General features: G+C 41.9%; 2 protein-coding genes and 1 non-coding gene across 9 annotated transcripts; 2 read left to right on the top strand and 1 right to left on the bottom strand.

Annotated features, from left to right (window-relative positions):
* Positions 1-59304: 59304 nt before the first annotated feature.
* Positions 59305-100768, bottom strand: ITIH6 (inter-alpha-trypsin inhibitor heavy chain family member 6). Its single transcript, XM_081564080.1, is given in 27 exon segments — positions 59305-59516; positions 60630-60795; positions 60797-60924; positions 60963-61043; positions 62483-62597; positions 65014-65162; positions 67699-67950; positions 67953-68069; positions 68072-68311; positions 68314-68628; positions 68631-68663; positions 68666-68748; positions 68750-68993; positions 68996-69206; positions 69208-69426; positions 69428-69508; positions 70232-70362; positions 70365-70404; positions 74577-74697; positions 89611-89801; positions 91928-92068; positions 92762-92783; positions 92885-92995; positions 98174-98257; positions 98259-98313; positions 98990-98999; positions 100667-100768. Coding segments are annotated over 27 exon segments (3654 nt in total).
* Positions 100769-110219: 9451 nt separating this feature from the next.
* On the top strand, positions 110220-118417 carry MAGED2 (MAGE family member D2). 7 transcript variants are annotated; one of them, XM_081565502.1, is made up of 13 exons: positions 110220-110350; positions 111774-111847; positions 112211-112684; positions 113340-113648; positions 113764-113827; positions 114088-114167; positions 114700-114794; positions 115494-115573; positions 115667-115709; positions 116045-116107; positions 117209-117323; positions 117691-118097; positions 118283-118417. In XM_081565502.1, the coding sequence occupies exons 2-12, from the start codon at positions 111803-111805 to the stop codon at positions 118087-118089; spliced, it is 1767 nt and encodes a 588-aa protein (XP_081421628.1). In that variant the 5' UTR covers positions 110220-110350; positions 111774-111802; the 3' UTR covers positions 118090-118097; positions 118283-118417. The 7 variants fall into 7 exon arrangements, with proteins under 7 accessions (XP_081421628.1, XP_081421623.1, XP_081421622.1 ...); XM_081565497.1 differs by having other exon boundaries at positions 110220-110283; XM_081565496.1 differs by lacking the exon at positions 110220-110350 and adding an exon at positions 110857-110907.
* On the top strand, positions 116920-117047 carry LOC145537308 (small nucleolar RNA SNORA11). Its single transcript, XR_014076331.1, has one exon. It is a non-coding gene; the product is annotated as a small nucleolar RNA SNORA11 (small nucleolar RNA).
* Positions 118418-121896: the final 3479 nt, after the last annotated feature.

Consider the following 121896-nt stretch of genomic DNA (forward strand, 5'->3'; position numbering starts at 1 on the left):
CATCAGGGTCTTTTCCAGTGAGTCAGTTCTTCGCATCAGGTGGCCAAAGTATTTGAGCTTCAGCTTTAGAATCAGGCCTTCCAATGAGTATTCAGGACCTGTTCCTTTAGGATTGACTGGTTTGATCTCCTTGCTGTCTGAGGGATTCTCAAGAGTCTTCTCCAACACCACAGTTCAAAAGCATCAGTTCTTCAGTGAGCAGCTTTCTTTATGGTCCAACTCTCACATCCATACATGACCACTGGAAAAACAATAGCTTTGACTATATGAACCTGTGTTGGAAACGTAATGTCTCTGCGTTTTAATATGCTGTCTAGGTTGGTCATAGCTTTTCTTCTAAAGAGCAAGCATCTTGTAATTTCCTGACTGCCATCACCATCTGCAGTGATTTTGGAGGCCAAGAAAATAAAGTCTGTCACTGTTTCTATTGCTTCCCCATCTATTTGCCATGAAGTTCTGGGACCAGATGCCATGATCTTTGTTTTTTGAGTGTTGAGTTTTAAGCCAGCTTTTTCTCTCTCTTCTTTCACATTCATCAAGGGACTCTTTAGTTCCTCTTCGCTTTCTGCCATAAGGGTTGTGTCATCTGCATATCTGAGGTTATTGATATTTCTCCTGACACTTGCTAACAAATGACAGTTTTATTTCTTCCTTTCCAATTTAGATGCTTTCTTTTTATTTATTTATTTTTGTCTGATTCTGGACTATCTTGGGGGAGTTGTTTTATTACTGATTCAATTCTATTACTAGTAATTGATCTGTTCATAGTTTTCATTTCTTCCTAGTTGAGTCTTGGGAGATTGTACATTTCTAGGAATTTGTTAATTTATTCTAGGTTGTCCATTTTATTGGTGTGTGATTTTTCATAGTGATCTCTTATGATTCTTTGTATTTATGTGAGATCCGTTTTACCTTGTCCTTTTTTACTTCCGATTTTATTAATTTTGTCTCTTTCTCTTTTTTTTTGAGTCCTTGTAAAGGTTTATTAATTTTGTTTATAAGTTCAAAGCATCAGCTCTTAGTTTCATTGATCTTTTCTATTTTTATTCTCTCTGTCAATTGTTTCTGCTCTAATCTTTGTGATTTCTTTCCTTATACTAATTTGAGTTTTGTTTTTCTTTTTCCTGGTTACTTTAGATTTAATATTAGGTGGTTTATTTGAGATTTTTTTTTGCTTCTTGAAGGTAAGACTGTATCTCTGTAAACTTCTCTTTTAGAATTGGTTGTTCTGCATCCCATAGATTTTGGATCATTGTATTTTCATTTTCTCTTGTCTCCAGATTTTTTTTTTCTATTTCAGTAAGTGTCTTTCTTTTTGGTTGGAGATATTCAATAAAGTATAAATTAGAAAGGCAAACACTTAAAATTTGGACTACTTACTTGAACAATTAAGGAAGACAGCGATGGCTCTGGATTTCTATCTTTTTTCTTTCTTTCTTTTGTTTTCAAGGCCCCTAATTCCATAAAGTGTCTTTTCAAGTAAACATGCTGCAATCTTTCACAGACAATCTAGAATGATAAGATGTTTGAAGCAGACCTGATATTATGGGTCATGAAATAAATCCCCTCCTCACCCCTTTCACATCCCAAGTAAAACAGAAACTCAATCTCATTACTCAAATTTAAACAGCTGAGTGGTTAAAAGCCAAATATTTTGACTGAGTACCTTTTGAGTTTTATTTTTGGTCTTTGTTTTGCCTTGTATTTATGATTTATAGCTCAATTTTAAATGATCTTTACAAAGGGCACCTATGGGGTGGCTGAGAAGGAATAAATCTTGGGATTGGTGCATTTTTAAAAATCATGGAAATGTTTCCTGAGCCCCCTATTTTTTTTTTTTTTTGCCATCTAGACAAGCCTATACCATTTGCTTTTAATTGTCCTTGATTATATGTTTCTCCTTCCAACTTTTACACATTATTTTAGAAGCTGAACTTATTGAAGCTACCCTAGGACAAAAAAAGTAGAGCCCCCTATTTTTAAAAACTACTTTATATTGAAGTATATCCAATTAACAATGTTGTGATAGTTTCAGAAGGACAGCAAAGGGACTCAGCCATACATATATACGTCTCCATTCTCCCCTAAACTCCTCTCCCAACCAGGTTGCCACGTTGCTTTGAGCAGAGTTCCCTGTGTTATAAAGTAGGCCCTTGTTGGTTATCCACTTTAAATATAGCAGAGTGTACATGTAAGATGGTAACGATGACCCTATATGCAAGACAGAAAGAGAGACACAGAAGTATGGAACAGTCTTTTGGACTCTGTGGGAGAAGGCAAGGGTGGGATGATTTGAGAGAATAGCATTGAAACATGTATATTATCATATGTGAAACAGATCACCAGTCCATGTTCGATGCATGAGACAGGGTGGTCAGGGCTGGTGCACTGGGATGACCCTGAGGGATGGTATGGGATGGGAAGTGGGAGGGGGGTTCAGGATGGGGAACACATGTACACCCATGGCTGATTCATGTGAATGTATGGCAAAAACCACCACAATATTGTAAAGTAATTAGCCTCCAATTAAAATTAATTAATTAATTAAAACCCCCCCCCCCAATTCCTAACTACCTCTTCCCCCCATTCTCCTCCCTGGCAAACGTAAGTAAACATAAGTTCATCCTCTAAGTCTGTGAGTCTGTTTCATAAATCAGTTAATTTGTATATTTTCTTTTTAGATTCTGCATATAAATGATATCATACTGTATTTCTCCTTATCTGTCTGACTTACTTCACTCAGCATGTCAATTTCCTAGGTCCATCCATGTTGCTGCAAATGGCATTAATTCATTCTTTTACTCTCTAAGTAATATTCCTCTCTAGATATGTACCACATGTTATTTATTCATTCCTCTGTAGATGGAAATTTAGGCTGCTTCCATGTCTTGGGTATTGTTGTCTTTAGATATTTTTAAAATTCGTCTTTAATTTTTCAGTGATCTATTGGTTGCTTAGTAGCATATTGATTTGCTTCCAAAAGTCTCTGTTTTTCATATTTTTTACTTGTAACTGATTGCTGGTCTCATACCAGAATAGTTGAAAAAGATGCTTGATATGATATAAATTTTCTTTAATTTACCAAGACTTATTTTGTGACCCAGCATGTGATCTATCCTGGAGAATGTCCTGTGAACACTTGAAAAGAATGTATATTCTTCTTTTGGATACAATGTCCTATATATGCCTATTAAATTCATTTGGTCTAATGTGTTTTTTAAGGCCAGTGTGTTTTTATTGATCTTCTGTCTGGTTGATCTGTCCATTGAAGTAATTGGGGAGTTAAGTTATCCTACTATTATTGTGTTAATGTAAATTTCTCCCCTTTATATCTTTTATTTTTTTAATTAATTAATTTATGTTAATTGGAGGCTAATTACTCTGCAATATTGTGGTTTTTGCCGTACATTGACATGAATCAGCCATGGGTGTACATGTATCCCACCATCCTGAAACCCCTCCCACCTCCCTCCCCACCCCATACCTCTGGGTTGTCCCAGAGCACCAGCTTTGAGTGCCCTGCTTCATGTATCGAATTTGCACTGGTCATCTATTTTACATATGGTAATATACATGTTTCAATGCTATTCTCTCATATCACCCCACTCTTGCCTTACCCCATGTAGTCCAAAAGTCTGTTCTTTACATCTGTGTCTCTTTTTCTGTCTTGCATATAGGGTCGTCGTTTCTGTCTTTCTAAATCCCATATATATTGGTGTTTCTCTTTCTGAGTTACTTCACTCTGTGTAATAGGCTCCAGTTTCATCCACCTCATTAGAACTGACTCAAATGTGTTTTTTTTTAATAGCTGAGTAATATTCCATTGTGTATATGTACCACAACTTCCTTTCCATTCATCTGCCAATGGACATCTAGGTTGCTTCCATGTCCTAGCTATTGTAAACAGTGCTGCAATGAACATTGGAGTGCATGTATCTCTTTCAATTCTGGTTTCCTCAGTGTGTATGCCCAGCAGTGGGATTGCTGGGTCATATGGCAGTTCTATTTCCAGTTTTTTTACCCTTTATATCTCTTAATATATGCTTTTTGTGTTCAGGTGCACATATGTTGGGTGCACTATATTCATAATTGTTATATCTTCTTGGATTGATACTTTGATTATTATATAATATTCTTCTCTGTCTCTTGTTAAAGTCTTTGTTTTAAAGTTTATTTTGTCTGAAATAAGTATTGCTACCTCTGCTTTCTTTTCATGTCTTTTTGCAATGGAATATCTTTTTCCATTTACATTTAAAGTAATTTTTTCTCAGTATGTAATTATTGCAATTTTATTAGCTGAAGATATCAATTATGTCCATCTGGTCTAATTTGTCATTTAAGGCTTGTGTTTCCTTACTAATTTTCTGTTTTGATAATCTGTCCATTCGTGTGAATGGGGTGTTAAAGTTCCCTACTATTATTTTGTTACTGTCAATTTGTTGTGAAGCTGGTTTGGTGGTGCAAAATTCTCTTAACTTTTGCTTGTCTATAAGGTTTTTGATTTGTCCGTCAATTTTGAATGAGATCCTTGCCAGGTAGAGTGATCTTGGTTGTAGATTCTTCCCTTTCAGTGCTTTAAATATATCCTACCGTTCCCTTCTGGTCTGCAGAGTTTATGCTGAAAAGTCAACTGTTAAGCTTATGGGGATTCCCTTGTATGTTATTTATTTCTTTTCTCTTGCTGCTTTTAATATTCTTTCATTGTGTTTGATCTTGGCTTGTTTGATTAGTATGTGTCTCAGCATGTTTCTCCTTGGGTTCATCCTGTATGGGACTCTCTGTGCTTCTTGGACTTGACTGACTATTTTCTTTACAGTGTTAGGGAAGTTTTAAACTAGAGTCTCTTTAAAAATTTTCTCAGATCTTTTCTTTTTCTCTTCTTCTTCTGTGACCTCTATAGTTTGAATGTTGGTTCATTTAATATTGTCCCAGTGGTCTCTGAGACTATCATCAATTCTTTTTTCCTTTATTGTGCTCTTCATCAGTTATTTCCACCATTGTTTCTTCCAGTTCACTTAAAAGGTTTTGGATCATCTTTACTATCAGATTACTCTGAATTCTTTTTCAGGTAGTTTGCCTGTTTCCTCTTCATTTATTTGGTCTTATGTGTTTCTACTTTATTCCTTCATTTACACAATATTTCTGTCTTTCCATTTTTTTCTGACTTATTGTGTTTGAAATCTCCTTTACCTAGTCTTTATGGTAGTATTCCTTCTTCCTTTTGGTTTCTGTTCTCAGTGGGTAAGGTTGGTCCAGTGGTTTGTGTAGGCTTCATGTTGGGAAGAACTTGTATCTGTGTTCTGATGGGAGGAGTTGAATTTTTTCCCCCTTTGATGTGTAGGTCTGTGTGAGTTGGTATGTTTTTTGGTATCTGTGGAAAGCCTGTCTGCTGATGATTATGTTTGTGTTTTTGTCTTACTTGTCGTTTGGGTGATCCATCTTACACTGGGTGCTGCCAGCATTTTGGTGATGCCAGGTCTTGTATGCAGTTGGAGGCCTTCCTGGAAGTTCTCGCTAACTAACACTCCCTGGGCTTAGGGATTCTCTGGCAGTCTAGGGTCCTGGATTCAGCTCCCATTCCTAAGGCTCAGGCCCAATCTCTGGCTGAGGAACTGAGATTTTACAATCTGTTTGTTATGGCATTACAGGGGATTAAAACAAACACTCATAAACAAAGAAGAAAAAGAAACAAAAGACCATCCCCGACAAATGGTAAATACAAAATCAGACAAATAATAAGAAAAACAAAGGAACACACACACACACACTTTCACACACTCAAACAAAACCAAAACAGTCCAAAGGAAAGAAAGTACAAGACAATTACCTGGTGAGCAAGGAAACCACAAATGATATCAATCAGTTAAAAAAAAAAACTAACTAAAACACAAATTGGAAAACAAAACCAAAGTAGAATGCTGACTGAGGAATACAGCAAAGAAAACAAAACAAAGTAACAAATATCATTAAATAAAGAAAGAAAAGGAAGAAAAGAAAAAATGGAAAAGCAAAGTTAAATAGAAGTATATAAAAGAGATTGATATTTATTAATGAATAACTTAAAGCAGGAAAAGAATAAGAAATATAAACAAAAAAACAAAAACTAAACAAAATTTTAGAAAAAGAAAAAAACCCCCACAGAACCACAAAAAGCCAACAGAGAGGTAGAGTGTATAAAGGAAATAGTGTGATTTAAAAAAGTTCTCAAAAGCTTAGAGTTAACAGTAATAATAAAATCAACAACCATAGCAAGAGAGAAAAAAGAAGACAAAAATATCCAGAACCAACTACAGAACAAATCAAAATATAGTAATAATGATAAATATTTTTCTTAGATCTAAACTGTCAGCATCCTTTCCTTTGCTGTGAGTCACAGTCCACTTCCACCTCCCTAGGATGCCCTCCAACACTGGACTTGTCTTTGGACGTGTTGTGGGGGTAGGTGTGGAGGTGGCGCAGCTGCTTGGATCACAGGGACCCTGGCAGAGCCAGATATGCAGGGGAGTTGACAGCCATTGGCACAGGACATATGGTGCTATTACGGTTTTTTCTAGCCTCTGGCAATTCTGTCCCAGTGAGGATTGAGTGTGGAGGTGGCACAGCTGCTTAGATATTGGGGACCCTGGTGGCACCAAGTATGTAGGGACGCAGATGGCCGTATTAAAACTATGGCTCTATTAGAGTCTTTTTCTAGCTTCTAGCATCTGGCATTCAAAGGGCCTTCCTAACTGGTCCTTCTCTGTTACTTGGCACAGCAGGTGCTCAAAGGCCTCCTGGCTGGGGTCCTTCTCTATTCCTCAGTGCATCGGGCACTTAAAGGACCCCCTGGCTGAGGTCCTTCTCTATTGGTCAGCTTCTTGTCCTGGAGTATGGGGAGAGAGAGGGTACAGTGATGGCTCCACCCCTTTGCACGTGACTCAGCAGCATTACCTTGCCTCCATGGCTTCCTAGTTTTCCTCCATAGGCATTTTCTACCATGCTCTCTCCTCCCTCACATCTCCTTAGGCTGTTTCCTTGCAGTCAACAACAGACCTCACCCTGGGATTGCTCTCCAGTCCCTATACTCCAGCTCCTAGCCGCCGTGCATTCCGGGGGACATGCATCTCTGTCCAGGGTACAGTAGGGATGTGGCAAGGATTGTCTGTGTGGTTCTCACTCCATTCAGGCTGTCACAGGTCAGCTGCTGCACTTTCCAACAGCATCAAATGCTTCTCCTCTGTCCCAAACAATTGTCCCTAGTGGGGAATCTGACCCCAGCTTTAGTTCCCCCACCCCTGGGTGCAAGTCCAGTCTTGGGCACTCTCCTCTTTTTCCCTTCCTTCGCCCTACTGAGTTTTGTGTGGATCTATATATTCCTTTCTGTTGGTCAGGAACTCCTGCCCGCCCTCAGCTGGTGTCCTATGAGATCTTCTGCATCTGAAGGTGTATTTCTGATGCATTCATGGAAAGAGATATACTCCACATCCACCTACTCCTTTGCCATTTTGTCTCTTCCTAATGTTTAGTTTTAAGCCAGCCTTTTCACTCTCCTCTTTCACCCTCATCAAGAGGTTCTTTAGTTTCTTTTCACTTTCTGCCATTGAAGTGGCATCATCTGCACATCTAAGTTTGTTGATATTTCTCCTGGCAATCTTGATTCCAACTTGTGGTTCATCCAGCCCAGCATTTCTCATGATATATATAACTTAAATAAGCTTTTGTGCTGTGCTTAGTCGCTCAGTAATGTCTGATTCTTTGCAACACTATGGACTGTAGCCCTCCAGGCTCCTCTGTCCATGGGGATTCTCCAGTCAAGAATACTGTAGTGGGTTGCCATGCCCTCCTCCAGGGGATCTTCCCAACCCAAGGATCAAACCCAGGTCTCTCATATTGCATGGCGGGTCTTTGCCATCTGAGCCACCAGGGAAGCCCAAGAATACTGGAGTGGGTAGCTTATCCCTTCTCCAGGGGATATTCCCAACCCAGGAATTGAACCAGGATCTCCTGCATTGCAGGTGGATTCTTTACCAGCTGAGCTACCAGGGAAGCCAAAATAAGCCTTTACTAATTTTTTTTTTTCAAATTTTAATTTTACCAAAATAAACCTTTTCCATTTTTTTTTTTTTTACCATATTTGCCTTTACCAATGAGCTTTATCCTCTCACATTTCTAATTGTGGACTTTTCTTTTACACTTTAAAGAAGTCTATCATTTCTTGTAAGGTTGGCTTAGTGGTGCTAAACTCTCTTAACTTTTCTTGTCTGTAAAACTTTTGATCTATGAAATTTGAATGAAAGTCTTGCTGGGCAGATAATTTTTGTTTGTAGATCCCCTCCCCCCATATTGTGCCACTCCCTTGTGATCTGCTAAAAAATCAGCTGATAGCCTCATGGGAGTGTCTTTTGTATATAACTTGTTGCTTTTCCCTTGCTCCTTTTATTTTTTAAAAATTAATTTATTTTCCCCTGCTCCTTTTAGTGTCCTCTTTTTTTTTTTTAATTTTATAAATTTATTTATTTTAGTTGGGGGCTAATTACTTTACAATATTGTAATAGTTTTTGCCATACATTGACACGAGTCAGCCATGGGTTTACATGTGTTCCCCTTCCTGGACCCCCCACCCACCTCCCTCCCCATCCCATCCCTCTGGGTCATCCCATTGCCCCGGCCCTGAGCCCTTGTCTCATGCATCGAACATGGAATGGTGTTCTGTTTCACATATGATAATATACATGTTTCAATGCTATTCTCCCAGAACGTCCCACCCTCACCTTCTCCCTCAGAGTCCATAAAATTGTTCCATGCATCTGTGTCTCTTATTCTGACTCGCATATAGGGTTATCGTTACCATCTTTCAAATTCCATATATATGCATTAGTATACTGTATTGTTGTTTTTCTTTCTGGCTTACTTCACTCTGTATAATGGGCTCCAGTTTCATCCATCTCAGTAGAACCGATTCAAATGTATTTTTTTAATGGCTGAGTAATATTCCATTGTGTATATGTACCACAGCTTCCTTATCCATTCGTCTGCTGATGGACATCTAGGTTGCTTCCATGTCCTGGCTATTGTAAACAGTGCTGCGATGAACATTGGGGTACACGCGTCTCTTTCAATTCTGGTTTCCTCGGTGTATATGCCCAGCAGTGGGATTGCTGGGTCATATGGCAGTTCTATTCCCAGTTTTTTAATTTATTTTCCCCTGCTCCTTTTAGTGTCCTCTTTTTATCTTTATTTTTTTTTGTCATTTTAATTACACGGTGTCTTGATATGATCCTCTTAGGGTTGATCCCGTTTGGAATTCTCTATGCTTCCTTGTGCTGGATATCTGTTTCCTTTCCCAGGTTTAGAGAAATTTTCAGCTATTATGTCTTCAAATATGTCCTCTGAGAATTTATCTTTTCTTTCTCCTTCTGGGATCCCCATAATTTGAATGTTCATATGCTTGACATAGTTCCAGAGGTCTCTTAAACTGTCTTAATTTCTTTTTATTCTTTTTTCTATTCAGCATCAGTGGTTTCCACCACTTTGCTTTTCAGCTTGCTGATTTGTTCATCTCTACCACTTAATCTATTGGATGACTCCTGCTAGTGTGTTTTTTTTTTTTTATTTCTGTTACTATATTCTTCATTACAGTTTGGCTCTTCTTTATGTTTTCTCTTTGTTAAAAGCTTCTTACTCTGTTCATCTAATCTTCTCCCTAATTGTTTGAACTCCTTGAGCTTTTTATTGAGTAAATTGTTGATCTCCATTTCACTTAGGTCTTTTTCTGGGATTTTATCTTATTTTATCAGTTGGAACATATTCCTCTGTTGCCTAATTTTGCCAAATTTATTCTTTTTATTTTTTATCTATTGGTTTATAATTTCTGATCTTGGAGAAGTGGCATTTTGTAGGTGACATCCTATGCATTCCAGCAGTGCATTCTCCTCTGGTCACCAGAGCTGTATGCTTTAGGGGTGCCCTCTATGTGAGCTGCATGCTTCCCTGATGGCTCAGACAGTAAAGAATCTGCCTCAATGCAGGGTAGAGAATTTTTTGCTGTAGATTTTGCAGGGGACCTGGGTTTGATCCCTGGGTTGGGAAGATCCCCTGGAAAAGGGAATGACTACCCACTCTAGTGTTCTTGCCTGGGAAATCCCATGGGAAGAAGAGCCTGGTGGGCTACAAAAGAGTGAGACATGACTTAGCAATTTAACAACAACAAGTCTACCCACTCCAGTATTCTTTCCTGGGAAATCCCATGGACAGAGGAGCCTAGCGGGTTACAGACCATGGGATTGCAAAGAGTCAGACATGACTGAGTGACTAACACTTTCACATTTTTCTATGTGGGTTGCATGGGTCCTTCTGTTGTGGCCAGCTGACTAGTGTCAGTAGTCTGGTATGAGTGGATGATCCCCAGTCTGGCTGGTTGCCTGGGCCTGTCTTGTGTGGAGGCTGCCAGACCCTGGTGAGTGGGGTCAGATTGCAAGTTGACTGTTTGTGGGGCCCCAGGGTATCCCAGTGCTATGGTTGACCTGCTAGTGGGTGGAGTCATGTCTAAGGATTTCTGGCTGCAGGCCCCTGGTGTTCCTAGAGCTACTGTTGGCCAACTGGTGGGTGTGGCTCATTCCTGACACAACAGTCTGCAGTGTCAAGAGTGTCCCAAAGCTGGTGTTGTTCTGCTGGTGGGTGGAGCCAGTTCCTGGGGTGGCTTGTTGAAGGACGATGGTGTCCTGGATCTGGCCTTGGCTTGCTGGCAGGTGGGCTGGGTCATGACAAAATAAGTGGTGGGATTTGGTGGTTCTGGGGCTGGTGTCTGTCTACTGGTGGATGCAGCCAGGTCTTGGCATACCTGGCTGCAGGACCTGGGGATCCCAGAGCTGGTGTCAGCCTGTTGATAGATGAGTCTGAGGCCTAGGGGGGTCTCAGGGCTAGTTCTAGCTCACTGGTGGGAACAGCCAGGGACTGGCATTTCTACTTACAATGCCCTTGGAGTCTCAGAAGTGGTGTGCCAGCCCACTGATAGGTGGGGCTGGAGCCCAGCCAGTCCTGGAACTGGTGCCTGCTCACTGGTGGGATGAAGCTTGTCCTGGAGCTTGTACTGTCCTGTTGGTGGGTAGAACTGGGTGGTAAGGTCTCTGGATACAGAGTCCTTGGGGTCCCATTGCTAGTGCCAGCACTCTAGTTTGTGAGGTTGGATCCTGGTCCCTCTAGTGGACAGGGACATGTTTCAGGGTACCTGTGAGTTCACGAGGTCTTAAGGCAGCTGAACTGATGGTGGGTAGAGCTGTGTCTCTGCTTGGCTAGTTGGTTGACGCAAGGCATCCCAGTTCTGGTGATAACAGGCTGGTGGGCAGGGCCAAATCCCTTCTTGACTAAGCAACAAAGAGGGTTCCAAAATGGCAATTGCCCATGCCTGTGTTCTTATAGTAGTATGAGCTCCCCAAAATGGCTGTTGCCAATGTCTATGTACCCAGGATGGAAGTCCACATGTCAACTGCTTCTTTGAGAGATTCTCCAAGATCAACAAGTGGGTCTGATACAGGTTCCCTTCAAATTATCGTGTCTACCTTTGGTCCTGGAGCATGTGAGACTTTGTGTGTGCCCTTTAATAGTTGAGTATATTTCCCACAGCTCTCTGACTCTCCTGAAAGTAAGCCCCACTGGCCTTCAAAGCCAAACATTCTGGGGGTTTGTCTTCCTGGTGCAAGACTTTCAGACTGGGGATCCCGCTGGGCTCTGCAATTGTAATTATCTTACCACTTGTGAGTCACCCATACCAAGGTATGGGTTTTGATAGTACCACATTTCCTCCCCTCCTACTGTCTTATCATGGTTCCTTCTTTATACCTTTAGTTGTCAGTCAGTTCAGCTCAGGAGAAGGCAATGGCACCCCACTCCAGTACTCTTGCCTGGAAAATCCCATGGACAGAGGAGCCTGGAAGGCTGCCGTCCATGGGGTCGCTAAGAGTCGGACACGACTGAGCGACTTCACTTTCACTTTTCACTTTCATGCATTGGAGAAGGAAACGGCAACCCACTCCAGTGTTGTTGCCTGGAGAATCCCAGGGATGGCGGAACCTTGTGGGCTGCCATCTCTGGGGTCGCACAGAGTCTGACACGACTGAAGGGACTTAGCAGCAGCAGCAGCAGCAGTTCAGCCCAGTTGCTCAGTTGTGTCCAACTCTTTGCTACCCCATGGACTGCAGCACACCAGGCTTCCCTGTCCATCACCAACTCCCGGAGCTTGCTCAAACTCATGTCTATTGAGTCGATGATGCCATCCAATCATCTCATTCTCTGTCATCCCCTTCTCCTCCTGCCTTCAATCTTTCCCAGCATCAGGGTGTTTTCCAATAAGTCAAATTATTTGCATCAGTTGGCCAAAGTATTGGAGCTTCAGCTTCAGCATCAGTCCTTCCAATGAATATTCAGGACTGATTTCCCTTTGGATTGGCTGGTTTGATCTCCTTGCAGCCCAAGGGACTTTCAAGAGTCTTCTCCAACACCACAGTTCAAAAGCATCCATTCTTTGGTTTCTTTATTGTCAAACTATAGCTTTATTTATAGTCCAACTCTCACATCCATACATGACTACTGGAAAAACCATAGCTTTGGCTAGATGGACCTTTGTTGGCAAAACAATGTTGGCTTTTTAATATGCTGTCTAGGTTGGTCATAGCTTTTCTTCCAAGGAGCAAGTGTCTTTTAATTTCATGGGTTCAGTTACCATCTGCAGTGATTTTGAAGCCCAGGAAAAGAGTCTGTCACTGTTTCCATTGTTTCTCCATCTATTTGCCATGAAGTGATGGACCAGATGCCATGATCTTAGTTTTTTGAATGTTGAGTTTTAAGCCAGCTTTTTCACTCTCCTCTTTCACTTTCATCAAAAGGCTCTTTAGTTCCTCTTCACTTTCTGCCATAATGGTGGTGTCATCTGCATATCTGGGGTTATTGATATTTCTCCTGGCAATCCTGATTCCAGCTTGTGCTTCATTCAGCCCGGAATTTTGCATGATGTACTCCACATATAAGTTATATAACAGGGTGACAATGTACAGCCTTGACATACTCCTTTCCCAATTTGGAATCAGTCAGTTGTTCCGTGTCCAGTTCTAACTGTTGCTTCTTGACCTGAATACAGATTTCTCAAGAGGCAGGTCAGGTGGTCTGGTATTCCCATCTCTTGAAGAATTTTCCACAGTTTGTTGTGCTCTACACAGTCAAAGGCTTTGGCGTAATCAATAAAGCAGAATTAGATGTTTTTCTGGAAGTCTCTTGCTTTTCTGGTGATCCAGCAGATGTTGGCAATTTGATCTCTGTTTCCTCTGCCTTTTCTAAAACCAGCTTGAACATCTGCAAGTTCATGGTTCATGTACTGTTGAAACCTGGCTTGGAGAATTTTGACCATTACTTTGCTAGCATGTGAGATGAGTACAATTGTGCAGTAGTTTGAACATTCTTTGGCATTGCCTTCTTTGGGATTGGAATGAAAACTGACCTTTTCCAGTCCTGTGGCCATGGCTGAGTTTTCCAAATTTGCTGGCATATTGAGTGCAACACTTTAATAGCATCATCTTTTAGGATTTGACCTTTTCTGCTACTGTTCCAGTTTTCTCATCAATAGTTGCTCTGTAAATTTTTGTCATTTTATTGTGACTGTAGGAGGAGGTTAGCTCAGGGTCTTCCTACTCTTCCGTCTTAACCACACCTCTCCAGATAATCTTTGGAGTTAATCTGTCAACATCCACAAAATATGTTGCTGAGATTTTGATTGAGACTGTATTAACTTTATAATTACATTTGGAAAAACAATATTGAGGTTTTCCTATCCATAATGATAATTTCACAATTATTTAGTTCTTCTTTGTTTTCTTTCATCAGCATTTTATAGTTTTCCTTGTATAGATCTTGTATATATTTTGCTAGATTGTTGTGTCCGATTATTTCATTCTTCTGGGTGTTAATATTAATGCTATTGTGTTTTTAATTTAAACTTTCACTTGATCATTGCTGATATATAGGAAAGCTATTGACTTTAATGTATTATTCTTGTTCTATGGATGGAATTGTGTCCCCTATCCCAAATTCATGTTGAGGCCCTAAACCCCCATGTGACTACATTGGAGGAGCCTTTAAAAAAGTGATTAAGGTTAAATGAGATCCTGAGAGTACAACCCTAACCTGATAAAACTGATGCCCATATACAGAGAGAACTCTAGTTCTCTCTCTACCATATGAGCAAACAGCCAGGAAAAAAGACTTATGTCAAAGAGTGTTCCGTATATGTTTTCCCCTAAGAGTTTTATAGTATTTGACCTTACATTTAAGTGTTTAATCCATTTCAACTTTATTTATTTATTTTTAATAAATTTATTTATTTTAGTTGAGGGCTAATTACTTTACAATATTATAGTGGTTTTTGCCATACATCGACATGAATCAGCCATGGGTTTACACGTGTTCCCCATCCTGAACCCCCCTCCCACCTCCCTCCCCATCCCATCCCTCTGGGTCATCCCATTGCCCCAGCCCTGAGCATTTGTCTCATGCATCGAACCTGGAATGGTGTTCTGTTTCACATATGATAATATACATGTTTCAATGCTATTTTCTCAGAACGTCCCACCCTCACCTTCTCCCTCAGAGTCCATAAGACTGTTCTATGCATCTGTGTCTCTTATTCTGTCTCGCATATAGGGTTTCAACTTTATTTTTATGTATGGACTTTAAATGAGTGTTCTTATTTCATTCTTTTACAAGTAGCTGTCCCAGCACCACTTATTGAAGAGGCTCTCTTTTCTCTATTTGTCATAGATTAGGTGACCATAGGTCTATATTTCTGTTTTTGTGCCAGTATCATGCTGCCTTAATTACTGTAGCTCTGTAGTATAGTCCAAATTCAGGGAGCCTGATTACTCCAGCTCCATTTTTCTTTCTCAAGATTGCTTTAGCTATTTGTGCCCTTGTATTCTTACAATTTGTGAAATACAGACTGTAAAATGGACCAGGAGGCAACTTCTAAGGAAAGATTATGAGAAGTCTTTTAGCATTTTCCTCCTCACAGGGAAATGCTATGGCGAAACTGCCCAGCTGAGAGAGGTATAATGCCCTGAGTCAGGCCTTTCACTTCCTCTTTACCAGGTAATAGCAGTTTCTGGGGAGCTTAACTCTTTCAGGAAGTGATACAATTTAAAGGGCACGGATGGTAAGGTTAACCTTGCATGCTTTAAAAGATACCACCTTCCCTGAATCTATAACTTTTCAAACTGTCTATCCATACAGATTCATAAACAGTCAGAAAGCAGGACCCCAGTCACATTGATTGTAGCACAGATTTTATGAAATTTGACCCAGAGCTCTGACCTAGCTCTTCACAGGAACACTCTGCCATGCTGGGTGCATGAATTGCCTTGCCATTAACCATGTTGGGAGAGGGTGGCTGTATCATCAGGAATGACATCTACAGCTCAGCATCTATAAAGCAAGTAAAGTGTTGCCATGATTAGTGGGAGGAGGACTGCTTTGGAGTGAGACAGACCTGTGTATGTATTCCAAGGTCTACCACTTACAAGGTACCAAACTACCATCAGCTGTGTCTGTTCTGTACATGTATAAAGAAGTTTAACCTACCTCTTGGAGGTCTTTGTAGAGTGACAAATATAAAGGGTCCAGCACCAATTTCAGATTTGATCAGACTATGATTAAAATTGTCTGTCCATGTGTCTTCCCCTCAACACTGTGAACTTCTCAAGGGCAGGGACTCTGTTTGTATCATCTCTGTCCCTCATACATCCTAAACATCATCTAGAATACAGTGTCAGTAAATGCTTGCAAAGTAAATCTGAACCAGGTGTGCCACTTCATCTAAAAACTGAGGGCATTCAGTTGAATTGCAAAGAATGGTGATTCTTTGCAACTGTGACTTCTTGTGTTTGTATGGAAACTGATCATGTGTATTGTGATCATTGTCATGATGTTTTAAATATGTGTCTTTGAGAAGCATGTGACTAGAGATATGACAGATATGGTTCTTCACTCTCCACCAGATTGGATGAGGCAGACACCGAATTGTTTTACACACAAGAAATTTAGTACCATAGTAATATGATTGCTCATAATAAAGAGGATTCAATCATTTATAGAAACATACCTTGCATTAAAAATGCCTATATTCCTGCAAAATATTATGTAATGTTTGCTAAATCCTATCACAAAGAGTGAATTACCAAGAAGAGTTTGAGAAGTGTTGGCTAACAAGGGTTCAGCCCTACAGATAGTAAGAAAAGTCTCTATCAGGCCTGGAATTTAGTAGAGTAGGGGACTCTGTGGAGAGAGAAATTCACATGTTTATAGGTAGTGCAGATGAAATCTGATAGGGATGAATTTCTTGGCTTTACTGCTGGGGTTCACATCATATTATTAGTCCATAGAGATTTAAAAAAAAAATTTCCACTCCAGAGAGGATAAGTTGTAATAGCACCCAGCCCAAGAAAGGACCCTCCTCCATACCCCTCAAATCCCTGAAATTTCTCACCAATACAAACCTGGCCCTATAGTGCTCTCCACATTCAGGCTTCAGGACAACTTTTTCTCATTATCAAGAGCCCCTTGCTTTTGCCCTGCTCATTTCTATGCCTATCCTAGTTACACCCAGAGACACTCACTCCTTGTTCAGACCTATCACACACCAAGATCCTTACTCTACCTGGGGTATGTGAATAGAACCCACAGCCTGACCCTGCTTGGTACACCCACCCCAGGCCACACCAGGCACACCTGTCACTCTCAACTTATTTAAACCAGAAACTCCTACCATGCACCCAAGTCTTTCTCATTACTTTCAAGATTCTGTTCAGGTATGCTCTGACCAAGATCCTTTTCTCCCCCATAGGTAGAATAGACACAAATCTAGTTACCTTGACCCACACCAGAATTTTTTCCATTTTTAGAAGCCAGACCAGAATCCACTGTGTCCAGGTCGTGGTCCTTCCCAACATATAGGCAGTTATGTAGTAAGACTTGGAACACAATATATGGGAGTCCTTTTGATCTATACAGATAGTTTTATTTTTAGCATTAACTTTACCAGTGATCTCCTCTATGATAACTTCTCTCACTAGTTCTTCTTAATACAAGGTCCTTCTTTTCTCTGAAAGTAAGCCTCAAATCAGACAGAGAGATCCCTCACTTTGATGTCCTCGGGCCTATAATCAGTTCCATCTTTGTTAGACACTTTCTGTTCTGTAGGCCTGTACCCCACTGAGTCCCACCCACATCAGGGACCTTCTCCCAGAAGGCCGATATAAGAGGTCCTACCTACACCTGAGCCTCTCTATCTCACTTACTCTGTTAGTATTCTCTGTAGGTTGCCCTCTTTTCAGTCCCTTCCTCAACTGTAATCTTCCCTTTTCTATATGTTCCACCCTGTTCAGTTCCTTCTCATTACTGAAATCCCACTTTACATATCTGTCATCAGCTTCATTCAGTAATAGACTTGAGTTTTAACCTTGTCAGTATGTGCAGATCTATCTATCTCATTCTGTTTGACTCTTCATAGTACAGGAGCCCGGGTAGGGAAACTTTTCCCCATTCTTGGTATCCATTCTTGGGCTCAACAAATAAATACTGAGTACTCAGTATGTGTCATGCACTCTTCTGGGTGTTAGGGAATTAGCAATAAAAAAAAATCCCTGCTTTTGAAGTCTATCCATGTTGAAAATGGAAAGTTTTCATTCTTTTTTATGAATGAATAATAGCGCTTATATTTCAGTGCAATTATCTCCTCTTGCATTCCTCCTGCCAGGTAGCTGCTATTTTGTTCTCTTCATCATAGCGGACCTTGAGAGAACAGATTTGCTTCCATGTGGGCTTTCTACCAATCATTCCTAATCCCACTCAAGGTTCTGATCAAACTGTCTCACTAAAACAACTCTGGGCACCATCAGTGAATGATCTACTTCATGTAAATCCCTAAGGATATTTGTCATTTCTCATTTTACTTAAACTTTCTGCAGTCTCTTGCACTTTATTAAATTATCTGCACTCTGACTTTTTTTTTTTTTATAAATTTATTTATTTTAGTTGGGGGCTAATTACTTTACAATATTGTAATAGTTTTTGCCATACATTGACATGAATCAGCCATGGGTTTACATGTGCACTCTGACTTTTCTATTCCTCCTCTGTATTTCGATTCCTACTGCTCTTCAATTCCCCCAAATTATCATATATAAACTAAGAATGATACTATGTATACTCAGGCCAAACCTTTTTTTCCCCAGCTCTAAATGCGGTGGCAGAGAGGAGCTACCCCACTCCCGAGGTCGGGGGGGCAGCGGCTGAGAGGAGCTACCCCACGTCCAAGGAGCGGTGGCTGCTCGGGGGGTGGGGGGGAGAGGAGTTACTCCACGTTCAAGGTCAGGAGGGGCGCCTGTGAGGAGATACCCCTTGTCCAAGGTAAGGAGCAGTGGCTGCGCTTTGCTGGAGCAGCCGTGAAGAGATACCCCACATCCAAGGTAAGAGAAACCCAAGTAAGACGGTAGGTGTTGCGAGAGGGCAGACACACTGAAACCATAATCACAGAAAACTAGCCAATCTGATCACACGGACCACAGCCTTGTCTAACTCAATGAGGCTAAGCCATGCCATGTGGGGCCACCCAAGACGGATGGGTCATGGTGGAGAGGTCTGACAGAATTTGGTCCACTGGAGAAGGGAATGGCAAACCACTTCAGTATTATTGCCTTGAGAACCCCATGAACAGTATGAAAAGGCAAAAGGATAGGACACTGAAAGATGAACTCCCCCGGTCAGTAGGTGCCCAATATGCTACTGGAGATCAGTGGAGAAATAACTCCAGAAAGAATGATGGGATGGAGCCAAAGCAAAAACAATACCCAGCTGTGGATGTGACTGGTGATAAAAGCAAGGTTCGATGCTGTAAAAAGCAATACTGCATAGGAACCTGGAATGTTAGGTCCATGAATCAAGGCAAATTGGAAGTGGTCAAACAGAAGATGGCAAGAGTGAACATCGACATTCTAGGAATCAGCGAACTAAGATGGACTGGAATGGGTGAATTTAACTCAGATGACCATTATATCTACTTCTGTGGGCAGGAATACCTTAGAAGAAATGGAGTAGTCATCATGGTCAACAAGAGTCCAAAATGCAGTACTTGGATACAATCTCAAAAATGACAGAATGATCTCTGTTAGTTTCCAAGGCAAACCATTCAGTATCATGGTAATCCAAGTCTATGCCCCCACCAGTAACGCTGAACAAGCTGAAGTTGAATGGTTCTTTGAAGACCTACAAGACCTTTTAGAACTAACACCCAAAAAGATGTCCTTTTCATTATAGGGGACTGGAATGCAAAAGTAGGAAGTCAGGAAACACCTGGAGTAACAGGCAAATTTGGCCCTGGAGTACAGAATGAAGCAGGGCAAAGGCTAATAGAGTTTTGCCAAGAGAACACACTAGTCATAGCAAACAACCTCTTCCAACAACACAAGAGAAGACTCTACACATGGACATCACCAGATGATCAACACTGAAATCAGATTGATTATATTCTTTGCGGCCAAAGATGGAGAAGCTCTATACCGTCAACAAAAACAAGACCAGAAGCAGACTGTGGCTCAGATCATGAACTCCTTATAGCCAAATTCAGACTTAAATTGAAGAAAGTGGGGAAAACCACTAGACCATTCAGGTATGACCTAAATCAAATCCCTTATGATTATACAGTGGAAGTGAGAAATAGATTTAAGGGACTAGATCTGACAGACAGAGTGCCTGATGAACTATGGACAGAGTTTCGTGACATTGTACAGGAGACAGGGATTAAGACCATCCCCATGGGAAAGAAATGCAAAAAAGCAAAATGGCTGTCTGAGGAGACCTTACAAATAACTGTGAAAAGAAGAGAAGGGAAAACCAAAGGAGAAAAGGAGAGATATTTCCATCTGAATGCAGAGTTCCAAAGAATAGCAAGGAGAGATAAGAAAGCCTTCCTCAGTGACCAATGCGAAGAAATAGAGGAAAACAACAGAATGGGAAAGACTAGAGATCTCTTCAAGAAAATTAGTGATACCAAGGGAACACTTCATTCAAAGATGGGCTCGATAAAGGACAGAAATGGTATGGACCTAACAGAAGCAGAAGATATTAAGAAGAGGTGGCAAGAATACACAAAACTTATATATAGAAAACTATAAAACACTGATGAAAGAAATCAAAGAGGACACAAACAGATGGAGAAATATACTGTGTTCATGGATTGGAAGAATTAATATAGTGAAAATGAGTATACTACCCAAAGCAATCTATAGATTCAATGCAATCCCTATCAAGCTACCAATGGTATTTTTCACAGAACTAGAACAAATCATCTCACAATTTGTATGGAAATATAAGAAACCTCGAATAGCCAAAGCAATCTTGAGGAAGAAGAATGGAACTGGAGGAATCAACCTGCCTGACTTCAGGCTCTACTACAAAGCCACAGTCATCAAGACAGTATGGTACTGGCACAAAGATAGAAATATAGATCAATGGAACAAAATAGAAAGCCCAGAGATAAACCCACGCACATATGGACACCTTATCTTAGACAAAGGAGGCAAGAATATACAATGGAGAAAAGACAATCTCTTTAACAAGTGGTGCTGGGAAAACTGGTCAACCACTTGTAAAAGAATGAAACTAGAACACTTCCTAACACCATACACAAAAATAAACTCAAAATGGATTAAAGATCTAAATGTAAGACCAGAAACTATAAAACTCCTAGAGGAAAACATAGGCAAAACACTCTCCGACATAAATCACAGCAGGATCATCCATGACCCACCTCCCAGAATATTGGAAATAAAAGCAAAAATAAACAAATGGGACCTAATTAAAATTAAAAGCTTTTGCACAACAAAGGAAACTATAAGCAAGGTGAAAAGACAGCCTTCAGAATGGGAGAAAATAATAGCAAATGAAGCAACAGACAAACAATTAATCTCAAAAATATACAAGCAACTTCTGCAGCTGAATTCCAGAAAAATAAACGACCCAATCAAAAAATGGGCCAAAGAACTAAACAGACATTTCTCCAAAGAAGACATACAGATGGCTAACAAACCCATGAAAAGATGCTCAACATCACTCATTATTAGAGAAATGCAAATCAAAACCACAATGAGGTATCATTTCACACTAGTCAGAATGGCTGCTATCCAAAAGTCTACAAGCAATAAATGCTGGAGAGGGTGTGGAGAAAAGGGAACCCTCTTACACTGTTGGTGGGAATGCAAACTAGTACAGCCACTATGGAGAACAGTGTGGAGATTCCTTAAAAAACTGGGAATAGAACTGCCATATGACCCAGCAATCCCACTGCTGGGCATATACACCGAGGAAACCAGAATTGAAAGAGACGCATGTACCCCAATGTTCATCACAGCACTGTTTACAATAGCCAGGACATGGAAGCAACCTAGATGTCCATCAGCAGACGAATGGATAAGGAAGCTGTGGTACATATACACAATGGAATATTACTCAGCCATTAAAAAAAATACATTTGAATCGGTTCTACTGAGATGGATGAAACTGGAGCCCATTATACAGAGTGAAGTAAGCCAGAAAGAAAAACAACAATACAGTATACTAATGCATGTATATGGAATTTGAAAGATGGTAACGATAACCCTATATGCGAGACAGAATAAGAGACACAGATGCATAGAACAATTTTATGGACTCTGAGGGAGAAGGTGAGGGTGGGACGTTCTTGGAGAATAGCTTTGAAACATGTATATTATCATATGTGAAAGAGAACACCATTCCATGTTCGATGCATGAGACAAGGGCTCAGGGCTGGGGCAATGGTATGACCCAGAGGGATGGGATGGGGAGGGAGGTGGGTGGGGGGTCCAGGAAGGGGAACACATGTAAACCCATGGCTGATTCATGTCAATGTATGGCAAAAACTATTACAATATTGTAAAGTAATTAGCCCCCAACTAAAATAAATACATTTATAAAAAAAATAAAAAATAAAAAAAAAAAAGAATACACAGAAGAACTGTACAAAAGATCTTCATGACCCAGATAATCATGATGATGTGATCACTCACCTAGAGCCAGACATCCTGGAATGTGAAGTCAAGTGGGCCTTAGACAGCATCACTGTGAACAAAGCTAGTGGAGGTGATGGAATTCCAATTAAGCTATTTCAAATCCTGAAAGATGATGCTGTGAAAGTGCGGCACTCAATATGCCAACAAATTTGGAAAACTCAGCAGTGGCCATAAGACTGGAAAAGGTCAGTTTTCATTCCAGTCCCAAAGAAAGGCAATGCCAAAGAATCCTCGAACTTCTGAACAATTGCACTCATCTCACACACTAGTAAAGTAATGTTTAAAATTCTCCCAGCCAGGCTTCAGCAATACGTGAACCATGAACTTCCAGAGGTTCAATCTGGTTTTAGAAAAGGCAGAGGGACCAGAGATCAAATTGCCAACATCTGCTGGATCATTGAAAAAGCAAGAGAGTTCCAGAAAAACATCTATTTCTGCTTTATTGCCTATGCCAAAGCCTTTGACTGTGTGGATCACAATAAACTTTGGAAAATTCTGAAAGAGATGGGAATCCCAGACCACCTGTCCTGTCTCTTGAGAAACCTGTATGCAGGTCAGGAAGCAACAGTTAGAACTGGACATGGATCAACAGATTGGTTCCAAATAGGAAAAGGAGTACGCCAAGGCTGTATATTGTCACCCTGCTATTTAACTTATATGCAGAGAACATCATGAGAAACACTGGGCTGGAGGAAACACAAGCTGGAATCAAAATTGCCAGGAGGAATATTAATAACCTCAGATATGCACATGATACCACCCTTATGGCAGAAAGCAAAGAACTAAAAAGCCTCTTGATGAAAGTGAAAAAGGCAGTGAAAAAATTGGTTTAAAGCTCAACATTCAGAAAACTAAGATCATGGCATCTGGTCCCATCACTTCATGGGAAATAGATGGGGAAACATTGGAAACAGTGTCAGACATAATTTTTCTGGGCTCCAAAATCACTGCAGATGATGACTGCAGCCATGAAATTAAAAGACACTCCTTGGAAGGAAAGTTATGACCAACCTAGATAGCATATTTGAAAGCAGAGACATTAGTTTGCCAACAAAAGTCCGTCTAGTCAAGGCTATGGTTTTTCCAGTGGTCATGTATGGATGTTAGAGTTGGATGGTGAAGAAAGCTGAGCGCCGAAGAATTGATGATTTTGAACTGTGGTGTTGGAGAAGATTCTTGAGAGTCCCTTGGACTGCAAGGAGATCCAACCAGTCCATCCTAAAAGAAATCAGTCCTAGGTGTTCATTGGAAGGCCTGATGTTGAAGCTGAAACTCCAATACTTTGGCCACCTGATGCGAAGAGCTGACTCATTGGAAAAGACCCTGATGCTGGGAAGGATTGGGGGCAGGAGGAGAAGGGGACGACAGAGGATGAGATGGCTGGATGGCATCACCGACTCAATAGACATGGGTTTGGGTGGACTCCGGGAGTTAGTGATGAACAAGGAGGCCTGGCGTGCTGCAATTCATGGGGTCGCAAAGAGTCGGTCACGACTGAGCGACTGAACTGAACTGAACTGAAATGAAATGAATATATTTGACTGCCTGCTACATATCTCTTCCTGAATGTCCCCCAGATATCTTTAATTCAGTAGCAGTAAAACAACTTGTCATTCAGACCCTCCCTTCTCTTCACCTCTGTTCCTCATACCCCCTTGGCCAACCCCAAAGCCAAAGTCCTCAGCCAACCCCACATTAGGGTTTCTCCTTAGTCTTGGCCACACGAGAGTTTTCTCATCACTTAATTCAGGCTACTCTGCATGTCTTTGCTTCAACCATGATGATTCTTTCTGATTCAAGTAGGCTCCTCACTGCCTTAAAGTTAAGACTTCTGCATTAGTACAGTGTGCCCATTTTGACCCTAATCCACTTTCATAATTCTAAGATAGTCATAGAAAGGTGTTCTTAGAGATAAATTTATACCAAAATTTTCCAAATATGTGTGTGTTCTAGAGTTTCAGTTGCTGTATCTAGGACACATTTTCCTTATGACTAGGGTTTCCATATTAAATTCATGTTGAGGTTTGACAGAAAACAGCAAAATTCTGTAAAGCAATTATCCTTCAATGAAAAAAAATTAAAAAAAAACAAAATCAATAAAAAACAGAGGACAATGCATTAAATTTGATTTCTAATCGCCTATGAATAACTACACGAAAAAAAGAAATATATTGCATGGGACATATTATACTAAAATTATTTGTTGCTTACCTGAAATAAATGATGTGTTTAAATTACTTGCCCTTTCATTTCTATGATGATTTGGCTCTTTTAACATTTCCTAGTTTTGAAGAATTTGCTTATAAAATTCCTTGCAGTTATAGTCTATGTTCTATTTACATAGTAACATAGTTTCCACACTGATCATGTCTAATTTATTTTTTTTTTGTTCACTGAACATTGTTTAATGGGAAAACAGGTTAAACATTAACATTAAGAGCTAGTATAATTGAACATGTACTGATATAACAACTTGGAGAATTGCTCTTCAGTTTCATTCGTCAAAGCACATGTCTTCTTGAGTTAAAAGCCTAGTTCAATCATGTTTGTTTCATCACCTGTTATCAGTATCTCAACTCCATCTACATAGGATGAAGATATTCATTTTTTTCTTCTACCTCCTACCTTCTGACAGTCATTCTTTTACTATTACATTTTCAAAATCGATAACATTTCTATTCTGTTCCATAAGCATAACTAAGTCTACCAGACTTTGTAGATATAGGTTGTTTCTAAAACTTAAGATCAGTATTCATTATTTACATTACTCTGAACAAGTGAATCAACAGAGAACATTCCCAAGACATCTGCAGCCTATAGGATGCCCTTATACAAGGGCATGTATACACATGAGAGAAAGGTGATCCATTCAGGCAGATGAATAAGGAAAGAACTTCCTTTCTGGTGGCTGCAGCCCTGAATGGATGGGACTTGACAAGTGGAGTATGTCCTAGATTTCAGCTCCCATTTGCCCTCTTACTTGACAACTTTGTGCTGCGTAAAAAATTCACAACCTTATGTGAATGTGATCCTCTTGGGTTAGCTGGGGCCCAGACACACGTTGAATATGAAACTGCTCTTTGTCCCCAGGACAGAATGATCTATATAACCAGATCTGGAGCCTGACTGAGTATCTCAAGGCAAAGGGCTTGAATATGGGTAATACCTGGAATTGCCAAAATTAAAGAACAAAGATGGAATGAAATCCAGTATTCCAACTTAGTCTCTCTGTATCTTGTAATTTCTATTTCGCTGTGGTGAAAAAAGGAAAATATTATCTTACCTAGGTTGGATGGGCAGACAGAGGTAACACTATTCAAACTTGTCCTTGATAGGATACACTTTGCTCTGCAAAGAACACAACTAATCTACGACAGTCATTCCTAAAAACATAGAACTTATGAGGCAATCTAAAATTTGCCTTCTGTGATTATGTTGATGTGCTTTATATAGAAAATGATACTTAATCTAATCTAAATGTTTCTGTTATCAAATCAGTGGAGTGCTGCTTTATGAGATATTGGGTCAAAGTCTAATCCTATCAGATGAAGAGAAAGACACTGGGTGGAAATTGCACTGGTTCTATTACTCTAAATATATGTGATACCAAAAAGTTGAGTAAAATAGAGAAGTTAAATTTGAGAGCTATGAAAATGTATAGCACTAGCTCAAAGATATATTGACAACCAGGAGAATTTGCTACTAGGAGATTTGGTATGCATTAATTAGAATTTCTGGAAACCAACAACCATAAATTAGCATTTAAATGCACATGTTTCTCAAGCTTTATGTTGTGCTACATTTCACCATGGGCCTGTATTGATAACATAAGCTGATAATGAGCATTGTAGCTAAGATTTTCAGGACTCAGGTGAATAGAATCAGAAAAGTCTGATGAAACCCCTGTAGCACACCAGTCTTTCTTAGCTTTGCATTGAGGTCTTTTCCACTTCTCTCCTGAGTTATGTATTAGGGAACATTTTAAGACCATTGTGATACAGGTCCATTTGAGTGATGGTATCATGTGATATAAGTCTGACCTCATTAGAGGACTTATGTTGGAAAGGCACAGGAATACCAGAGAATGGCATCAAAGGAAACGATCCATAGACTGACCCTTTACCTCTGAGGAATATTTTGAGATTTGTCACTGTGAAAAGAAAAATGTATTCCTCTCCAATGTGAGTCTGTTTGTATTGACAATTTTGAAAGACAAATGTGAGGTACCTGTTCACTGAAAGGTAAGTGGATGTAATGCTATTGGACATGTGAGATACCACAAATGAAGGAACACAACATTTCCAATATTCAGCTTTGTGATAGTGGAAAGGCAGGAAGCAGGGTTAAATAGACTTCTGAGTTAGACAAATGTAAGATAGACAAGAAATCAATCTAAAGTTTTGTGCATAACCATCTGTGTGAGTATGTGAAAGCAGTGCGAATATAAATTATTAGTGATGAAACAGTGACCTGGAAAGCAGCATCTTCTGGGACCTGTTTTTCTTTGGCCATCACCCGACAGTGTCTGACAATGAGGGCTGTAAGAAACAACGGGCTCACTTCTGCCCTCACTAGGGGTTAAGCTCAAAGCCAGATGGGTCAGGTAATTGTGGGAGCCTGTGCTGACTTGTGAATAAAGAAAAACCAACCAACTTGAGAAGATGAAATTTTCCTGGGAAAGAGAGAGAAAGAAATGCTGACTCTTTGAGAAAATGAAGCTTCTAAAAATAGTGGAATCTCTTCTTTTTATCTTTTTGTTTGTATTTATGTTGTTTTCAAGGAAATATTTCAAACATACAAAATAAGTATAGAGAATAATACTGCATTCCCACTCAGATTTGGCAAATCTTAACATTTGCCTAATTTGTTTCTGATTTTTTTCTTTATAAGAAATAAAATATTACATAGTTAAAACCCCTGTGTACCTCTCCCAATCTGTTTACTCTTTGCCATTCCTGTCTCTCTAGTGGTCACTATTCTAAGCTTGACGTTTATTATTTTCTTGTAAGATTTTATGCTTTTGCTACACATTAGTTCAGTTCAGTCGCTCAGTCATGTCTGACTCTTAGCAACCCCATCGACTGCAGCACACCAGGCTTCCCTGTCCATCACCAACTCCCGGAGCTTACTCAAACTCACGTCTATTGAGTTAGTGATGTCATCCAACAATCTCATCCTCTGTCGTCCCCTTCTCCTCCTGCCTTCAATCATTCCCAGCATCAGGGTCTTTTCAAATGAGTCAGTTCTTCACATCAGGTGGCCAAAGTATTGGAGTTTCAGCTTTAACATCAGTCCTTCCAATGAATATTCAGGACTGATTTCCTTTAGGATTGACTAGTTGGATCTCCTTGCAGTCCAAGGGACTCTCGAGAGTCTTCTCCAACACCACAGTTCAAAAACGTCAATTCTTTGGCACTCAGCGTTCTTTATGGTCCAACTCTCACATCCATACATGACTACTGGAAAAACCATAGCTTTGACTAGATGGACCTTTGTTGGCAAAGTAATGTCTCTGCTCTTTAATATGCTGTCTAGGTTGGTCAAAGCTTTTCTTCCAAGGAACAAGCGTCTTTTGATTTCATGGCTGCAATCACCATCTGCAGTGATATTGGATCCCCCCAAAATAAAGTCTCTCACTGTTTCCATTGTTTCCCCACCTAATTACCATGAAGTGATGGAACCAGATGCCATGGTCTTGGTTTTCTGAATCTTAGTTTCTGATCTTAGTTTTAAGCCAATTTTTTCACTCTCTTCTTTCACTTTCATCAAGAGGCTCTTTAGTTCTTCTTCGCTTTCTGCCATAAAGGTGGTGTCATCTGCATATCTGAGGTTATTGATATTTCTCTCAGCAATCTTGATTCCAGCTTGTGCTTCATCCAGTCCAGAATTTCTCATGATGTACTCTGCATATAAGTTAAATAAGCAGGGTGACAATATACAGCCTTGACGTACTCCTTTCCCTATTTGGAACCAGTCTGTTGTTCCATGTCCATTTCTAACTGTTGCTTCTTGACCTGCATACACAATAATCTACCCATAAACAACATATATTATTATTTTACAAGTTTTGTAATTATGTACAAATAGTATCATGGTAAACCTACCATTCTGTAACTTGCTTTTTCAGTCAAAGTTATATAGTTTAAGGTTTTCTTTATAATTCCTGTAGCTTTCATTCATTACTTTTCACTGCTGTTTAGTATCCCACTGAATGAGTAGATTACATACTCAGATGTATTTGGGTTATTTAAAAATTTCCCCATATCAACTGTTGTTGCAAGGAGCATTTGTTTAGTTTTCTCTTTGTGCATATGAGCAGGACATTCTTTAGGAAATTATTTGAGAGTGTAATTGTGTGCAGGAACATTCTGATAAGCACAGGTGATGTCAGAATGTGATAATAATGTATTTAAAAACCACTTTGAACATTGACATGCCTAACTGCGGGCGAGGCACCGGGAATATGATGGTGAATGAGATTCAGTACTGGTGTCAGTGCTTTTCAATGCTAATGTTCATAAGAAACAACTTGAAATCCTGTTAAAACGTAGATTTAAATAATCAGATCTGGGTAGGACCTGAGATTCTGCATTTCTTACAAACTTCCAAGAAATGAGGATGCTTCTGGGATTCCCTGGTGGCTCAGATGGTAAAGAATCCACCTGCAGTGTGGGAGACCTGGGTTCGATCCCTGGGTTGGGAAGATCCCCCGGAGAAGGGAACAGCTACCCACTCCAGTATTCTGACCTGGAGAATTCCATGGACTGTGTAGTCCATGGGGTTGCAAAGAGTTGGATACAACTGAGCAACTTTCACTTCTGGTCTAGTGGCCACACTTTGAATAGTAAGGAATTTCATGCATGAGTGTGTATGATATGTGAGCAAACATGTGTTACATTTGCATTGGCATTATCTGAGTATTGTGTAGTATTTGAATACAAGTGTATGTGAGACATTTAAGTAGTCATGGGTGACAACTGGATTGAGGGAGATAATATTTGATTAAGCATGACTATATCTGAATGAATGTGTATGACATCTGAGTAACTGTGGATAACATCTAAGGAAGTGTGTGTGTGTGTCTGTGTGTGTAACATCAGAAGGAGTGTGAACATATAAAATATGTGTGCATGACACTCGAGTAACTGTAGCTCTTGTGAATAAATGTATGTAGTTTATTGGAGTCAATAACATTTTCCGTTGGTCCAGGAAATTATTTTTTAAGGTATATTAACCCTCCTTTTTATAGCTAAGAATAATTTTCAAAGTTTTAGCATCCACAGTCATCATCCACAACTTTCTCTCCTTTCCTTTACTTGGCCTTGGGTATATCCTATCATTTCTTTGGGCCTCAAATACCTGAGGGAGGGTCATAAGACTACTCAGTTTCCTTTTGGGGTCCCTTCCATCCAATCGCCCAAGAAGACAAACTCCATTAAGACATGATAGCTTCCTCTTAAATGCATTTCCTAAATCTATTTCCATGATGGAACTTGTTTTACAGGAGGAGAGGATAGGAGGGCACTAGGTCAGGCTGGGGACTGGATGTACCTATTCAACTTAATGTTGAGTAGGTTTTTTCTGTCTGTGGAGCCTCTGCTCCAACACCCATCATTCCAGGGGCCAAGACTCCAGGATGACATGGAACTGGCTTCCATATTTGCCATTATTTAGTTCTAGTAAGGCAGGCTGCCAGCTGAGAGCTCCTTCCTCAAGGGTCTTCCTGGTTGATCTGTCTTCTTTGAGTCTTAACCTCCTCCTTTGTATCATCCTCAATACTACTGAGTTCCCTTGAAAACCCCTCTATGACATCATAATCTGCCCCTGTTCAGAGCCATTCAGTGGTGACTCATTGCCAACAGAGTAAGATCCACATTTCTGAGCCTGACATTCATGTAAGGCATAGCAAAGGGAGGACATATGTCCCTGGATGCAGGTTTATGACCCAAAGATGCCAGTCAAGAATTTATTTCAACATTGTACTGAGAAACTATCTTTAGATTTGTTGAACTTCAAATGTGTGAATACACCTTGAGTTTGCTATGTACTATTCAGTTCTGAGCTATTTCAGCACTGGTGTAAGGAGAGAGGGCACAAACACATTGAGCTCAGGCAGCATTTTCGCTTCTAAATGTTTCCTGATCCATCATCTGCTCCTTCCAGTTTCCTTCCCTTCTGGCTGAGCTGTGTGTAGGTGGAAATTGTTGTTGTGTGTAGGTTGGAAATTGTTGTTGTTTAGTCTGATTCCTTTGTGACTCCATGGACTGTAGCCCACCAGGCTCCCCTGTCCATGGGATTTCCCAGGCAAGAATACTGGAGTGGGTTGCCATTTCCTTCTCTAGGGGACCTTCTTGACTCAAGGAGTCTCCTGCATTGGCAGGTGGACTATGAGATAAACGACACTTTCCTATCCTGCTGCAGTGAAAGAGGGAAAATGTCAGGTGGGGTGAAGCTGTTCCTTTTATCTGAACCACTTTTCTCCCAGATAATTGCATGGATCCTCCCTTCCTTCCATTCTTAGGGTGACTAATTGCCTTGGTTTGCCTAGAACTGAAGGGTTTCCCAGGATGTGAGGTTTTCAGTGTTAAAACTGAGACAGTGCTGAGAAAACAAGATAGTTGATCACTCTAGTTATGCAATTGTCACCTCAATGAGACTGTCCCTGACAAACAATCCTGTCTGTAATAGTGCATAGTCCCTTCCTCCCATCTCCATTGCCTTACTTTGCTTTGTTTTTCATTTCAGCTCTATTTGTCTATTTTCAGTCTTTTTTCACTACACATAAGCTCCATGAAGGCAGAGGCTTTTGTTTTGTCACTGCTGTTTCCTTGATACATAGAACAATACCTGACTCATAGCAAGTAATCAGTACTCACTGTTGCATGAGATTCATCTGATTTGCCTCTAGAAAGCTTGAGATGTTTTCATTAAAAAAAAAATCACTGAACTCCAAGGCTAGGAAGACTTACTGTCATGGCCACAGGCAGTCATTCACTCTGCCAGTATCCTACCAATAGGCTTAGATCTGCTCATGGTTTAATTACATTTGGCTTAAATTCCATTCTATCATTTTGTGCTGCTTCTCCTGGCAATGCTGCCTCTTTAATATCTCTTGTATTCATCTCCTCCTTTAAACCCCATTGTCCTAGATCAGACCTTATCACCACTAGAGCACTGACTCAGACCAAACTCATCACACTCCAATTTGAGGTCAGCTTCAGAGCTCTTTCTTTGGTTGTTCCTTCTCGCCTGGAACATTTTGTCCCTAGATCTTCCTATGATTAAACCCATCATTTCATTCAGGTCTCAACTAAAATGTCATTTCCTCATGAAGGCTTTTCCTGATATACCTATCGAAAGAAGCCCCACTAACTTCTTTATCCTATATTATTTTCTCCATAATGTCTGGTGTGTGTGTGTGTGTGTTTGTGTGTGTTTGTGTGTGTTTGTGTGTATGTGTGTGTGTGAGTCACTCAGTTGTGTCCAACTCTTTGTGATCCCATGGACTGTAGCTCGCCAGGCTTCTCTGTCCATGGAATTCTCTAGGCAGGAATACTGGAGTGGGTTGCCATTCCCTTCTCCAAGGGATCTTCCCAACCCAGGAACTGAACCTTGATCTCCTGCATTGCAGGCAGATTCTCTACAGTCTGAGCCACCAGGGAAGCCCATAATGTCTATTACTCTCTGAAATTAATTATTTTTATTTTCCTTACATGTTTATTGTCTGTTCTCCTCCCTCACTAGCTCCATGAGAGCAAGAAATTCTGTCTGCCTAGTTCACTGTTCTATCTCCAGAGGCTAACACAGTGTCCAGAACATATAGGAGCTTCTAGTCTAGTCTCCTTCAATCTATCTTCTACAGCAGCCCTCCAGAGAGTATTTCCTCATGTGCAAATTGTGAACATATCCATCTTTTTCCTGTTTTTTTTTTTTTACTTGAAATACAGTCGATTTACAATGTCGTGCCATTCTCTGCTGTACAGCAAAGTGATTCAGCTATACACACACACACACACACACACACACACACACACACACATATATATATTCTTTTTAAAGTATTCTTTTTCATTATGGTTTATCCAAAGAGATTGGATATAATTTCATGTGCTATACAGTAGCACCTTATTGTTTATCCATTCTAAATGTAATAGTTTTCATCTACCAACCCCAAATTCCTAGTCTTACCCTCTCCCTCAAAGAATCCTTCTTGGCAACCACAAGTCTGTTCTCTATGCCTGTGAGTGTTTCTGTTTCATAGATAAGTTCATTTGTGTCATATTTTAGGTTCCACATATAAGTTATATGATATGTTATTTGTCTTTCTCTTTCTGACTCACTTCACTTAATGTGATAATCTCCAGTTGCACCCATGTTGCTGCAAATGGTATTATTTTGTTCTTGTGTACAGCTGAGTTGTATTATATTGTGTATATTTACCACATCTTCTTTATTCATTCATCTTTCAATAGACATTTAGGTTGTTTCCATGTTTTGGCTACTGTGAATAGTGCAGCTATGAACATAGGGGTGCATATATCTTTTAAAATTATACTTTTGTCTGGTTTTATACCCAGGAGAGGGGTTGCTGGATCATATGGTAGTTCTATTTTTAGTTTTCTGAGAAACTTCGTACTGTTTTCCATAATGGCTGCACCAATTACATTCCCACTAATAGCATATGACTTTTCTCCACATCGCCCCCAGCATTTGCTATTTGTAAAATTTTAAGTAAGTGACGGCCATTTTGACAAGTGTGAGGTGGTACCTCATTGTAGTTTTGATTTGCATTTCTGCAAGTCTAATAATAATCTTTTCATGTGCATATTGGCCATCTGTATGTCTTCTTTGGAGAAATGTCAATTAAAGTCTTCTGCCCATTTTTTCATTGGGCTGTTTGGTTTTTTGTTGCTGTTGTTGTTGCTTAGTTGTATGAGCTGTTTGTATGTTTTGTAGATTAAGTCCTTGTTGGTTGGATCATTTCCAAATATTTTCTCCCATTTTGTAGGTTTTTAAAAATGGTTTCCTTTGCTGTGCAAAAGCTTGTAAGTTTGATTAAGTTCCATTTGTTTACTTTTGTTTTTATTTCTATCACCTTGGGAGACTGACCTAAGAAAATATGGGTGCAATTTATGTCACAGAATATTTTGCCTATGCTGTCTTCTGAGAGTTTTATGGTGTCATGTTTTATGTTTAAGTCTTTAAGCCATTTTGAGTTTATTTTTGTGCTTGGTGTGAAAGTGTGTTCTAACTCCATTGATTTACATCCAGCTGTCCAACTTTCCCAGAAACACTTGCTGAAGAGAGTGTCTTTTCCTCATTTTATTTTTATATTTTTTGTTCATACATGCATTTATTGGGTATACACCTAGGAGTATGGGATCTTCTGTCTCTGGGAATGTGTAATAGATAGAGCTAGCCCTGCCCATACCTTCATTTTAGCCCAGTGAGACCAGTGTGACTTGACCTACAGAACTGTGATTAATAAAATGAATTTGTGTGATTGGATAAGGGTTAGGATTTCACCCTGCTTTAATCTATCTTTCAATCTAAAGTGAGTCTCTTACAGATAGCAAATTGTTGGATTATTTTTCCCTCTCTCTTTAATCCCATTCTGTCAATATCTGCCCTCTAATTGGAATCTTAATTGATTTTACATTTGATGCAATCCCAATGAAGAGCAATGCCAAAGAATGTTCAAACTACTGCACAACTGCACTCATTTCACATGATAACAAGGTAATACTCAAAATCCTTCAAGCTAGGCTCCAACAGTATGTGAACCAAGTACTTCCAGATGTACAAGCTGGATTTAGAAGAGACAGAGGAACCAGAGATCAAATTGCCAACATCCATTGGATCATAGAAAAAGCAAGGGAATTCCAGAAAAACATCTACTTCTGGTTCTTTGACTATGCCAAAACCTTTGACTGTGTGGATCACAACAAACTGTGGAAAATTCTTCAAGAGATGGGAATACCAAGCAACCTTACTTGCCTCCTGAGAAATCTGCATGCAGGTCAAGAAGCAACAGTTAGAACCAGACATGGAACAATGAGCTGGTTCACAATTGGGAAAGGAGTACGTCAAGGCTGTATATTGTCACCCTGCTTATTTAACTTATATGCAAAGTACCTCATGTGCAATGCCAGGCTGGATGAAGCACAAGCTGGAATCAAGATGGCTGGGAGAAATATCAGTAACCTCAGATATGCATATGACACCACCCTAATGGCAGAAAGTGAAGAGGACTAAAGAACCGCTTGATGAAGGTGAAAGAGGAGAGTGAAAAAGCTGGCTTAGAACTCAAAGTTAAAAAATGAAGATCTTGGCATCCAGTCCCATTACTTCACGGCAAATAGATGGGGAAAAACTGGAAACAGTGACAGACTTTATTTTCTTGGGCTCCAAAATCACTGCAGATGGTGACTGCAGCCATGAAATTCAAAGATGCTTGCTCCGTGGAAGAAAAGGTATTATAAACCTAGTGAAAGTGAACGTTGCTCAGTCGTGTCCAACTCTTTGTGACCCCATGGACTAAACACTCCATGGAATTCTCCAGGTCAGAATACTGGAGTGGGTAGCCTTTCCCTTCTCCAGTGGATCTTCCCAGGCCAGGAATTGAACCAGTGTCTCCTGCATTGCAGGCGGATTCTTTACCAACTGAACTATGAGGGAAGCCCTGACAAACCTAGACAGCGTATTAAAAAGCAGAGATGTTACTTTGCCCACAAAGGTCTGTATAATAAAAGCTACGGTTTTTCCAGTAATCATGTATGGATGTGAGATTTGGATGATAAAGAAGACTGAGCATCAAAGAATTGATGTCTTCGAACTGTGGTACTGGAGAAGACTCTTGACAGTCCCTTGATCAGCAAGCAGATCAAACCAGTCAGTCCTAAAGGAAATCAACCCTGAATATTCATTGGAATGACTGATGCTGAAGTTAAAGCTCCAATACTTTGGCCACCTGATGTGAAGAGTTGACTCATTGGAAAAGACCCTGATGCTGGGAAAGATTGAAGGCAGGAGAAGAAGGGGGGACAGAGGATGAGATGGTTGGATGGCATCATTGACACAGTGGACATGAGGTTGAGGAAACTCCAGGACATAGTGAAGGACAGGGAAGCCTGGTGTGCTGCAGTTCATGGGGTCGCAAAGAGTCGGACATGACTGAGTGACTGAACAACAGTAACAACAATAATTGATGTAATTAAATCAGGTAGGGTTTAAATAATGCAATTATATAAGGTAAACTAGGTAGGACTGACAACTGGCATTGTGGTTTGGATTTGTATTTCCCTAATAATTAGTTGTGTTAAGCATCTTGTCATATGATTATTGTTTATTTGTATAGCTAACCAAGTCTTTGCCCATTTTAAAATTAAGCTGTTTGTTTTGAAATGTGTTTTTTATAAACTTTCCAAATACTTTGGCAATTTCTCGTATTTCTTGCTATTATTTGTTTCTAAGTAAATTTAGTTGTGGTCAGAATGCATATCCTTTTAAATTTACCAAGACTTGTTTTATGACCTAGAACATGTTCTGTCTTGAAGAATATTCACATATACTTGAAAAGAATGTGCATTTTTAAATGTTTTGTATAGATGGGTATCTAGATGTCAATAGATAGAAATAAGTAGATATATATCTAGACATCTGTTTACACCAAACACATGTACGTATATACCTTCTCCTTTTTGCTATTTTTCCATGTCTACCACATTTACACAAGTTATAAACCCAATAATACAGTGTCACAGTTATTACTTCAGTCCATCTTAAACTTTTTAAAGGAAGTTAACAGAAGAAATGAGCAAAAACAGTATTATAGAGTTTTATGTTTTTACCTATGTGTTCATGCATTCTTACAGATTTATCACGTGGTATCATTCCTTTCAGCTTGAAGTACTTCCTTTAATATTTCTGGCAAAGCTCACTAGATATTTACAAATTTTCTCAGTCTTTATCTGGGAATGTTTTTATCTTGCATTCACTTTTTAAAGTTGAAAGTGAATACCTCTGTACCTTTCAATCTAGACTTATCAACTGTAAGCATTTTGTTTTTAATATTTATTTTATTTGACTGAGTCAGGTCTTAGTTGCGGAACACATGATTGTTGTGTCATGCAGGATCTTTCATTGAGGCACACCGACTATCTAGTTGGGGCACGTGGGTTCTGGAACATGTGGGCTCAGTAGTTGTGGCCTGTAGGCTTAGTTGCTCTGCAGCATGTAGCATCTTAATTCCCTGACCAGGGATCAAACCTGTGTCCCCTACATTGCAAGGAGGATTATTAACCACTGGACCACCAGGGAAGTTCCTTTGCCATCATTTTTAATAATTCTAGTTTTTATTCCAGCACTTTGAGTTGTGTCATTCTACTACATTCTGGCCTCCATTCTTTCTGATGAGAAGTCAGTCATTAATATTGAGTCATTCCTGTACATAAGGTTTTTTTTTTTTTTTGGTGTTGTTGTTGTTGTTGTTGACAGCACCATGTGGCTTGCAGGATCTCAGTTCCCTGACCAGGTATTGAACCCAGGTCACGGCAGTGAAAGCCTGGAATCCTAACCACTAGGCCACCAGGGAACTCCCTACATGATGTTTCTTTCTTTTTTAATTGCTGCTTTCTTGATTTTCTCTCTTTTAGCCTTCAAAAATTTGACCAAGATCTCTTTGCTTTTATCCTACTTAGAGTTTTTTGTGCTTCTTAGATCTATAGATTGATGACGTTCATTGAATTTGGGAAATTTTGATTATATCTTCAAGTATTTTTTTCTACCACTGTCTTTTCTCTCCTCTTCTTCTGGGGCTCCTATTATATATGTCTTAGAATGCTTGATGTTGGCCCATGGGTTTCTGAGAATATATTCGTTTTTCTTCAATATATTTTTCTCTCTATTCTTCAAATTGTGTATCTATTGGTCTATCTTTAGGTTCACAGATTATTTCTTCCAGTTTGAACTTACTTTTAAATTTCTCTATTGAATTATTCATAATTATTATTATGCTCTTTAATGATAGTTTCCATATGATTCTTTAAAAAAATTTGCTAGCAGTTCTAGTTTATGATGTTTTCTTCCTGAGGATTATTTATTGTTGCAGTTTTTTTTTAAAATGTTTCTTTTTTTAGAAATTTTTCTATCCTGTGGTATGTAGCCAGTGATGTATCTTTATTTTTAAAATGTATGTGTAAGTCTGTCTTGCTAGTGGTTTCTTCTGTTTCTGCATAGTTTATTGGCCAGTCAGTAATTGCACCAAGGTTGTGCTCAATTACTTTGAGCCGGTAAGGCTTCCATTCTTTGCCAATGTATCTGTATGTGGGTAAGGGTGTGAATTCAAAATTCAGGCTGTTTCCTAATCTGCTCTAGATTTTACTTTCTCTTTTGAGTCACCTATGTGTATGTGCATACTTTAGAGTTGGGCAGGAAATTTGTGGCCAGTATAGCTTTGCCCAGGAATATACTTGTCCCAACCATGACTACAACCTCAAGATCAAGCCTGAGCTGGGAGGTTCTCACCCACTTTCTCACTGTCAAGCAGTGACTTCCACTGACAGTGCTCCTGGCCATCTGCATTAATCACTGCTCCAAACTGAATGAGTTCTCTTTACAGTGGTAGAGAAAGTTCTGGTTCTCGTGGCCTGTACCACCCTGGCACAGCTTCCTCACTCCTCTAGCTGAGAGACGAGGATGGGAGCAGTCCCAGGCAAGAATGCCATAGATTCCCCCTGTTGTTATTCCAAGTTCAGCAGTTCTAAATTATAAGCCCTTCTGAGATTGTTGTATGCCTTTAGGCTCTAACTGTTTTTTTCATTAAATTTGTCTGCTTTATGGTTACTTTTTGAAGGGATGATTTGCTGATCTCCTCTCTCGGCCATACCTGGAAATCTCTCAAGATTATTTTCATCACACTTTACATAAGTTTGAGAAACTGCAGTTATCCATATCAAAGAACATTATTTTCATTCAATTGATGAAGGGTTAATGTAGTTGATAGGAGGAAAGGCTAATATCCACCAAAGCCACCTATTACTCCCTTGACTACCTGGCACAAACACACATCTTTATTTTCTGTTTGCTTGCAATTGTTTGTGTTTATAACCACTTCTTTTTAGATCCTGGAATATCTCAAGAGTAGGGACCAGATCTGAGTGCTCTCTAGTCCTTAAGCTTGTCCAGCAATAACCTGGCATAGATAAGTTTTGTGTAAATCTTAGGTAAATGAATCCTCCAACTGGGGAAGAAAGGCCAACATCCATTGGAGCAGTAACTTTACCCCCACAGTGGATTGTTACCAACATGACTCAGCTAGACAAGGTGAAGAACAGCCTTAGAAGAGTTGGGAAGAACAGATTCTGACAGTAACTTTCTGTGTGATCTCAAACAAAATTGTTTCCTTTTCTGGGAAACTACTCCAACTGAGAAATGAGTGCTGGAGTGGATAATTTTAAAAATTCCTTCTACCTTTGACTTTCTGTGAGGAAAAATTATATCAAATACCATTTATGTCAGGCCTTGTGTATAGGTGGATGTTAATACATACACACATATCCTTTTATTTTAAGCTCATAGCCCTGGAAAACAGGATTGATTCTCTTCATTTTACAGAACAGAGACTGAAACTTAGGGGGAAGAACCAACCAACTTAATGTCACATAGCAGGAGATAAGGAAACGGTGTATGTGATTACCTATCTGAGTAGGTGACAGCGGAGGAGACCATTGCTGGATCTCATTTGGTCTGCACCATTTAACTGTTGGTAACATGCATCTTTGCTACTGGACTCAGAGCAGTCCTTCAGCTCCAGTCCTGGACTTGAGAGACACTAATAATAGTCAACCATCCTCTAGGCATTCTAAAGGTTTTCTGGTTCCAACGTGAACAGGTATTCAGATAGCCAGTGACCACATGGGGACCAGAAAAGGGGATTAAGGAAGGAGACTTGATACAGTGCTCTTTTCCTCTTCTTGTCCTCTCTGAAGTCCACCCATCTTTGAAGGTCCAGGTCAAGTCTCCCCTCCTCTGAAAACCCTCCCAGTCTTAAATATTGTTTCAAAGTATTGCCAAAGGGCTCCTGTATGGATGAAGCACTCCAATAAGCCTGGGAGAACAGACAGGCTATCTCTCTCCACACCCCTATATTTTCCTCTTAGTGTTGCTAGCTTGTGTGTGAGTGTGTGTTAGTTGCTCAGTCATGTCTGACTCTTTGCAACCCCGTGGCCTGCAACCCACAGACTTCTCTGTTCATGGAAACACTTATTGAGTAACTGGCCACAGAATGAGTGGCTACATTGTAGAAGCCCTGGTAAAGGTGCAAGTAAGACTGGTATAGTGGCTATTTACCGCTATTTTCAGTTACCAATTCTTTCCTGTGCTTGGTAATCCTCTACCTATGATCCCACCTGCCATCACAGAAGCAGAAAAGGCCACCTATTCACTTGATCAGCCTCTTGCAACTAGGGCTTGGGCACATCACTAGACTCCACCAATAAGATTAACTTGTCCTAGACTTGTAATCAGAGGTTAAGGTATCAGGGACTGCATGGAATCCAATCTGATGACTGGTGAATGCAGCAGCAGCAGCTACATCTTACTTCCAGAGGCAGTGGAAGGGTTTGTAGGGTAGGAACGGCAAATGGTGGCATCTAGTTTCCAGTGGTGTCATGAGCAGTGTCTCCTGTGAAAAAATTCTGAGATGGTGGGATTCTGGGCATCATTCCTGGCTATATTATCTGTCTCTGGTTTTCCAGCTCTTCCCAGACTCTGTGAGCTACTGTTGCTGTTCAGTCAATCAGTCGTGTCTGACTCTTTGCGACCCCATAGACTGCAGCATGCCAGCCTTCCCTGTCCTTCACTATGTCCCGAAGCTTGCTCAAATTCATGTCCATTGAATCTGTGATGCCACCCAACCATCTCATCCTGTGTCATCCCCTTCTCCTCCTGCCTTCAATCTTTCCTAGTATCAGGGTCTTATCCAATGAGTTGGCTCTTTTTATCACATGGCCAAAGTATCAGAGCCTCAGCTTCAATGTCAGTTCTTCCAATGAATATTCAGGGTTAATTTCCTTTAGGATTGACTGGTTTGATCTCCTTGCTGTCCAAGGGACTGTCAAGATTCTTCTCCAGCACCACAGTTTGAAAGCATCAATTCTTTGGCTCTCAGTAGCTTTTCCTCCAAGGGAAAAGCATCTTTTAATTTCATGGCTGCAGTCAACATCCACAGTGATTTTGGAGCCTAAGAAAATAAAGTCTGTCACTGCTTCCATTTTTTTCCCTCATCTATTTGCCATGAAGTTGAGGGGACCAGATGACATGATCTTTGTTTCTTAATGTTGAGTTCAAAGCCAGCTTTTTCACTCTCCTTTTTCATCTTCATCAAGAGTCTCTTTTGAGAAAGAAGAATGGAACTGGCGGAATCAACCTGCCTGACTTCAGGCTCTACTACAAAGCCACAGTCATCAAGACAGTATGGTACTGGCACAAGGACAGAAATATAGATCAATGGAACAAAATAGAAAGCCCAGAGATAAATCCACGTGCCTATGGACACCTTATCTTTGACAAAGGAGGCAAGAATATACAATGGAGAAAAGACGATCTCTTTAACAAGTGGTGCTGGGAAAACTGGTCAACCACTTGTAAAAGAATGAAACTAGAACACTTTCTAACACCATACACAAAAATAAACTCAAAATGGATTAAAGATCTAAATGTAAGACCAGAAAGTATAAAACTCCTAGAGGAAAACATAAGCAAAACACTCTCCAACATAAACCACAGCAGGATCCTCTATGACCCACCTCCAAGAATATTGGAAATAAAAGCAAAAATAAACAAATGGGACCTAATTAAAATTAAAAGCTTTTGCACAACAAAGGAAACTATCAGCAAGGTGAAAAGACAGCCTTCGGAATGGGAGAAAATAATAGCAAACGAAGCAACGGACAAACAATTAATCTCAAAAATATACAAGCAACTCCTGCAGCTGAATTCCAGAAAAATAAATGACCCAATCAAAAAGTGGGCCAAAGAACTAAACAGACATTTCTCTAAAGAAGACATACAGATGGCTAACAAACACATGAAAAGATGCTCAATATCACTCATTATCAGAGAAATGCAAATCAAAACCACAATGAGGTACCATTTCACGCCTGTCAGAATGGCTGCTATCCAAGAGACTACAAGCAACATATGCTGGAGAGGGTGTGGAGAAAAGGGAACCCTCTTACACTGTCGGTGGGAATGCAAACTAGTACAGCCACTATGGAGAACAGTGTGGAGATTCCTCAAGAAACTGCAAATAGAACTGCCATATGACCCAGCAATCCCACTGCTGGGCATACACTCTGAGGAAACCAGACTTGAAAGAGACACATGTACCCCAATGTTCGTCACAGCACTGTTTATAACATCCAGGACATGGAAGCAGCCTAGATGCCCATCAGCAGGCGAATGGATAAGGAAGCAGTGGTACATATACACAATGGAATATTACTCAGCCATTAAAAAGAATACATTCGAATCAGTTCTAATGAGGTGGACCAAACTGGAGCCTATTATACAGAGTGAAGTAAGCCTGAAAGAAAAATACCAATACAGTATACTAACACATATATATGGTATTTAGTCAATCAGTAAAGATAACCCTGTATGTGAGACATCAAAAGAGACACAGATAAATAGAACAGTATTATGGACTCTATGGGAGAGGGCAAGGGTGGGATGATATGGGAGAATGGCATGGATGCATGTAAATTATCATATGTGAAATGAATCGCCAGTCCAGGTTCAATACATGATGCAGGGTGCTTGGGGCTGGTGCACCAGGATGACCCAGAAGGATGGGATGGGGAGGGAGGTGGAAGGGGGGTTCTGGAAGGGGAAAACATGTACACCCATGGTGGATTCATGTCAATGTATGGCAAAACAAATACAATATTGTAAAATTAAAAAAATAGAAAATAAACTAACTTGATTAAAAAAAAAGAGTCTCTTTAGTCCTCTTTGCTTTCTGCCATTAGGGTGGTGTTACCTGCATATCTGAGGTTATTGATATTCTTCCAGAAGTCTTGATTCTAGGTTGAGCTTCTTCCAGCCTGGCATTTCTCATGATGTACTCTGCATATAAGTTAAATAAGCAGGATGACAATATACAACCCTGACATACTCCTTTCCCAATTGTGAACCAGTCCATTGTTCCATCTCTGGTTCTAACTGTTGCTTCTTGACCTGCATACAGGTTTCTCAGGAGGCAGGTAAGGTGGTCTGATATTCCCATCTCTTGAAGAATTTTCCAGTTTGTTGTGATCCATACAGTCAAAGGCTTTAGCATAGTCAATGAAGCAGAAGTAGATGTTTTGAAATTTGCTTGCTTTATCAATGATCCATTAGATGTTGGCAATTTGATTTCTGGTTCCTCTGCCTTTTCTAAATCCAGCTGGTAAGTCTGGAAGTTCTTGGTTCATGTACTGTTGGAGCCTAGCTTGAAGGATTTTGAACTTTACCTTCCCAGAATGTGAAATGAGGGCAACTGTGCTGTAGTTTGAACATTCTTTCACATTGCCCTTCTTTAGGATTGGAACGAAAACTGACCTTTTCCAGTCCCATGACCACTGCTGAGTTTTCCAAATTTGCTGTCATACTGAGTGCCGCACTTTAATATCATCATCTTTTAGGATTTGACATAGCTCAGCTGGAATTCCATCACCTCTACTAGCTTTGTTCATAGAAATGCTTCCTAAGGCCCACTTCACTTCACACTCCAGGATGTCTGGCTCTAGGTGAGTGATCACACCATCATGGTTATCCAGGTCATTATGACCTTTGTTGTATAGTTCTTCTATGTATTCTTGCCACCTCTTCTTAGTATCTTCTGCTTCTGTTAGGTCCATAGCATTTCTGTCCTTTATTGTGCCCATCTTTGTATGAAATGTTCCCTTGGTATCTTTAATTTTCTTGAAAAGATCTCTAGTCTCTCCCATTCTATTGTTTTCCTCTATCTCTGCATTGTTCACTTAACTAGTATCTGTTTAACAAAATTCTTTCTTCTTAAATCAGCCTGAATTTATCTCTATTGCTTACAGCTAAGACAAACTGAGAACTCTAGTCCTGGATCTACCATCGGCTTGATTTGTCCCCCAAAGTAAATCATGCACACTCTCTTGGCCTCACTTTTATTTTCTCTTAATAGTGTCATTGTCAAATTGTAGATTTTGCCCAACTTGTATAAAAGATAGTAGGGGATTATGACTGTTATGACAGCTGTCATTTGCTACTATGAAGAAACAGCTACATGAAGATCAGAAGTCATTACTGTGTTGTTATTTTGTGCCAGTTAGCACAGCATTATATCCCAGGACATAATGATTGGTTTTAAAGTAGACACGTACCCAAATTAGAGTGAAGCCTGGTACTTTTGTTCAGTGGTTGTTGCTACTGGCAATCACCGGGTGATTATGTGAGTCAAGTTTAGAACAGATTCACTCTGCCGAAGGCAAAGTGGAGAGATAGAAAGAAGCTGTACACCTTGGTGACATCACTGAGCAGCTACACTGGTTCAGCATTCATCTGAAACCCATCTTATTTCTGATTTTTTTTTCAGTTACTTGAGATAATAAATTCCCTTTATTAAAGCAATTTGAGTTGTATTTTCTCTTTCAACCAAAATCATCCTAACAAAAAGGTTTATTAAAACTCAGGATGGAGTTTTAATGGAGACAGAGGTAAGATTGTAGACAGAGGTAAAATTGGAGACAGAGGTAAGATTAATTAATGAATAAATATTTTGGGAGGCCCACAGACACCTTAAGCTAATATGGCCCTCTACCTAGTGTACCTCTTCTCCCATGTTCCTCCATCTTAGGAAGTGTCTCCATCATTTACCTAATTGCTCAAGCTAGAAATATACATGAAAATCATGCTAGGCTCCTTTCTCTTTGTCACCTTCAATCAGCTCAGTCATCATAAAATTTCCCTTCAATATCTTTATTATCTCTGCAATATACACTCATTTCTTCAACCCATTGGTATTGCCCTAACAAGTGTGATATCCTCTTCTTGTACTGATCTTTTTATCACCATATAATGTCTTCTTTTGTCTTTTGTTATAGCCTTTGTTTTAAATTCTATTTTGTCTGATATGAGCATTGCTACCTCTCTTCTTGTCATTTCTGCTTGCATAAAATATCTTTTTCTATTTTCTAATTTTCAGTCTCTGTGTGCTTCTAGCTCTAAAGTGAGTCTCTTGTAGGCAGCATACAGAAAGGTCTTGTTTTCTTATTCAAGTAGCCACCCTAGGTCTTTTGATTGGATCATTTATTCCATTGATGTTTAAAGTGATTATTGATAGATACATAATTAATGTAATTTTATTACTTGTTTTTCAGTTGTTTTGTGGTTATTCTCTATGCAATTCTTCTTTTGTGGTTTGATGATTTTCTTTAGTAGTATGCTTGTGTTTCTTTCTTTTTAGTTTTTGTGTATCTACTGTAGGTTTTTGATTTCTGGTTACCATGGGGTTCATTCATGTTGACCTATAACTATCTCTGTGTGTGTACTTAGTCTCTCATTCGTGTCTTGACTCTTTGCAACCCCATGGACTGCAGCCCACCAGACTCCTCTGTCCATGGAATTTCCCAGGTAAGAATACTGGAGAGGGGAGCCATTCTCTTCTCCACGGGAATCTTCCAGACCCAGGGATTGAAGCCATATTTCCTACATTGCATGAGCCACCAGGGAAGCCCATAACTATATCTACTTGTTTTAAACTGGTAGTCATTTAAATTCAAACACTTTCCAAAACACATTTACTCCCCACCCCTACATTTTGCTTTTTTTATGTCATATTTTATATCTTCATGTTTATCTCTTAAATGTTTATTGTAGTTGTAGTTGGTTTTACAATTTTTATCCTTTTATTTTCATGCTAGCTTATTTAATTGGTTGAACATCAGTCCTTTGCCTTTACTGTTCTGACTTTTTCTTTCCTATAAATTCTTACTTCTTGTTACAGTCTTTTCTTTTCTACTTAGTGAAGACCCTTTAACATTTCTTCAGGATGGGTTTAATATTGATGAACTCTTTTAGGTTTTGCTTGTTTGAGAACTTCTTTATCCGTTGTTCAATTCTAAATGATAATATTGCCGGGTAGAGTATTTTAGTGTTGATCACTCAGTTGTGTCTGACTCTTTGCGACCCCGTGGACTGTAGCCTGCCAGGCTCCTCTGTAGGTGGAATTGTCTAGGTAAGAATACTGGAGTGGGTAGCCATTCCCTTCTCCAGGGGATTTTCCTGACCCAGGGATCGAACCAGGGTCTCCTGCATTGCAGGCAGATTCTTTATCGCCTGAGCCACCAGGATATCCTAAGTTGCAGGTTTTTCCATTTCACACTTTGATTATGCCACTTCCTTCTGACCTTCAAAGTATCTACTGAAAAATCAACTGACAGCCTTGTGGGGTTCCCTTGTATATAACTCTTTGCTTTTCTCTTGCTGCCTTTGTAATTCTCTCATTATATTTATATTTTTCCATTTTAATTATGCCATGTCTTGGTGTGTGTGTCTTTGAGTTCCTCTTGATTGAGACCCTCTGTGCTTTCTGTACTTATATAACTGTTTCTTTCTTCAGGTTAGAAAGCTTTCACCCATTGTTTCATTAAATACATTTTCAACTATCTTCTCTCTCACTTCTCCTTCTGGAACCCCTATAAGGCAAGTGTTGGTATGCTTGATATTATCCCAAATATCCCTTAAATTGTTCTCATTAAAACAATTTTTTATTTTATTTATTTATTTTAATTGGAGGCTAATTACTTTACAATATTGTGGTGGTTTTTGCCATACATTCACATGAATCAGCCATGGGTGTACATGTGTTCCCCATCCAGGCCCCCCCTCCCACCTCCCTCCCCATCCCATCTCTCAGCGTCATCCCAGTGCACCAGCCCTGAGCACCCTGCCTCATGCACCGAACCTGGACTGGCTATCTATTTCACATATGATAATATACATGTTTCAATGCTATTCTCTCAAATCATTCCACCCTCCTCGCCTTCTCCCACGGAGTCCAAAAGACTGTTTTTTACATCTGTGTCTCTTTTTCTGTCTCGCATATAGGGTTATTGTTACCATCTTTCTAAATTCCATATATATGGTTAGTATACTGTATTGGTGGAGAAGGCAATGGCACCCCACTCCAGTACTCTTGCCTGGAGAATCCCATGGACGGAGGAGCCTGGTAGGCTGCAGTCCATGGGGTCGCTAAGAGTTGGATACGACTGAGCGGCTTCATTTCACTTTTCCCTTTCATGCACTGGAGAAGGAAATGGCAACCCACTCCAGTTTTCTTGCCTGGAGAATCCCAGGGACGGCGGAGCCTGGTGGGCTGCCGTCTATGGGGTCGCACAGAGTCGGACACGACTGAAGCGACTTAGCAGCAGCATGCTGTATTGGTGTTTTTCTTTCTGGCTTATTTCACTCTGTATAATGGGCTCCAGTTTCATCCACCTCACTAGAACTGATTCAAATGCATTCTTTTTAATGGCTGAGTAATATTCCATTGTGTATATGTACCACAGCTTTCTTATCCATTCTTCTGTTGATGGACATCTAGGTTGCTTCCATGCTGCTGCATTGCTTCAGTCGTGTCCGACTCTGTGCGACCCCATAGACGGCAGCCCACCAGGCTCCACCGTCCCTGGGATTCTCCAGGCAAGAATACTGGAGTGGGCTGCCATTTCCTTCTCCAGTGCATGAAAGGGAAAAGTGAAAGTGAAGTCGCTCAGTCGTGTCCGACTCTTAGCGACCCCATGGACTGAAGCCTGCCAGGCTCCTCCGTCCATGGGATTATCCAGGCAAAAGAGTACTGGAGTGGGGTGCCATTGCCTTCTCTGTGCTTCCATGCCCTGGCTATTAAAACAGTGCTGCGATGAACACTGGGGTGCATGTGTCTCTTTCAGTTCTGTTTACCTCAGTGTGTATGCCCAGTAGTGGAATTGCTGGGTCATATGGCAGTTCTATTTCCAGTTTTTTAAGGAATCTCCACACTGTTCTCCACAGTGGCTGTACTAGTTTGCATTCCCACCAACAGTGTAAGAGGGTTCCCTTTTCTCTGCACCCTCTCCAGCATTTATTGCTTGTAGACTTTTGGATAGCAGCCACTCTGACCAGCATGAGATGGTACCTCATTGTGGTTTTGATTTGCATTTTTCTGATAATGAGTGATGTTGTTTTCATGTGTTTGTTAGCCATCTGTATGTCTTCTTTAGAGAAATGTCTGTTTAGTTCTTTGGCCCATTTTTGATTGGGTCGTTTATTTTTCTGGAATTGAGCCGCATAAGCTGCTGTTATATTTTTGAGATTAATTCTTTGTCAGTTGCTTCTTTTGCTATTATTTTCTCCCATTTCGAAGGCTGTCTTTTCACCTTGCTGATAGTTTCCTTTGTTGTGCAAAAGCTTTTAATTTTAATTAGGTCCCATTTGTTTATTTTTGCTTTTATTTCCAATATTCTTGGAGGTGGGTCATAGAGGATCCTGCTGTGGTTTATGTCAGAGAGTGTTTTGCCTATGTTTTCCTCTAGGAGTTTTATACTTTCTGGTCTTACATTTAGATCTTTAATCCATTTTGAGTTTATTTTTGTGTATGGTGTTAGAAAGTGTTCTAGTTTGATTCTTTTACAAGTGGTTTTCCAGTTTTCCCAGCACCACTTGTTAAAGAGATTTCTTTTCTCCATTGTATATTCTTGCCTCCTTTGTCAAAGATAAGGTGTCCATAGGCACATGGATTTATCTCTGGGCTTTCTATTTTGTTCCATTGATCTATATTTCTGTCTTTGTGCCAGTACCATACTGTCTTGATGACTGTGGCTTTGTAGTAGAGCCTGAAGTCAGGCAGGTTGATTCCTCCAGTTCCATTCTTCTTTCTCAAGATAGCTTTTGCTATTTGAGGTTTTTTGTATTTCCATACAAATTGTGAAATTATTTCTTCTAGTTCTGTGAAAAATACCATTCGTAGTTTGATAGGGATTGCATTGAATCTATAGATTGCTTTGTGTAATATACTCATTTTCACTATATTGATTCTTCCAATCCATGAACATGGAATATTTCTCCATCTATTTGTGTCCTCTTTGATTTCTTTCATCAGTGTTTTATAGTTTCTATATGTAGGTCTTTTGTTTCTTTATGTAGAAATATTCCTAAGTATTGTATTTGTTTCGTTGCAGTGGTGAATGGTATTGTTTCCTTAATTTCTCTTTCTGTTTTCTCATTGTTAGTGTATAGGAATGCAAGGGATTTCTGTGTGTTAATTTTATATCCTGCCACTTTACTATATTCATTGATTAACTCTAGTAATTTTCTTGTGGAGTCTTTAGGGTTTTCTACGTAGAGGATCATGTCATCTGCAAACAGTGAGAGTTTTACTTCTTCTTTTCCAGTCTGGATTCCTTTTATTTCTTTTTCTGCTCTGATTGCTGTGGCCAAAACTTCCAAAACTATGTTGAATAGTAGTGGTGAGAGTGGGCATCCTTGTCTTGTTTCTGACTTTAAGGGAAATCATTTCAATTTTTCACCATTGAGGATAATGTTTGCTATGGGTTTATCATATATGGCTTTTATTATGTGAGATATGTTCTTTCTATTCCTGCTTTCTGGAGGTTTTTTTTTTTTTTTGATCATGAATGGATGTTGCATTTTGGCAAAGTCTTTCTCTGCATCTATTGAGGTAATCATATGGTTCTTATCTTGTAATTTGTTAATGTGGTGTAACACATTGATTGATTCATGAATACTGAAGAATCCTTGCAACCCTGGGATAAAGCCCACTTGGTCATGATGTATGATCTTTTTAATATATTGTTGGATTCTGTTTGCTAGAGTTTTGTTAAGGATTTTTGCATCTATGTCCATCAGTGATATTGGCCTGTAGTTTTCTTTTTTGGTGGCATCTTTGTTTGGTTTTGGTGTTAGGGTGATGATGGCCTCATAGAATGGGTTTGGAAGTTTACCTTCCTCTGCAATTTTCTGGAAGAGTTTGAGTAGGATAGGTGTTAGCTCTTCTCTAAATTTTTGGTAGAATTCAGCTGTGAAGCCATCTGACCCTGGGCTTTTGTTTGTTGGAAGATTTCTGATTACAGTTTCGATTTCTGTGCTTGTGATGGGTCTGTTAAGATTTCCTTTTTCTTCCTGGTTGAGTTTTGGAAAGTCATACTTTTCTAAGAATTTGTCCATTTCTTCCATGTTGTCCATTTTATTAGCATATAGTTGTTGAACAATTTTTTTCTTTTTGCTGTACTGTCTGGTTGATTTCCATTATTTTTTCAGATCACTTATACATTTTGCTATATCACCTAGTCTGCTGCTATTTCTTATAGTGTGTTTTTCATTTTGGTTATTGTATTCTTCATTTCTGACTGGTTCTTTTCTATATTTTTGCGTTCCTTGTTAAAATTCTCACTGATTTCATCTATTCTTTCCCCTAATTCAGTTAGCATTCTTTTTATCTGGTAGGTTAACCAAGGCGGTAAAAAACCTTTACTCTGAAAAATAAAAGATGGTAATGAAAGAAATAAAAAATAACAGAAATAGATGGAGAGATATATCATTTCTTGGATTGGAAGAATTAATATTGTTAAAATGGCCATATACCCAGAGCAATCTACAAGTTTGATGTGATCCCTATCAAATTACTCAGAGAAAATTACTAGAGCAATAAATCCCAAAGTTTATATGGAACCATTAAAGACCAAGACTTGCCAAAGCAATACTGAAGAACAAGAACAAAGCTAGAAGTATTTACACTCCTTGATGGCAAATTATACTACAAAGCTACAGTAATCAAAACAACATGGTATTGGCACAAAAACAGGCACATATGTCAGTGGAACAGAATAGAAAGCCCAGGAATAAACTCACACACTTATGGTCTAATTTACAACAAAGGAGGAGAAAAGATATTTAATGGAGAAAAGAGAGTCTCTTCAATAAGTAGTGCTGGGGAAACTGGATAGCTATATGTAGAAGAATGAAATTAGAACATTCTCTCACACCATACACAAAAAATAAACTCAACATGGATTAAATACCCAAACATAAGATGTGAAACCAAAAAACTCTTAGAAGAAAACACAGGCAGAACACTCTTTGACATAAGTTGTAGCAACATTTTTTTGGATCTTTCTACAGAAAAGGAAATAAAAGCAAAAATAAAGTAATGAGACCTAATTAAACTAAAAAATTTTTGCACAAGAAAGGAAACCATTGACAAAATGAAAATACAATCTACTGAATAAGAGTGAATATTTGCAAATGATATGACTGATAAGCAGTTAATATCCAAAACATATAAACAGCTCATACAGGTCAACACCAAAAAAAAAAAAAAAAAATTAAAAAACAAGCCAGAAGACCTGAATAGACATTTCTTCCAAAGAAGACATATAAAAAGATGCTCAACATCACTAAGTATTAGAGAAATGCAAATCAAAACAGCAGCAAGATACCACACCACATCTGTCAGAATGACTATTTTCAAAAAGTCAAATAATAAATGCTAGAGAGGAGGTAGGGAAAAGAGAACTGTTGCACACTGTTGGTGGGAATATAACTTGGTGCAGCCACTATAGAAGACAGTATGGAGGTTCCTAAAAAAACTAAAAATAGAACTACCATATGATCCATCAATTCCATTTCTGGGTATATATCTGGAAAAACCAAAAATACTGATTCAAAAGATACACGCACCTCATGTTCATAGCAGCACTATTTACAATAGTCAAAATATGGAAGCAATCTGTGTCCATCAACAGATGAATGGATAAAGAAGTTATAATTTATATATGTTTAAGTATATACACGCATATATATTTATATACATAACTCAACCATAAAAAAGAATGTAATTCTGTCGTTTGCAATATTGTGGATGAATGAGCCTACAGAATACTAAGCCAAGTGAAATAACTGAGAAAGATAAATAGTTTATAATGTCACTCATATGTGGAATCTAAAACAATAATACAAATGAATGTATACAGTGAAATAGAAACAGACTCATAGATATAGAAAATAAACTAGTGGTTACCAGCAGGGGGAGGGAAGAGGGAAAGGGCAAGTTATGGGTATAGGATTAAGAGATACTAATTACTATGTAAAAATAGATAAGCAACAAGGTATAATGTACAGAACAGGGAATTATAGCCATTTTTATAATAACTGTTAATAGAGTATAATCTATAAAAATATTGAATCACTATGTTGTACATCTGAAACTAATATAATATTGTAAATGAACTATACATCAGCTTTAAAAAAAGGAGTGCAGCACCGTTTACAATAGCCAGGACATGGAAGCAACCTAGATGTCCATCAGCAGACGAATGGATAAAGAAGCTGTGGTACATATACACAATGGAAAATTACTCAGCCATTAAAAAGAATACATTTGAATCAGTTCTATTGAGATGGAGGAAACTGGAGCCCATTATACAGAGTGAAGTAAGCCAGAAAGAAAAACACTAATACAGTATACTAATGCATATATGTGGAATTTCAAAGATGATAACGATAACCCTATATGCGAGACAGAATAAGAGACACAGATGCATAGAACAGTCTTATGGACTCTGAAGGAGAAGGTGAGGGTGGGACATTCTGAGAGAATAGCATTGAAACATGTATATTATCATATGTGAAACAGAACACCATTCCAGGTTCGATGCATGAGACAAACGCTCAGGGCTGGGGCAATGGGATGACCCAGAGGGATGGGATGGGGAGGGAGGTAGGGGGGGGTTCAGGATGGGAAACACATGTGGACCGGTGGCTGATTCATGTCAGTGTGTGGCAAGAGCCACTGCAATGTTTTGAAGTGATTGGCCCCCAACTAAAATAAATAAATTTATTTTTAAAAAAAGGAGTGTATATATGTGCCAAGGATAGAAACTTAGTGTTTGTTCATTCTCATCCACTAACACTCAGAAAGGCATTCTTCTCCCCATTCCTCTCCTCCCATCCTATCAGACAAAGCTCCTTAGTGTGGCTTCAAACACCTCATCCCTTGCCCCAAGCTGCACTGGTTCCACTGGCCTGGAAGAAAACTTACACTTCTCATCCACACTCTCTCTTTCCACTTCTCTTGTTCTACCCTTCCATCCACCTTCCTCTCCAGTCATCACCCTCTTCACAAGAGCACTCTCATGCTTAGCACTGTCCCAAGACTCAGGTTGAGACCACTCCCTCTCCTAGTCTTTCCTTTCCTCCTCTTTTGTCAATGGTAAAGCAATGGTAAAATTCCTACAAGGCCTGGCATCAAAAACACCTCAGAATCTTTGTGTTTCTCAGGTCCTTTGTGTCCCATTTCTGTCTATGCCTCCCATTGTTTGTATATCCCAGTGTCTTTGTGTCTTAGTGTTTGAGCATCAGAGTGTTTGTGTATATCCCAGTGACAACGTGCCCAAGTGTCAATGTTTTAGCTTCTGTGTGTCCTAATGTCTTTATGCCTTAGTGTCTTTCTCTTTCAGTGTCAGTATATCCTAGTGTTTGTATGTCCTAGCTTTTCTCTATGCTCAAGTATCTATGTGTCTTGGAGTTAGTATTTGGATATCTCAGCATCTGTGTTTCCTGTTGTTGGTATTTACCCTTATGTGTAAATGCCAGTGTCTCTGTGCCCCAGTGTTGTACATGTCACAATGACTATATCGAACAGTGTTTTTGTCTTAGCATCTGTGTATATCGCAGAATCTTCGCTTTTACAGTTTCAGTATTTCCTAGTGGCTGTATACCTCAATGTCTGTGTTTCCTAGAGTCTGTGAATTGCAAAGTCTGGGTATGTTCCAATGACTGTTTGTCCTGCTCTATGTGTCCCAGTGTGTGTGTCCCAGGGTCTCTCTGTGTCCCATGGGCCAAGTGTGCCTGTGTTTGTGCCCCAGTCAATTGTTCTTATCGTCCCTCTTATTGTCAGTTCAGTTCAGTTCAGTTGCTCAATTGTGTCTGACTCTTTGCAACCCCATGGACTGCAGCATGCCAGGCCTCCCTGTCCATCACCAACTCCCGGAATTTACTCAAACTCATGTCCATTGAGCCGGTGATGCCATCCAACCATCTCATCCTCTGTCATCCCCTTCTCCAACCATCTCATCCTCTGTCATCCCCTTCTCCTTCCTCCTTCAATCTTTCCCAGCATCAGGGTCTTTTCAAATGAGTCAGCTCTTCACATCAGGTGGCCAAAGTATTGGAGTTTCAGCTTCAACATCAGTCCTTCCAATGAATATTCAGGACTGATCTCCTTTAGGATGGACTGGTTGGATCTCCTTGCAATCCAAGGGACTCTCAAGAGTCTTCATCAACACCACAGTTCAAAAGCATCAATTCCTCGGCGCTCAGCTTTCTTCACTGTTCAACTCTCACATCCATACATGACCACTGGAAAAACCATAGCCTTGACTAGACGGACCTTTGTTGGCAAAGTAATGTCTCTGCTTTTTAATATGCTCTCTTATTGTCAGTATATACTAATTCCTGTTTCCTGGTGTCTATGCATCCTATTTACTGTATGTTCCAATGTTGTATATTTTCTAGTGACAGTATATTCCAGTGTTTAAGAGCATTACTTTCTGTGGTTCTTATATCTATAGGCCCCAGTGTTTGTATGTCCCAATGCTTGTGATTTCTGGTGTCTGTGTGTTGTAGAATCTGTGAATGTCCTTGTGTTAGTGTGTCCCAATGTCTGTGTACCTCGTGTGTATGCACTGATATCCATGTATTCCAGTGCCTGTATATCCCAGTGTCTGTGTCTCTTAGTGACTATGCACCAGTATCTATGTTCCCAGTGTCTGTCTCAATGACTATATACCCCCAAGTCACTATATATCAAGGTTTCTATGTGTCTTAACTTCTGTCTGTATCTGTGTACCACGATGTCTATGTATACCAGTTTCTCTTTATCTCTGTAAATTAGTGCATTAGTTTCCATGTGCCCCCATTGTCTGTGTGCCAGCATGTTGGTTGTATAGCTCAGTTTCAGTGTTTCTGTGTGCCTCAGTCTCAGTATCTATCCCACTCTATGTGCCCTAGTGTTTTTGTACTAGTGTCTGTGTGTCTCAATATCTGTGAAGCGTGTCTGTTTGTCCCAGTGTCAGTATATCCCCACGTCTGTAAGTTCCAGTGTCTATGTATCCTAGTGTCTGTGCAAGTCTCAGTGTACTGTATGTTCTATTATCTGTCAGTGTTTGTTTGTCCCAGTGTTTGTATGTTCCAAAGTGATTGTGTGTTCCAGAGCAAGCATGTTGCAGTGTGTCTATGTATTTCAGTGTTTTGTGTGTTTAGTGGCTGTATCCCAGTTTCTGTGTGTTTGAGTCTGTGTATCCCAGTGTCTACATGTTGCAGTGACTGTGTCCCTATGTTAGCATGTTGTAGTCTGTCTGAGTCTCAGTGTTTGTGTGCCTCATGACTATATCACACTGTATGTCCTAGTGTTTGTGTGTTCCAGAATCTGTAGGCTTAAGTGTTTGCTACTGTGTATGTCAGTGTCTGTATGTTTTCTGCTGTCTGTGTGTCCTAGTTTGGGAGGACCCTGATGTTTATGTATTCTGTTGTGTACCACACATCTCTATGTATCAGTGTTTGTGTGTCTCAGTGTCTGTATGTCCCAGTAATTTTTTTCTCAGTGTTTATGTATCTTGTTTCCCAGTGTCTAGGTCCTTCGCGTTTCACTAGTGTCCCTAGTGACTGTATCTCCCAGTGTTTCTGTATATCCAAGTATCTATGTGTGTCAGGGGCTGTGTCCCATTGTCTATACATCCAAGTAGCTGTGTCTAAATGTTTACGTATCCCAGTGTCTATGTACTTTAATGTCTATAAGTCCCTGTTTCTGTCTACTTCTGACTGTGCAACAGTCTGTGTGTCAAAATGACTGTGTGTCACAGTGTATATATAATTCCCAGTACCTATAGATCACAGCCTCTCTGTACTCTAATGGCTGGGTGTCCCAATATTTGTTTATGTCCTAATGACTGTGTGTTCTAGTATCTGTGTGTCTTTATGTCTGTGTATGTTCCAATATCTGTGTGCAAAGATAGGAAAACACAGATATTGGAATACACAGAGGCTCACAAATGCCTTGACACAGAGATACACAGAATTTTTATATGTCCCATGGTTTGTGAACCCCAGTGACTGTTTGCATGTTGCATATGTCTCTTAATTTCAGTGTTTGTATACTTCAGTACCTGTAGCCCAGTGTCTGTGTGTCACAACATCTGTTTGATCCAGTTTTGCGGTGGTTCTATGGGGGTTCCATGTCTGTATGTGCCTCAATAACTGTATGTCCCAGGATGTGTCCCAATTTCTGTGTGTTCTGATGTCAGTGTACCTCAGTGTATGTATATTCCAGTGTTTGCTTGTTCCACTCTTTGTGAGGCAAAGTGTCTGTATGTCTTAGTGTTTTTATATGTCCTTATGTTTCTGTGCTTCAATATCTATATTCTATTTTTGTGTATTCTAGTCTCAGTATGATCCTGAGTTTCAGTTTTTTCATATTTCAGTCTCTATGCCTCAGTTTCCTTGTGTCCCAGTGGTGCTGTGACCCACTGTGTGTGTGTGTGTGTCCCAGGTTCTATGTATCCTTCTGTTTGTATATCCCAGTGTCTGTATGTACCAGTACCTGTGTGGCAGTGTCTGGTCCCATTGTTTCTGTATGCCAGCATCCCAGTGTGTTCTGATGACTGTTCTACTATCGTTGTGTGTTGTGTTTGTATATTCCAGTGTCTCTCTGCATTTTAGTGGTTGGCTATATTCCCCAATGGCTATGTGCCTCTTAATATCTGTATGAGCAAGTGTTTGGCTGTGTTTCAGTGTCTACATATTTTAGTTTCTCTAGGTTTTTGTGTCTCAATGTCTCTGTGTTCTGGTGTCTGTGGTTTCCTCTGCATATTGTAGTTCACTATCTGCATATCCTTGGTTATCCATAATTCTGTGAGTTTCTGTTTCCCATTCTTTATGCACCTGTCTTATACACTCTATTGGTCTTTTTATTTCAGTGTCTGTATGTTCACGTCTCTGGGTTTCCCGGAGTCTCTGACTGTATTTTCCTGCTTCTATCTGTTGTCTCTGTGTGTCCCTGATCTCTGTATGTTAGTATCTGTGTACCCTTATCCTTCAATGTACTTGAGTCTTTGCATATCTTGAACCTCTGTGCTCTAGTGGTCTGTATCTCCCTGTCTTTGTGTGCCCATGGATCTCTACATGTTAGTGTCTGAGCATCCAATGAGCCTTCTGTTTGAGTGTTGGTGCATCCCTTTTTCTGTTCATCATTGAATTTTTGTGTTTCTGAATCTTTACATGTTCCTGGATCTTTGCACTTTCTAAAGTCTTTATTGTGTCCTTGTGTCCTTACTCCTCCTTGAATCTGCATGTCCCTGAATCTTTGCATGTGATCTAAGATCTAGTGTTTGTGCATCACTGTGTCAGGGCATTCATGAGCCTCTGTGTGTTCCAGTATCTGTGTGTTCCTATCTTTATGCATCCCCAAGTTTTGCATATCCCTGAACTTTCATGATCCACTGTAAGTGTGTCCTGGAATCTCTGTATTCCTGTTCTGGGTGTCTCTCTCTGAGCCTCTGTGTTCTAGTGTCTGTACTCATGAATCTGCATATGCCTCCTTCCATGTGCCCTTTGTTGGTGAATCCCGGAGTCTGTGCATCTCTGGGGCTTGGCTCTCCATGTCTGTGGTTTAGCATTTACCCTACTTCTCCATTTATTTTCTCCAACTTTTGACAATGTTTCTGTTATTAGTTTCTTGATGTTGCTATGGCTGTGTCTTAAGTTGTTCTGTGCCTCAATATCATTTTTCTTAGCCCATGGATCTTTTTATCTAGGTTCTCGTGACTGTGTTATTGTTTCTGTGGGTCTGTTTGTCAGGGTATTTCTTTGTATTGGTTCCTCTTTTTGTCTTGCTCTGTCCCTGTTTTTGTTTTGATCTGACTCACCATGTCTGTGTCACTGTCTCTCTATTTGTGTCTTATGTCTGAATCCATGTCTTTTTATTTTTTACTCACTATCTCTGTGTTCCTGGGTCTGAGTCACTGTCCCTATCCTTTCATTTGTGGCCTTGGTTCCTTTTTTGTGTGTCTCTATTTCTGGGCATCCTCAGGTGTATCTTGATTCAGTGTCTTTGCCCATTTGCTTATGTTCTGTGGGTTTGTTTCTCTACGTCTAGGTTTCTTTATTCCTATCTTGATCCTTCCAGAAATGTGTCTATGTTTCTGTCCCTATGTCTATCCTATATCCATATGACTGTGTTGGTGGGTTCACATCCCCATGTCTACTTGTTCTAAGATTTCTCATTCTGAATTCCTATATCCCTGTCACTGTGTCACAATATCCCCATTATTCCTGGGCTTATCTTGCCTATCCTTATGTCTGTTACTTGATCTGAAACTTATCTCTTCAATGGTGTTTGTCATGGTTTAGGTGTCTGCATTCCCATGTCTTTCCGACAAAGATCTCTAACTATATAAATCTATGCTCCTGTCTCATTCTTAGTGTGTTCCTCTGCATGTGTGTGTGTCCCTGGGTCTTTATCACCAAGTCTGTATCTGTGTAACATTGAATCTGTTTCTGTGTCCTTATAGGTTTCTGGTCCTGTGTCTCTGTGTTCTCTTCTCGTCCCACATCCCATGTCTGCATGCCATCATGTCTATGTGTTTCTACCTCTCTGTCCTTGGTGTGATCTTGGCCAAAGACAAACCAAGACTGTGGTCTTGGTCAATGTCAGGACCAAGACTAGGGTCTTGACCAACGTCTCCCTGGTTACCTCTGTGTCCCTGTGTCTGAATCTCTATCTTTTCATTTTGTATGTTGTTATGTCTCAGTGTCTTCATATTAGTCACTGTGTGCCTGTTCCTGGGTGACCTCATTTTTGTCTCTCTGCCTCTATCTTTGTGACAGAGATAGCATCTCAAAACGAGGATACAGAAGCTCAGCCAGAGAGCATCTGTTTCTCTGGGTTTATGTCCCTGAGGCTGTCACTCTGGCTTCCTGCCCCCATCTCTGTATGTCTACATGCCCCTATGTCTATTCTCTTTATTTTGAAATCCTTGTATTTCCATATGTCTCTATCTCTACCCATTCATGTCTGTGTCCTTATTGCTGTTTCTGTGTGTGATCTTGTGACTTTGGTTGTGAGTAGTATATGTGTGTGTGTTTACTGCTGTGTCATGGGATCCTTTTTTGTGCATTCATTTCTTCATTCAGCAAATATTTACTAAGCACCTACTATGTGCTAAGAACTGGGGAATACATCGATGATTTAGAAAAGTTCTTGCTCTCAAGTAGCTCACAGTCTAAGTAAGGGATCCAGACAAGTAAATAGTATTCACATAGTACGTACAAGTAAGTACATAGTATGAAAGGTGAATTTGAATGGAATGGGAGTGGGCTGTGGGAATACAGGGGACCAAACTCAATCTATGGGTGGGGTCAGGGAAGACTTCCTAGAGGAAGTGACAACTAAGACTTGAAGAATGTGTAACATTTACCTGAATGAAGCCAAAGAAGGGAATCCCACATAGAAGGAAAAGCACATGCAAGGGCTGATTGGTGGGTTTGTTAGAGGAACTGTGTTTGTGTGCATGCTCAGTCATGTCTGAGTCTTTGTGACCCTACGGACTGTAGCCCACCAGACTCCTCTGCCCATGGGATTCTCCCAGCAAGAATACTGAAGTGGGCTGCCATTTCCTCTTCTAGGGGATCTTCCTGACCCATGGACTGAACCCACATCTTCTGCATCTTCTGCCTTGGCAGGCAGATTCTTTACCACTGAGTCACTTGGGAAACCCTAGGGGAACTGTAAGAGCTTTAAATAAGCCATGGAAGCCAGAGAAGGTTGTGAGGAGTACTGGTGCTTCAGATTTTTGTTTTAAGGAAGTCAATTCTAAGGTTGCTCTGGAGTATGAATTAAAAAGGATAGACTGGAGATAGTAAGGACCGTGAGAAGGCAGGAGTCTCGAAGCCTCTAGGTCCATAGATCTGCACATCTTTGTGTACGTGTTCTGGTGAATGTATCACTTAATGCCTGTGTTAGTGTGTGTGTCCCTGTGTGTTTTCATGTCCTCAGGGCTTTGTTCCTGGTCAACCCTGTACCCTGGCCTCTGAGTCACTTAAACTCAGGTCTCCTGGCTCTGGGGTTCAGGGACCATCACAGAACACAGGCAATGTAAGGTTGGCCCAGAAACCACTGTACATGAGAGCATTTCACCAGCCAGCAGGAAGCTCAGTGGGGCAACAGTCTTGGTGAGTCCTTAAGCAGCTTCTTGCCTAGGACCACAGACACATCTGGGCCCTGGTGCCTCCTCAGATTTGGCCCCATAGGCCCTGCCACCAGCTTGATGTCTGCATTCTGGAACTGTCCTGAGGAAGAGAGATGGATTACCAGTCAGGTCAGTGTCCGAGTACCACTGATAGCTCTGAGAGGATCCTAAAGCAGGGAACCTAGAAAGAAAAGAAGGAGGGAGGAGAGGCAGCAAAGGCCTGGAGGAGGGAAGAGACTGAGCATTGTGTGATTTGTGGAGGAGTCAGATGGGACAGGAGTGTAGTATGAAAGTAGAGAGCCAAAGTGGATGAGATGGCAGCAGACGGGGTACAGTCTGGCTTGAAGGAGATGACAAGTTAGATTAGCGAAGTGAGGAGGTTCAAAGGAAGTAAAAATATCTGTCTAATCCACCATCGCTGCCCAAATTCTTTGGTGGGGGTCTCGGCCTCAGGTTCTGCTAGTGTCTCTTGACCTACTGTCTGGCTTCCTGCAATCCCCCTTTATAGCAACATCCAGAGGAATCTTTGTAATACTCAGATCTGACTGTATCTTTCTCCTGCTTCCCTGATGGCTCAGATGGTAAATAATCGGTGTGCAATGCAGAGATGTGGGCTCAATTCCTGGGTCAGGAAGATTACCTGGAGAAGAGAATGGGTACCCACTCCAGTATTCTTGCCTGGAGAATTCCATGGACAGAGGAACAACAGATGGGCAACAGTCCATGGGGTCTCAGAGTCCAACACAACTGAGCAACTTTCACTTTCACTTTCTCCTGCCTATGCCTTTTCATAACTCCCGTTGTCTTCAGGAAAAGTCAAATTTTTCATGCGGGCACTCTGGTCTGACTACTCCAGCTCCATCTCCTCCAATCTCCATTCTTTTCCTGTACACATTTACTCAGTTTTCCATACTCAGTGCAGGTCTCTCTCCTACAGCAGATCTTTCTTGAGCTCCAAGGCTGCGCAAGGTGCTTCACCCTGGATTCCTCCAGCTCCCTGGACTGCTTTCTGTCTAGCACTGATAACTCACTGGGATCACTATCCATGTCTGGGTCTGTCTTCTTCCTAGACCAGGAGCTCTCCAATGGCAGAGCTTGGTTCTGATTCTTCTTTGAGGTTTGAGGGTCAAGGTGCTGGGAGCTAACTGACCTTTCATTGTGGCAGAGTTTCTCTTGGGACTGGTGCTGCCTGGCCACTATCAGCCTCAGTAACACTTATCCAGTAGGCCATGGGCCAAGGGGCTGAGACTTGAGCCACTGACCATATAGAACCCCAGGTGTGGTAGTTGCAGGATGCTGGGGTTCTGGTAGTGGTGCTGGAGACCTAGGAACTCAAGGTAAGGCCCAAAGTGGAGGGTTTCACATGCTGCAGCAGTTACACTGGAGCTCCAGCTAGGGCCTTTTCAGTAGTGCAGGCTGGTCCCAGGACAGAAGCAAGGTACCCTTACCTTGCACTGATATGGAACTGTGGGTAATGGAAACAGTGTAGGCCCAGGGTTTACAGGGGCCTACAAGGCCAACACAGGGTTGGTATAGGCCTATAGGCCTACCTGGAAGTAGGTACAGATCTGGTCCTTGTGCCCTGGCCTTGATGGTGTCCCAAGCAGCTGTCTACTCCCATGCAGCCCTGAGGGGAGAAGAATGCTTACCGGGAGCACAGGGTTTCACATGGTCATTCACATGGTCACCCATAGCACAGGAGAGGTGAAGTCTCAGTGCCTGAAATTCAGATGAAGTGGTGCAGATTTGTGGTTAGAGTGCTAGCTCCTGAGGATAGTGCTTCTACCATAGCCCATCCAGCTGCTCCTTCCTGTGCAGTGTGTGAGCATGTATGTATATGTGTGCATGCTTACCCCAATGGGGCTGTTTGCATGTGTGTGCTTGCCTCTGAATGTGTAAATGTGTGTGTTTAGTTCCATTCATCTGAATATCTCTGGGCATATCTGTGCATCTGTATATTTGGGGAAAATGTTATGGTAGAGTGTGTATTTTTTTGGTTGTATGTTTATATATGTCTCTGGATATGTGTCTCTAGGCTTCCTAGGTGGCGCTAGTGGTAAAGAACTTACCTGCCAATGCAGGAGACATAATAGACTGGGATTCTATTCCTGGGAAGATTCCTTGGAGGAGGAAATGACAACTCACTCCAGCATTCTTGCTTTGAGAATCCCATGGACAGAGGAGCCTGGTGGGCTATAGTTCATAGGGTCGCAAAGAGTTGGACATGACTGAATAGACTTAGGACTCATGCTGGATATCTTAGTGTTATAAATCTTGGTGAATAGTTTATGTCGTGTGTGTCTGGTTGTGTGTTGGTGCATATTATGTATCTGGGGGTGTCAGCGAGTATGCATCTGTCTGTGTATCATAGAATATGTGTGCATTGGTGTGTTTTATGTATCTAGAGTGGCAGAGTGTGTGTGCCTGTGTGTGTTGAATTCTTGTGAATTGCAATGAATCTGGGGTTATCAGTGTATGTATGTTGATATATGTGTCATTGTGTATATCTGGGCATGTATTATGCATCAATATGTGTCTGGATGCATATTTGTATGTTACTATGTGTAGGGAGAAGGCAATGGCACCCCACTCCAGTACTCTTGCCTGGAAAATCCCATGGAGAGAGGAGACTGGTAGGCTACAGTCCATGGGGTCGCTAAGAGTCGGACGCGACTGAGCGACTTCACTTTCACTTTTTCCTTTCATGCACTGGAGAAGGAAATGGCAACTCACTCCAGTATTCCTGCCTGGAGAATCTCAGGGACGGGGGAGCCTGGTGGGCTGCCGTCTATGGGGTCGCACAGAGTCGGACACGACTGAAGTGACTTAGCAGCATGTGTAGGTGTGGAAAGTGTGAGTTTTTGTGAGTTTACTGTATGCTCTGGTATGTATATGTGTATCTATGAGTGTCTTGGTGTTAGAGTGTATTTGTGTTTTCATGTGTCTGAGTATGCACTTGTGTGTTAGTGAAGTGCACTGCTATGTGTTTGTGTTAGTCCACAAATGTCTGGGGGTGTTGATGTGTATATTTGGCTGTGGAGTTATATGAGCTAGAGTCTTTGGTGCTCTCCCCTGCCTTTGGGTCATTTATGAGTTGTAGCAGGTCCCCTGGATGCTCATCCAGTGTGAAGAAGATCCTCTCTTCTGAGTGTGGGATGTGGATCACAAAGTGGGGTCTCATCTACTGCAAGGCAGGAGGCACAACTCTGTAGTTATAGCCTTAGAAGATATGGGAGATGAGGAGAGGGAAAGAGAGAGGAAGGGAAGATAGGAGGCCATGTTTATTTCCCCAGAGAGACAGTCCAGCCCCAGTCCCAGTGCACAAGCTATCCTATACTCAAACAAGTCAGCAAGGGTGGCTGGCTTATCCAAGGATGAGAAAATGAAGATGCTTGGCAACATGCCTGCAAAAGATAGGAGGACTGTGTTGATAGGAGACTGATTATTACATTCCTAGTAACTCTGGGGCCCCCTGGTCTCTGAGTCACCCCAAATTCCTGAGCTCAGTATTTAAGTCTTTTTGATATCTAGTCCCTGCCTAGCTCTCCACTCTTCTCTGTATGCTCCAGCCCAACTGAACTGAATATTCTTATGGGTGCCTTGCCTTATCTTGCTAGTGACCACATTGTTTCTGTTTTTCCTGCTACTTGGAATATTCTCCTTCTTTTAACTAGTAATAATCAATTTCTAGTTATTCTTCTAGGTCAGCTCAAATGCTATTTTAAAATTTTATTGACTTATTTTATTTTTGGCTGCACTGGGACTTTGTTGAAGCACCTGGGGCTATTCCTTGCTGTGTGTAGGCTTTCTCTAGTTGCTGCATGTGGGGGCTACTCTTCCTTGTGCTCCACGGGCTTCTCATTGTGATGGCTTCTCTTGTTGCAGAGCATGAGCTCTAGGGTGAGTGAGCTTTAGTAATTGCAGCATGTGGGCTCTAGAGTGTGGGCTCAGTAGTTGTGATGCACGGGCTTAGTTGCCCCACAGCATGTGGGATCAGCAGTGGCCACAGGACTGGAAAAGGTCAGTTTTCGTTCCAATCCCAAAGAAAGCCAATGCCAAAGAATGCTCAAACTACCGCACAATTGCACTCATCTCACACGCTAGTAAAGTAATGCTCAAAATTCTCCAAGCCAGGCTTCAGCAATACGTGAACCATGAACTTCCAGATGTTCAAGCTGGTTTTAGAAAAGGCAGAGGAACCAGAGATCAAATTGCCAATATCCACTGGATCATCAAAAAAGCAAGAGAGTTCCAGAAAAACATCTATTTCTGCTTTATTGACTATGCCAAAGCCTTTGACTGTGTGGATCACAATAAACTGTGGAAAATTCTGAAAGAGATGGGAATACCAGACCATCTGACCTGTCTCTTGAGAAACCTGTATGCAGGACAGGAAGCAACAGTTAGAACTGGACATGGAACAACAGACTGGTTCCAAATAGGAAAAGGAGTACGTCAAGGCTGTATATTGTCACCCTGCTTATTTAACTTCTATGCAGAGTACTTCATGAGAAATGCTGGGCTGGAAGAAACACAAGCTGGAATCAAGATTGCCGGGAGAAATATCAATAACCTCAGATATGCGGATGACACCACCCTTATGGCAGAAAGTGAAGAAGAACTAAAGAGCCTCTTGATGAAGGTGAAGGAGGAGAGTGAAAAAGTTGGCTTAAAGCTCAATGTTCAGAAAACTAAGATCATGGCATCTGGTCCCATCACTCCATGGGAAATAGATGGGGAAACAGTGGAAACAGTGTCAGACTTTACTTTTTTGGGCTCCAGAATCACTGCTGATGGTGAATGCAGCCATGAAATTAAAAGACGCTTACTCCTTGGAAGGAAGGTTATGGCCAACCTAGATAGCATGTTTAAAAGCAGAGACATTACTTTGCCAACAAAAGTCCATCTAGTCAAGGCTATGGTTTTTCCAGTGGTCATGTATGGATGTGAGAGTTGGACGGTGAAGAAAGCTGAGCTCCGCAGAATTGATGCTTTTGAACTGTGGTGTTGGAGAAGACTCTTGAGAGTCCCTTGGACTGCAAGGAGATCCAATCAATCCATCCTAAAAGAGATCAATCCTGGGTGTTCATTGGAAGGTCTGATGTTGAAGCTGAAGCTCCAATACTTTGGCCACCTCATGCGAAGGGTTGACTCATTGGAAAAGACCCTAATGCTGGGTAGGACTGGGGGCGGGAGGAGAAAGGGACGACAGAGCATGAGATGGTTGGATGGCATCACCGACTCGATGAACATGGGCTTGGGTAGACTCTGGGAGCTGGTGATGGACAGAGAGGCCTGGCGTGCTGCAATTCATGGGGTCGCAGAGAGTCGGACACGACTGAGCGACTGAACTGAACTGAACTGATGTGGGATCTTCGCAAACTGGGGATCGAACCAGTGTCTCCTGCACTTTCAGGCAAATTCCTATCCACTGTGCCACCAGGGAAGTCCCATGTTAATATTTTAATTTGCATTTTCATTATGACTTAAGAAGTTGAGCATTTGTTCTTTTTTGAAGTGCTGGTTTTAAGTCAATTTTCAATTGGATTGTCCTCATTTTTCTTACTGTAGATTTCTAGAGCTTTGTTATATATTACTAACATAAGTGGAAATGAAAGCTTGGGGGTCTTTGTCAGGGGAGTTCTTGGTCCACCTTTTGCTAGTACTGCAGAACTTTCCTGAGATTTCATGCTGCTTCCATCTCCTCCAAAGATCTCTTCAGAACTGCTGTCCCAATGTGGATTCCCTGCCAAGCGTAAAAGAAATAGGAGAAATCCTTCACACTCTGAAGGCAAAGATGTCTCCAGCCCACCAAAAGGCATACCTTCCTTCTGATTAGGAGAGTCTTCATTGGCTTCCCAATCTGACCTTGCACATTGCCAAGACTGAGACCTTATGCTCCCCATGGCATCTTAGTCTTTCAAGCTCAGTTATGTTCAAAATTCTTCCTTATAGCATTTATGTATGCATTCACTTGATCATTTATTTATTCATTCAGGTGCTGTTTAAGCATCAGGAACATGGTGGTGAAAAAGTCAGTCATGATTTCTGATGTGGTGAAGCTCATATTTTAGTTGGGAAGGCAGGCATGAATGAAATTATAATTATCAATTGTGACAAATGCTATAAGAAAAAAAGAATAGATTGACTGAGGGAGTTGCAGGTACTCAACATAGTGTGGAGCAGTAGTAAGGGGTAAGAAGGACATCTGAGTTGAGATTTAAGGCATGATCTGGAGCCTGAGTGACAATGGAAGAAATGAGGGTGGTAGGTAGGGACAGGGCAAAGCAGGTCAGAGCAATTTTCAAGCAGGGGGAACAGCTTGGAAGAGGTCCCTGAGTGGAGGCAGGGGAGAGGGTAGGGCCTATTGGAGGAACGGGAGACCAGTGTGGCCTGAGTTCAGAGGGTGAGTGGGAGAAGGTGAGGTCAGAGAGGTATGGGATAGAGGCCAGGTCATGCAGGGACCTGTAGCTCATAAAAAGGACTTTGAACTTTATTCTAAAAAGTATGATAAGAAATGATAAGTACGATAGGAAACCCTTGAGAGGAGTTAAGTAGGGAAGAGACATGAAGTGATATATGTTTTTAAATGATCCCTTTGCTGGGGAAGAATGTCCAAGAGAATATCTCAAAAAAGGAAGCAAGAAAACCAGTGATGAGTCTGGAACAGTTTTCTAGGTGAGGCACAATTGTAGTCTGCCCTAGGATAGAGACAGTTAGGGTAGTGAGAAGTGGGTACATTTGACAAACAGAGATAACTGTGTCAGGAATTCAAGATGGATGGGATATTGGGAGGGAGGATGGTGAAGGAGGTATGTCAAGGATGTCATGCCCAAATTTCTATCCCTGTGAATTATTGTCACCACCAACTGGTTATAGTCCTGCCCTATAAGGTCACCCAGGAAATGTCACTCCTCTCAGGAAGGTGAATAGTGAAGTAGTGAATCACATTCATCATGGGACCAAAGTGTGTAGGTTCAAATCTCTTACTAGCAGTGTGATGTGGAACAAGTTAGGTCACTTCTCTGTGCTTCAGTTTCCCCATGAGTAAAATCCAGATAATAAGAGTTTTTTGGTGAGGATTAAATGAAGACTACAAGTACAATGTATAGATCAGTACCTGTACATAGGAAGAGCTAACAAAATGTAAAAAACTAGAAATAAAACCACCATATGATCCAGAAATCTCACTCTTAGGCATATACCCTGAAGAAACCAAAATTGAAAAAGACACCTGTACCCTAATGTTCATTGCAGCACTATTTACAATAGCTAGAACATGGAAGCAACCTAGATGTCCGTTGACAGATGAATGAATAAAGAATTTGTGGTACACATACACAATGGAATATTACTTAGACATAAAAAGGAATTCATTTGAGTCAGTTCTAATGAGGTGGATGAACCTAGAGCCTATTATACAGAGTGAAGTAAGTCAGAAAGAGAAAGATAAATATCATACACTAATGCATATATATGCAATCTAGAAAGATGGTACCGAAGAATTTATCTGCAGGGCAACAATGGAGAAACAGACATAGAGAACAGACTTATGGACATGGGGAGAGGGGAGGAGAGGGTGAGATGTATGGAGAGAGTAACATGGAAACTTACATTATCATATGCAAAATAGATAGCCAACAGGAATTTGCTGTATGTCTCAGGGAACCCAAACAGGGGCTCTGTATCAACCTAGAGGGGTGGGATGGGGAGGGAGATGGGAGGGAGGTTCAAGAGTGAGGGGACATATGTATACCTATGGCTGATTCATGTTGAGATTTGACAGAAAACAACAAAATTCTGTAAAGCAATCATCCTTCAATTAAAAATAAAAAATGTAAACATTATTTCACAGCCTTTGGAAAATTTAAAGACAATGTCATCATCTTCCTCATTTTTTATATTCCTCTCATTAAGCAGGGTTGTTTATAGAGCACAAAACAACCAATTAGATCTACCTTGCCCAGGGATGCTCCCATTTATAACCCCACATCACTTCTTTGCTTGTGAAGCATAAGCAATTCTCTTGTCCAACAAAGCAAATGTCAAAGCCCCAGCTTGGCCAGTTTGTTTCTGTGCATTCCCCAGTCTTAACATGCCTTCTCTCCCAGGGCCTCTAATTCTGTGCCTATGTGCTGAAGCCCAGAGAAGTTAAGTATCTCATTTAAAGTCTCAAAGCAAGCAAGCAAGTGGCTTAAATCATAAAAATCTGCACAGGCTTCTGGTTCTTAGTGCTCTCTATTCTCTATTCCCTTGTGGCTTGACCTCTTGTTGATAGACACAGGTGGTGTTTTGGGGCTCTGGCAACAGGTCATGCTGATGCTAGAGCCTTCCAGGGGTCAACAGAGAGGGCAGGGCGGGATGAAAGGGAATAGTGAGGGATTCTCCAAGGGCAGAAATGGTCATGGTACTACTGGGACTTGTGGGACATGAGACTGTACTTGGGAGTAGCAAAGCCTCTGGAGGTGGGGGCCTGAGCTTGGCAGGCCTGGAAGGTAATGGGATTTTGGGTTTATTAGGGGTTGGTGTCCTAGATTGGAAAGTTATAAACCTAGGGAAGGTTGGTGAGGTGGGGCACTGGGTTTAAGAGGTGGTGGAGTTTTAGGGGTCTTAGGTAAGAGGATCCCAGGTCTAGGATATGGCATGTTGTTTCAAGAACCTTTGCTGTGGTGTGTGGTGGGTATTTGAGGATCTGATGTGTGAAGAATTCAGGCTTGGGCTGTGACAGGCTTTTAGTTGATTGTGGCATAAGTACCCCAGGTTGTGGGAGTGATGAGGCACCTCGTTTCGGTTGTAATGGAGCACCAGGTTTGGAATGCAGCAGAATAGCATGTTTCATAGGGCCAGATTGGGGATGGGCTAGAATGCTAGAATTCAGAGGTGGGACTTGTGTCTTGAATTCATCGCTAATACAGTACCAAGTTTCTGAAGTAACGGTGTGCTGGACTTCAGAAGCAATAGGGCACCAAAATTTGAGAGCACAAGGACAGCAGGTTTTGTCCTGAATTTTGGCTGAGCCAAGGTTCCAGAATCCTCTTATGCTGGAATTTGGGGCTTTGGGTATGCAAGGGTGTATGGGGTACTAGGGCTCTGACCCAGTAGCCTTAATTCCTTGGAACTGGGCATCTTCTTTGTAGAAACAAGAGTAGTTGAGGATAAGTAGAACTTTGGTTTCACAAGCCTTTATTTGGGAGAAACCAAGGGCACTAGGTTGGCTGGGTTGTGCCTGCCCCTAGGGCATGACTAAGGGCATGATGGCGCCTGGTCCATCTGTGGTAGAATTCTGTTTCCTGGCTTTCTCACTGGCTTCTTTGGGCTGTGCCACGACCAGTAGTCAGAGGTGTGACAAAATTTTGTTAAAGGGACAGATTGAGGACTTTGGCAGCCAGCATGTGGTGAGTGCTGGCATCACAAACGTGGAAGCATGCTTCCAGTAGCTCTCTAATGGTGATGTAGGCACAAAGGCAGCGTATGAAGTGGGCTACATTGGGGGCTGGCTCCTCTGGGCAACCAAAGACCTTCTGGCTGCTGTTGGTGGTCACTTCGCTGTTGGCAGCCACTTCACTGTGGTGGGCCATAGAAGCTGACCCCTGGGGCCATGGGCTTCCAGGTGGATGTCTAGTTCCTTCTTGTCTAGCTGCACTTGGCCTGCCACTACAGGCCCTGGACCACCAAAGTAGTTGGGGAAAAGGGCCCAAGGAGAGGCCCCAGTCAAGCCACCCAGGTAGTCCAGATGCACATCTGCCAGCAGAGACATGGAGATCTCTTCATAGAGGCCTTCTGGCTGTAGGGGCTGCACTGGTGTCTTCATATATGTGCCAGGCTGCTCCTCAGTTCTCTAGAGACAAACAACACAGCAGTGGGAAGTCAGCATCATTCCCAAAGGCCAAGCTGAAAAGGGCCACTTTGTTGCCCAGTGCCTGACGGATGTTAGAGAGGATAACACTGGAAGTTGTCACTCCAGCTGTGGGCTCCCCTTCTGTCAGGAAGATGATGAGAGGGATCCTCCCCCACACTGGGGCTCCTCCCAAGCTCCTGGTTGCTACGCTTCAGCCCTGAAGCAGCTGCCAGCAGAGCTGTGTTGATGTCAGTCTCTAATTGGAGAGCAGACTGTGAGATCATCTTTTCTAGTAATTTCTACCCCCATTCCAGACACACTGAGCACCTCGTCAACCTCCCAGACTCAGTCACATCTCCTTATCTTTGCTCAGACTGTTTCCGCTGCTTATCCTTCCCAACTCCCCACTCCCACACAAACTCCCTGAGATCTGACAGTGGGTCCCACACGTCCTTGGCTTTTATCACTCCCTGTCTCAGATTGCTTTGCCTGTTTCCTGGGGGGATGTCTCATTCTCTAGTCAGATTGGCAGCTCCTCAAGGATAGCATCCCCACCTCTATGCTACAGTGGAAGAAGGGGCTTCGTGGTCAGGAGGTGGTGGGAGGGGGATACTTCCGTAACTGTCTGAAAGAGGATTGATCAAAAGCCAAAATCAGGGCAGAAGCTTGCTCAAAATACTTAGAAATAAGTATCTAGATTATTGATAAAATATAAAACGAAAGTTTTAGCAAATTATTTTGAGTATATGCTTTAAGGAGGAGGAAACTCAGCCCCAAAGAGGAATGTGCCGTAAAATACATGGAGAATTAGCTGTGCTCTTTCTGCTAGGCAAAGAAGCACAGAAGGATGAAGGAAGATATTTGTGTAAAATGTAAAAGTGATGTTTCAGACATTATGAGAGGTAAAGTGGATGGGTGAATGATGGGAGAATTTCCCATGTCACCATAGTCTGCCAGTTTGGGTAGGTAGGTCTAACACAACCAGCATCTTCCATATGGCCCAGGTAGTCCTTAGCACTGTGGACATTCTGGACGGTGGCCTGGATGGAGCCTCCAGCTTTCCAGACACTAACTGTGTAAGAAAAGGAGATGATGTTGAAGTAGTCACTGCCCACAGTTTACCAAGGATAACATTCATTGCCTTTTTAGTCTGTAGGATATAGATGAAGTAAAGGAGATGGACCAAGACTTGAGGTCTTGCTCAAGACCGAAAGGCACTTTCTATACAAAGTACTGAGGTCTAAGTGTTGTATGGTTTTAACATTTTCTGACTCTAGCACTCTGTAAATCTAGAAGTCCTAAGACCTAAGTCAAAATGCTCTATAGGCTCTAATGGCTCAAAGCCTAGAACTGTACTGTCCAATGGTAACTGCTAGCCACATGTAGTTATTTAAATGTAAACGTACGTTGTTGTTGTTCACTCAGTAGTGTCCGACTCTTTGAGACCCCATGGACTGCAGCATGCCAGGCTTCCCTGTCCATGACCATCTCCCTGAGATTGCTCAAACTCATGTCCATTGAGTCAGTGATGCCATCCAACCATCTCGTCCTCTGTCATCCTCTTCTTCTCCTGCTCTCAATCTCTCCCAGCATCAGGGTCTTTTCTAATGAGTTGGCTCTTCGCATCAGGTGGCCAAAGTATTGGAGCTTCAGCACCAGTCTTCAGTGAATATTCAGGGTTAATTTCCTTTAGGATTAACTGGTTTGATCTCTTTGCAGTCCAAGGGACTCTCAAGAGTCTTCTCCAGCACCACAGTTCAAAAATATCAATTCTTCTGTGCTCAGCCTTCTTTATGGTCCAACTCCCACATCCACACATGACTACTGGAAAAACCATAGCTTTGACTAGACTGATATTCGTCAGCATTTAACTAATGTTTACCTTTGCAGTACATTTAACTAATGAAATGTACGTTAGTTAAAATTGAAGAAAAAGTCAAAATTCTGTTTTTTCACTTGCAGTAGCCACATTTCAAGGGTTCAATAACCACATGTGGACAGCAGCTACTGTATTGGACAGTAGATTAATACATCTAAAAGTACATACTTTTAGAACATTTCCATCATCAAAAAAGTTCTACTGGACTGCAGTGGTCTAGAAGGTTCAAGCTCTGTGCTTTCAGAGCACTAGGATTCATGTGTTCCTATGGTTTCTGAACTCCATGACCCAGAATTCAGTGATTCCAGGGCTGCCCTAAAGTTTAAGAGTGTTGGATCCCCTGAAGAAGGGAATGACTACCCACTCCATTATTCTTGCCTGGAGAATTCCATGGATAGAGGGGCTTGATGGGCTACAGTGGTTACAAAAAGTAAGACACGACTGACGACTAACACGTCAATGATTTTGCATGCTTTGGTTGCTGTTCTCTCTAATCTGTTCTTCTACTTTACCATCTGTTTTTTCCAGGCTGGTATTCTCATCAGCCCCCAGATAACCTAGATTCCATTTCATCTCCACAACTTTGCTCTTTATTTATTTATATCTTCACAGTTACTTCAGTTGCTCTTTGTCTGGGCAGCCCTTCCTTGATTGCCTACTCTGATCCATGCCTTTCACACGCAGACATGCTCTTTCCCAGACTATTTGCTGATTATCTTAAGTGGAATATTTTCATCCTCCACACAGATATTGTGTCCTCTGAGAACAGGGTTTAGAATGCTACTTCCCCTTGGCTCCCTTCTCCATGACATATTTAGTATAGGGCTAGACTCAGGGAATATAGTATGTAGGTTCTAGTATTAGGTACCATTTATAGGATACTTGCTATGTTCCTGGCACTGTAGTTTAGATGCATAAGCTCATTTTATCTTCACAGCAACGCAACGAACAAGGTGCTAATAATATCCTCATTTTACAAGTGATGACATTGAGGCTCAGAGAGTGGAGTGGCTAGTCATTGATGGACCAGGGACTCAAATCTGTATTTTGGAGGTGTTAAATCCAGTGATTTAAGGCATAATCTTTTATATAGGTGTGGATTCTAGAAACCACATGAAGAACATTTGTGGCTTGCCTTTCTCTCTACATCTTAAACTGATAGAAGATGCCTTGAATGTTCCTAAGTAGGTCACAAGTTTTCCTGCCATAAAATGGGATAGGTCACACATTCTAGGATCAGAAGTTGAGCACCATATTCTTATTTCCATTGAGAGGACTGACACATAAGGATGACTTTTCCTAAGAATCTCCTGTTATCCAGGGACAGATTATATTTTTAGAAGCATGTTGCTTAATCTCTTACTATTTGGAGATTTTCCAGCTGTCTTTCTGTTGCTGATTTCCAGTTTTATTCCATTTAGTCTGAGAGAATACTTTGTATGATTTATATTATTTTAAATCTGTTAAGGTGTGTTTTATGACCCACAATATAGACTATTTTGGCAAATGTTCCATGGGAGCTTGGGGCAAATGTGTATTGTTGGATGAAGCATTGTATAGATGTCAGTTAGATCCAATTAATTGATGGTGCTATTCAGTTCAACTGTGTCCTTATGGATTTTCTGTCTGCTGGATGTGTCCATTTCTAATATAAGGATATTTAAGTCTCCAACTATATTAATGATTTTTCTATTTCTTCTCGCAGTTCTATTAATTTTTGCCACATATATTGTGACACTGTAATTTCAAGTGGATACACAGTAAGGATTATTATGTCTTCTTGGAGACTCGACCTTTTTCCATAATATAATGCACTTCTTAATCTTGACAATTGTCTTGTTTTGAAGTGTACTTGGTCTGAAATTAATATAGTTGTTCAGCTTTCTTTGGGTTAGTGTTAGCATAACATATGATTCCATCTCGTTACTTTTAATCTATCTGTGTCTTTATATTTAAAATGGGTTTCTAGTGGAAAACATATAGTTGGTTCTTTTGTTTTGTTTTCTTTTAATTGACACTGACAGCTTCTATCTTTTATCTAGTATCTTTAGACAAGTCATCATTAAAATGATTACTGATATAGCTAGATTAATATTTGCTATATTTTAAAACTGCTTTCTCTTCATTTCCCTTTTTTTCTTTGTCTCCTACTCTTTTTTCTGACTTCTTTGATTTTAATTGAGTGTTTTATATGGTCCTGTTTTCTCTTGTCTCTTAGCATATCCATTATGTTAAGAAAATTTCTTAGTGGTTGCCCTAGAGTTTACAATATGCCTTTACACTTAATCCAAGTTCACATTCAAATAACACTTTACAACTTCATGCATAGTTTAAGTACCTTGTGACAGAGTAGTCCAATTCTGAGTAAATTGTTATCTATTAGATCAATTAGTTAAAAAATAAAATATATTATTTTACCTTTATTTACTATTTCTCTAACAATCTTCCTTTCTTTATGTAGATTCAAGTATCTGAGCTATCTCATTTTCCTTCTCTCTGAAGAACTTCTTTTAACTTTTAACTGTGCAAGGCAGGTCTACTGGTGCCAATTCTCTCAATATTGGTTTGGCTGATAAAGTCTTTATTTTTCATTTTGGAAGGACAATTTAGTCATCAAATTGGGTGGTTTTCTCCTACAACACTTTAAATATTTCACTAAACTCTCTTTTTCCTTGCATGGTTTCTCAAGAGAAATTCAATGTAATTCTTATCCTTGTTCCTCTGTAAGAAAGATATTATTTTCTGTGGGCTTTTTCAGGATTTTCTCTTTGTCTTTGATTTTCTGCATATGCCTCCATGCACATCTTTTAGTATTTATCCTGCTTACTGTGCTCTGAGCTTCTTGGACCTCTGATTTGATGGATGTCATTTGTTATTTGGAAAATCTGTGCCTGTTATTCCTTCAAATATTTCTTCTGCAACTTTCTTTCTTCTCCTTATGGTATTCCCATTAAACATGTTACACTTTTGTACAAGTACATAGTTCTTGGATATTCTGTTGGTTTTCTATTTTTTTTTTTTCATTCTCTTTTCTCTTTGCTTTTCAGTTTAGGAAGTTTCTATTCTCATATCTTCAAGTTCACTGATTCTTTCTTTGGCCATGTTCAGTTCCCTGATGAGACATAAAAAGCACTTTTCACTACTGTTACAGTGCTTTATATTTCTAGCATTCTTATAAATTTTCTTAGAGTATACTGCTCTGGTTAAATTTCCCATCTGTTCTTGCATGTTGTCCACTTTTCCCATCAGAATCCTTAGCATATTAGGCATACTTGGCTCCACGTCTATGGGGGTCTTAATTGATAAGGAACCAAGACACTAAGGTAGGCCTAGGCCTCTAAGGTCGAAGGGTGATGGGATGGCAGGGAGTCCATTGTTCCAGCACTCTGCTTTCTGAGCTTTCTAAATCAAAAGCTATGAAAGACGCCCAGGGTCCCTGATACCTGCTTCATCTTGGTACCACACATGGAGCCACTCACGTGGAAAACAAACTCCTCATTTTTACCAACAGGTGGAAGGCCTCTGGGTGCAAAGTCATGAATAAAATAGCTGTTGTAAATCTGAGGAAAACAGAAGTGAAATCAACAAAAACTGTGAAAGCGTCTAAATCAAGTCCTCTGTTATTTTGCTACCTAAAACTCTACTCTTTTCCTTCCTAGGCCTTATCACTGTTGCCATCAAATAGGCATTTGTGGGATTGCTTGCTCAATGTCTGTCTCCTCCACCAGGACTATATATCTCTGCTGGTCAGACTGCCAGCCCAGGGCCTGCCCCTGAGTGTGGAGAGAAGGAGACTGGCTTGAGGCCGAAGGCTCCAAGGATCAGATCTCTAGAATATGTGAGTTCCTGTCTGTGAGAGCTGGGCTTGCACAGTCTTGAGGGCCCCTAGGGACGATTTGCCTGGGCTCCGGGAACTGTAAGTACTGGTTCAACCTCTCTCTATAGAGTGAGTCTGAGGCCCAGCTCCATTGCTGCCAGGGGCTGGGAGTTTGCAGGGCCTCCCTCTCCCCCTTCAGCCTCTTTTCTGCTGTTGCTGGGCAGAGCAGGGAGGGGAGGGGAGAGCAGAGGCTGAGTGAGCAGTTTTTTCAGAAGGGATTGGTTAGACCAGGTGCAGATGCCTTGGGCTATCAGGTATGTGATTGGCTGCTGACCCCCTTTCCCCACTCCATCTCTCTTTCTGCAGAGCCTGGGGCCTGGGACACTTGAGGGAAAGGGAGAGGGAAGTTGGGAGGGCCCCCAGGACCAGTGGCAGCTCAGCCTAAAAAAGTATAGGCTTGCAGAGGATCTGTGCTGTCCAGAAGCCTGAAGCAGGCTCTGCCCCAGGATAACCAGCTTATTCTCCTCTCAGACATTCAGGAATTCTCTGATCACAAAGCTGGACACACTATCTCCTCCCCTCTTGGAGGGCGGGAGCTGGGAGTGGAGAGAAGGAAGGAAGGTGGGAGGACATCTTGCTCTTCCCCTCCATGCCAGCCTTTTAATTAATTCACAAGCACAAGTTTAGGCTCTGTCTGCACTTTTCCCTTGCACACTACAGCAGTCCCCCAAGGCCTGAGTCAAACATCCTGCAACTGCCCAACCAACAGGCAGAGTCCAGCTGTCTTTCCATGTTCTTCCCATACCCGTGTAGGTGAGAGCTTCTGGGAAAATCACATCCCTACCTCTCCATGCACCCAGGTTCACTGGTGGTGCCACACCTCACATCTTACAAACCAGCGGCATTACCTCTCATGCTCCCTTCAGCTATCACGCCACACTGTTCTCAGGAACCGTCTCCCTTCTCTCCACAGGAGAACATTAAGGGCACCAGGCCATGTCCCTTGGACTGCCCACTCCACTCTTGCACAAGGTCCACACGCCTATATGCCTCATCCCTCTACTGAAAGACAAAACAATCCTTCCCTGACCCCCTGCATGCCCAGCCTCCAGGACCTCTTCCACCAGCCGGACTCCTACTCTCCAACCCCATCCGTGCACCCGACTGGGTCTTCTTTAGAATTTAAAAATGTTGCTGCCTTTTCCATCCACTAAGACAACTTCCATTCATCCCGAACCCACCCAAACTTCAAAGCAGCTCCTTTCTTCCCGGGAGCATGCCGAGGTAATGAACTCACAGCTGTAACAGTCTTCTCACCTCCAGTTTACTCCGCTGCCTACTGGAGCCTAGCTCCCACCCTCACCACTGATCCTCCTCTCACCAAAGGCAGCAATGACTAGTTGGTTTGAAAACTCACTGGATGTACTTCAGTTCTCCTCAGACTGCACCTCCCTGATGTAGTTCACAACTGAAAATCACTTCTGGTCCTTAGAAGGATCTTGTCCCCTGGGATTCAGAGATGACGAGAGCTCCTTTTTCCCCTACAGGCTCTCGGGCCCATAGGATTCATTCTCTTTCTTCAGCTCCATGTTCTCCCCGTGTTCCATAAGCAGCGTTGCCTAATATTTGTCAGTCGTGGCATGCAAAGAAAATGATTACATTTGTGTAGCACAATGGGGGAAGTGGTGGGCATTTAGAACCCTGAACAGCCCGATGTCAGTCGGTGGGGCTGGATATCCCAAGGGTTGCGGAGGTCAATAGCTGCTAGACTGGGAAGCTCTGCTTTAGCAACTGCCATCCTAGATCTGCTCTTCTGGCTCTAGACATTCTGCTTGGGTCACCTCCATAGCTCTCTTGGATTCAACCCATGAATCTCCATTGCTGACCCCACAAGTCCTTCTCCAGTCCAATGCTCTCCACTCGTCCCCCTCCACAAATTCATACCTACTCACCACTGGACCCATTTCCTTGGATGGCTGAAGCCTCCAGTGTGTGCTGCCCAAACAAATTCATTACCTTCCTCCCATCCTGTCCTTGGGTGCATTTGTCATTTAGAGGCACCATCATGCACATGTTCAATCCACATACAAACCTGAGTGTCACCCTGAATCCTCCTGTGTTCCCCATTCTTCACATCTATTCAGCCACAAGTTCATGCTGGTTTGATCTGCTGGATACGTCTCAGGTCCACCCTTCCCCACTGTCCCAAACTAATAAAGCCCCAATTTAGGGCTTCTTTCCCTGTGGTTTCTCTGCTTCTATTGAGGTCCCTTCCCTCCACACATCTTTGCAGCAGCTGCATGGTCTGGTGTTTCTAAACACAAACCTCATAGCACCACTCCCTCCCATGGTTCGCTCCCTGGGCATGTTCAACATAAATTTTATATTCCTTATCAAGCCCCTGCAGCACTCATGGCCTTCAGGCTCACCTCTGAACATACCATGAGCCTCAAATCAACGCTTCAGGAGCTCCAATACTCTTCTAGTCCCCTTCACACCCCTGGATTTTTCCAACCTCCATTCTTTGTATCATACAACACTCAGTTTACTAGACTGCCTTTGCCTCTGAGAGCATCCTTCCCAACCTGGCACATGTCTTTGAATTCTTTAAGGCCACAGTATGTCTTTACTTCCTCCAGGGAGCTCTCTCTGACCGCCTCACCCCTCACAATGGCTTCCCTCATACTTGAGCTGTCATTGACAAAGCACTTCTCATCTTGTGTCATTCTTGCCTGTCTCTGTTTCACCTGGAGACAGTAAATGAGATCAGTGTGTGATTCACTTCAGGGTTCCCAACCCAGGCAGTAGTGGGCATAATGGATTAGGTGTTCATGGAGTGAGGGTGCTGGGCTTTGAAAGGCAGGCATACTCAAATTAAAATGGTAGGTAGGTGGATTGAAGGGTTCTTGTTTTGGGGATGCAGGAATCAGAGCACACACTGGATCGGAGTATCAGTTCAATTCATTCGCTCAGGCGTGTCCGACTCTTTACGACCCCTTGGACTGCAATATGCCAGGCTTACCTCTCCAACACCAACTCCTAGAGCTTGCTCAAACTCATGTCCGTCAAGTCAGTGATGCCATCCAACCATCTCATCCTCTGTCGTCCCCTTCTCCTCCTTCCTTCAATCTTTCCCAGCATCGGGGTATTTTTCCAATGAGTCAGTTCTTCACATCAGGTGGCCAAAGTATTGGAACTTCAGCTTCAGCACCAATATTATTCAGGACTGATTTCCTTTATGATTGACTGATTTGATGTCCTTGCAGTCGAAGGGACTCTAAAGAGTCTTCTCCAACACCACAGTTCAAAAGCATCAATTATTCGGCGCTCAGCTTTCTTTATGGTCCAACTCTCACATCCATACATGACCACTGGAAAAACCATAGCTTTGACTAGACAGACCTTGGTTGGCAAAGTAATGTCTCTGCTTTTTAATGTGCCATTTAGGTTGGTGATAGCTTTTCTTCCAAGCAGCAAGCATCTTTTAATTTCATGGCTGCAGTCACCATCTGCAGTGATTTTGGAGCCCAAGAAAATAAAGTCTGACAGGGTTTCCATTGTTTCCCCATCTACTTGCCATGAAATGATGGGACTGGATTCCATGATCTTAGTTCTTTGAATGTTGAGTTTTAAGCCAGCTTTTTCACTCTCCTCCTTCACTTTCATCAAGAGGCTCTTTAGTTCCTCTTCCCTTTCTGCCATAAGGGTGGTGTCATCTGCATATCTGAGGTTATCGATATTCCTCTCGGCAAACTTGATTCCAGCTTGTGCTTCATCCAGCCTGGCATTTCACATGATGTACTCTGTATATAAGTTAAATAAGCAGGGTGACAATATACAGCCTTGGCATACTCCTTTCCCCACTTGGAACCCGTCTTTTGTTCCATGTCTAGTTCTAACTGTTGCTTCTTGACCTGCATGCAGATTTCTTAGGAGGCAGCTAAGGCGCTCTGGTATTCCCATCTGTTTAAGGATTTTCCACAGTTTGTTGTGATTCACACAGTCAAAGTTTAGCAGGAGTCAATAAAGAAAAGTAGATGTTTTTCTGGAGGTCTCTTGCTTTTTCCATGATCCAGGGGATGTTGGCAATTTGATCTCTGGTTCCTCTGCCTTTTCTTTTTTTTTTTTTATAAATTTATTTATTTTAGTTGGGGGCTAATTACTTTACAATATTGTAATAGTTTTTGCCATACATTGACATGAATCAGCCATGGGTTTACATGTGTTCCCCTTCCTGGACCCCCCACCCACCTCCCTCCCCATCCCATCCCTCTGGGTCATCCCATTGCCCCGGCCCTGAGCCCTTGTCTCATGCATCGAACATGGAATGGTGTTCTGTTTCACATATGATAATATACATGTTTCAATGCTATTCTCCCAGAACGTCCCACCCTCACCTTCTCCCTCAGAGTCCATAAAATTGTTCTATGCATCTGTGTCTCTTATTCTGTCTCGCATATACGGTTATCATTACCATCTTTCAAATTCCATATATATGCATTAGTATACTGTATTGTTGTTTTTCTTTCTGGCTTACTTCACTCTGTATAATGGGCTCCAGTTTCATCCATCTCAGTAGAACCGATTCAAATGTATTTTTTTTAATGGCTGAGTAATATTCCATTGTGTATATGTACCACAGTTTCCTTATCCATTTGTCTGCTGATGGACATCTAGGTTGCTTCCATGTCCTGGCTATTGTAAACAGTGCTGCGATGAACATTGGGGTACACGCGTCTCTTTCAATTCTGGTTTCCTCGGTGTATATGCCCAGCAGTGGGATTGCTGGGTCATATGGCAGTTCTATTCCCAGTTTTTTAAGGAATCTCCACACTGTTCTCCATAGTGGCTGTACTAGTTTGCATTCCCACCAACAGTGTAAGAGGATTCCCTTTTCTCCACACCCTCTCCAGCATTTATTGCTTGTAGACTTTTGGATGGCAGCCATTCCGACTGGTGTGAAATGATACCTCATTGTGGTTTTGATTTGCATTTCTCTAATAATGAGTGATGTTGAGCATCTTTTCATGTGTTTGTTAGCCATCTGTATGTCTTCTTTGGAGAAATGTCTGTTTAGTTCTTTGGCCCATGTTTTGATTGGGTCGTTTATTTTTCTGGAATTCAGCTGCAGAAGTTGCTTGTATATTTTTGAGATTAATTGTTTGTCTGTTGCTTCATTTGCTATTATTTTCTCCCATTCTGAAGGCTGTCTTTTCACCTTGCTTATAGTTTCCTTTGTTGTGCAAAAGCTTTTAATTTTAATTATGTCCCATTTGTTTATTTTTGCTTTTATTTCCAATATTCTGGGAGGTGGGTCATGGATGATCCTGCTGTGATTTATGTCGGAGAGTGTTTTGCCTATGTTTTCCTCTAGGAGTTTTATACTTTCTGGTCTTACATTTAGATCTTTAATCCATTTTGAGTTTATTTTTGTGTATGGTGTTAGGAAGTGTTCTAGTTTCATTCTTTTACAAGTGGTTGACCAGTTTTCCCAGCACCACTTGTTAAAGAGATTGTCTTTTCTCCATTGTATATTCTTGCCTCCTTTGTCGAAGATAAGGTGTCCGTAGGTGCGTGGGTTTATCTCTGGGCTTTCTATTTTGTTCCATTGATCTATATTTCTATCTTTGTGCCAGTACCATACTGTCTTGATGACTGTGGCTTTGTAGTAGAGCCTGAAGTCAGGCAGGTTGATTCCTCCAGTTCCATTCTTCTTCCTCAAGATTGCTTTGGCTATTCGAGGTTTCTTATATTTCCATACAAATTGTGAGATGATTTGTTCTAGTTCTGTGAAAAATACCATTGGTAGCTTGATAGGGTATGCATTGAATCTATAGATTGCTTTGGGTAGTATACTCATTTTCACTATATTAATTCTTCCAATCCATGAACACGGTATATTTCTCCATCTGTGTGTGTCCTCTTTGATTTCTTTCATCAGTGTTTTATAGTTTTCTATATATAAGTCTTTTGTTTCTTTAGGTAGATATATTCCTAAGTATTTTATTCTTTTTGTTGCAATGGTGAATGGTATTGTTTCCTTAATTTCTCTTTCTGTTTTCTCAATATTGGAGTATAGGAATGAAAGGGATTTCTGTGTGTTAATTTTATATCCTGCAACTTTACTATATTCATTGATCAACTCTAGTAATTTTCTAGTAGAGTCTTTAGGGTTTTCTATGCAGAGGATCATGTCATCTGCAAACAGTGAGAGTTTTACTTCTTCTTTTCCTATCTGTATTCCTTTTATTTCTTTTTCAGCTCTGATTGCTGTGGCCAAAACTTCCAAAACTATGTTGAATAGTAGTGGTGAAAGTGGGCATCCTTGCCTTGTTCCTGACTTTAGGGGAAATGCTTTCAATTTTTCACCATTGAGGATAATGTTTGCTGTGGGTTTGTCATATATAGCTTTTATTATGTTGAGATATGTTCCTTCTATTCCTGCTTTCTGGAGGGTTTTTATCATAAATGGATGCTGAATTTTGTCAAAGGCTTTTTCTGCATCTATTGAGATAACCATATGGTTTTTTTCTTTCAATTTGTTAATGTGGTGTATTACATTGATTGATTTGCAGATGTTAAAAAAACCTTGCATTCCTGGGATAAAGCCCCCTTGATCATGATGTATGATCTTTTAATATGATGTTGGATTCTGTTTGCTACAATTTTATTAAGGATTTTTGCATCTATGTTCATCAGTGATATTGGCCTGTAGTTTTCCTTTTTTGTGACATCTTTGTCTGGTTTTGGAATTAGGGTGATGGTGGCCTCATAGAATGAGTTTGGAAGTTTACCATCTTCTGCAATTTTCTGGAAGAGTTTGAGTAGGATAGGTGTTAGCTCTTCTCTAAATTTTTGGTAGAATTCCGCTGTGAAGCCGTCTGGTCCTGGGCTTTTGTTTGCTGGAAGATTTCTGATTACAGTTTCGATTTCCGTGCTTGTGATGGGTCTGTTAAGATCTTCTATTTCTTCCTGGTTCAGTTTTGGAAAGTTATACTTTTCTAAGAATTTGTCCATTTCTTCCAAGTTGTCCATTTTATTGGCATATAGCTGTTGGTAGTAGTCTCTTATGATCCTTTGTATTTCTGTGGAGTCTGTTGTGACCTCTCCATTTTCATTTCTAATTTTGTTGATCTGATTCTTCTCCCTTTGTTTCTTGATGAGTCTGGCTAATGGCTTGTCAATTTTGTTTATCTTCTCGAAAAACCAGCTTTTAGTTTTGTTGATTTTTGCTATGGTCTCTTTTGTTTCTTTTGCATTTATTTCTGCCCTAATTTTTAAGATTTCTTTCCTTCTACTGACCCTGGGGTTCTTCATTTCTTCCTTCTCTAGTTGCTTTAGGTGTAGAGTTAGTTGATTTATTTGATTTTTTTCTTGTTTCTTGAGGTACGCCTGTATTGCTATGAACCTTCCCCATAGTATTGCTTTTACAGTGTCCCATAGGTTTTGGGTTGTTGTGTTTTCATTTTCATTCGTTTCTATGCATAATTTTATTTCTTTTTTGATTTCTTCTGTGATTTGTTGGTTATTCAGAAGCGTGTTGTTTAGCCTCCATATGTTGGAATTTTTAATAGTTTTTTTTCCTGTAATTGAGGTCTAATCTTACTGCATTGTGGTCAGAGAAGATGGCTGGGATGATTTCAATTTTTTTGAATTTACCAAGGCTAGATTTATGGCCCAGGATGTGATCTATCCTGGAGAAAGTTCCGTGTGCAATTGAGAAAAAGGTGAAATTGATTGTTTTGGGGTGGAAAGTCCTGTAAATATCAATTAAATCTAATTTGTCTATTGTATCATTTAAAGTTTGTGTTTCCTTGTTAATTTTCTGTTTAGTTGATCTATCCATATGCGTGAGTGGAGTATTAAAGTCTCCCACTATTATTGTGTCATTGTTAATTTCCCCTTTCATACTTGTTAGTATTTGCCTTATATATTGTGGTGCTCCTATGTTGGGTGCATATATATTTATGATTGTTACGTCTTCTTCTTGGATTGATCCTTTGATCTTTATGTAGTGTCCTTCTTTGTCCCTTTTCACATCCTTTATTTTAAAGTCTATTTTATCTGAAATGAGTATTGCGACTCCTGCTTTCTTTTGGTCTCCGTTTGCATGAAATATGTTTTTCCATCCCTTCACTTTCAGCCTGTGTGTGTCCCTAGTTTTGAGGTGGGTCTCTTGTAGACAGCATATATAGGGGTCTTGTTTTTGTATCCATTCAGCAAGCCTTTGTCTTTTGGTTGGGGCATTCAACCCATTTACATTTAAGGTAATTATTGATAAGTATGATCCCGTTGTCATTTACTTTGTTGTTTTGAGTTCGTGTTGAAACATCCTTTCTGTGTTTCCTGTTTAGAGAAGATCCTTTAGCATTTGTTGGAGAGCTGGTTTGGTGGTGCTGAATTCCCTCAGCTCTTGCTTGTCTGTAAAGCTTTTGAATTCTCCTTCATATCTGAATGAGATCCTTGCTGGGTACAGTAATCTGGGTTGTAGATTATTCTCTTTCATTACTTTAAGTATGTCCTGCCATTCCCTTCTAGCCTGAAGGGTTTCTATTGAAAGATCAGCTGTTATCCTTATGGGGATCCCCTTGTGTGTTATTTGTTGTTTTTCCCTTGCTGCTTTTAATATTTGTTCTTTGTGTTTGATCTTTGTTAATTTGATTAATATGTGTCTTGGGGTGTTTCGCCTTGGGTTTATCCTGTTTGGAACTCTCTGGGTTTCTTGGACTTCTGTGACTATTTCTTTCCTCATTTTAGGGAAATTTTCAACTATTATCTCCTCGAGTATTTTTTCATGGCCTTTCCTTTTATCTTCTTCTGGGACTCCTATGATTCGAATGTTGGGGCGTTTCATATTGTCCCAGAGGTCCCGGAGGTTTTCCTCATTTCTTTTGATTCTTTTTTCTTTTTTCCTCTCTGCTTCGTTTATTTCCATCATTCTATCTTTTACCTCACTTATCCTATCTTCTGCCTCCGTTATTCTACTGTTGGTTCCATCCAGAGTGTCTTTTATCTCCTTTATTTCATTATTCATTCTATATTGACTCCTTTTTTTTCTTCTAAGTCCTTGATAAACATTTCTTGCATCTTCTCAATCTGTCTCCAGGCTATTTATCTGTAACTCCATTTTGCTTTCAAGATTTTGGATCATTTTTATTATCATTATTCTAAATTCTTTTTCAGATAGATTCCCTATCTCCTCCTTTTTTGTTTGGTTTTGTGGGCATTTCTCATTTTCCTTTACTTGCTGAGTATTTCTCTGCCTTTTCATCTTGTTTAGATTGCGGTGTTAGGCGTGGCCCTTCTGTATTCTGGTAGTATGAAGTTCCTCTTTATTGTGGAGGTTCCTCACTGTGGGTGGGGTTGGACAGGTGGCTTGTCAAGGCTTCCTGGTTGGGGGAGCTTGTGTCGGTGTTCTGGTGGGTGGAGCTGGATTTCTGCTCTCTAGAGTGCAATGGAGTGACCAGTATTAATTTTGGAGATGTCTATGGATTTGGTGTGCCTCTGGGCAGCCTGTATATTGATGCTCAGGTCTATGTTCCTGCGTTGCTGGAGAATTTGCGTGGTATGTCTTGCTCTGGAACTTATTGGCTCTTGGGTGGAGCTTGGTTTCGGTGTATATGTGGAGGCTATTGGATGGTCTCTTATTAATTAATGTTTCCCCTGGCTTTCAGTCTTATTCTTGCAGTAGCCTCAAGACTTCTCCTTCCATACAGCCTCAATAATAAAACTTTTAGGTTAATGGTGAAAAGATTCTCCACATTGAGGGATACCCAGAAAGGTTCACTGAGTTACATGGAGAGATGAGGTGTGGGGGGGTGAGGTGACCAGGAGGGGAAGAGGGGAGTTCAAATGTGGAGAGAGCAATCTAGCCAGTAAGCACTTCCCTCTGTGCTTTCCACAGTTTGGAACCCTCAGAGTGGTTCACAGAGATACATAGAGAGGGGGGAGGACGGTAATAGAGGTAAGCATGAGTAGAAAGGGAGGAATCAAGAGGGGAGAGAGAGATCTGGGCAGTATCCTGTTCCTGAAGTGTTCTCCGGTACCCAGATCACCCTCAGAGATTCACAGAATTGGGTTGAGAAGAGAAGGAGGAGGGTGGGAGATAGAGGTTCCCTGGGGGAGAAGAAAGAGCATCAATAGGGCGAGAGAGTAATCAGGCCAGTGATCACACTCCTGAGTAAAAATGGGTCCTAAAGACTGTGTTCTTAAATGTACAAAATTGATATCAAATATGTAAAACAAAGATTAAAAATCTAGAGTAGAGGTTAGACTCTTATAAAACTTACAATATAAAAAAAAAGAAAAAAAGGAAACAGTGTAAAAAGAAAAAAAAACAGTAAAACAGTAAAAAAAAGAAACAGTAAAAAAAAGTAAAACAGGAAAAAAACATTAAAAAAAGAAAACACAAAAGGTATAAGATATATGTATGTAGTTTGCTTCAAAAATAGGGTTTTTTTTTTTTTTTTGCAAGTTAATAGTGGGTTATGAAAATGAAAGTTAAAGGTGTAATAGAGGACTTGAAGAAAAAGGAAGGAAGAGAAAAAAAATTTTTTTAATTAAAAAAAAATTAAAAAAAATAATAACAATAGTAAAAAATTATATATCCCGGACTTTCTCTGGAACTGTTGTGAGCAGTGTGGGATCTGCTCAGTTTCAGATAGATCCTTATTCCTGCTTATACTTTTCAAGATCTATAGGTCCTTTTCAATGCAGTCGGTATTAACTACAGGGATTTTAATCTGTTTGCCTGTCCCTTCCAAAGCGCTTCCCTCTGTTTATTTGGCTTCTGTTTGGAGATCTCTTCAGTATCTAATTTCCGCCCTGCAACAAAGCGGTGGAGGTGATCTCTTTAGGTTCGCTTGTTCAGTCGTGCTGTGGGGAGGAAGGAACACTGCAAACCTGGCGTGTGTGTGGTGAGCTCGCAGTGTCTCGGCCGCACTGGGTTCGCCCCCGCTCACGGCATGTGTGCTTTTCCCATCTACCCTGCTCAGGCTTCAGGTTACTCCGCCGAGGAGTGGGCCGGGGAGTGGGCCCTGAGATGCGTGTACTTCCCAGGTCTAAGCCGCTCAGCTTCAGGCTCCCGGTTACTCCACAAAGGCGCAGACTCGGTTTCGCCCACGGCTTGTGCCGTTCCCGGTCGGAGCTGCTCAGGCGGCCAGGAGTTTGGCGAGCGCGCTCCCCCCTGTTGGAGCGGTGCGGCTTATCACCTCCCTGGTCCCCGCCTCGGTTTACGGGCGCGCCCGGCTCCGGTGTGCTTTGTGTCGGTTCTGGGGAGCTGGTGTCTGGCTGCGACCCTCCCGGCGGCTGTCGACCCTCTGGGATCTCAGGCAGTCTTTGCTTAGAAACTGGGAGCCTGTTTGCAGTTTGGTAGGGGGAACTGGGAGCCCGTTTGCAGTTTGGTAGGGGGTGCCCTCTCTGGGGCCGAGTTTGCCGCTTTCCGGCTCTGGCGGGCCCCGCCTGCCCGCTGTGTCCGGCGGGGGATGGGGCGGTCCGCAGCCGGCTAGCTCTCCTCTGGTATCGCTCAGTCCTTTGTTCTGTGAGCGGGCCGGCAGTGCCTTAGAGTTGGGCTTTTCGCGGGATAGTTCTCTCTCTCTGGCTGTCCCACAGTTTAGGTTACTATCTCACGTTAGCTCCCTCAGATTGCCCTCGGGGCACTCGGGCCCGGTCCTTACCCTAGGCAGTGCCGCCCGCTTCTCTCCGTTCAGCCCCCACTTGCTGGTGGCGGATGATGCGAGCGTCTGGGGTTCTTTGCTGGGAGTTGCTTTAGGCACGTAATCTGTGGGTTTTATTTATTTTTTCCTCCCAGTTACGTTGCCCTCCGAGATAAGAAATCTTCCCCCACACCCGCCGGTGAGAGGGTTTCCTGGTGCTTGGAAATTCCTCCTCTTTTACGACTCCCTCCCCGGGACGGGTCTCCGTCCCTAACTCTTTTGTCTCTCTTTTTATCTTTTATAATTTCTCCTACCTCTTTTGAGGATAATGCACTGTCTTTGTGGAAGCCTGACGTCCTCTGCCAGCCTTCAGAAGTAGTTTTGTGAAGTTTGCTCAGCGTTCAGATGTTCTTTCGATAAATTTGTGGAGGAGAGAGTGCTCTCCCCGTCCTATTCCTCCACCATCTTAGCCCCGCCCCCTCCTCTGCCTTTTCTAAAGGCAGCTTTACATCTGGAAGTTTGAACAACTTTTCCAGCTTGAACATCTGGAAGTTCTAGTTTCACATGCTGTTGAAGCCTCGCTTGGAAAATTTTGAGCATTACATTGCTAGCGTGTGAGATGAGTGCAAGTGTGCGGTAGTCTGAGCATTCTTTGGCATTGCCTTTCTTTGCCAGTCCTGTGGCCACTGTTGCGTTTTCCAAATTTGCTGGCATATTGAGTGCAGCACTTTCACAGCATCATCTTTTAGGATTTGAAATAGCTCAACTGCAATTCCGTCACCTCCACTAGCTTTGTTCATAGTGATGCTTCCTAAGGCCCACTTGACTTCACATTCCAGGATGTCTGGCTCTAGGTGAGTGATCATACCATCGTGATTATCTGGGTCATGAAGATCTTTTTTGTATAGTTCTTCTGTGTATTCTTGTCATCTCTTCTTAATATCTTCTGCTTCTGTTAGGTCCGTACCGTTTCTGTCCTTTATTGAGCCCATCATTGCATAAAATGTTCCCTTGGTTTCTCTAATTTTCTTGAAGAGATCTCTAGTCTTTCCCATTCCATTGTTTCCTCTATTTCTTTGCATTGATCACTGAGGAAGGCTTTCTCATATCTGCTTGCTCATCTTCAGAACTCTGCATTCAGATGGGTACATCTTTCCTTTTCTCCTTTGCCTTTGGCTTCGCTTCTTTTCTCAGCTATTTGCAAGGTTTCCTCAGACAACCATTTTGCCTTTTTGCATTTCTTTTCCTTGGGGATGGCCTTGATCACTGCTTCCTGTAAAATGTCATGAACCTCTGTCCATAGTTCTTCAGGCACTCTGTCTATCAAATCTAACCCCTTGAATCTGTTTGTCACTTCCACTGTATAATCGTAAGGGATTTCATTTAGGTCATATCTGAATGGTCTAGTGGTTTTCCCTACTTTTTTCAGTTTATGTCTGAATTATGCAGTAAGGAGTTCATGATCTGAGCCACAGTCTGCTCGCGGTCCTCTCTTTGCTGACTCTATAAAGAGTATCAGTCGTACTAGAATGCCTAGTTGCATCTGTCCTATCTGCAACTATACTCCAGGCAATGCTAGGAGGAGTAAAGAGTGAAAAAGCAGACAAACACCTCAATTTACATACATATTACACACACACAGAAACACACACACCCAGAATACCACATTAAGGCTCTGATGCTTCCTAATAGCATGATACCCTCAGTTCCTATTCTAGGAGGGCAAATTCCCTTTATTTCCCTACATAACAGGCCTGTCACACTTCTGTGCCTCTGCACATGCTATTCCCCTCTCTCCGCATGTCATTCCGTTCACCCTGTCAGCTCAGGCCAAGGTAAAGTCTATTTAGTTTTCCTATGCTGACCTAAAGGCCAACTTCATCAGGAAGAGTCCTGTGAAACCCTCCTCAGTGGTATCCATACATAACCCATTACAGGTTTATACACAGTACTTAGCACCTTTCATGATGGCTCCAACTCTATGTATCTGGCTACCTCAGGATGGGACATTCCAAAGAGAGACTAGGGGCTGCATCCAATTTACCCTGATTTCCCAGAATCAGTGCAGGCAGGATGGGGCTAGAAGTAGTTTCCTGCTTGGTGGAGGTGAGTCCACATACGAATGAATGAATAAGGAAGTGTATGAGGAGAGGTGTAACCAAAGCACTATATTAGCCCAGAACAGAGAGAGGAATTGTAAGTGAGGTGGCGTCACCATGGAAGTGGCACTGAAGCACGGTCTTCAGGGATGAGGGGGACACTCACCAGTGGAGAAAGGAAGGAGAAGACATTCCCAAGGTGGCAGATAGTTGGAGCACATACTCAGGCACAGATGTTTGGCAGGTTCAGGTGCTTTGGGACAATGGTGTGTGGTGTGTCATGGTGTGGGGCAGCTGGAGGGTGGTTTGTGTGCTGGAGGCAGTGAGAGGTGCTGTTGAACAAGCAGGCTGGGTCCAGACATCTCAGGCTGCCACGCAATTGTTGTCAAGACACGGGTCCTGGATCGGCCTCTACTCCTCTGGAAGAGGATGGGACCTCGGCACGTTCTTTGTGAGTGTGTGAGTTCAGAATTTAAGGGCTCCCAGTTTAGGAAAATGGCTCAAGTGAGACTAAAAGGCTTTTTAAAATGTAGAGACATCCAGAAAGCCCAAGAGAACACAAGAGTATCAGAGCTGCAGAAAGTGTGAGAGACTAATCACCGGCCAATATCTCCCTTCCTAAACGGGCTGGTTAGGAGTGGGCTATGGCTTGCTTCACTTAGGAGTGTGTTTACCTGGAGTTCAGTTCAATTTATTGAATTCAAGTTCCAGGTCTCTAAGCCTTTGGGGTACACGTGCCTCCCCGCTGTGAAGTCATTTGTTGCTACACACCATCTTGTCTGTGTGCACTAGTCCTCACTGATCCCCAGGGAGAAACAAACAAGTACCTTGTGGAGGCCAGTGCCTTGTTTCCCAGAACTGACTGACTCCTGAGCCCAATTTCCATTCTGCTGGCCCTCTCAGGTGCACATCTCCTATGATGTCCTCCAATGCTACATCATACTGGACCACAAAGTTGGCCTTGATCCCTGAGCTGGAGAAGGCAGACTGGTCTTGCAGTGTTGGACAGAAGGTAATTCGGACACAGGTCTCTCTCCTCTCAATCCTGGTGGATGGGGGCGAGTCAGCCTCACCTGCATGGGTGGGGACGGGGTGGTGCTATGAAGAGTTCACCAGGTAGAAAGCCAAGTAAAGGGACATCAAAAGGGGCACATCTGGGGAGGGTGAGAAGTGAGCTCTGCACCACCTGCTGCTCCTTTTGCCTGCAACGCCCCCACCCCACCTGCCCAAATACCACATGCTTCTCCCAAACCTACAATCAGCTCCCCCTACTCTGCCTCTTCCAAGCAAGCCCAGCCTGACAGACCCAGCCCCCACTCAGCTCCCAGGCTCTGGCAGTCTGGCTATCACTCACAACTTCATCCTGGCTCATTTGCCATCCATCCTGGAGGCAGTGTCTGGAGGAGTGTCCCCAGGCTCTGAAGGAGTGCCACGTCCTCATGAGCCTGGATCTCCTCCTGGAGAGACCCTGCGGTGTGTGTTGCAGAGACAGATACACAGACAGGGTCTCGGTCTCCCCCAACACCCCTTACTGTTGTGGGAACTTACAGTCTAGCAAGGTTCTCTTCTAGATAGAATTTCGTGTGTTTTTTTCCCCCTCTGCCTTTTGACTCTCACAGAATCACGTGTGTGAATAAGCCTTTTAGTGCCTCGTGAAATCACAGATGAATTTCTGGTCTTGGATGTTTGCTGAGCTGGCCACAAGATCAACGCCTCTGGAATTTCAGTCCAAGACAAATGTCCATTTAGATATGCTTCTGTGCCTCCTTCCCCCCCCCAGAACATGGAAACTAGGGAATTCTGCTCCCCACCCCCTTTCCTGCTACAGCTGTCAGGAAGCTTAGAGGCAAACTGAGCCCCCATACTCTCTGAGGTGCCTGCCTACATACATTCCCTTGGCTTCCTTCCTTTCAGAGGACTTTGTTCTGTTTGAACTCCACAGGATTGTCTCTCCCCTGTGTTTTAACCCTTAAGGAGAAGGGGCGGAGGAGGGAGCTGCCATTTATGACTTAGGGCTTAAGAGTGGAGGCTCCAAGGACTCAGTTGCTGCCTGTGGGCCCCTGGACAAGTTATTCACACTCTCTACACCTCAGACTCCTCATCTGTAGCATGGGAAGGATAATAGCTCCTCTTTCATAGATAAAGTTAGTGCAAATTCAATGAGATCATTTGTGTAAAGCATTCGGAACCATACTTGGATCTTAGTAAGTGCTTGATAATGCTAAGGATTACAATTATCATCAGGTCTTCATTACTGGGTACCAGTGGTTTGCGGGGAGGAATTTTCTCAAATTCTCACAGTGGTCCTGGGCCATAGATTGTGCATGCTCATTGTGCAGATGGGAAAAGTGAAGGAGAGCCAGTGAGTGATTTGCCTGTTGCCTCACCTTCACAGAAGGTCAAAGTTGGGATTTGAACCCAGATCTGTGTCTGTGTCTCCCCCCTCCGCATTCCACACTTTCTCTCTGGGTGAGCAGGGTCAAATTAAGTAGGACATTCGAAGTTAAACAGTTTAGTGAGAGTGGCCACATAACATGGGTGATTTTCTGTGCCTGACCACTCGTCCCTCAGAGGAGGCCTCTAGCCCAGATCACTGGTTCTCCAATATGATTGGACATCAAGTTCACTCACAAATGGGTTATAAAGATAGATTCCTGGGCCCCTCTACAACCTACTCATGCAGACTCCAGGAGGGTGAGGCCCAGAAATCCATATTTGGACAGCTCATATATCGATTCTGCTGTAGCCAGTGTGACCTTCAAATGCCTCGAGATGAAGTTTGAAGCAAGGCTGGCAGCCTCGATGTTTCTCTGGTCTATAGGACCTGAGATATCCTCTGGGGCAGCCTGCCCTTCACTCTGTCATCCCATTGCCTCCTATTCTCAGTCATAATTCCAGAGGAAAGTGACTGTGGGTTCTGAATCCCCTAGCATTGTTAATATACTATTTCATGGAGCCGACCCTGCAACCCCTTCCCCACTTTTTACAATTTTGGAGGGAAATCACCAGTGTGGGAAATATGGCACTTAATGATTTCCCACAGCTGGTTCAGATGAGACCAAGTTTGTTACCAAACTATCTTCAACTTCAAACATGCCCTCTACTCCTTGAATGGGAAAGGAACCTAGCATAGAAGTGGTATCAGAGGAAGGAGATGGAAAAGGGGCAGGTTCCTTTTCAAGAAAGTCCTCTATTATGGTTGACCCATAGTGCTGCCCCCACACTTGTGTGGTGTTGGTGCACATGCAAGTTGTCCTCAGAGGTGGTACATGAACATATCCAATGCTTGTCTTTTCCAGCACTGTAACCTCTACACTCAGCCTTTTCACCAGTTGGCCAGGCCTCAAGCTCACCACCAGCTGGTACTAGTACAGAGAATGGATCTCATGAAGGTGAGGGAAGCTGTTAGATGATCTAGATTTGCGTACCCCCTCTCTCGCCCCAGCAGAACTGACCAGACTTCTCGTTCAACCAAGTCCCTTGCCCACAGTGAGCATTTACCTACTTTTAAAACTGTCTTTCTCCCTCATTCACCCCTTTAAATATTCTGCCTAAGAAATTTTATTACAGGCAATTTACCCATAACAAAACTATGTTAGTGAAAATCTGAATCTACAATAAAGCAATCAAATGCTAATGATTTGTTTTACAAAATGAGGTTTCAATTTATCCACAATACCTCTTGTTCTTCAAATAACTCCTCACACTCACCCCTCCCCCATGCTTTAGATTAAACTTATTTATATGGCATTAATTCCTCAGTATTCAATAGCCAAACCTATTCTGTCCTTGATGAAACTCTTTTGGAGGCTGAGAGGAAACCCTGAAGGAAGACAATACATTTCTGCCGGCAGAATAGAACTCAGTTAGAAAACAGGATTTGATTTAGAGAAATCTCACTTGAACACAAATTTACTGGAAGATGCCAATTCTTAAATAAGCCACATCCTGCTGGCAGGAGGAAGGTGGAAGTGGGGAATAAACTCCCATTTATTGAACACTTACTTTCTTATAGGTTTTGATATTCATTAATTCACATCATCTTCATGTAATCTTACGAAGTAGAGATCATTATCCCCACTTTACAGAGGCAGAGACTGAGGCCAAGTGAGACCATGTGTAAGCCCCTGATCACACATCTAAGATGAACGTGTCATGTTTCAGACTGAATGGAGCCTTACCTGATGCCTACATGAGCAGCTATTTTTCCTTGCTGATGGGCTTCTTCATAGATTTTCTTTGCCTGGTCCTTCTTTTCGACTTCTGCAATGTAGACTTTATTGTTGATGGTCCGAATGGAGCAGAAAAAAGGAAGGACAGACTGAAACAAAGGAAAAAAGAGATGGTCAGAGACATAAAGAGAGATGTACAGAGAAGACAGAGGAGGAAGATGGGAAGTGGGGAGAGAAGAAGAGCAAAACAGAACCATGAAGCCAGAGTAGGAGAGGAGAGGCCAGGGAGATAAAACCAGGTGAAACAGTTATCATTATCTCCATTTGTCAGGTGGGGAAATAGAGACCACACAGTTGGTATGTGGTGGAATTGGTATTAGGACTTTATATTTTCCGAAGTGTTGAATGGATTTTGCTGTTTTGGCACATAAAATAATTTTAGGTGGGATACAACTGAACATTTTTATTTTAGTTGCCATATATTTACTATAATGTGCATTAAAAACATAACTAGCATGTTGAACACATGAGATCATAGATATTGTTGCTTAGAATAAGCCTAACAAGTAATATTAAAAAGTATATCTATTTAAAGAAACTGTATTAAGTAAATAATACAGTGAGTAGCACAGGCAGCAAAAATTGTGAAAGCAGAATGCAAATTACTGCAAAGGCATCTAAGTTTGACTAGGGAGGCTTGACCTCGACCTTAGGGGGCTCAGAGACTGATGAGATACTCAGATTTGTTTCACCCACATTTTTCCTGTTGCTCTAAGGAAGGTAGTGAAATATAATGGAGTTCAAAGAAGGGAGGGAGCGCCTTTGCCCAAGTCTTCCAGAAAAGGTCCTAGAGGAGACAGCCTTGGTTGTGTGGGAGGTCAAATCAGGGAAGATTTGGACAGATGATCATCCCTGGCCATAACTTTTCAGTCTCCTTTATTGGCTCCTTCTCTTCTTGAGTCTAAATCTTTGGGACATTCTGAGGTGCTGTTCTAGACCTCCCCTTCCTCTCCTCTTTTCTTTCTATAGTCACTCTGTAGGTGAGGTCATCTAGTCCCATGGCTTTAAATATCATTTGTACACAGATGACTCCTAAATCTGTATCTCTAGTATAGACCTGTCTTCTGAAATCCAGACCTATATATTGTTTGTTTTACATTTCACCAGCATTTCCAATAAGCACTTAAAGCTTGAGGTATCCCAAACTGAGTTCCTTGTATCTCCCCTACCTCCCAATTCCACTCCTCCCCTGGTTTTCCTTATCTCAGGAAATAGTTGTTTCACTGAAAATCTTAGAGTCATACTTGACTCCCTTCTTCCTTTCATGTTCCACTCCTAATCTATCGGGGAATTTTGACCCTATCTTTAGCTATATCAACAATCTACTTCTCACTACTCCCACAGTTACTACTCTAGTCTGAACTACCAACATTTCTTGTTATGTTGTTGTTGTTTAGTTGCTAAGTCGTATCCAAATCTTTTGCAACCCCATGGGCTGTAGCCTGCCAGGATCCTCTGTCTATGAGATTTCCCAGGCAAGAATATTTGCGTGTGTGCTCAGTCACTAATACTGGAGTGGGTTGCCATTTCCTCCTCCAGAGATCATCTAGACCCAGGGATCAAATCCATGTCTCCTACAGTGGCAGGTGGATTCTTTACCACTGAGCCACCAGGGAAGCCTTTCTTGCTTGGATAAATGCAGTATCTATACTAACTGGCCTCCCTCTTTAAAGTCTTGCCACCTTATTATCTGTTCTCTTCACAGCAGTTAGACAGGTCCTATTAAATCCTAAGTCAGGCCATGTCCCTTCTTTGCTCAAAACTCTCTGTGGCTCTTGTCTCAACTCAGAGTAAAAGCCAAAGTCCTCCAAGGACCTCCATGGCACTATGCTTTCTGGCTTACTGTCACCTCCTTAGCGCTATCTCTTCCTACTCTTCCCATCATTCATTCTTCTCCAGCCACAAAGGCCTCCTTGCTGTTTCTTGAAATTTTTTCAGCACACTCTTGTTTAAAAGCCTTTGCTTGGAACACTCTTCCTCTGCTGCTGCTGCTGCTAAGTCGCTTCAGTTGTGTCCGACTCTGTGTGACCCCATAGATGACAAGCTCCTCCCACCAGGCTCCCCTGTCCCTGGGATTCTCCAGGCAAGAACACTGGAGTGGGTTGCCATTTCCTTCTCCAATGCATGAAAGTGAAAAGTGAAAGTGAAGTTGCTCAGTCGTCCCCTACTCCTAGCGACCCCATGGACTGCAACCTACCAGGCTCCTCCATCCATGGGATTTTCCAGGCAAGAATACTCTTCCTCTAGATATTCGCAAATCTTACACTCTTTTCTTCTTTTAGGTCTTTGTTCAAATGTCATTTCCTCAGAGAGACATCCTTGATCACTAAAACAGCATCTTTCCACTCTTTGTCTCCCTTGCTCTACTTTCTATTTCTTTGTAGCACTTCTCATTCACAAACTGACATATACTTTTTTTGTTTATTTTTCCCTTATCTGTTTTCTCTAATGGACTGTAAGCTCCTTGAGGACGGGGATTTTGTCTGTCTTAATTGCTGCTGTATTCCCAGTGCCTGGAATGCTGCCTGGCACATAGCAGGCATTCAACAATTATTTCTGGAATGGGCATTCCCCACAGACAGCAAGAAAATACAGGGACCATGTTTTAGGGAATAAAAAGTTGTTAGATAGATTTGTATGGAGTAGAGAGGTAGGGAAAGGAGTTATGGAGAGAAGTCTGGAGTGGTTGGGTAGGCCTAGGTAATAAAGAGCTTTGAATACCAGAATCAATGAGCTCATATGGCAGTGATGACTTGATATGGAGAATGGGAGTCCTAGATAAATCTTGAAGTGGGGATGGGTCAGACCTGGTTTTTGAGGCGTGATAGATAGTTCAGTGTCTTAAAAAAAATATTACTGTAATTCTGTAAGAGGCAGGAACAATAGTCTCTATTTTACAAATGGAGAAACTAATGCACAGATACCAGGAAGTGGTTGGGGTGGAATGAACTTATTTGGCCAAAGCAGCAGTTTCTAGGAACACTTGAGGAGCATCTGCAACCTGAAGAAGAGACCACTCAGGCAGGAAGTGCTTCTAGGCAGCTGAAACAGACTATTGCTGTGGCTAGGCTCATGCGGGGGTGGGCTGAGCTGGCATTGCCCCAAGGTCTCCTGGTGGATTGTGGGGGTGTAGGGTGGAGCTAGTCAGGCAGCAGCACACTGGGACCTCTGTGTGTGTGTGCTGCCTCCAGCAAGCATACTTTCCATGGAGTCTGCCCAAGAGCATTTCCTCCAGCCTGCTTTGCTTAATTAAAAAAAAAATATTTTGAGAGGTTTTTTTTTTTTTTTTTCCTGCTGCTAAGTCGCTTCAGTCGTGTCCAACTCTGTGCGACCCCACAGACGGCAGCCCACCAGGGTCCGCCATCCCCGGGATTCTCCAGGCAAGAATACTGGAGTGGGTTGCCATTTCCTTCTCCAGTGCATGAAAGGGAAAAGTGAAAGTGAAGTCGCTCAGTCGTGTCCGACTCTTAGCGACCCCATGGACTGTAGCCTACCAGGTTCCTCCGTCCATGGGATTTTTCAGGCAAAAGTACTGGAGTGGGGTGCCATTGCCTAGTAGAGCAAAAATCCACATTCTGACTGCTTAGCTCTTGCATCATTTGATCAGCAGCCTCCCTGGTTAGTCCTCATATGCCACACCCATGCCATCTTTTTTGCCTTTGATTTTCCTAAGTTATCCATGTACAGTGATCCTGGTTCCTTCCAATCTTACCTATTTGGAAATCATGCTTCCAGGAAGCCCTCTTTAATACCTCAGCACTTTTCCCATAAACTCCCTGGGCAGGTGCACACTGCCTACCTCCTCCAACCTTTCCTCTCTTTAGGGGAGTGCCATCTGTCCACGAAGGCCAGGAGGTTCCTGATGACAAAGCTCAAGCCCTAAGGCTGCTGTTAATAGAGGCTTATAGATTCTTTATAGCACAAAGCCCACCTCTCGTGAGGGGGTCTGAGCAAAGGCCAAATCTCTGCCTGTGCTGAACTCACTCATCTGCTAAATCTGAGTTACAAACCAGGAGCCATTTTCTAATTCATATTAAGGTATTTTATAAACCAATGAGGCCCCAGTAAGCTTCTTCTTATTTGTCCCTCCTCTCACATTTACCATGTCAAAGAAGGCACTGTCATCTACTAAGTCAGACAAGCTGAAATCAGGTGGGCACCCTCTATGTTTACTTACTCGCTCCCCACATGTATGCACCAGGTTGTTTCTCCCTCCTTATGGTTTCTCAAATCCCAGCCCACTGCACTGCTCTAGCCCTCAGCAGCTCTTACGTGGATGTTGTTCCGAGCTCCTTATATTTTTGTGTGCTTCATGATAAACCTATTTGCTGAGTAGCATATTTATAGATGATATAAATTAATAAATAATATATATTTGGGAAGTACATGATCAAGTTTTTTTCTGATGGGTGTGCAAACAGATAAGATGGTTTGGAGACCATCAAGTAAGTGCCAGGTACTCGGCTGCCCTCTACCACGTAGTTCTTCCTTACCTCTCCAGTCTCATTTTTAACCACTCTCTACCACTGCTTGTGGCCTACACTCCAGTGACACTGAAGGCCTTCCAGTTCCCCTAATGAGGAAACATTTGTTCCCGTGCTCCTTTTGCCTGGATTCCCCAGCCCTGCCCTCACCCTGTTTTCCTGATGACAGCTCATATTTCAAAACTCAGTTTAGGTGTCATTTTTTTCCATTGGAATGGGGCAGGGAAACTGACCATTGTCTCCTGGTTGGCCTCACCATTCCTACCATTCCACATTCTTGCTTCTCTTTCTTCCCAGCATACTTTATTAAAATTATCTGTTTTCATTTTTATTCCCCCCATTAGATTGTGAACTCTTTGGGAGTAGGACCACTGCAATTAATCTTCCTCTTTCCATAATACCAAGCCCAGTGTAAGTCACACAGTCAACCTCAAGAAGTGTTTGGTTAAAAAATAATCAAACAAATATTATCAAGGACATATTATCTGCCTGCCACTAATTTTAGCATATATTTTCACATATATTAGTTCATTTAATCCTCACAAGTGGGTTCAGTCTTATCCCCATTTTACAGATATGTAAAATTAGATGCTGATAAGTGACATGACTTGTCCTGAGTCCCATAGCTGGCAGAACCAGGATTCAAACTCAAGAGTGCATGCTCTTTATCACTATGCTTGCTGAAAGAATTAACAAAAGAATGAATAAATGTTTGCACATATGAATAAAACAGTGATTTTGGAAGCAGATTTACATGGTAAAATTGGAGATAAAGGCAAAGTGAGGCAGATCCAGGTCAAAGATGGCTTCATGGGCCTCGGCATGAGGCCTGAACAGAGGTGACCAAGCTGTGGGCATAGTGGGAACCCATGGTAGAATGAATGCATGGAATAGCTTTCCATCAACAGTGGAGGGAAAACAGGAAGCTGGGTTAGGTAGACTCTATCCTTGGCCCAGGGCTCCTGGGCAAGCCTGAAGGTACAGGTTTAGAAACTGAGGCCCAGAGAAGAGAGAAAACACACTCTGTCATTCATTTTGTGGATCTGTCTAATATTTGCATGAGCTTTATGAAGTCTCAGAACCGAAGACTCACAGAAGATCACAAAGCAAGGGACAAGTTCTTCTCCAACTGTAATGTGCACATGAATTTCTTGTGTCTTTTTAAAATGCAGATTCTGATTTAGCTAGTCTACTGTGGAGACTGAGATTTTGACTTTGTAACAAAGTCCCAGGTGATGTTGATGCTCCTTCTCCATGAATTTTACTTTGAGCAGCAAGGCTTTAGAATATAACAGAATGGCTGTCATTCATTGAGCTCTACTCTATACAAGACACTGTGATATACGTGTCTATCTCTGTATCACCAAATCTATTCCCCCTTTTTAATGTCTTCCCTGGTGGCTCAGATGGTAAAGAATCTGCCTGCAATGCAGGAGACCCTTGATCCCTGGCTCAGGAAGATCCCCTGGAGAAGGAAATGGCAACTTATTCCAGCACTCTTGTCTGGGAAATCCCATGGACAGAGGAGCCTGGCAAGCTACTGTTCACGGGGTAGCAAAGAGCCGGACACAACTGAGCAACTAACACTTCCTTTCTCTATTCCCTTTTTAGGAACTCAAGTGTAAAGAATTGCACCTGGGTACTTCCCTGGCTGTCCAGTAGTTAAGACTCTGCACTTCCACTGCAGGGATGCAGGTTCTATTCCTGGTTAGAAAACTAATATCTTGCATGTCGCACTGTTGTTGTTCAGTCACTCAGTCGTGTCCGAATTTTTGCTACTCAGTGGACTGCAGCACACCAGGCATCCGTGTCCTTCACTATCTCCCAGAGTTTGCTCAAACTCATGTCCGTTGAGTCGATGATGTCATCCAGCCATCTCATCCTCTGTCACCCCCTTCTCCTCTTACCCTCAATCTTTCCCAACATCAAGGTCTTTTCCAAATGAGTCAGCTCTTCACATCAGGTGGCTAAAGTATTGGAGTTTCAGCTTCAGCATCATTTCTTCTAATGAACATTCAGAGTTGATTTCCTTTAGGATTGACTGCTTTCATGTCCTTGCTGTCCAAGGGAATCTCAAGAGTCTTCTTCAGCACCACAGTTTGAAAGCATCAATTCTTTGGTTCTCAGTCTTCTTTATGGTAAAACTCTCACATCTGTACATTACTGGAAAAACCATAGCTTTGACTAGATGGACTTTTATTGGTAAAGTGATGGCTCTGCTTTTTAATATGCTGTCTAGGTTTGTCATGGTTTTTCTTCCAAGGAGGAAGCATCTTTTAATATCATGGCTGCAATCACTGTCCACAGTGATTTTGGAGCCCAAGAAAATAAAGTCTGTCACTGTTTCCATTTTTTTCCCCATCTATTTGCCATGAAGTGATGGGGCCAGATGCATGATCTTAGTTTTTTGAATGTTGAACTTTAAGACAGCATTTTCACTCTCCTCGTACACCTTCATCAGGAGGTTCTTTTGTGCCTCTTCACTTTCTGCCATTAGGATGTCATCTGCATATCTGAGGTTGCTGATATTTCTCCAGTAATCTTGATTCCAGCTTGTGCTTCATCCAGCCTGGCATTTTGCATGACATACTCTGCATAGAAGTTCAATCTGCAAATAAGCCTGTGGCAAGGCATGGCCAAAATAGAGAGGAAAAAAAAAGAGTTGTACCTGATAAGTGCAATCAGGCACTGAAAGCATGATAAGCATTTGGCACCCATTATCTTACTTAATCCTCATCTTGGCTCTGCGGGCTACATAATATTTTTGTTCATATTGTACGGATGTGTTAACTGGGCCCAGCACCTGAGGCCACACAGCAAGTAACATATTGATATCCTTCCTCACCTTTTCTAAAACTGTGATCCCTCCATCTACCCACATATCTAGTTCATTCTCAGTGTGGGGCAGTGGGAAGTGAGGGCATTTGTGACCAAATGGACCTGGAATCAAATTCTGGTTTTGCCACTTCCTGTACTTAATCTCAGAAACTGAGCCTCAGTTTCCTCTCTATGTGACAAGGATAATAGTAGAAATTAGCTCACAGGGAAGATATAAGGACTCAATTAAATAATAACTCTAAAATCCCTGGTGCAGCAACTGACATGTGCTTAGAAAATAGTCAACTCTTCCCTCTGGCCCTAGATTCCTAGGACTGAGAAAGCAGGCTAAATAACCATCCCCTCTTGCCCTCAAGGAGTTAATTTCCTTGCAAATGCAAGAGCTCTCTTCCATTACCCCAGAACCAACCTTTGTGCTTGATAAGGAGGGCCCAAAAGGACCCTGGTATATCAGTTTCAGGAGAATGGTCAACAAAAAGCTGGTGTGGATGAAGCATCTCCACTTAGACATGATAATACCGCTGGCCTGGTGCTGTTGTTCATGTCCAGAAGGTTTGAGCCCAATCTCCAAACTTGTGCTCTTTTAAGTCTCCAGGTATCCCTTCTCTTGAGAGGGAGGGACTATCCTGTAGGGTGAGGAAGGCTCTGAATGTGGCATTGAATACACATAAGCCAGGATTGTCTAAGAGCTGGGGCTGGCATCTTGCCTGGAGAGGGGCCAGTTCCATGTCTCCCTTTTCCCCGTCATCTAGCTGTAAGATGAATGGAAACTAAACATACTAGAGTTCTGGGGCTGTCTGTTTTCTGGGTTGGCTCAGAGTGGGATTTTTCTTTCCTATAAACATCCACAGGAGCCCAGTGACTGAGGCCAGAGAAAGGTCACTTAGCACAGATCATCTTTTAAAAGGTAGCAAATATGAGAAAGGGGTTGGTAGGGCAAGGCCCCAATCCTGGTCCTTTCTGGCACAGATTTTAGCCTTGAGACAGGAAGGACTTATGGTCCCATAAAAATTAAGACTCTCATGGACATGAAACTTACAATGTGCAGAATAGTCAGAGGCCAAGACAGTCTAGAGCAGGACTGAGAAAATAAGATAATGGTTCAAAATAGAACTGCTGGACTCAGACCATCTGGGTTTGAGTCTTGATTCTGCCACTTACTGACAGTGTAATATTGAGAAATTAAATTAATTGCTCCGTACCCTCAGTTTTCTTACCTATACAATGAAAATAATAATAGCACCTACTTAATAAAGTTGTTATGAATATTAAATAAGGCTGTACTTTCAGAATGCTTGACACACAGTAAGTGTTTAGTGAACATTAGCTTCTAGGACTAGTGAGGGATGAGGCCTGATTGAGCTCAAAAATATGGGAATCTCCCTCCGGAGACCTAGGTTGGGGAGGGGTGCGGAGATGCTGAGTTGATTGGCATCAGTCTGTCTGTGGGAACCCAGAGGTGCTCTGGACTATGTCTGTAGGAATTGTGGAGGGCAAAAGTGAGAAGTGGAGCCTAGAAAGAAAATTACTTGAAGATCTTGCACACAAGATTTGAACACGACCCCTATCTCTCTGCCCTTTCTACCCACATAGAGAACACGTAGCTCCAGCACTTACCTTCATGCAAAATCGCTAATGACATTTTACAAACTGCATAGGGAACATTCAGACTTCTACTATGGCATTTGGTACCACAGAACAAAGTCTCCTCATTCTTGTATTTGGGTGATCCATGGCCTGTTAATTGCCACCTCTCCCAAGTCCACAAGAGGTTTCCTGTCAGAATGCCCTCATGGGAGAGAGCCCTAGCTAGAATACAGTCTTGCTTACATAACAACTAGCTACCAGTCCTTTTCCCTTAACTGGGATGGATAACCAGGGGTCCTCAGGCAAATTAAGGGAACCTGCAGCATGAAAGCAAAAGACTGAAGTAAGCAAATAGAACAACTGACCCCAGAGAAATTTGGCAATTTTGGAAAGCAAAGAGAACTTCATAAAAGAATTGATCTTCAGCAAAATTCAAGAGGGTAAAACAGGAATAAAACAACAACAAAATGCCACAGAAAAGGAACAATCAGAGAAAAGAAAGACTCGGGAGTGGAAATAAGTTGCTGAAATTAAAAGAAAAGCAACAGAAGGGTTGGGAAATAAAATTGAGGAAATTTCCCATGATTTAGGGCAAAAAGACACAAAGAAACACAATGTACAAGAGAAAATTTAAGAGATGAAGATTAATCCAGCAGGTTCAACATCTGAATAACAGGAGTTTTAGCCAGAGGGAACAGAAAAAATGAAGGACAATTTGTCAAAAACATATTAGAAGTTAACTTTCCAAAGCTGAAGAAGGATCTCCAGAATAAGTCCCCAGAAAAATGAACCCAGGAAACAGTGGATCCAACCCAAGCAGTTACTGCTACAGCCTCCTCACAGGTATTCAAGTTTCCTATTTTGTCATTCCCCCCAACCACTTCACCAGTATATCTGCGCAACAGCCAGAGGGAACCTTTGAAAACTCAAGTCAGATATTCTCCCACCTCTGCTCAAAACACTCCTGTGGATCCCACTGTGCCTTTCATGGGTGGGTGGGGTGCTATAAGAGTAGGCCCTCATTACCTATCTGGCCTCATTTTCTGTTACTTCCCTCTTTGCCTTCCTCCACCTGTCTAGCAACACTGACTTTTATATTCTTCAAAAAATGACAAGCAGGAGACAATGCTAGGCACAGTCCTGCTCTAGGGCCTTTGCATTGCCTCTTCTTTCTATTTGGAATGTTCTTTCCTCAGGTATCCACTTGGCTAGCTCTCTCACTTCATGAAAGTTTTTGTTCATGTGCTACCTTTTCAGTGAATCTTTCCCTGACCAACCTATTTAAAATTGCAATAACCTCCCACTCTCACTGGCATTCCCTGTCCTTTTTTCCCTGATTTTTTTTCCTCCATAGCACTAATCACACTTAAACTTGTTACATATTTTACTTATTTATCTGATAATTTTCTTTCTTCCTCGCTAGAATATTACTCAATGGGGACAAGGATGTCTATCTATTTCACTGCTGTAACCTCAGCTTCTAGAACAGTGCCTGGCACACAGTAGATACTCAATAAATATTTGTTGAAAGAATGAGTGCAATAAAGGCAAACAATTCAAAGAAAAAAGAAAGGCTACTAGAAAATTCATGTGTATGTGTTTGTGTGTGTGTGTAACTGTTCAAGAAAATCATGGGCTAACTACAAAGCTAAATGAAATGGAACATGATTATAAGCAGCTGATGGAATATAAGAGGGACTCCTTCTGGCCTTGATAGTAGAAACATTCTCTTTTTTTAAAAAATAAATTTATTTATTTTAGTTGGGGGCTAATTACTTTACAATATTGGAGTGGTTTTTGCCATACATTGACATGAATCAGCCATGGGTTTACATGTGTTCCCCATCCTGAACCCCCCTCCCACCTCCTTCCCCATCCCATCCCTCTGGGTCATCCCATTGCCCCAGCCCTGAGCATTTGTCTCATGCATCGAACCTGGAATGGTGTTCTGTTTCACATATGATAATATACATGAGAAATATTCTCTTTTAAGATGCCCAAATATTGTGACATTGGACTTGTAGAGAAGGAACTGTATTCCTGGCTCACCACTTAGCTTGGTTTTGAAAAAAATTCATGATAGTGTAGATGCTGTTTATTGGTTTTCAACTTTTATAGTCAATCTGGGGACAAAGCAGGGAAGACCTGGATGTGGCTGCAGAACAGAATGCAAATGTTAATAACCTAGACAATGTAAAGGAAAGATGAAACTGACAATGTGGGTCACTGAATGGTAGAGGGAGGGTGGTGATTCTAATATCCTTGTCTTAAAAAGTAAGTGGTCAAAATTATCTGTCAAAAATAAATGGAGGATAATGTTTGCTGTGGATTTGTCATATATAGCTTTTATTATGTTGATGTATGTTCCTTCTATGAAAGAGACACATGTACCCCAATGTTCATCGCAGCACTGTTTACAATAGCCAGGACGTGGAAGCAACCTAGATGTCCATCAGCAGACGAATGGATAAGGAAGCTGTGGTACGTATACACAATGGAATATTACTCAGCCATTAAAAAGAATACATTTGAATCAGTTCTATTGAGATGGATGAAACTGGAGCCCATTATACAGAGTGAAGTAAGCCAGAAAGAAAAACACCAATACAGTATACTAATGCATATATATGGAATTTGAAAGATGGTAACGATAACCCTATATGTGAGACAGAATAAGAGACACAGATGCATAGAACAGTCTTATGGACTCTGAGGGAGAAGGTGAGGGTGGGACGTTCTGGGAGAATAGCATTGAAACATGTATATTATCATATGTGAAACAGAACACCATTCCAGGTTCAATGCATGAGACAAATGCTCAGGGCTGGGGCAATGGGATGACCCAGAGGGATGGGATAGGGAGGGAGGTGGGGGGGGTTCAGGATGGGGAACACATGTAAACCCATGGCTGATTCATGTCAATGTATGGCAAAAACCACTACAATATTGTAAAGTAATTAGCCCACAACTAAAACAAATAAATTTATTAAAAAAATAAATGGAATAAAGTTTAAGTATATAGTCTTTTCAAGTTACAAAATCAAGTAGGAACAAAACAGGAATATCAGTGTTAAACATTGCAGGGGAGTTGAGGGAAAAGTGAGGCAGTGTACATAAGCAAATCCCTCATTGTCATACTTGGGAGTCAACAGGATATTGTCTGAATTTTATAAACCAAGAGATAAAGTATATAGGCATTATCTAGAGTTGTAAGGCAACCACCAGCAGAACTAAGTGCAAGAACTGTTAAAAGTTTGCTTTGAAGGGGTGGGATGGAGATGAGGAGGGTCAAGGCAGGGGACTATTCATTTTTAGCATATTTTCCTTCCGTACTGTTTGATTTTTGCCTTGTATGTGCATTATTCTAATAAAAATAAGATCCTAAAAATTTATAATGATTTTAAAACAAAATATATATCCTATGATACTTTATGACAATATCAGAAAGGGTATGTGGATATCCAATTAGACTTGCCCTCCAGAGAGGAAAATCATACTGTAATATGCCATGCATATGTTTATGAAGAGGGTTGGAAAGGATATTATGGGACTTATACTACTGGCAGTAGTTGAGAACAGTGGTAAAGTCTCTGGTATTTGGCATCACAATGACCTGGGTTCAAGTTCTCTTTCTGCCATTCACTATTTGACCTGTCACGGGCAAGTTACCTCCCTTACCCCCAATTTGTCCTTTGTAAAGTGAGGCTAATGCTCACACAGTAGAAATGTAAGCCCCTGAAGAGAAAAAGCCACCTCTGTAGAGGTGCCTAATATATAGTTGGTGTTCAGTGTTTGCATGTGAGGCCTGAACCTGCCTCACAGGTGTGTGCAAAGAGAAGAGGAGGAGTGTTAGTCCAAAAGTGGGTAGCTGGTTTGCTTGTCTAAGGGAAATTTGCCTTTGGTTTAACAAAATGTAGTCATTTTGGTTGTGGAAACAATAGCTCTCAGGGCTTAAACTGATACAAATTGAATTAAATTGCCCTGTACGTAAAAGGGAGAAAACAATGAGAGTTCACTAGCAGCTCAAGGGAGAGGGCACATGAGCCTGGAAGTGGAAAGGATGGGAGCTGCTCTCTCTGCGTGTTAGGAACAGAAAGAGCCCAACAGAGATATGGATTGGGGTCCAGAAGGATTGGTTAGGAAGCCTGTCCCAGTGATGTGAACAGCTTAGGAAATGTGAAGAGCAGGAAAGTCTGATGTCCAATATTAACTTGATTGCTATGCTGTGCTGTACAACTTAGATGACTAAAGAAGTGATAGGTAGCCTTGGAAGGAAATCTTTGCCACTTGCTCCCACCTTTGAGAATTTTCCAACATTCAGAGGTACTGATTTTATATAGTTTGGGGGAAGGGAAATGTGTTAGGAGAGGACTGGTGGTGAGGATATTCTGGGCTTTCCATGTAAACTTTAGGAGTCTGAAATCTTGACTGCTCCAGTATTAGGCAGTTTCATTCCCTGCCATTCTGCATTAAGCAGTCTTTAGCTTGCCTTTCCTTATCTCCTGAACAAATCTACCTGGTGATAACTCAGCTTTTCATCTTTGTTCCAAGTTAATATGTAGGATCTATGTGATTGCAGGTATTTGCCTGCTGATCTATGAATGCTGGAAACCCATCTGGGACCCAGTGACCTAGGTTTGCTCAGAGTTTCTGAGCAGATGCTGAAGATCAAAAGATTCCGAGAGTTCACAAGGAGAGAAGGTGGTGGTAAATCTCTCTAGTCAAATGGTGAAGACTTCAAGTGAATTTGTTTTGTTATCTCCTGATAAGGTTCCATCCTGTCCTTTGACCCCCAGATCATAAGATTAAGGGTGGTTATGGTATTATTCTAGGAAGGTGGTGATATTAACAGGGAACTGGGGAAGTTTGACTTTGAAAATTTTTGGGAATGCCTCTCCAATGGACATGGACTGAGATTTCAGCTGAGTTCCTTGAGTCCAATAACTGCTAAGAGTCTGACTTTATATTCTTTTAAAGTTACTCCAGGATCCTAAAGGCCACAACCAGGACTTAAAATGCTGTGAAATTTAAAATGATGGAGGTATAACAAAACGTATATGTGACAGAGGGCATTCCATGGGGAAGAAATTGTATGAGCAAAGGCTCCTAAGTAAGAGAAGGTAGGACATGTCTGGTAATAGTGAAGTGTTTGAAATATAGACAGTACTCAGAAAATAGCAAGATAAAGGCTGGAAAACTAGTCAGGGCTATATTTTGGGAGAGGCTCAGAATCAGAGTCACACATTTCTTTAAAGAGTAGTTTATACACACTGTCAGGAATACTTCACCTGCAATTCACAATTCAACTCACTGCAATCATAGAACTGCTGTATGACTCACAGATATAAAGAACAAACTAGCGGTTACCAGTGGGGAGAGGGAAGGGGATTAAGACATGCAAGCTATTAGGGAAAAAATAAGCTACATATAATACAGGGAATATAGCTAACATTTTATAAGTGTAAATGGAAAGTAGCATTTCAAAATTGTATTAAAAACATAACATTAAAAATTAAAAAAAGAAACCTGCCATATGGCATAGATTCCAAAACAGTGGCTTCAGTAGGACATACACATATTTATCTCACCTAAAAGAAATCCAGAGTTAGGCAGTCCAAAGCTGGCGAGGTGGCCCTATGAAATTGTTAGAGGTCCTGATGCTTTTTAGTTTACTCCTCCACTATCCTTAGGGTGATGACCCTTGTCCTCACAGCCTTTATTCCAGAAGACATGTTGTGTCCAGGTAAAAATCAGATGTTCTATCACTAGGTAAGGAGAGGAGAATGTATATTGGGGTAAATAATTAGCAATCTACGCCACAAGTGTCTGTACTGAAACTATCCCCTCCAAGGTCACCAGACACCAGACCACTACCTGACTGCTACAATCCCTAGCCATTTTTTCACATCTTTTCTTGATCTCTGGGTAGCATTCAACGCTATTGACCCCTCCCCTCCCTTTGAAATATTCTCTTCCCTTGCTTTTGTGACATTACTTTCTACTGCTTTTCAATCTCCTTGGTCATTACTTATCTGTCTCTCTCCTGGGCTCCTCTTCCTTTGCATATGCTGAGGTCACTGCTGGCCTCCAGGGCTCTTCCCTGGCCTCCTTCTCTTCTTAAGGTTTTCATTCTTCCCAGGTGCTCTTTCCCATGGATTAAAGAACCATTCATAAGTATAGATCTGTAACCTCAGTCCAGACCTCGTCCCTGAGCTTCAGATATGTATATTCAACTGCCTGTGGGTCATTTCCGCTTGGCTGTTGTGCAAGTACCTCAAAATCAAGGCCCAGGTCCCCTCCATTAGTATTCCATGTATTAGTGAAAGGGGTTATCTTCTACACATTTGATCTCTCAAATTAGATTCCCAAAGAGTTCCCTTTGACACTTCCCTCCTTCTCACTTCTTTTCCTACATCCAATTATTCATAAGGTCTTGTCATTTTTAATTTAGTATCTCTGAATTCAACCATTTCTCACCACCTCCACTGCTACCACTCTAGGCCTAACCACAGTTATTGCTTACCTGGATGACTACTCTCCATTTTTTCCAGGAAGACATTTAATTCATACTCCTAATGGGTTAGGCAACTAGAATGGTGTTCTTTCTTTAAAACAAATCTATGTTGTATCCAAGCCTAGAACCCTTCAATAACCTATTGGTGTTCTCAAGATCAAGAGCAAAGTCCTTACCTTGGCATTCAAGGCTTGCCGTGATTTGAAAGGGATGGGAATTTAGAGTACTGGAACTGGAAGAAGGAAGGGCTGTGTCTAGTGCAAAATAAAGCCTTGTAGCTGGGGGATAGAACCTGGGAGACAGGAAAGTGGTGAGCTGATGTCACAAACTTGGAGGAAGCAACACTTTAGAGAAAAAATCAGAATAGAAACCCACCTTGAATATCTATAAAGTGTGTGTGTATGTGTATACATATGTTGAATTGTTCACAGAACATAGGGATTCACATTTCATTTGCTTAAATGAGGAAACGATGACTTCATGAAGCAGAAGGCATAACCATTTTAGTTATTTTTGGATGTAGGAAAGGTATTGAATATTAATTCTATAACTGACCACTATGTTGATTTTTATTATGGTTTCTAATAATATCAATTGATGCTCTCAGGTTGTCCAGCTCTGCATTCATATACTCAGTAATTAATAATAATGTTGTCTTTCCATTTTTTATACATCTTATTCTGTTCTCCTGAATAGACTCAATTACTTATATGAATTTGTTATGTGGTAAAGGTACCATTTCAAATCAGTTGGGGAAAAGATGGATGAATGGTGTAGGGATGAGGCTACATTTTTTTTGGAAAATAATTCTTATACAAATGTTGGAGTGATCAAACTTTCAAATGTAAATAATAGAGCCATAAAACTAGAAAAAAATGATTATTATAAAATAGAAGTCTATACTTGGTAAAACAAATACAGTATTGTAAAGTTAAAAAATAGATAAACTAACTTAAAATAAAAGAAAGAAGAAAAAAAATAAAAAAGAGCCAACCAAAATAAAATAAAATAAAATAGAAGTCTATAAAGCATCTGTAAGCATGAAGCAGAATCCAGTCATGATAAAAGAAAACCTGATACATTTCACTACATAATAATTAAACCTTTTGTACAGCAAAGAATATTATAAATAACATGAAAGATATTTGTAATATATGCAGCACACAAATGTGCAAGAGACATTGCTTGTGGAAATTTCATTCTGTGTATCTTTTTAGAGTAAGTTGACAAGTTTGTGTATCAAAATGGAGTCAGCTCTGCTTGTAACAGTAAATAAAAAATGGAAACAATCTAAATGTCTATGTACCCCTGGACTGGTTAAATACATTATGGGACATTTATACAGAAAAGATTATGGAGCAGTTAAGAAAAATGTACAGTATGGAAAGCTGTAAACAGCTTAATTCTAAAGAATATACAACTGGGGAAAAAAAAAACAGGTCACAGAATAACAGATATAGTGTACTATTTGTTGGCAGAAAACTCAAATAATCAGTATATGAATAGAAACAAATCTGGAAGAATGTATATCGAAATATTAATAGTGGCTATTTCTGGGGCATGAGATAAGTATGTTACAAGTTTCTGTATTATTTGAAATTTCACAACTACAACACTTTACTTTTGCAATAAGCAAAAATAAAGATATAAAAATAAATATATTCAATGAATGAATCGCTTTGAGGCGGTGGTTTTGGTTTGGAATGGCTTCAGACCGAGCCTGGTACAGTGGCATAAACACGGGCTTTGGCGTCAGACAGCCCTGAGCTGGGCCCCATTGCCCCACCCCCCGAGGAAGGAGAAGGGGGGTGGCAGGGGGCTGCGGAAAGGGGCTGGGCTGGTCTGTCTGCAGCTCTAGTCCAGGACGCTGACTTCCAGAAGGACTAAGAGACAGCAGACGAATTCCGGACTCGCTGGAGGACAAGGTGAGGGACGTTGAGATTGAGGTTTCCACACAGTGGTTCCAGTCCTCTCGAACATAGAGCCAGGCAGGTGGGCAATTTTTACTGCACCACTGCAGCTAGGGGAGAGGTTACTCGGAGTGGGATGTAGGCAACGAAGACGACCAAGAGAGTAGTAGGTTTATGGGCTGGAGAGCAGAGAGTAGTTGAGGAAGAGAGGGGAGAAAAACTGGGAACTGGGCGTGTTGAATGGTGAATGGGGAATACGAGGGGGAAAGGGAATACTGAGGGGAACTGGAAATTCAGAGAAGAAAATAGGGGGGTGTAGAGAATGGTTAAGGAATACTAGGGGAGGGAGTGCAATAGTAACATGAAGGAGGATGATGTGAGGAATGGAAATAAGGAATCCTGTGGGGTAAACAGGAAACTCAGTGGAGAACTAGGGAGCGGGGATCAAGGCAGAGGGAATACGGACTGGTACGAAGTGGGGGATAAGGAATGAGGAGCCGGGAGCGGGGGAAGGGCAGACAGAGGCCCCCCTAGGGAGGCGGGAAGGGGCGGGGCCACTTCCGGCCTGGAGCGGGGAGGGAAGTCTCTGAGTTTATGAGGGGCTCAGAGGGACGCACTCAGGAATTGTAGAAGGACGAGGTGAGCAGCCCTGGATCTGAGCCCGGGAGGGGTCTGCCCCACCCTCTGGGATCTGCAGAAATCCTCCTCTAAAGGACCGGATCGTACCGGATCCATCCAGTCAGGAAGGGAGGGGACCGGACCCTGTTTGGTTGGGCCTAAAGATGGAATCACTAGCTCAGTACTGATTTGAGGAGGGGGTGTATTAGGGACGGGGCAGAACCAAGATGCACTTGGGCCCTGTTTGGAGGAGGGGGGGCGTATTATGAAAAAGGGCGGGACCAGGCGGTGCTCTGGACTTGGGGTGTATTCAGTAGGGGAGGGGTCAGGACTACCGGACACTGCGACAATTTGAGAGTGAGGCTTGTTGGGGAGGGGGCGGGACCGAATGATACTATGGACTTGGAGAGGGGCGTGTTGGAAAAAGGTGTTGGACCGAGTCCTCGACTATTACGCATGCGCACTATGGATCGCTAGAAAGGGGCGTGTAGAGAAGGGCTAGCTTGGAGAGGCACCAGCTGCTGAATGCGCATGTGCAGGATGGACATCAAAGAAAGGGCTTCTGCTGGGAAAGCGGGTGGGGCTGAGATGGGCCCTGCAACGGATGCGCATGCGCATTGTCGACTTGCGGCTGGGGGGGGTGCACTGGGAAAGGGGGCGGGGTCCTCAGGGCTGCCGCGCTGGCACATCTTCCTGGAGAAGGGGAGGGTGCGGCTGCAGAGAATTGAGACCTAGACGTTCTGGATTACTGAATTTGAGAACGAAGTCCTTGGGTGGGGGGGAGGCGTTGGGAGGGTTTGAGATTGGGTGGGGATCAGCCTCCAGGCAGAGCGGGAGAGAAGACGTTCAGTGGGTTTGCCTCTTGACCCAGGCTTTCTCCCCTTCAGGCTCAGCTCTTGCCAGGCCGACTTGAGACATGTCTGACACAAGCGAGAGTGGTACGAGTCCAACCCGCTTCCAGGTAAGCCCTTCTTCTGCCCTCTCTCTAGCTGCTTTTGCTCTCAAGCTCTTATTGCTGCCCCCAATCCCATGGCACATCCCCTCCCATCCTAATCCTTCTCCACCTACCTCCTTGCTTGGGTGCTGCCCCCCTCCCCCAAGTAGAGGGAGGGAGGAGGGAAGGAAGGAGGGAGGAAGCAAGGCTAGAGAGAGAGTGGGCCCGCCCCTCTTCTGCTCAGGAGAGGCCTTGTTGGGCAGAGGTGGTCAGAGCACACTGCAAATAGGAGTTAGTATAGGTCAGAGAAGTGAGGCCCTGGGTTTTGGAGCCATTTGCTTAGTTGAGGGTGGGGAGAAAGTCTGTGAGCTTCCCTGCTTCATCTTGCAGGCTGAAGCTTCAGAAGAGGACCCTGGCTTGAAGATGCAGACCGTACTGACAGTGACCCAGAACTTGGAGGCTTCAGAGACACCAAAGGCCTCAAAGACACCAGAGGTCTCAAAGTCCATGAAGATCTCAAATGCTGCAGGAGTCTCAAAGGCCACTGAGGCTCAGGAGGTATCTGCCACTGAGGCTTCACCTACCACTAAGCTGACCGATACCCAGTTTCTAGCAGCCAAAAAGAAGAGTCTGGCAGCTGACACCAAAATGCAGCATACTGACCCTCAGGCTGTGACAGTGCCTGCTACTGAGACCAAAAAGGTCAGCTATGTGGCTGATACAAAGGTCAATACAAAGACCCTGGAGACTGAGTCTACTGCCTCTCAGGCTCTGGCAGATGAACCTGAGCCTGAGGGTGCAGCTAGTCAGGCTCAGGAGAATCAGGATACCCGGCCCAAGATCAAGGCCAAGAAAGCCCGAAAGGTAAGATCTTTGCTTTTCTACTTCTCTCAGTTGGTTCATGGTTCTGTAAACCTTTATTTTTTTTTAAATTTTAAATTAGTTTATTTATCTATTTTTTTAACTTAAACCTTTAGAAGGTTGGTTCCCTCTCCTCATAATAGCTGTAGGGGGACACAAAGAAGAATTTGTTATAATTCCTGTCTTTAGAAAGCTCACAGACTGTACATGAGATAGGAATACGCATAGCCGAAATCTAAACAAAATGCAGTTTATGTTTATGTAGTAGCTTACCATATGTCAAGGGCTTTAGCTAGGCATATTCACACAGGTTATCTCATTAAATCCTGAAAGTAATCTAGTTTTGTAGAGAAGGAAGTTGAGCCCCAGAGAGGTGGAGTGACTTGTCCAGGGTGTTATAAACAGAATCAGTGGTGGACACAGGAAGAGGAGAAGCCTCAGGCTTTACACTTGGGTTGCTCCTGGCCTGGTGGGAAGATGAAACTCCTACTTGGAAACCAGTGAAAGACGAATCCAAAACTCAACATGGCCAATATCTAGTGAGTCAGGCTGTTACTACAAGGGTGGGATTAGAGGGGACTTCTGGAAAAGAGATGATGAAGGAAAAAGGACCATCTGCTTCATCTGGCAATGTTGTGTTTGCTCTCTGTTGATGCAGGTGAAGCATCTGAATGGGGAAGAGGATGGCAGCAGTGATCAGAGTCAGGCTTCTGGAACCACAGGTGGCCGAAGGATCTCAAAGGCCCTAATGGCTTCAATGGCCCGCAGGGCTTCAAGGGGCCCCATAGCATTTTGGGCCCGCAGGGCATCAAGGACTCGGTTGGCTGCTTGGGCCCGGAGAGCTTTGCTTTCTCTGAGATCACCCAAGGCCCGTAGGGGCAAGGCTCGCCGCAGAGCTGCCAAGCTCCAGTCATCCCAAGAGCCTGAAGCACCACCACCCCGGGATGTGGCCCTTTTGCAAGGGAGGGTAAGAATCCTGTCCTCTCCACTCTGCATTATTCTTTGCCTGCCCTCTTCTCTGCCATTGTGTCAAGTCTTTTGCAAACACATTTTGATCTTTTCATCTTTTCCACTTCTCCCAGGCAAACGATTTGGTGAAGTACCTGTTGGTTAAAGACCAAACGAAGATTCCCATCAAACGCTCAGGTAGAGTCTTACTAACCCGTTCCTTCCTCCAGCTCTGCCCTCCATTGTCCTCTCCCCCACGTTCTGAGGGCATTTCTTGCTCTCCTGCTTCCACTTATGCCCTCTCAAAGTTTTAATTTGGCAGTAGTAGCATCTCTGTTCACTAGCTCAGAACCTGTTTGTGCCACCCACAGCAGGGTTGGTAAAGGGTCTATAGTTTGGGTATGGGGGCCACTTGGCTTCACTTCAGCCCAGGTGCTCGCAACACTCTCCCCTTGCAGACATGCTGAAGGACATCATCAAAGAATACACTGATGTGTATCCTGAAATCATTGAACGAGCAGGCTATTCCTTGGAGAAGGTGAAGGGGCAGACCTGGGGGATGGGTGCAATGGGGAAACCTTGAATCAAACAAAGGTGTACATGTCTCTTCTGGGGGGCACCACAGAGACTAATCTAGCCCTGTCACTGTGCAGATGGGAAGACAGTGGCCTAGCAAGGGGCATAGACTAGGTTGAGGTCACACAGCAAGTCCGTGGTAAAATCACAGCTAGGACCCAAGTGACCCAGCTTAGTCTGGGCTTCCGTCCACTGCTGGACAGTCCTGTAATGTACTTCAGATACTCACTTCTCAATCTTTCCCCACTCTCTGGCTCCCTGGATTCCACTAATCACAAAGATGACAATAACAATAATGCATTTGTTGCCTGTTTACTGTGTGCTGGCCACTCAGCTAAGTGCTTTATGTGCATTATCGCATTGATTTCACATGCACACACGCAAACACACAAACATACACACACACAGAGACAGACTCCTGAGTACATGGGGAGTTATGGGATGCCCAGGAAGCTGAATTCTGTGGTCTCACAAACTGTTCTCCCCATCCACAGGTTTTTGGGATCCAATTAAAGGAGATTGATAAGAATGACCACTTGTACATTCTTCTCAGCACATTAGAGCCCACTGATGCAGGCATACTGGGAACGTAAGCTGGGATAGGGCTGGGATGGGAGGGAGGCATCTGCTTTCGTTCATGGTACTAGTTCATCCCTGTCTTCTCCCTATATCCCCTTAAGAAATAGGAAAGACAGAGCTCTCAAACCCCTTTTCTATCACCCACACGTAGTTGGAGCCCTGCACACAAGAGTGGTACCTGATTATGATTGTCTGTAGGGTATAGAAGCCTCAGGTAGCACACTCCTACTGTAAGATTTTCTGGTTTTCCAGAAGCTCCCCAAGAAAGCAGACTTGTCATTCCTTGTCTCTTCATATTGGCCTTGGTAGAATAGTTCTCAAAGGAGGGCTTCCTGGTATGAGTGGATCATGATGCTCGATGGGCAGGGGCATCAGTGGGGTTATGCCTAGAATTTTCTTGGAACTGATGGGTCTGGGGGAGCAAGAAGGGACTCACAATTGACTGGGTGCCTGGATCATACCATTCTTCTATTCTCTCAGCAACGCAGGAAGAGAAGGATGTGTTTTTCCCATTTTATGAACAGGAGACTAGGCTCAAAATCTTAAGTGCCTTACCCAGGATCACATAGAGCTTGAAGCATAGACTGGGCAGAATTCTCCCATATCTGAAGAATCTGGGAGAAGCTAGCCTGGTGAGCTGGCTGATGTGTTTTTTTTTTGCAGATGGCTGCTGGATGTAAACCTTCTCTCTGTCCCATTATTCTCCTAGGACCAAGGACTCACCAAAGCTCGGTCTCCTCATGGTGCTTCTTAGCATCATCTTCATGAATGGAAATCGGTCCAGTGAGGGTGAGTGTCTGGGTTGGCAACTGGATGGGGGGTCGTGGTCAGAATTGTACATGTTCATTTTCTATCCCTGTTTGCTTTTTCCTCCCCTTGCAGCTGTCATCTGGGAGGTGCTGCGCAAGTTGGGGCTGCGCCCTGGGTATGATTGGGCTCTGTCAGCTCTTGCTGTCCGTGTTGTCCTTTGGCAAGAGAGGATGGTCCCAGGATTGCATCAGCCTGGTGGTCTGGTGGGCTGGGTGGGGGTGCTGGATTGGGTCCAGGGTTCTAACCTGGGTGGATGGGGAAATGGTCCTGAACTCTGCTCTATGTCACTGACTCTTGGGTTTCTATGGAGCTTCCATCTTATGCTGGAAGCTTCTTCTCCACGTGGGAAATGTCTCTGTCCATATCTGGGAAGTGCTGTAGCCCCAGTTATATTTATCTACGTATGTAGTTATGTATGTATGTATTTATTTTATCATTTTCTACTGTCAGGATACATCACTCACTTTTTGGAGATGTGAAGAAGCTCATTACTGATGAGTTTGTGAAGCAGAAGTAAGTCTGTATGGTGTTGCTGTGTTCCATGCATTTTGTCTGTCTTCGAAATGAGTGATAAAGCTATGGTGCATGTACATGTGCTTGTGCATGTTATATAAGTGCATATGCAAGTGGTAGCTTATTCCTGAGGTAGTGGCAGAGAACATGAGTACACGTTTACTGACCTACTTGTACTCTCATATATGCCTTTGGAGCAGTTCTTCAGGGGAATGATTGTCATCATCAGTATTGTGTGTGTGAGGAAACTGAAACTGAGAGAAGTGAAGTAATTTGCTCAGGGTTATACAGGCAGCAGATAGAAGAGTTGTATTTAAATCCTGACTTCAGTACCTTGGTTCTTTTTACTATGCTAGCTAGGGCTTCATAGAAATTAATTTCCACAAAGAAATATCATAGAATGGTAGCTTTAGGCAGCCAGGTACTGTCCTAGAGTCTTGACTTGAACATCTCATTTCATTTTCATAACTACCCTGCAGAATAGCTGCCATCATCCCAACCCCAGTATCAGTTGAGGAGCCTGGGGCTCAGAGAGTAGAAGTCTGAACATGGCCCTGGCTGTAAAGGATCCATTTGGATCTGAAGCCCAGTCCTCCTGACTTTTCTGGCCAGGGCCCGCCCTATTCTTGGTCCTTGGAGAACATCTGTGCACTCATGCAGGTGCACCAGCACACATGCCTGTATGCTCACACACAAATGGTCGAGAGTATGCATTGAATCTACTGCTCTTGGTTGACTGTTTTGTCCCATACAGTCATTTCTTAGGATGGGCTGTACCAGGATTCAGCCAGGCCATGGATGAGCCCGTTGGTGGGGTGTGCTCAGAGCAGGGGGCCTAAAGAATTGGCTTCTCTATTTGCAATACACCCAACAGGAATCTGGGTTATCGTGACAGGGGCACAAAACTTGTGGCCTTCCTATGAACAAATACTCTATACAGGCCCCTTACACCTCCACATGGGTGCTGGGTAGGGTCAGTGAGATAGGGCTGAAGATTGGAAGAAAAGCTGCAGTAATCAGTGGGGGAGTTTGCTACCTAAATGCATGAATGGGCCATGAGTGGTCTTATAGACATAAAGGCTTTGAACCTCTCTTTTCAAGGTACCTGGACTATGTCAGAGTCCCTAATAGCAATCCCCCTGAATATGAGTTCTTCTGGGGCCTGCGCTCTTACTATGAAACCAGCAAAATGAAAGTCCTCAAGTTTGCCTGCAAGGTAATTGGAAAACTGCCCAAGCTTGGCATACCAAGAGCATGGGGTGCCACTATTTGGGGTAGGCTGTGTGCAGAGAAGCCTGTGGCTCATGCATGAACATTCTGAAGCCTGTATTAATGTGCAAACACTTCATTTGAATCATTTAATACTTACAACTGACATGTCATTGCCTTACTGCAAGTGAGAAAACTCAGGCTCAGAGGTTGTTAGGTGTCATGCCCAAGGTCACAGAGATAGTAAGTGTCAAAGCAAAGCTGGAATATTAGGTGCATAACTACTAGTAGTATTTATGGTGTTATAATTTGCATAGAGTAGGCACTTGGTGCTCAGATTTGGATCCTTCAGATGGTTGTTCTTCCTGTCGTAGGTACAAAAGAAGGACCCTAAGGAATGGGCAGCTCAGTACCGAGAGGCAATGGAAGCAGATATGAAGGCTGCGGCTGAGGCTGCAGCTGAAGCCAAGGCAAGGGCTGAGATTAGAGCTCAGATGGGCATTGGGCTCGGCTCTGAGAATGCTGCTGGGCCCTGCAACTGGGACGAAGCTGATATTGGACCCTGGGCCAAAGCCCGTATCCAGGCGGGAGCTGAAGCTAAAGCCAAAGCCCAGGAGAGTGGTGGTGCCAGTGCTGGTGCCAGTGCTGGTGGCAACTTTGGTGCCAGCACCAGCCTGACAGCCACTCTCACATTTGGGCTCTTCGCAGGCCTTGGTGGAGCTGGTGCCAGCACCAGTGGCAGTTCTGGTGCCTGTGGTTTCTCCTACAAGTGAGATTTCAGGTATCTACTTATATTTGGGGGAAGCCAGGGCTCATGGGGGTGAGATAAAGAGCTGGGTGGTTATAGGAAGGCCAGGGTTGGAGGATGACATGGAGAGTGTGAGAAAACACTACTTTTGGCATTTTTATTCCTTCCTATTGGTGGATATAATTGACTTTTTTATTTTCTTTTACTTGTGTTTTCAGATATTCCTAATCCCAGCAGTCTTTCTCTTCGAGCCAGGGTGCATCCTCAGAAACCTATTCTACAAAGCACTCTAGGCAGCCACTATCAATCAATTGAAGTTGACACTCTACATTAAATCTATTTGCCATTTCTGAGTTTATTGCTTTTTTTTTGGTGGGCTGTCACGTTTTTGTATCATATTTTAAAATGAACTGGGAAAGTTTCCACCTCAATCTGTGCTTAGCTTGAGGTAACATTGCTGAATCAATGGAGCAAGATTAGCATGTTTCCTGGGATAGGTTGGGCCCCATCTCTATCCTATAGAGCAGGCAGGGTTGCAGTGGTGTGGGAGTCATGGGGATTGTAGGCACAGAGGGCATACTTAGAAGAAGCTCTGATGTGGGCAGATCTGGTCCAGAAAAATGGAGGAGATTGGACATCAAGTATTGACTCTCCTTTTGAGAAACTTGGGTTAGACAAGAAGGAGAGAGAGATAGGTAGCTAAAGAGAGATACAGGAATAATGATTTTCTTAGGAAAAGAGAGAGATTTGAGCAGGCAGGAGCCAAAAGACAGGGAGATGTTGAAGACTGACTCATGCAGCCTAGTCCCTGAGGAGGTGGGAGGGGAGGGCCTGTGGGAAAGGACTGTACAGAAAGGGCTTGGAGAGAGGACTGTAGAAGGATTCCAGACAGTGGGGAGGCCCCAGTAGAGCAGGGAGCCCATGATTTATGGTAGACCCCCTTTCCCATGGCAAAGTGCTCAGTAATATTGTAGGAATGAAGATGAGTATTTGTTTATTCCAAGGATTTGGTTCTGTTATTTGGTGATGGAATAAGGACAAGACCAAGGGCAGTGAGTGTATGAGTCTGCATCTTTGTTACCATGTCCACAGTGTAGGTTCACAGAATGGAGAAAGAGATGGACCAGGGAACCCAGGCAGGCTTGGTGAGGAAGATAGAGTTTGAGTGACAGATTGGGAAACAGTGCAGGGGTTTGTGGTCAGGAGTCTCTGAAGTCTATGAACAAGACAGAAAGGTAAGTAAATATACTAAGTGCCTGCTATGTGCGGTGTTATAGCTGTCTGAGAGGGAATGTTGAAAGAACCAGAAGGATGAACTGAGGGACTAGTTCGATGGTCAGACAGTAGAATGATTAAGAAGACAGCAGAAAGAGCTCTGGGCAGTGGGAAGATCCATGGAATAGCTGGTTAAAAGGGAAGAAGATGATGGTTCCTAGAGATGAGGAGGGGTCAGTGGCCTGGTTGGGTTATCCATTTGGACAGTGAAATCACCCAGAATGGAGGCAGAAGTTGGGGTAGAGAGGAGCACTGTGAGCCAAGTGCCAGAGTCCCCTTGTGTAGTTGAAAGTGTCCTCCCAGCTCTAGTACCCACTAAGGCATGGGGCCCTCAGGCAGAGATCCACCTTTGCCCTGTTTGGGGGAGTATTTCCCTGGACCTTTCTTCCCAGGAAGCTCTCAGCATCTAATCCTCACATTACCAGACCCCTAATCTGGGACAGAGTCTTATAGGCAATGAGACTCTAGTAATAGCTGCCTTTCCCCTCTTAAGACTCTATAAGCAGTAAACAAACAGGATTTATTGCTTAGGGAACAGGATCTAAAAAAGAAAAAGCTGCACCAGTAGCAAGGAAGTTCCTTGCCTGTGGTCATGAATCAAGACCTGCTTTTGCTGCCGAGGTGTTAAGCTGTTCTTCACTGGAAGCATTGATTCCATAGGCCATGGTTGCCTCAGGGATTGGATAGTACCTGGGAGAAGTAGACAAGGTCAGAGGCAGCTTAGACCTAGGAAGGACTCTATAGTGGGTGGGTACCATGTCCAGGGTGCCCTCAGACTTCCAGGTGATGTCCATCTGAAAATGGGGGGTAATGTGAGGGGGTAATGGTGAGGGGTGGCAAGGAACTTGGAGACTGTGATTCTAATAAAAAGTGAGTTTAAAGTGCTTGATAAGAGATAAGGGTGAATCATAGTCATGAAGAACTCTGACCTTCCCACTTACCTTCCCTCCACAGACCACTGGGTTTGCAGGGTACCGCACCTCTTCTTTCCTACAAGGCTTAGACTTTGACTGGACAAGGATGTGTTTTTTTCTCACTACCTCAGGTGTAAGGATGGAAGGCATGTGAGGTAGGGAGGAAGAGATCAAATCTGGTTCAAGGCAAATGAGGAGTGGCCAGAACTAAAAAGAGGGAGTGCCAGGGGAAATGGGGACAGAGTATGGTTCATGTTTTTGTCACCTTTATTAGCTTGGAGGCCACTACTGTAATAAATGAACTCCTACAGTATTATCATTAAATTCCAAATAATTCTAGAATATATCATGTATTAATATCTCCCATTTGGCTAGGAGTGGGAAGAGCTCCAAAAGCAATTTCTCCATCTGATTTTTGATTATCACCCCCAAGCTTTTTTAGACATTTTTGTTCCAATTGCTACCCCCCATAAAATTTGAATACCACAAATATACTGTGCACCTGTTTAATGTATAATGCATATTTGTACTTTATACATAAAAAGGTTTTTACTCAACATAGGGTTTATAATGACTAAAATATTTAAAAGTTTAACAATTTAAGATACTATGAACAACTTTATAACTATTTGCTGGTCAGCTTTAAATGTAACCTTTACATTGTAATGTATCAAATTACATATGTAAATCAGCAATTTATATAGCTATGTGAAAATAGCAGTGTAACCAATATTTTAAAATACTATTCAAAACTTATTTTTTTTAAAAAAACTTATTTTTCAGCAAAAGTAACACATGAAATTTTAAATTAATTTCTTAAAAATGATTTTTAGTGTAATTAACTTTCAAGTATTGCATGATATAAGAAAATTTTTAACTAGCTGCTGGGTATCCATTCAGGTATCATCAACATTTTGTCTTTTCAGTGCTTGACTGAAAGATCAATTGAATAACTTTTGTAGAATTAAATAAAAGCTATTTTTAATTCTCAAAGCCCAGGCAACACTCCGAGACACTGAGGAAGTCTTCCAATCACAGCCATCTATTTGCCATGGTTTTATAGTGCTGATTTTGCATACATTTTGTGTGTCTTCCTCATTGTTGCTCTTGTGAAACTCAAGAAAACCCAATAACAGAAATTAAATACTAAAGAGTAAGATTCTTCAAGTAAGGTTGAGCTTTAGGGTCACACAAACTATGGTGAAAGTTTTTTGGGAATTTTTGTCCCCTACAAAGACCAATTTTCACTCCCTTGTGGTTGATTACGCACAACTCCATGTGCCCTTTCCCCCTGCATTAATACAAGACCTACAGTAACATTTCACCTGAATTGAATAAACAAGATAGAATGAGTGCTGGGGGGTGGGGAGGGAAGGAAAGGAAAGAAAGAAGGGAGGAAAAGAACAAGAAATAACTACTAGAGACCAACCATTTGTAAAAACAAAGTGAGGGGGATAACACTTTTATTTCTCCAAACTTACACTTTCAAAAATGCCTTGGTCCAATATAATACTATTAATTCATGTATAATTGCCATTCACCCATTTTCCAAATGGAGATCAACCCAAATCTTTTCACCTACTATCTTCAGCCTCAAGTCCACGAATTTTGGGTGATACCCTTTTTTCTACCTACCTTGCAAC

This window comes from Giraffa tippelskirchi, chromosome X (genome assembly GCF_054371585.1).
Source record: "Giraffa tippelskirchi isolate mGirTip1 chromosome X, T2T-mGirTip1v1.2.pri, whole genome shotgun sequence".
NCBI classification, from domain to species: Eukaryota; Metazoa; Chordata; class Mammalia; order Artiodactyla; family Giraffidae; genus Giraffa; species Giraffa tippelskirchi.

Bases quoted from the DNA above. Each gene is read 5' to 3' on its own strand.
- MAGED2 (XM_081565502.1), top strand. From the start codon at position 111,803: ATGTCTGACACAAGCGAGAGTGGTACGAGTCCAACCCGCTTCCAG. The intron at 111,848-112,210 runs GTAAGCCCTTCT...TTCATCTTGCAG, and splicing joins CGAGTCCAACCCGCTTCCAG to GCTGAAGCTTCAGAAGAGGA. The intron at 115,710-116,044 runs GTATGATTGGGC...TTCTACTGTCAG, and splicing joins AAGTTGGGGCTGCGCCCTGG to GATACATCACTCACTTTTTG.